Source organism: Leptopilina heterotoma, unplaced genomic scaffold (genome assembly GCF_015476425.1).
Source record: "Leptopilina heterotoma isolate Lh14 unplaced genomic scaffold, ASM1547642v1 Lhet_281, whole genome shotgun sequence".
Taxonomy (NCBI): Eukaryota; Metazoa; Arthropoda; class Insecta; order Hymenoptera; family Figitidae; genus Leptopilina; species Leptopilina heterotoma.
In genome coordinates, this window is record NW_025110988.1 from 453,362 (window position 1) to 597,540 (window position 144,179).

Below are 144,179 nucleotides of genomic sequence, written 5' to 3' on the forward strand. Positions count from 1 at the left end.
ACAAAGCTTTGCAGATGTTCTGATAATAATAAATATATTCATCAAATGTAAATATCCAAAATTCTTTCCTATTATTAATTAATTTATATCCCCACAATCATTGCACTACTATAATTTTTTACATTCCTTATAATTTTTTACAATATTGCAATTTTCGACACTACTAAAATTTTTTTCCAACTATTTACAAATTTTTTTACACTATACTTACAATTCTTTTTTACACTGCTTTTGCAATTTTTATTTACTAGTGCAATTAAAATTGATTATTTTTCTCATAAAATTCATTTCACCTTTGCTTCATTATTTTCGAAAATTTCCTAAGCAAATATGTGTTTGTGTGTGTGTGTCGATAATTTTCCTAAGTGAACTTGAAAGTTGTACGCGCGAGAGAAGTTGCAAAACACAATTCAGATTTAATGGAATTTGTGTTTGATATTGGTCGGTAATACAATCATCTCCAATATTGTAGACTCTAGCACTCTCAATTTCGAGGAATCAATGTTCAAACAAACTAATAGCAAACAAACAAATCGTTAATGAATTAGTTATACATTGGGCAAGCATTGTCGATACTTTTCTAAGCGCTTAAAGTGTTTATCTTTTAAATCACTATTTTGAATTTAAAAATAATTGAAAATAGACTTGAATTATTAATTTCTTTAATTAATTTTTTGACAATAAATTTTTATTTATTTATATTATTATTATTTTAAAAATTATCAATTTTTTATTTATGAATAATATTTATTATTATTTATTTATTAATAATATTCATTATTATTTATTTATCAATAAATAATGATAAATTCAATTACTTTCAGTATTTTTATATTTCTTGATTGAATCAAATTATTTTCAAAAATTGTAATAAAATTCAATAATCAAATGTTGAATTTAAATTATTAACCAACACAATTATTTTAAAATCTTTAAAGAAATTCTTCATAAAATTCAAATGCTTTCAATATTTTCAATTATTATTATTGAAGAAACTTTATTATTTTAAAAAAATTTAAAGAAATTCTTGAAACGAATTTAGTTAGGATTTTCAAAAATTTCAATAAAATTCTTCGTAAGAATTGAATTATTTTTATGAATTAATAACATTTTTTAGGAGAAATCGATTACTTTTCTAAATAATAGAATTTTTTGCTAGAATTGAATTATTTTCAAAAATTTTGATTAAATTATTTAAAAAAGATAGTATAATTTTTTTCAGAATAATTAGAAATTTAATTATAAAATAAAAATTTTCAAAATTTATTATATAAATTTTGATTAAATTCTTTAAAGGATAGTATAATTTTTTCTTCCGAATAATTAGAAATTTAATTATGGCATAATATTTAATGCGACAAGAATCTTGAAATTCAAATCCAGTAAAAGCAAGGGCCCTTTGATCCTTGAATTGTTCTACGTTGAGGACCAGTCTAAGAGAATTAAGCATCAGTTCTCAAGTCCTTGTCGCTTCTGTGTAGTTAAATTATTATCCCTCCTCCTCCTGCCACCCACTTTATATCCAAAGGCGAAATCCCATAAAGCCGGGAATGTTTCGCTGATAATGCGATTTTATTCTTGCCATTGTCGTGAATCGTGTGAAAAAGAAAATTTCAAAGTTTAAAATGTGCGTCAAGTTAAAATCAAGGGAGAATATTCATTAGACGTGAAACTCGAAAATTCTCAAGAAAAATTAAATTTATTCTTCAATCTCAATAATCAGCGAATTCAAAGTTATTAATTATATTTATTTTGTTAATTATATTAATTATATTTAAAAATTTTTCATTATTATTTGTCTTTCATAAATCTCTTCTGGGTTTTTACGTTTTTTAGAATCCACACTTTTAATTACTTATTAATAATCTTTATAAATAAAAAAATTCTTCAAAATTAAATTATTTTCAAAAATTTTAATAAAATTCTTGTCAAAACTTTAATTATTTTCAATATCTATACTATTTTAATAAAATTACACAAAAGGATTCAATTATTTAAAAATAATTTTAATAAAATTGTACGCAAACAAATGTTTTTCATAAATAATAAAAATTTCACAGGAATTAACATATTTACAAAATTTTTTTAAGTTTTTTCTCAATAATTCAATTATTTTCAGAAATAATAAAGTTCATCGCAGAATTTCAATTATTTTTAATACAATTTTAATTAAATTCCTTGAAAAATGTAACTATTCTAAATTTTTTTTATTAAAATTCGTCAAAAGAATCCAATTATTTAAAAATTTCTTAATAAAATTCTTTATAACAATTAAATTTTAAGAAACATTCAATTATTAAAGAAATAATTTACTTTTGTATTTAAATAATTGAATTCTCGTAGAATTTTCTAATAAAAATTGATTTAAAAATGAATTTTAGTGAAAATTTTAGATAATAATTAAATATGAAAATAATTTCAAAAATGTTTGAATTTGAAATTTTTGAAAATCTTAATTTCTATGGAAAAATAATAATAATTAAATATTTAGACATTTAAAAAAGAAATTATTGTTTTCGAATAATTTTACAATTAAATATATTCGTAAATAAATTAAACAGAACATTTTTTTCAATAAAATTTTTTCCTTTATTTTCTAAAAATTCAAAAAATTTTATTTTTATTTTCAATTAAATTTTCTAATTGAAAAATATAATTTATAAACATTTATTTCCTGTATTTTTAAAAAACTTTGAATTTTATTAAAACAATTGAAATTAAGAAATAGAATTGATGAAAAATTATTTCCTTTTGAAAATTGAGAATTTTCTACAAAAATATTAAGAAACGGGAATATTTCATGTTTTTCTGCCCAAAAGAAAAAAATGAGTTTGTAAACAATATTGTTATTGAGAAATAAAAATTACTTATTAATAATTAATTATTATTCCTAATTAATAATAATAAAAATAATAAAAAGTAAAAATGCCTAATAAGAAATAATGCTATTAACAGTGACAATAAACTAAATAATTAATTAATAATAATTAATAATAATAAATTAATAATAATTTTTATATTTATTCTTTGTCAGAATTTCTATTATTATCATAATTAACTATAATTGATATAAAATTATATAAATTTAGGAGAAATTAAATAATTGCAGCAAACATTCAATAATTAGTTATTTTGATAAGATTACAGAAAATTATGGAAAATTTAATAAAAAGAGTATAAGAAAACCGAAGGAATTTTTTTAATATTACAGTAATATTTTATTATTATTATTATTTTAATTTTTATTGTAAATTGCAGTATTATAGAAAATATTTTTCAGTTAGGAAAAAAAAACAGAAATTAAAAATTCAATATTCTATTTTGAATGAAGTAGCGCCACGGCGCTGGCATCGACAGTGTTGATGTAGATAGACAAGAGTTTCGACAGAATTTCCATAAATTAATTTCTATAAAAACTTCCCGGAGAATATTTAATTTAAGGAGAGAAAATAAAAAGGCAAGTAGTTATAAAGGCGACAGAGTTTATTTTATAAAATTTATAGAATGGAATTTCAAATATTTTTTCTTTGTTTCCGTGAAATTTGTATTTTTTTTTTAATAGTTAACTTGAGTGAAGAGTAAAAGTTTTCTAAAAGAACAATATATTTGTGGGCAATTTATTAACATCGTAATGGCGTGTGTTTGATATAAAAAAAAAGTTTACCTCTTTTTGTTAATTTATAGACTTTTTTTTCATGGCTTTCTTAATCTCAGTGGAAATTCTATACACGCAAGTATGTAATAACGGTTGCTAGGAGATGTTTAATGCGAGGCGTCGACCATTTTTTTTGTTGAAAAATTTTTCTTGCTGTTGTACTATAAATAAAAGGAAAAATAAATGGGAATAATAATTTTTTTTTGTTTAGTTACTATTTTACATTGTTTTACATATATTTTTTATTTTTATTAATAATACATTAGGGACTAAAAATAACAATATTATTTGTTTATTATATTTAACATATGTGTACTTACCCTTTAGTACAAAAATTATTAAATTAATTATTATTACGATTTTTTATTTTATTTGTATTCCTTATACAATTATTACTATTATTGAATTATTATTCGGAATAATATTATTCAAAAAAATATAATAGAAATTAATTTTTGTAATTAATTTAAAAAATATAGCCAAAAAATAGAATATAAATGAATTATTATTAATTACTAATTATTATTTCACTTGTCTTCTTTATTATCAATAAATTATAATTATTGTATTATTATTTAAAATAGTAGGTATAAAAAGTAGAAATTAATTTGTCAACTCTAAATTTGAATAAATTATAATTATTGTATTATTATTTAAAATAGTAGGTATAAAAAGTAGAAATTAATTTGTCAACTCTAAATTTAAAGAAGTAAATATGTTTATTAATTTGAATTATTTATTGACTTTTTGCTTTTGAATTAGTAAATTTTACTAATAAATTCGTAGAAATGACTATTTATTAGTTAAAAAAAAAGTAAAATTTACTAAATTAAAAGCAAAAATTCAGCCACTTATTCAAATTAGTGAACATTTTTTCTAATTCAAATTTGGAGAGAAATTAATTCAAGAAATAGAATAGAAATGAATTATTTTAATCATTAACTAAAGTTTGATTTTAATTTCCCTGGAGAATAAACTTTTTCCCGTGACAATAGAAAATTTTCAATTTGGATTTGAAATTCAGATGCAGTTGATTTTGTATTTTCAATGATTCTTCAGCAAAAGGGAAGAACCGACTTTATTGACTCTTATATTCTTAAGAGCCAATCAAATTGCCATCGAGTATTCCCTTTTGTAAAATATAAGAAACTCTCAAAAGCTTCTTTCTTTGTTTGAAGTTCGAGAGTCTTATTTGTTTGATGTATTCAGGGGACCCTTCACCACACACCTTTAATTTTATTCTCTACGACTGCGAGCGTAATTTGATTTTCTCAATAATTGCTTCATTTTGAAATCAATTTACATATTTTACAGATGATAATTTTTTTTTAATTATAAAAATATTTTCTACTTGTTCGCAAGAATTCAATTATTTTCATAGACAATAAAATTCTTCAAAAGAATTCAATTATTATTTTTATAAATAGTAAAATTTCCTTGCAAAAATTACAAAAATATAACTTTAATAAAATTTCGCAAAAGAATTCAATTATTTTTTTTTCATTTTTTATTGAATTTTTCCAAACAATTCAATTATTTTTAAAAAGAGCACAATTTTTGGCAGGAATTCAATTCTTTGTGGGATTCAATTATTTTCAATTAAAATTATTTAAAAAGTTACATTATTTTCAAACAATTTAGAGAAATTCTTGAAAACAATTTAACTATTACAAAAACTCTAATAAAATTGTTAAAAAGAATTTAATTTTCTAGCAATAATTTTAAAAAAATTTAATAGTAAAATTATTAATTACAATTATTAACAAAATCGATTATATTAAAAAAAAAGAAATTCTTCGAAAGAATTTAATTATTTTTAATATTTTAATAAAATCCCTTTGAATTAATTAAATGTTTGAATAAAATTCTTTGTTGAATTCAATTATTTTCAAAAATTTTCAATTAAAATTATTAAGGAAACTCAATTATTTAAAAAAAAATTCAAAGAAATTCTTCAAAAAACAATTTAAATAGAATTTTCAAAAATTTTAATAAATCTCTTCGCAACAATTCAATTATTTTTTTAAATTAATAACATTCTTTGAAGGAATTCAATTATTTTTATAAATAATAAAATCCTTTAAAGGAATTCAATTATTTTCATAAATAAAAAATTTCTTCGCAAGAATTCAATTATTTTTAAAAATAATTTTTTTCGAAGGAATTTAATTATTTTCAAATACTTTGATAATATTCTTTGCAAGAATTCAATGATTTTCAATACATTAATTTTAAAATTAAAAACGACTTTTTTTAATTTTATATTTAGAGCAAATTATAAAACTTGAAATTCATTTTTTCTTAAAAAAAACTAAAAAATCTTAGTTTTAGTGGAAAAAATTTTCGATTTTCGATTCATTTATTTACAATAATTTATTTTTTATTTTTATCGCCTAAAAGAAAAAGCGACGAAATAGTTTTTTCTTTTAATATAAACAAAAAATTTACTTTCTATTTTTAATTTTCAGTTTCTTAAATACTGAATTTTATTCTCTGAATTCTAATTAGTGAATAATCGACTACTAATTTAAATAATTAAAAATTGCTACTAATTTCTATTAATTTTTTTTCAAAGAAATTTCAGTTCAAGGGTTTAAAATTGTCCAATGAATAGTAAAATTTAGTGAATTAGTAAAATTAGTAAAATTTTCTTTAATAATAATAAAAAATTCTTTCCCTAAGAATAATAATGAAAATGTTTACTAATTGTATTGAACTCTATAAAATTTAAAATTGAATTAGTGAAAATGAAACCACTAATTTAGAATAATAAATATTTTTACTAACGTTAAGTTAGTTTTCACTAAAATTTTAGTAAAAAAAAACTCAAACTACTAAGGAAAATAATATTTTAGTAAAAATTGTTGAATATCCATACTAATGTGAATTTTTGTCTCAATTTTAACTAATTAAGATTTAGGGAGGATGAATTTTTACTAAATTCAGATTTTTATAGAGTAGAAAAAATTAGTGTCTTAATTTTTATTAATTCGAAGTTAAAAAGGACGATTTTTTATTAATTTTAAATTTAAAGAGTTAAAAATTGAGCCCCTAATTCAAATGGTAAATTTTTTTTTACTAATTTCTAGTCAGTTTCCACTAAAATTTTAGTAAAAAAAACTAAACTAAAAATACTGAAAATACTACACTGGAAAAAAAATTAATTTTATTTTAATAAACGATATTACTTGTCTATTACCAAATAAATATTTACTTGAAGTAATTAATTTTTATTTGTGCCAATTAAATTGTATTTGCTTCAAATACTGAAATTATTGGTTCAAATACAAGTTAATTGTCTTAAATAAAAATTATTTGTCACAAGTAAATATTTATTTGATTAGATAAGTAAACGGTTTTTTCGAATAAAATAATTTTTGTCCAGTATAAACAAATTGGTTATATTTTACCAAAAAGTTAGGGAATAATATTCTTAATTTCTTACTAATGTGAATTAGTGAGTGTGTAATGTGAATTTTTCCAAATTGTCAGAAATTTTTCCAAACTTTTGAGATTTTTTCTACATTATTATTTTCATTTAGTTTCTGAATTCATAGGAAGTTTTCGATAATTTTTTTTAGAAAAATTCCCTTATTTATGTTAATAAATTTTTTCTAAATAATTAGTAAAATTTGCTTCCTAAGTTTTTTTTGGGGAAAATATTCAAAATTTCTTTTACAGTGTAGTTACAGTAGTTCTTTACTATAAATACTTTTTTGTTAGAAAAACCAACCAAAATTTAAAATATACACTTTTCTATCAGAGAAAAATGAAAAAAAATCACAGTATCAGTGAAGAATTTCTCGAATTTCTTTATATTATTCTCGCATTTCCTGTGTGAGAAAGTAAAATTTATGGGGTCGAGAGAGTTTCTTTCGTCAGTGACAGTAGGTCGATTGCTTATGCTTGATCTTACAGACAGGCTTTCCCTTTCACGTTATCGAGGAATAAGAAGTGTGATGAAAAGGGAGACGTGACATTTCCTTATTTTTTTCTTTTTTTTTTGCACACGACGCGGGGTGATATTGACAAAAATCGCAAAAATTTCCCAGTGTAAAAGAGTATATCGAGAGGCAAAGTGCCCGATACAAGGGTACACGTCGTAAAAAAAAGAAGAAGAAATAAAAGTAGGAGGGGTGCTTCTAAAAAGCAACTACATGAGGCTGAGACAGAAGAGTGTGAAGAAAAGATGCGAGGCTTTCCGGGGTGTATATATGAGAGAGATAGAGAGTGAGAAAAAAATGAGAGAGAGAAAGATAAAAAAAAGTGGAAAAGAGAGAGAAAAAAATAAGAGGAAGAAAGAGAGAAAAAAATAAGTGGAAGAGAGAGAAAGAAAGAGAGAGAAAAAATGAGAAGGAAAGAGAGAAAATGAGAGGAAGAGAGAGAAAAAAAATGAGAGAGATAGTGAGTGGGAAAAAATGAGAGAGAAAGAGAGAATACTTTCGCAGTGTCAGCAAATCTGAGACGCTCTACAGACTCCGGGACTTGGAGTGCCCTTCGAAGAGAATGGAATCGAATGGGAAGACACGATGTCAGATAATATCTGAATATTGAGGCACTAAACGAGGACTGTCGCGCTCATAAACCATGCTGATATGAATGCAGATGACTCAATTTTACACGTTTCACCAATACTTTTAGAAATGCTTATCAACGATTTTTCCCATCGCTAATTTCATCTCGCATTAGACTATGGGGAAAAAAGATTTTCCATTAATCCACATTGTAAGAAAACTACACTGTCGAGTCATTTTTTTTCTCTTCCAAGAAAATCGAATATTTTTTCGCTTATTTATTATTATTTTTTTTTATTTATTCTATTTATTTATTTATACATACATTTGTTGAAGTTAACTAAATTTTAGAATGTCCAAAAGTGGAAAATTTTTCACAAAAATTTTTCACAATTTTTCACAATTTTTCACAGGTCAAGGAATTTAGGAAAAAGTCAGGAAAAGTAGAATATTGGTCAGAGACATCAGGGAAAAGTCAGGGATTTTTATTTAAAGTACTGTAAGAAATTAAATTTTTTGAATTCATAGGAAAATTCTGAATTTTGGTGTTTTTTTTAAGCCTCAGAAAATACACTAAAAAAAATCCATATTTAATTATTAAAAAAAAAATTTAATAAAACTCTACGCAAACATTTAATTATTTTCATAAATAATAATCAAAGCTTCATATGAAATCAATTATTTAAAAGTATTTTTAAATTAATTTCTTCGCAATGATTCAATTATTTTCATAAAAAATAAAATTATTTGCAGACATTCAATCATTTTCAAAAATTTTAAATAATTCTCGTCAAAAATTCAATTATTTCTATAAATAAAAAAATTCTTTTCCAAAATTCAATTATTTTCAAAAATTTTAATAAATTCTTGGCAAATTTCAATTATTTTTTAAAATTTTCCTCTATTCATAAGTTTTTTTTATAAATTTCTTCAGAATGATTTAATTATATTCATAAATAATAATATTCTTCTGCAAAATTAAATTATTTTCAAAAATTTTAACAAATTCTTGGCAAATTTCAATTATTTTTAAAAATTTTCCTCTATTCACAATTTTTTTTTTTATAAATTTTTCCGGAATGATTCAATTATTTTCATAAATATAATAAAAGTTTCTACAGGGATTCAATTATTTTTATGAATAATAAATTTTTTTTTAGGAATTCAATTCTATTCATAAATAATAAAATTCTGTGCAGAATTTTAATTAGGGGCCGTACACATAATACGTCACGCGATTTTTGACCATTTTAGACCCCCCCCTCCCCCCATGTCACACACTGTCCCATACATTAGCGCCATTTTTTCTATAGGTCGTCACAAATGTATTGACCCCCCCTCCCCCTGTTCGCGTGACGTATTATGTGTACGGCCCCTTATGTTCAAAAATTTTTAATAATTCTCGTCAAAATTTAAGTTATTTTTATAAATAAAAAAATTCTTCTACAAAATTCAATTATTTTCAAAAATTTCATTAAATTCTTGTCAAATTTCAATTATTTTCATAAATAGTAGAAATTTCTACAGGGATTTCATTATTTTTATAAATAATATAATTCTTTTCAGGAATTCAATTATATTCATAAATAATAAAACTCTATGCAGAATTTCAATTATGTTAAAAAATTTTAAATAATTCTCGTCAAAAATTCAATTATTATTATAAATAAAAAAAATCATTTTCAAAATTCTATTATTTTCAAAAATTGTCATAAATTCTTGGCAAACTTAATTTATTTTTGAAAATTTGCCTCCATTCACAAGTTTTTTTTATAAATTGCTTCGATATGATTCAATTATATTCATAAATAATAATAAAAGTCTGTCCAGAATTTTAATTATGTTCAAAAATTTTAAATGATTCTCGTCAACAATTCAATTATTTTTATAAATAAAAAAATTCTTTTCCAAAATTCTATTATTTTCAAAAATTCTTGGCAAATTTCGTAAACTATGAATTTACCACGAATTCTAAATTTCTAATACAAAACTTTCAATTTTTTCTATTTTTGACAATAGTTTCTTTTTAAATAACTTTTAATTCTTGAAAAAAATAAATTTAAATTAAATTGTTAATTATTATTAGAAATTATTTAATGAATATTAAACTATAAAATTTTGATTGAAATAAATTTTTCTTTTTTTCTAAAGAAATGTAAATTTTGCGAATTTTTTAATTAGCAATATTTAATTAATTTTAGAATTGACCAAACAATGTCGGACTCTGAGAGCAGTATCGACAGTTTTGAACTGATGAAAAGGAATTTGAGTATGGAAACTGGCGAATCAAGATTTACAAAGAATGAAAATAACGACAAACTTGAGGAATTTGAACTACTCTTTCGATCGATGATGGAGTCTCGTGGTCCTTCTCAAGAGGATGAGGAGGCGCCACAAGAGGAAGTGAGCGACGAGAAAAATGCAGGTAATTTTTGTCTGTAACATTTTTTAAATTTTCAAAAAAAAAAAAAATATTTATTATTCTTTTTATTCAATTTATTCAATTAGTTAGAAAAAATAAACTTTTATACAGTTTCTGTAATCAATAAAATTAACAATTGGTTAAGTTAATACAGAGAAAATATAATTTAATATTCTATACTTTATCTCTGGAAAAGTATAAATTCATATTATGTATTTAATTGATTAACAAATGATTTATTTAAAATTGAAAATGTAAACGTAACTCTATTTCAGTAACATTGGAAGCATTCGAAAATTGATTTACGGTTTGTCACTCAATTTAAATGAAATCCAATACACAATGGCAGGATATTTAATACCTCGTTTTAATTAAATTCATCGGAAAATCTTTCCCTTCGTCAATAAATTTCAACGAATTAATAAGTTAGCCAACTTTTCAATTCAAAATTTCAACAAATATTTATTCAATTATTTGGTTAAAATAAATATATATTATTTTAATTTCAAAATATAATGTAATATTGTAAATTGTAAAGCAAAAATAGTAACTAAAAAATTTTGCACTTATCTTCTAAAACCTACTATTTTACTATTTTTTACGATTTGGATACTTTTTATTAGATTTGTGACTAATATTTGAAATAAAAAAAAATTTCTCTAAAAAATTTTAATTAAATGCTTAGAAACAATTCTGAAAATGTTAATATAATTCTTTCAAACGATTCAATTATTTTCAAAAATGTTTCGAAATTCTATTAATTTCAATATCTACTATTTAAAAACAAACTTTACCAAAAGACAATAGTTAAAAAAATTAGTTGAAAAAAATTTTTATAAAATGCTTTGCAAACATTCAATTAGTTTCCTAAATAATAAAATTCCCATAGGAATTCAGTTATTTTAAACACAATTATCATAAAATTTTTCATTTAAAAGTCAGTTATTTAAAAAGATTTTTTATAAAATTCTTTGTAGGAATTTAATTAATTTCAAAAATTTGTCGAAATTCAATTCTTTTCAAAATGTACTTTTTAATTAAATTTCTCAGAATAATCCAATTATGAAAAAAAATTTTTTTTTAATAAAATTCGTCTCAAGAATTTAATAATTTTCAAAATCTATAAAATTTTTTGAAAAAATTCAATTATTTTCAGTACAATTTGTATAAAATTTCCCAAGAGAATTCGATTGTTTAAAAAATTTTTTCTAATAAAATTTGTCTCAGGAATTCAATTATTTTTATTTTTAAAGGCTATAAAATTCGTCGAAAAGAATAATTCAATTTCTCAAAAGAATGTAATTATTAAAAAATTTTTTTTTTATAAAATTCGATTCAAGAATTCAATTATTTTCATAAACTATACAATTCTTTGAAAAAATGCAATTATTTTTAACACAATTTAAATAAAATTTCCCGAAACAATTATTCAATTATTTAAAAAAAATGTTTTAGTAAAATTCGTCTCAGGAATGCAATTATTTTCATTAAATTATAAAATTATTCAAAAAAATTCAATTATTTTCAATACAATTTGAATAAAATTTCCCAAAAGAGTTCAATTACTTGAAACACAAATTTCATAAAATTTTTCGATAAAAAACAATTATTTAAAAAGATTTTTATAATTTTATTTATAAGAATTTAAATAATTTCAAAAACTTATCAAAATTCAATTCTTTTCAAAATGTACTTTTCAATCACATTTCTCAAAAGAATTCAATTATGAAAAAAAACATTTTTAATAAAATCCATCTGAAGAATTCAATTATTTTCAAAAATTATAATAAAATTCTCGGCAAAATTTCAACTATTTTCAAAATTATTTTAATTAAATTTTCCACAGGAATTCAAGTATTAAGGAAAATTTAATAACATTCTACGAAAACATTCAATTATTTTCATAAATAATACAATTTTCACAGGAATTCAATTATTTAAAACACCATTTTCATAAAATTTTCTGATAAAAATTAATTATTTAAAAAGATTTTTATATACATTTCTTGGTAGAAATTTAATAAATTCAAAATTTTGTCGAGATTCAATTATTTTCATTATTTACTTTAAATAAAATTTCCCAAAAGAATTTAATTATTTAAATAAAAAATTTAACAAAAATATTCATCTAAAAAATTCAATTATTTTCAGTAAAATTTAACTAAAATTACCCAAAACAATTCAATTACGTAAAAAAAAATTTTTAATAAAATTCTTCTCAGGAATTCAATTATTTTCATAAATTATAAAATTATTCAAAACTATTCAATTATTTTTAATACAATTTAAATAAAATTTCCCAAAACAATTCTATTATGTAAAAAAAAAAAATTTAATTAATTTCGTCTCACAGGAATTCAATTATTTCCATAAATTATAAAATTATAAAAAAATTCAATTATTTTCAATACAATTTCAATAAAATTTTCCAATACAATTCAATTATTAAAAAAAAAATATCAATAAAATTCGTCTCAAGATTTCAATTATTTTCAATACAATTTTTGTTTCAATCTTAAAGCTACTTTTTTTTAATTAATTATCGAACACGAAGCCTGAATATAGTAAAGAAAAAATATTTTAGTAGTAAAAAATAATAGTAAAAAAATATATAAAGTAAAATATAGTAAAGTAACACCTATATATATTAGTAGTAAAAAATAGAAGTAAAAATATAGTAAAGTATAAATATACTAGTAGTAGAAAATAATAGTAAAAATATAGTAAAGAAAAAAAAATTAGTAGTAAAAATATAATAATATATATTTACTTATATTAGGTATAATAAATATATATTATATTAAATATACTCTTTCTAATTTTTCTTTTTGCATTTTTTTCCTTACAAAATAAAGTTTTGTTTACGGGACTTTATAATGTGGAACCATTCTTTTTTTCCCTACTTGCTTTTCATTCATTTCTCTTTTTTTTCCCGGCTTGAGAATTTAATGTAAAGAAAAAGAGAAAAGAAGAGGAAAAAAAATGAAAAGAACCGAGATTGCGAGTATATATGTATATATATATATATATGAATTTTTTCGCTTTCAATATCAACATTCTTTGCTTGCGCCGAATTCAAGGACCTTTTGCGAAAAAGTTGGATGGAGAATTTTAGAAGAGGCTAAAAATATATAAGAAAAGGGAGCGAAAAAAGAGCAAGGGAAGAAACTTACTATGTACTAGAGAACCTAGGTATAACCTGTTGAGAGCATCGAAAAATAGGGGGCGAGTTAAAGAGACTAAAGCAGGAGAAAATTGAGAGTTTGCAACTTAACTTGGGAAATTTTCCAGACGCTCCACTTGCCAAGGGCATTAACCAAAAGGAAAGTAGCTAAATTGGAGGAAGAAAATTTTACCCCATTCCTATATATAAAGATTAAGTCCTACCGGAATGAATAGAGGCATTTTTTCCTTGGATGAGGAAAATTTGCAAAAAAGAAGTTAAAAATTAGGAGAAAATTTATTAAGTTTTGCTTTGTAAATAAATAAATATGCAAATACAGGGTTGCGAGAAAAATTTAATTTTGTTTTTCTCTGATTTCCTGACAAAATTTTGCCTTTTTCTAGAACCCTAAAGAATATTCTGATTCACTCTCAAAGATACTGAAAAAAAATGTTTTCTTACATTAATTTAATTTTAATGTAAAATTATTCGAAAACAATAATACCTTTTTTTATTGTAAATATTTCACCATTATTATTTTTACATAGAAATTAAGATTTTCAAAAATTTTAAATTCAAACTTCTTCAAAATTATTTTCATTATCTCAATTCAATTATTATTTTCTAGAATTTTTATTTATGAAAATAATTGATTGCAATGTTATTAAATTTTTTTTTTTAAAATTGAATTCCTTTGGAAAATTTTATTAAAATAGTAGATGAGAATCATTGAAATGAGAAAATTTTTTGAAAATAGTTGAAATTTTGCCGAGAATTTTATTATAATTTTTGAAAATAAGAAATAACTGAATTTTAGAGAAGAATTTTATTATTTACAAAGATAATTAAAATTTTGACGCGAATTTCTAAAAATTTTTGAACATAATTGAATTTCTGCGAAGAACTTTATTACTTTCGAAAATAATTGAATTTCTTCAATCATTTGTAAAATTGAATTAATATTGAAATATTTAAGTAAAATTATTCATTATATAATTTCTAAGTAATAATTTTATGATAGTTCTTCAAGAATTAAAATTATTTAAAAGAAATTATTGTCAAAAATAGAAAAAATTGAAGGTTTTTTATTAGAATTCGTGGTAATTTCATAGTTCATGAGACAAAGAAAAAAGTCACCAACATTCAGAATATTCTTATAAATTCTAAAATTTAATAAAAAGAATAAAATTTTTTAGGTAATAAAATAAACATTATTTCGTATTTAATTTTTTGCTATGAAACAATGTTGATACATTTTTTGTTTCAATTTAATATCATTAAAAAAACTGTCATTCAAATATAAAAAATTAACAATAAAAAACAGATTTTTTATCGATAAAAAACAATTGTGTCTCAAACGCAGCTTTGTAATTTTAAAAAATATTGTCAAAATGAAATAATGAATTTAATGAAATTTTGTTGATGTAATTTAATTTATAATGCTTTTTTGGGGGGGAGGAGGGCGAAAATAATGTATTACTTTAATTATGATTCTGTCAAGGGATTCCACTTGACAAAATTTGCGCAAGTTACGGTTGGAGGTCGTTTTGCAACACAATTCTACTCGGCAAAACTACAATACTTACTATCATGCGGTTTCCTCCGCATTTTATGAGTTTAATTTAGAACCAGACGGTCTGGCTCTACATTTGAATATTCTAGTTTTGGTTGCCCGCAAAATTTAGGAGTCACTTTGGTGTCATGAAATTTGTGAAATTCATTCGCTTATCTAACAAACAGCTGTTGCAACAAAATTTATGCAAAATTCAATTTTCGAAATAATTTATTCGCACAGAAATATTTATATATGTTATAAATATTTATAACTTATTATTATTTATTATTTATTATTAATTATTAAGTTATAATATAATATTTAATAACTATTTATTTTTTATATATTTTTTCTGTAATTTTCATATTTATTTTTGCTAGGTAAATAGCAGCAATGAAATATTACATTTATTTTTATTTATGTTCTATTTAATATTTATCTTTATTATTTATATTAAAATGCAAATAAGGATTTTTTCTATTCCATATTTTAATTATTTTATTTTAGTTGAAGAATTTTTTTTTTAAATTTCCTTTTTTTGAATTTGAAACTCGATTTGGAAAAATAAACAAATTTTATCCTTCGTAACAAAAAATCAGTCGTTATTATTTTTTTTTTTTTTTTAGGAAAAATTAATGAATTCTCTCTCGTCATATGTGAGGGGAGAAAAGAAAAGGAAAAAAAAGACGAAATCGATAATTTAATAACCGTGGATATATGCGAGGATTCGTTGTGTTTTATGTATGGCTATGGTGCAAAATATAATCGATTGATTTCATTTTCCTATATAGATGGTTGCCTTGTTTTGTTTCATCCCTTGTCCATATATATGAGTGTGTGTGTGTGTTCAGTAAATCCCTCCTGGTGAAAGCCACACGCAATTAATTTTTGTCCCTCTCAATTTTACCAATCGGTAATTTCGAAAACGTTTCGCGAGTACAGAATGGCAAAGAAATAAAAAAAAAAAAAAAGAAAAAAAAAAGAAAGAAAAGAAAAGATTCGTTGATCCTTCTTCAGAAATAATTTTTTGTCCACCTAAATAAACTTAATTTCCCTCATTGGCTTCACTGAAGAGAAAATAAGCCCCTTTCACATTGACCTTTCATTTAGGAAACCATAATCTCTCCTCAAAATAATAATTTCTCATTTTCTCTCTTATTTCTTCTGATGAATAAATCTGTTTTTTTTTCTTTTGCAATTTATTAGAGTAAGGAAAATTACAAAATAATTATTTTCATAAACTAACATTCAATTATTCAATAAATTATTTATATTTGTATATAAATAATTTTAAAAAAAATCTTTGAAATTTGGAATTTTTCATGCTTTTAACTAATAATTCTATAGAATTAATATTTTAAAAAACTTTTTTCAAAATTACAATACTGCGTGTAAGACGATTTCTAATTGAATTAAACGTAATTTTTATTGACTCGAATAATAAATAAATACTAAATAAATTACGTCAATATTGAATATTCAATTCAATAAAGAATATTTAAAAAGTAAAAACCTTCAGACCGAACTTATTTTTTCTTCTGAATGAAAAGAATGAAATCTTTCTTAAATTTTAACAAAAGAAAAAAATTTATAAAACAGTTGAAAGTTACGATTAGGATTAAATTAACAGAAATAAATTGCCCTCGAAAAAAGTAGAAAAGAAAAATAGAAAGAAAGATTAAACCTTTGAAGTTAATAAGAGAAAGTGAAGTGTCGCCAGAATGTCCTCGAAAAAACGTTCGCCAGCGTATTTTTAAAAAGAAATTGACGAGCACAGAGAGATGAATTGATAGGCAACTTTTCTCATCGAAGCCGAAAAGCGAATATTTCACACGAGAAGTGTTCAAAAAGTGAATAATGCGTGCGGCAAAGAGTGAGAGAGAGAGAAAGTGCGCATTTCGAGAGTGATTTCTTATTTAGAGGCTTTTGAACTCAATGTCATTTTTCAACCCCGCAATCGACTCCACCGGTAAAGCCTCTCTTCCGGTACCTTTGGAACTTTTTTCTCCTTTATACACCTTTATACACATATATTCGTATTCTAAGGGGAATTCCCGCACTATTTTTTTTCTCTTTTTTTTCTTTTCTTTTCTTTTTATTTTTGGGGAAAGCAAATGCGAAATGTGCTTTTGGCATGAAACTGTTTCAATTTTCTTCATGGGAAACCTTTTTTCTTGACGCCAGTTAAGTGCACTGCTTTACTATCAATCATTTTAAAAACAGAAAGAGAGGAAACGGAGAAAATGGATATAAAACACGTCAGTGGGATATTCAAACTTTTATTATCGCAAAATCTGACCGGAAAAAATTATTTCTTTACCAAACTTTTCGAATTTTGAGAATTGAGAAAATAGACTGAAATGAATAAGTATTTGTTTTCTTGTTTCTTTTTAATTTGTATTTTATTGGAAAATGTTATTTTTGACAATTGTTTTTGTTTCTAAGTAGAAAAAACAATATTTCGTCAGACGGAAATAATTTCTAAGCGCAGATAAATATATGAGGTACATTTTTAAGCATAGAAAAAAATACTTTAAACCTTCTATAAAAGCTTTATTTTTTTAATTTTTCTAGTAATTTTTTGAGAGGAAATTAATGGTAAGAAAATATTCTGACACGTTTTGGTTTTTTATTTTTCTTAAAAATTGATAGAATTTACAATCCATGTGTAATTTTGCAAAAAATGTGTTTTTGTATCTATAAAAAAATTACCGAATGAAAAAATTGATTTTTTCAATTTTTGAAGCATTTTTTTAAGAAAAAACATTGTTTATAGATAGAAAATGCTTGAAAAATTGTAAAAATCAATTTTCTCATTCGACAATTTTTTTATAGATACAAAAACACATTTTCTACAAAATTAGGGATGGATTTTAAAATCTATCAATTTTTGAGAAAAATAAAAATCTAAAAAGGATCAGAATATTTTTTTACCATTGATTTCATCTAAAAAAAATTACTATAAACATAATTTTATGGAAGATTTAAATAATTTTCTTGACATAGTTAAAAATGTAGTAGAAGTCTTTCTTTAATTATCAAGATAAAAATTAGCTTTTCAAGTATAAAAACTAATTTTATTAATCAAAATTTATTTTTATAAAGATAAAACAGTTTTGGCATTTGATTTTAATTTTCTAAGTAGAAGAAAGTAGTTTGGTCAGACAAAGACAATTTTTTTAGTGTATAGTTGAAACTCTCCATTAAACAGAATTTTTTTTTCAAAATAAAAATTTAAATTAAATTATTTTTCATGAGTTATAAAACTCTTTGATAAAATCCAAGTATTTTCAATAAAATTAGAATAAAATTTCTTGATCTAATTAAATTATTTTTAAAAAGTTGACCAAAACTTTTTGATACGATTCACTTATTTAAAACACCATTTTCATAAAATTTTCCATTAAACATCAATTATTTAAAAAGTTTTTTATACAATTCTTCGTAGAAATTTAATTAATTTCAAAAATTTGTCGAAATTCAATTATTTTCATTAACTACTTCTTAATAAAATTTCCCAAAAGAATTCAATTATTTAAAAAAATTAATTTAATAAAAAATTCGTCTCAGGAATTCAATTATTGTCATAAATTATAAAATTATTCAAAAAAATTCAATTATTTTCAACATAATTTGTATAATCCCAAAAGAATTTAATTATTTAAAAAATTTTTTTTTGGATAAAATTCGTCTCAGGAATTCAATTTTAAAAAAAATGTTTAATAAAATTCGTTTTAAGAATTCAATTATTTTCATAAGTTATAAAATTCTTCGAAAAAATTCAATTATTTCCAATAGAATAAATAAAATTTCCCTAAAATAATTCAATTATTTAAAAAAAAAAATTTTCAATAAAATTCGTCTCAAGAATTCGATTATTTTCATAAATTATAAAATTCTTCGAAAAAATTCAATTATTTTTAAAACAATTTGAATAAAATTTCAATTAATTAAAAAAAAAACTTTTTTAATGAATTGTCTTCGAAAAAATTCAATTATTTTTAAAACAATTTGAATAAAATTTCAATTAATTAAAAAAAAAACTTTTTTAATGAATTCGTCTTAAAAATTCAATTACTTTTATAAATTATAAAATTTTTGGAATAAATTCAATTACTTTTAATACAATTTAAATAAAATTTTCCAAAAGAATTCAATTATTTAAAAAAAACTTTTTTAATAAGATTCTCCAGAATTCAATTCTTTTCAATACAATTTGAATAAAATTTCTTGATGGAATTTAATTATTTTTAAACAGTTTAACCAAAAATGATAAAATACAGTTATTTTTAAAAATTGTAATAAACTCTTCACAAAAATATTAAAATATTTTCAGTACAATTTTTTATAAATTCTTCGTACGAACTTAATTTTCTTCGAAACAAATTAATTTGTATTTTTACAAATTTTATTTTAATTATTTTGATCTTTTATTTTCATAAATAATATAATTCTCACATTAATTGAATTATATTTACGTATAATTATCTCAAAAGAATCCAATTAATTAAAAAAAATTTCATAAAATTCGTCTCAATATTTGGTATTAAAATATGCAAATTATTATTTTTTTTAAACATTGTCATTTCATTTTTAATTGCGTGAATGATATTAGCTTGTATTTTTTATAGAAAAACTCTTTAGTCAAATAAAAATAATAAAATGCAGCAACAAAGTCAGTTTTCTTCATAAAAGAAATAACTTTAATATTATTAACAATATTTACACTGAGAAAACAATATATTTAAATCAAACATAATTTTTGAATTAAATTCAACAAATTAAATTTTTGAATTAAATTCAATAAATTAAATTTTTGAATTAAACATAATAATTTTGATTAAATAAAAATAACGTTTATAATTCAATTATAAAAAGCAAATTTTTTTGGTTGCCTACTTATTTTTGAATTAAAAAAATCTTTCTTCAGTGTATGTAAAAAAAGGTTTTCTATTAAGATTTTCTGAAAATAATCCTCATCGACATAGTGAATATTGACAATTTAACCCAGAAAGTGTAGTAGTTGCGCAATCTGGCCAAACGACGTGACAATAATGGAAGAAAGATGTGTCCTACGAAATGAAACGTGCAAGGCCTCTCGTACACGGTAAAATGAACAGGGAGGATTAAAGACGAGCGTCTGTATATATATATATATATATATATTTAGGAGTCGAGCGAGGGTATATGGTGGCCACCATCTGGGAACATCATATCAAATATTGACCAATGGGCGTATCGGCCTTATCAAAATATTATTTAATCCTCCGAAGGGATCGCTTATGAGTTCCTTTGTCTCTCCATCTAAGACAATGGATTTTAACCCTGCATTGTTTTTTTCTCTCTTAACTTTCATCAAACAATAAATTTTTCACTTTAAAGGCTTTTTTTCCTGTTCACGATATTTTTATGGGAAAATTTCTCTTTCGATTTAATAATAATTGTTTTTCAATTAAATTTTTCGATTCGTCGTTCGATTATATTTTTGTCATAAAAGTAGAAATAATAATAATAATAATAATAATTAGAAATAAATATAAAAATAAATTTTATTCTCTCTATTAAATTTAGAAGAAAACTCAGAAAATATTTTTTTAATTCAAAAATAAGTATAGCCAACTAAAATAATATGTTTGATTTAAAAATATTTTATAATTTAATTAAACGTAATTTTTATTGAATAAAACTTATTATATGTTGAATCCTCGGTTGAATCAAAATTATTATGTTTAATTTAAAAATCATTTTTGGTTGACTGTATAACAAAGATAATTATGCTTGATTGAAATATATTGTTTTCCCAGTTCACCATTATTTTTAATTACATCCAGAAAATAATTTAAATATTCCATAAAATTGTTTTTTTTAATATTATTTAAAGAGGAATTCAATGTTTCTGAAATAAAATTGATCAGAAAATATTTTGGCACTTAAACATTTTTTTTTTAACCAAAAGTAAAATTTTGTTCGTAAAAATTGTTTGATTTTTTAGAAAATATATTTTTGTATCCACAAAAAAGTGCCAAATGAAAAAATTGATTTTTACTATTTTTAGAGCTTTTTTTAAGAAAAAAAAACATTGTTTTTAGGTTGAAAATGCTAAAAAATTCCATTGTTATCCAATTTTTCTAACAGATTTTAGAAAACTTTTTATTAAAAAAAATATATATAAAAAAGATATTGATTTGAAGTTAGTTTGAAAAATAAACAAGTGAACTAAAAATAGTAACAGTAAAAAAATACTAAAAGTAAAAAACAGTGAAAGTAAAAAAATACCAAAAGTTCAAAAATACTGAAAGAAAAATAGTAATAGTAAGAAAATATAGTAAAAGTAAAAATAATAATATTAAAAAAATACTAAGAGTAAAATTAGTAATAGTAAAAAATATTAAAAGTAAAAATCGTTGGTTATAATAAATAAATAGTAAAAATAAAAATAGTAATATTAAAAAAATACTAAACGTAAAAATGGTAATAATTATTTTTTCATTAAAAAAAAAATTTAAAAAAAAGATAAAATTTTGATTTGAAATTAGTTAGAAAAATAAACATGTGAATTTTGAAGTAAAAAAATTGAATAATAAAAGTATTTTTTAGAATTCTAAAAACTAAGAACTCAGCTTTTTTCTAAAAGAAAAAAATGCTTTAAAACTAATAGAAATAAATTTTATTTTTCGTCAATTTTTTTGTGGATACAAAAAAAAATTTTTCTACAAAATTACACTGAAAAAAAATTTATTTGATTGAAATAACCGAATATTTGACTATCAATTAAATATTTACTTGAATTATATAATTGCTTCCTTTATTTGAGTCAATTAAATGGTTCAATATATATTTACTTCAAATACTAAAATTATTGGTTTAAATAAAATTTAAATGATTTAAATAAAAATTTCTTGACTTAAATAAATATTTCTTCACTCAAATAAATATTTCTTGACTCAAGTAAATATTTATTTCATAATAGAAAAGTAATCGATTATTTGAATCAAATAGATTTTTTCAGTGTACACATTGTTTTTCAAAATCTACCACTTTTCATAAAAAATAAAATTTCAAAAAGGGTAAAAATATTTTCTGATAGATTTTTTTATTGACTTCTGAAAAAAATTACTATAAAAATAAATTTCTGGAATATTTAAATGATTTCAATATTATTATTTTTCAAACCTATTTTCATTATTTCAAATCAATTATTATTTTCTACAATTTTTAAATTTTTTTTATGAAAATAAATTAATTCCTTAAAAAAAATTTTATTATTTATAAAAATAATTGAATTATTGCGAAGGAATTTATAAAAAAATTTGTAAATAATTGAATTCCTGAGAAATTTTTATATGAAAATAATTAAATGTTTGCGTACTATTTTTGGGAATTTGAAATTGATTTGAAAATAATTGAACTTTGAGGAAGAATTTTGTTATTTATAAAGATAATTGCGATTTTGACGAGAATATTTTTTAAATTTAAAAGAGAATTGAATTTTATGAGAAGAATTTTATGACTCTTGAAAATAATTGAATTTCTGCAATTATTTGTAATTTTTCCAAAATTGGATTTTTTCTAATGTTTTCAACAAAAATTTTGAATTATAAAGGTTTAAATTCTATTATTTTTAACATTGTTAATTTTACCGCAAAAAGTTAGTAGCGCGAATTGTTGCTAGTATAATTAATAAAAATTCAGTAAGTTACTCACTGCTTTTTGGTAAAAAGAAAAAAAATATTAAAGTCCTCTCTTCGCACAGCTGAACTTGTCGGTACTGAAAAATATTTTTATGGTTTCGTCATTTGCCACTAATACCAAACAAAATGTTCAACTCCTGGTACCGGTTGACACTCCCCATATATGCTTTCTTCATTCCTCATGAAATTCACTCCAGTATTGTTTCTCAATTTCTGATCGAAACTTCGATATTCCTCCCCATTGGGAATTTAAATTTACGAAAATTTCTCGTTTTTTCTCTAGAGAAAATCTATAATTAATAACTTTCGTTTTAATTTTCTTCTTTTTAGTTTTTTCTCTTTTAGAAAAAAATTGTCTTTTTAGTTTACAAACATTTCAGTTATAACTAAAACAGTATGAGATCGAAAAATTCAGACGGTGAGTATAAAAAGGTTTTTTTTTTTTGAGGAATTTTTTTTTTTAATTTTGTGATGCGACCGCATTGGCGATAGAATATTTTCTACTACTGGATTGATTCGCGAAATACCAATGTGAATATGATATGATATTCTGTGTGCAAAACGCGAACTTATGATCGCGTGCAACGTCAATTGTTTTTGCCAGAGAATATTCTGCGGTTTTCGTGACATTAAGATTGGTAAAGTATGCATTAAACATAGAAGGCACACGATCATTTCAGAATGACTGAATTTTGGTTTAACGGTCGTACTTTCTGTGCCTGGTTATTTGACCCTATTGCCTGGTGATTATAATGAAACAAGTGCATTCATTTTTATATTCTCAGTGTTTTACGATCAAAGCTTTGAAAAATACACTTTCTTTCTGGTTTCAATTTTTGTGACATAAACTTTTTGATATTTCTCTTTCAAAGTGTTTTTGGTTTTTTGCTGTTTTGATAATTTTCTTCTCTTAATTTTCATTTATTTTTTACTGTTTTTTTTACAATTGTTATTTTTTTTTAATTTTTACTTTTATTTCCTATTTTTTTATTTTACTGTTTTATTTTACTTTTTTATTTTTGAGTCTCGTTTAATATTTTCTTTTCATTCAAACTATTAATTTTCTTATTACTTTTTTAAAATTTTTATATTCCTTTTTTATTTTTTTACTTTATTTTATAATTTTGAAAGTCTAAATTTTCGTTCAATAATTTGTTTTCTTTTTAGTTTCTTTTTTGATTGAAATGAAAATTTAAGTTTTATAGTAAATTGAAATTTTATTTAATTTGCAAATTTTTTATTTTAGTTGATTTTAAATAAAGAAAATATTTTTTTTCAATTTTGACTTTTCTTATATTTTTATTTCTCTTTCTAATTTTTAGAATCTAGATTTTCGTTCAATATTTTCTTTTCTTTCAAACTATTAATTTTCTTATTACTTTTTTAAAACTTTTATATTCCTTTTTTATTTTTTTACTTTACTTTATAATTTTGAGTGTCTAACTTTTCATTTAATAATTTCTTTTCTTTTTAGTTTCGTTAATGGTTGAATATTTAAGTTTTATTTCAAACTGAAATTTTATTTAATTGTCAAATTAATTATTTTAGTTGATTTTAAATAAAGAAAATATTTTTTTTTAATTTTGACTTTTCTTATATTTTTATTTCTCTTCTAATTTTTAGAATCTAGATTTTCGTTTAATATTTTCTTTTCATTCAAACTATTAATTTTCTTATTATTTTTTAAAAATTTTATATTCTTTTTTTATTTTTCTACTTTACTTTATAATTTTTACTTTTTTGTATTTTTCTTCTACTTTATAATTTTTCGAGTTTAGATTTTCATATATTATTTTATATTCTTTTTGACTATTTTTTCCAAAATTATTATTTTTTTTGAAATTTTTGCTTTAATTTTTTATTTTATTTTATATAATTTCTAGTCTAAATTTCCACTTAATATTTTCTTTTCCTTTAGTTTCTTTTTTAGTTGAAAATTTAAATAAAATTTAAATTTTCAAATTGAAATTATATTTCATTTACAAATTAATTATTTTAGTTGATTTTAAATGAAAAAAATATATTTTAATTAAGATTTTTTAATTATTTTAATTTTAATTTTTAATTTTTAATTTTTAGAATCCTGATTTTCCTATAATATTTTATTTTTTTTTTTGACTATCTATTCTTTTCCTAATATTATTTTTTTAAAGTTATTTTTCCTTTCTTATTTGTTTATTTCACTTTATAATTTTTAGATTCCCGATTCTAGAGTTTCGTTTAATATTTCCTTTTCTTTTTAGTTTTTTTTTTTGTCTGAAAACTTAATTGCAAACTGAAATTTTATTGAATTTCTAAATTAATTATTTTAGGTAATATTTTAAAATTTAAATATAGACAATTTTTTTTGTGAATCGAGTAAAATGTAAAAAGAAATAAGTGAAAAATTTTAATAGTGATAGTAATTTTTTCTTTTGACTTAATAATAATTTTTTTTTTATTTCTACTATTTTTCCCTGTGAAAAGAAATGTCGGGTCCGGAAAATCCGACGGATTTTCGCTTGGAATTCATTGGATCGATTGTGCAAAAATCGTTGAAACTGAAACCGGAAAAATGGGGACGTTTACTGTTGACTGAAGAACATCGAAATTGTGTTTTGGATTTTTTGGACAATCCAATTCCAGCTGCACTTTTCGTTGTGCTCACGCCAAATGCGCAATTAATTCCTTCTTGTGGATTTCCAATTCCATGTCAAAGGACTAAAGGTAATTCCTTTTTTTTTAAATTTCAAACATTATTCAAAAGTAATTAATTTTTATTACATTGACAAAATTTTTTAAAAATTTTATCATTATTTTAGCTGATTTTGCGCTCTTTTTTTTAAATTAAAAAAAGTGTTGTTCAAACCAGAAGGAAAAAGGAGAAAAAAAAGAAAGATAATATTAAAAGGATTTGTAGAAAATAAGAAATTGTAGTAAAAATAAAAATATTATCAATTTTTTTTGTAGAACAAAAAATTAGTTTTTTCTTTTCAATGAAATTTTTTTTTCGTCAGGAATTTACACGATAAAAGTGAAGATATCTTCAGTGCCAAACGATCAGAATGGATGTTCGTCAATGCTCATCACCGGTGACTTGTCTCACCGAGTGGTCGACGAGCTCGCCACTCTCGTCGACAATATTTTCTCTCCTCTCCTCAGTAAAAAAGAGAATCACAAAAATCTTCCGGAAGTGGCACTTGAGGACATCAATAGACACGTTTATTCCCTAAGAGGAACCCTTTATCAAGTAAATTCTTTTTCGAGAATAATGATTTTATCTTTTTTCTTCCAAAAAGACAAAAAAAAATTTTTTTTACAAAAAATGTGTTATATTTATAATATTTTACCTATTGATAATATTTAGCAAATAGTATTATTAATTTTATATTATTATTATTTATTTCTTATTTTTTTCCTCTTTTACTGTTCTTACTTTTACTAAAATTTTAATTTTTTGACTATTATATATTATTAATATTAATATATTAATAGTATTAAAAATATCAATAATAATTATACAGATTAATATATTTTATTACTAAAAAATTAAACAGAAATGTTTTTTATTTGAATTATTTTTCTTTAAAAAAAAATTTCTTTCCTAAAAAATAAAATCTTTTTTCTTTATTTTCCACTCTTTTTTTAATTTTTTTTTCCTCTCAAAAAATTTTATTAAACAAGTTTCGAGGGAAAAATAGGAGTTTATATACGATCACGAAATAAGTGAAAAAATGCTGTAAATAAATATGATTTTATTGCCAGGTCAAGGGTCAGGTGAATGGAAGAACTGTACTTCCAATGCCAGCAGGTCTCGAGAAAGTGTCAGAAGTTGAAAGATTGGTTACCACCGAAGGACCACAGGCGGTCGATTTATATCTCAAAAGTTCAATAGAAGGTGTGGTGATTAAATGGGCTTATTTGGTGAACGATGTCGTTACACAAGAATCTGGTTCGGCTTTTGAAAATGGACAAAATCCCACTCCCGACGTTGAAATTGAATTTTGGAACAAAAGACTCGCAAACTTGAGGTTTCACATTTTTTTTTTGCTCTTTTACTTGAAATTCCAAAATAAAAAAATTAATTTTCTATCTTGTTTTATCAACTTTTAGGAGAATGAATTAAATATTATTTTTTATAATAATAAGAAATAAGTAAAAATACCAAAAAATAGTGAAAGAAATAGCAAAAGAATAAATAGTAAAAAAATACTAAAAGTAGAAAAATAGTGAAAGTAAAAATAGTATGTACCTAATATTAAAAAAAAAATAAAATACTAATAAAATACTAAAAGTAAAAAAATAGTGAGGGTAATAATAGTAATAGTAAAAAAATACTAAAAGTAAAAAATACTGAGAGTAATAATAGTAATAGTAAAAAAATACTAAAAGTAAAAAATAGTGAGAGTAATAATAGTAATAGTAAAAGAATACTAAAAGTAAAAAATAGTAAAAGTAAAAATATCAATATTAAAAAAATACTAAAAATAAAAAAAATAGTGAGAGTAATAATAGTAATAGTAAAAAAATACTGAAAGAAAAAAAATAGTGAGAGTAATAATAGTAATAGTAAAAAAATACTAAAAGTAGAAAAATAGTAAAAGTAAAAATATCAATATTAAAAAAATACTAAAAGTAAAAAAAAATAGTGAGAGTAATAATAGTAATAGTAAAAAAATACTAAAAGTAAAAAATATAGTGAGAGTAATAATAGTAATAGTAAAAAAATACTAAGAGTAAAAAATAGAGAAAGTAAAAATATTAATATTAAAAAATACTAAAAGTAAAAAAATAGTGAAAGTAAAAATATTAATAATAGAAAATACTAAAAGTAAAATTAGTAATAGCAAAAAATAATAGTAAAGTAAAAATACAAATATAGTTAAAAAGTACTAAACGTAAAAATTAATGAAAGTCGTCTAAAAAAATAAAATAAATGAATAACAAAAAATTGCAGATACATTTTCGATCAATTGCGAGAGGAGCGAGTGAAGAAAATGGCGAAAATTTTAGAGCTCACTGAAAGCGCATATTTTCCATGTTTTCGAACGCTTTTCGAAAATATTGTCTCATCATTGGCCGAGTCGAAAGAATTGTCTCTCTATTTATCGCCATTGGCAAAATTTTTCAAATCCATTGAGGAAACTGATTTTGCCGAGGCAAAACCATTAATGGCAATTGTTATTCATGCCGTTGGCCTTGCATGGGCGAAGACAAAATATTATCAAAACTCGTCAAAATTAATAATCATGCTGCGTCAAATTTCTAATTTGTTGATTCAAGAAGCTCGACGCTTTCTCGATCCAACGTTAATTTTTCAGAGTGACGTTGATGAAGCTCTACAGAGGGTTCAAGTTTGTCGAGGTAATTTAAAATTTTAATTAAAGTAAACCATATCAACACCAGTGGAATTCATTTTCCTTTTTGCTTACACAATATATATATTTTCAAAGTAAAAGAAAATTTTTTTTCTGTTTTCTTTTTCTTTCTATTCGATCTTCTTTGTTTCTTTTTCACTTTTTTTCTTTGCTCCCATTTTTTATTTTTTTGTTTCTTTTTCTATTTTCTTTGTTGTCTTTCCTTTTTTCCTGATTTTTTTCTTATTTAGCTTCTACCTCCTTTGTTTCCTTTAATCCTATTTTCTTTTTTTCATCTTTTTTTAATTTCGATTATTTTCAATATCATCGATTTTTTTTGTTTTTTTTTCCTGTTTTATTTATTTTCTCTTTTCTTTGCTTCCTTTTGCTTTCTATTTTTCTACTTTTTTCTCTTGCTTTTCTATTTTTTTCTTTCATTGTTCCTATTTTCTTTGCTTTCTTTTGATTTTTTCATTTCTGATTTCATTGTTTCTTTAATTCTTCGTTTCCTTGTTTTCTATTCCTTCTTTTTAGTTCTTTTCTAATTTTCTCTGTTCTTTTTTCCCTGTTTCATTTATTTTCTTTTTTCTTTGCCTTCTTTTTCCTCTTTCTGTTTTTCTTAATTTTCTATTTTTCTTCTTTCTATTTTCAATTTTTCCTTTTTTCTTTGTTACCATTTTTCTTTTTTTTCCCTTTTTCTTCTTTTCCTACTTTCCTACTTTCTATGTTTTTTTATTTTCATTTTTCTTCTTTTAGTTTTAGATTATTTTCTTCCTTTTCAAATTTATTTGTTTTCTTTTATCTTATTTTCTCCTTTTTCTCTTTTCCTATTTTTTATTTTTATTGTTTTCTATTTTTTTACCTTTATTTCCTATTTTTTCCTACTTTCTCATTTTCTTTCCTTCTTTTGTTTCATTTTTTTTCCTATTTTCTTTGTAATTTTCTTCTAATATACTTTTTTCTTATTTTTCGTGTTTCCTTTATATTTATTTTTGTTATTACCAAATTTATTTACTTTGTTCTTTCTTATTTTCCTTTTTCTCTTTTTTTTCTTCTCCTTTTTACTTTCTTTTCTTTTTATTTTCTGCTTTCATTGTTTCTTTAAATCTTTGTTTCCTTTTATTATATTTCTTCTTCTTATTTCCTTTCTAATTTTCTTTGTTATTTTTTCCCCATTTTATTTATTCTCCTTTTTCTTTGCCTCCTTTTTTTCATTCTTTTTTTCTACTTTTTCTTCTTTCTTTTTTTCTTGATTTTCTATTTTTATTCTTTCATTGTTCCTATTTTCTTTGTTTTCCTATGATTTTTTTCATTTCTGATTTCATTGTTTCCTTTTTTTCTATTTTTTCTTTTTATTTAATTTCTAATTTTCTTTGTTTTTCTTTTTTATCTGTTTTATTTTTCTTTTGCTTTCTTTTTACTTTTTTTTCCTATTTTATTTTGTCCCCTTTTTTTATTTTCCTACTTTCTATGTTTTTTATTTCTATTTTTCTTTTTTTAGTTTTACATTATTTTCTTCCTTTTTAAATTTCTTTGTTTTCTTTTATCTTATTTTCTCCTTTTCCTCTTTTTTATTTTCATTGTTTTATACTTTTTTCTCCTTTTTTACATTTTTTCTTATTTCTATTTTCTTTGTTTCCTTTGTTTCCTTTTTTCTCATTTTCTTTTCTTCCTTAGTTTCATTTTTTTCCTATTTCCTTTGTAATTTTCTTCTCATTTTCTTTTTTCTTATTTTTTGTGTTTCCTTTATATTTATTTTTGTTATTTCCAAATTTATTTGCCTTCTTCTTTCTTATTTTCCTTTTTCTCATTTTTTTCTTCTCTTTTTTTCTTTGTTTTCTTTTTATACTTTTTTCCATTCTCATCCTTTTTTCCTATTTTCTTTTTTTCTATTGTTTCTATTTTCCTTTCCTCCTATTTTTGTTGCTTTCTTTGTTCTTATTTTTTTCCTTCCTCTCCTGTTTTATTTTTCCTTTGTTTCCTTTTTTTCCTCTTTTACTTTTTTCCTATTAGCTTTTAATTTTCCATTGTCTTTTTTTCTTTATATCACTATTTTCCTATTTTTCTTGTTCCCTTTTGTTAATTTTTTTTCTTTTCTATTTTTTTGTTTTTTTTTGCTATAATTCTTCCTGTTTTCTTCTTTTCCTTTTTTCTCTTCTCTTCTTTTCCATTTCCTTTTCTCCTATATTTTCTCATTTTTATTCTATTTTTTTTTCTCATTTTTAATTTTTCTTCCTTCAAATAAACAATTTCAGACGTTCTCGAGGAATTTAAAAGGCAATTTGAATTAAGAAAACATGAGCCGGGAATGAAAGAAGAAGCGCCACCGTGGAAATTTGATCCAAATGTGATTTTTCAACGTTTAGATGCATTTTTGAAACGATTGGCAAATATTGAATGGCTTTTTTATACAGTTTTGGAATTTTCAAAATTGGAAAAAGTCGAAGTCGGCGGCATATTGGGAAGGTCGTTGAGTGCAAGAATTGTTAGTGTTTATAAGGAGTTTCAACAACTTTTCACATCATTCACAACAAGATCGACCGATGTACTCGAACCAGACGACGAATCATTTGCCATTGATTGTGAAAAATTCAGTTCTTCAATTATCGATCTCGATAGTAAATTGGCTTCTATTTTGTGTCAAGCATTCGACGATTGTCATAATTTAGAAAGTGTCTTCAAGGTACGAATTTTGTTACAAAAATATTATCAAAGAAATAAAATAAAATCGAAAAGAATAATTAAATTAAATTAAAATCCAATTGAATTAAAATTAAAAGTGAATTGAATTAAAACTTTAGGCAAAAATAATAGAATTAGAGTAAAATTAGAATAGAATTAGAAATAAATTAAAATTAGTTTAGAAATGATAACATAAAATTTAGAAAAAACTAAAATGAATATTGAAAATAGAAAAAACTTCTTTTTGCATTTATTTGGTAATTTTCCGGTTTTGGTGATTTAGAAATAATATATTTTATTGCAGTTGATAAACATTGCGGGATCAGTTTTAGAGCGTCCAGTGATTTGTAAGCAGTTCACGAAACGCTATTCACGTATCCTGGAACTGTTAAAGCATGAGCTGACTCTGATAGAAGTCCTGTTTAATCTGGGTTCACGAGGAGCCATGAGTAACCTTCCCCCATTGGCTGCCGGTTTACAATTTACGAGTATGCTGAGGCAGCGAATCGATCACCCAATTCAAGCCTTCAAATCTCTCCAGCATCCGTGAGTTATCAAAAATTTATCAAAAAAAAATACCAATTTTCTCTTATTTGACAATATTATCAAATTTTCACTCAAGAAAAATAGTTTGAATTGATTAAAAACTTTTTTTTCTTTTTCTCCAATATACACCAGGGAAAGAATTTAATGAACTGACAACTTTTTTTCCACAAGACAAAAACTAGAAAAAAAAATATCTTATCTGACCAAATTTATCAATGAAACTAATACTGATACAATAATTAGAATAAACAAAGATTTTTCTGACTAAACCTTAAAAGACATAAATAGAAATTTTTAATAAATATTCTATTTACTTATCTATTTACTAATATATTCCGAATTCGATAAAATTTTTTCTTATTAAAATTAAATTTTACTACTTTTATAATTGAAAAATTTTCTGACTCCTCACTATTAACAAACTTGTCTGACCAAATTTATCTTCGACTACTTAAAAAATAGTTACAGTCTAATTACAATTTATTTTATTGTGCAGGATTGTTGAATGCGATGTGGGTAAAGATATAATAGTTCGATATGAGAGATTAACGAAAATATTGAATGAAAGAGAGGATTCTCTGTTTAATGAATGGTTAATAATCGTTCCGAGATTCATCGATAAAGGATTAAGTCGATCTCTACTAACGAGAGACACAGTTTCCGTTTTGAGTTTAAATTTTGATCCGGATTTACTTGCTGTTTTGAAAGAGGTCACTTATCTCATTCAAATGTGTGATAGAGAAATTCCAAAAATCGCCCTCGAGGTACTTCACAATATATTTCTAATTTATTTTAAATGCAAGTTTTCAATTTTAATTTACAAAAATATACATAAATTTTAGAATTTAAAGAATTCACTCATAAAGTACATAATATTAAATATTCTTGTTTATTATTATTAAAAAATTTAAAGAAAATTTTTTGCAAGAACTACATTATTCTCATAAATAATAAAATTCTTTAAACCAATTCAATTATTTTCACTACAATTTTAATAAAATTTCTCTAAAGAAATACAATTATTTTTAAAAAATATTAATTAAATTTGATTATTTTCAATAATTTTAATATAAATTCAATTATTTTCAATAGTTTTGATGAAATTATTTTTAAAAAGTCAACATTTTTAAAGTTTTTATTAAAATTTCTTCAAAAAATTCAGATAAAATTCTTTGAAACAATTTAATTATTTTTTATGATTTGTAAAATCCTCTTCATGAAATCAATTATTTTCATAAATAAGAAAATTCTTCGCAAGAATTAAAATATTTTTATAAACGCAATAAAATTCTACAAAAGAATTCAATTATTTTCTTAAATAATAAAATGCTTCGGAGGAATTCAATTATTTCAATACAATTTTAATAAAATTTCCCGAAAGAATACAATTATTTTTAAAAATATTATTTAAATTCAATTATTTTCAAGAGTTTTAATAAAAATTCAATTATTTTCGCAACAAATTTCAATTATTTTCAAAGTTTTCAATTAAAATTATTTTAAATAATTACATTATTTTTATGAAATTCAATGAAATTCTTCAAACAAAATGTAATTATTTAGAAAAACTCTAATTAAAATGTTTAAAAGATAAAATTCAATTACTTTCCAAATTTTCAGTAATAATTATTTTAAAAAAACTTCATTATTTTCAAAAATTTTGAAATAAATTCTTCAAAACAATTTAATTATTTTAAAGAATTTTCATAAAAATCATGCCAAGAATAAAATTATTTTCAATACAATATTAATCACATTTTCTCGAAACAATTCAATTATTAAAAAAATTGTTTATGAAATTCTTGAAATGAATTCAATTATTTTCAAATTTTTTTATAAATACTTTAGAAGAATTCATTGATTTTCAGTACCTACATCGATAATTTAATTATTTCTGAAAATAATTGAATACCAGAATAGAATTTTATTAAAACCTCTTTAAATAATTCAATCCCCGCAAAAAAATTTATTATTTCTACAAGTAATTGTAGGGGAATGTAGTCAAGGTTGGCCTACTGTCTAGGTAGGCCACTCGCGTTTTTTTGTCAAGTTCACTAGCGCCACCTACGCGCATTTTTGTCGAAGCTTGTCTTAGTGAAACCTAACTTTTTGTTCAATTACATTTTCGGAAAATCGAAAATTGTGTTTTCTGTGACGTCGGTACAAAAAAAGCTCAAAAAAAGTTTTGTGCATAATGTGAAAAACCATTAATAAAAGATAAAAAACAAATTGAATCGTCAAGGCAAGTATGCAGAAAATTTGTGGGACTCATGGTTGAAAGGAAAACAAAGTAAAAAATCGAATCCCGAAACGTATTTCTTTATGGTTACAACAATTCGGTAATGTTACTTACTGTCAAGGTCGGCCACTATGTGTTTAAAATGCGCAAAGTTGAGGACGAGCTACTTCATTTGCAAAAACTGCAATTCTGTATAACTCATAATATAATTGATCATCTTATTAATATTTTTATTTAATTTTATTAATATTTTAGTGCAAAACTTTTTTTTATTTATATTTATTTTTTTATATTGTTTATTGTTATTATTTTGTTATTTCATTAAGTTACAAACTGTAAACAATAAAGAATCAATTTTCCGTAACTCCAAACATGTTATTTTATTTTTTAACGATTAATGCCCTTTGAATTTTAAACATGGCCGACCTTGACTGTAATGGCCAACCTGGACTACAAATTTTTTTTTTTTTAAATCTTTATAACTTTTTCATTTTTAAACCTGTCAATTTACTTTGTACAGAAAAAATGTTCCTATTAAACAGGACTTTCCAACCATATACTTCAATTGTCCAAATTCATTTTTAAAAAAAAGTTATAAACAAAAGTCAAAAAGGTGGCCGACCTAGACTATGTTCCCCTATTTATGCAAAATTAAAAAAAAAATTGAGTTTTTGAGAAAAATTTTATTAAAATTGTATTTAAAGTAATTGAATCCCTGAGAAAAATTTACTATTAATATTATTGAATTCTTTCGAAGAATTTAAAAAAAAATGTTTGAAAATAATTGAATTTTCCCTGGAATAAAATTAAAATTGGATTTAAAATAATTGAATTCCAGCAAAAATTTTATTATTTTTAAAAATAATTGAATTCTTGAGTTAAATTTTATTAAAAGTTTTTTAAATAATTGAACTTCTGTGAAAAATCCAATTACTTTTTTTAAATAATTGAATTTTCTTGGAGAATTTTTACATTATTTTAAAAAATATTTGAAATTTTCGAAGAAATCAATTAAAATTGTATTGAAAATAAGTGAAATCCTGATAAAATTCAATTATTTTATAAATATTTTTATAAATACTTTAGAAGAATTAATTGATTTCCAGTACATCGACAATTTAATTATATTTCTGAAAATAATTGAATTCTTGAATAGAATTTTATTAAAACCTCTTTAAATATTTAAATCCCTGTGAAAAATTTATTATTTCTATAAATAATTGTATTTTTGCAAAATTTAAAAAAATAATTGAGTTTTTGAGAAGAATTTTATTAAAATTGTATTTAAAGTAATTGAATTCCTGTGAAAAATTTATTCTTATTAATATTATTGAATTCTTATGAAGAATTTTAAAAAAATGTTTAAAAATAATTGAATTTTCCCTGGAATACAATTAAAATTGTATTTAAAATAATTGAATTCCAGCAAAAATTTCAATTACTTTTTTTAAATAATTGAACTTCTGTGAAAAATCCAATTACTTTTTTTAAATAATTGAATTTTCTTAGAGAATTTCTACAAGACTTTTAAAAATAATTTCAATTTTCGAAGAAATCAATTATTTTATTGACTAAAGTATTTTATTATTACAATTATTGAAAATAATTAAATTCTTCGTAAAATTCAATTATTTTCAAATTTTTTTATACCTAAATACTTTCCAAGAATTTAATGATTTTCAGTACATTAATTTAAAAATTTTAAACATTTAAAAAGAAAAATTATTTTAATAGTTAGGAAACAAAAAAGTAAATTGCAACTAACTTCAAACTGCGAACAAATTACCGAAATACAACGATTATTCATATAGATTTATATTGTTATATAAAAAACATAAAGTCTGCAAAAAATAAAAGAATTAAAAATGGGGAAAAATGGAAAAAATTTATTTATTAAATTAAATTTCTAACTCAGGTGTCGGAGGCGTCAGAAATGTTTCGCAACTATCGAACATTATTGGGAGGCACTGTGATATCGTACAACAATATTCGCAAGACATCCCGTCGCGTTGAATTTCATCTGATAGAACATGAGGTCGCCAAAGTAGATTCCCTCGTGTCTCGAGGTGAGAAGGAACTATATTGGAAATCCAAAGGCCTCAATGATTATATAAGTGAATTAGGTTCTCTGGTGGAAAATCTTTGGGGTCGGGTAAAAGCGAGTCAAATCAATGTCGATAAAATTCAAAGTATCTTTGAGTCCTGGATAAGAACGCCCCTAATCGAGAGGAAGGATCATCGTAAAGATTTACTTCTATCGCTTGATGAGAGAGTGGAGAAAGTTTCAAAACGTTATAAAGATATCAAAAATGCAGCCGACGAGATTCATTCGCTGTTGGGGGAAAATCAATTGTGCTTTGAAATTACTGACACTGATAATGAGGCGTGGAAGGAGTATGTGGCATTTATTGACGATATGGTGATGGAATCGTTGAGAAAAACAGTGGGTTGTAGTCTTAGTTATCTGGTGGAAAATATGGATCCAGTTTCGCAGAGGGAGCCATTATTTGAAGCATCGTTAGAACTTCGTGAACCTGATCTTTATTATGTCCCTTCATTAGAGCCTGAGGATCCCGATGGTTTGGATCGTTTAGTCACTGGATTGTTGACCGATATTATTGGAATGTCCACACTTGTGCCACGTCTTAAGAATGATAAACCATATGCTGATGAATTGGAAGACGATGAGGATATTAAGTCAATGAAGGAGGAAATTCTTTTTGGTGTTAATAGAGCAATTGAGGAGGCTATGGATTTTTGTGGTGTATTTGAAGGTATTTTTGTTATCTGAGAAAATAATATTTGGAATAAATAAAAATTTCTTTTGGTTCTGCAATTACTTGGTAAACATTGCAGAACCAAAACAGAATTTTTATTCTGTCTGACTAAACCAAATTTATACTACTTATAAATTTACTAAATTCCTGTAATTAGATAATTAAAATAAATATCAAATTGTCCCCACGTCGAAAAATTCCATGGAATTTCCGTGGACATTCAGTGAAAATTTTGCAAGTTTTATATTTTGATATTATTTTAACATTTTTATTATGATTATCACTGTAAAAAAAAGCTGATTTCGGTATTAAAATAGAACTAAATTACGATTTAGTACCAAAATTGGTACTTTTTGAAAAAATAAAAAAAAAATTGAACTTTTCTTTTTACAGTGTAGAGTCTAATAATAAGCTTTGTTTTAATTTATTTGCAAAACTTGAATGAAATACGCATTTTGCAAAAAAATTGCAACCAAACTTATTATTAAACTCAAATCATAATAGAAATGTCAAAATATTATTAAAATAAAAAACTTCCAGAATTTCCCTGACTTTTCCCTGATTTTCAGACAAAAGTTTCAATTTTTCCCTGACTCTAAAGAATATTCTGATTCACTCTAAAAATTATAAGATACTCAAAAAAACTGTTCTATTACATTTAATTACGAATTTTTTTAATTGTAAAATTATTCCAAAACACAAATAAATTCTTTTTTACATAAATATTTAAAAATTATTATTCCATAGGAATTAAGCATTTCAAAAAATTTCAAATTCAAACCTTTATGATATTTGACAACTTATAAAAATTATTATTATAAAACATGAAGATATCGATAACTCCGAGTCAAAGACTCGGAGTTATTGTTATCTTCATGTTTTGTAATCATTTAAATTTACATAAAATTTTTCCAAATAAAATTAAATTATTTACAAAAATTACAATTTTAGATAAATTCCTCGAAAAATGTAATTATTTTCAAAAATTTTTTGCAAGAATTCAATTACATTTCACAAATAATGAAATTCATTCTCTGAAATTCAAATATTTTCAACATCAACTATTTTAATAAAATTTCTTTAAATGAATTCAATTATTTAAAAAAATCTAATAACATACTTTGCAAGAATTTAATTATTTTAATTTTAATATTTGTAACAATTTTTTTCAATAGAATTTTAATAAAACTGCACTAAAGAATTTAATTTATTTTTAATTTTTCGCAAGAATTCAATTATTTTCTAAAAAAATTAAATAAATTCTTCCAAATAATTCAATTATTTTTATAAATAATGAAATTGTTTACAAAAATTAAAATTAATTTTCAAAAAAATAACATTTTTCACAAGAATTCAATTATTTTCATAAATATTAGAATTCTTAACAAGAATTCAATTATTTTTATAAAAAAATAGAATTCTTTGCAAAAATTTAATTATTTTCAATACAATTTTTATTAAATTCGTCAAAAAATTTTATTCCTTTTCAAAAGTTTTTGTAAAATTCGTCGAAAGATTTTAATTATTTAAAAAATTTTTTGACATAATTCTTTATAAGAATTCAATTATTTTCATAAAGAATAAAATTCTTCATAAGAATTCAATTTTTATTTTCATAAAAACTACCATTCTTTCCAGAAATTTAATTATTTTCAATTTAATTTAAATTCAATTCCTCAAAAAAATGCAATTTTTTTAAAAATTGTTATAAAATTTGTAAAAAGTATTTAATTTTTCACAAGAATTTAATTATTTTCATAAAAAAATATAATGTTTTGAAGAAATTCAATTATTTTCATAAATAATAAAATTCTTCGCAAGTATTCAATTATTTTTATAAATAATAAAATTCTTCACGGGACTTCAATTATTTAAAAGAAAATTAATAAAATTTCTTTACAAGAATTCAATTATTTTCCTAAATAATAATATTCATCACAGGATTTCAATTATTTTTAATACAATTAAAAGTAATTTCTTTGAAAAATGTAATTATTTTCAAAAATATTAAAAATTTCAATTATTTTTGAAAATTGCTATAATTTATAATTGTATAATACATTTTAATATTCAATTATTATGTAAAATTTCACTTAAAATTCATTTTTAAATCAATTTCTATTAGAAAATTCTACGAGAATTCAATTATTTAAATACAAAAATAAATAATTTATTGAATGTTTGCTTCAAATTTTATCAATACTATTTTTAAATAATTGAAATCTTTTGAAAAGTTTTATTATAAAATCGTTGCTATTGAAAATGATTGAATTGAGGAAAATTTTTGAAAATAATTGAAATTTTGCCAAAAATTTTATTAAAATTTTTAAAAATAATTAAATTTTCTAGAAGAATTTTATTATTTTAAAAGATAATTGAAATCTCGAATATATACAAAAATTTATTCTAAATTGTCTGATCAAATCAAATCTTACTCTACTGATAAAGTGATAATGGAAATAAATGACGATACGTCTGACTAAATAGTCTATTACTACTGGAAGCGTAAATTTAAATTCTAGTTTAATAAATTGACTGACTAAATCTAATGTCTACTGCTGGATAAAAAATAAATAAAAAATATTTAATTTATTTATTTTACTTGCCTGACTAAATTTGGTTTGTTCTAGTGATACAAAATATTCTTTTTTGCTTTTTTGCTTACAGGATACGCATATCTGTGGTTAGAAGACAGAGAAACGGTGATGCAACAATTTTTAGACTATTCCCGTCAGCTGACTGTCGATGAGCTGGAAATAATAGCAACAAACGATCCAAAATTACCGGAAAAATGTGCACCAAAAATGGAGAATTTTCGTGAACAAATTGATCTTTACGAGGGACTTTATTTGGAAATTGAAGAAATGGAGCCATTCAAGGTCTTCTGTGGATGGTTTCGTGTTGATTTGAAACCATTTAAACAATCGTTGCTCAATACTGTTTGCAAATGGTCGAGTATGTTTAAGAAACATTTGGTTGAAAGAGTCACTACAAGTTTAGCAGATTTAGGAAATTTTATCAGGTATTTCATATTTTCAACTCTTTCCACCGTTTTTGCAAAATGGAAAAAAATCGATTTGTCTGACTAAAATTTTTTTTTTACTACTGACAATATAATTATAATTTTTATTATTTGTCTGACTAAACAATCTTTTACTACTTACAACATAATTATCAATTTTTCATAACTTGTCTGACTAAACAATCTTTTACTACTTACAACATAATTCTCAATTTTTCATAACTTGTCTGACTAAACAATCATTTACTACTGCAAACAAAAAAAGAATTTTCCACTTTATGTCTGACTAAAATTGTATAATACTACTGAACTCAAGTATATACAAAAATTTGTCACAAATTGTCTGACCAAATTAAGTCTTACGCTACTGATAAAGTGATAATGGAAATAAATAACGATACGTCTGACTAAAAAAACTTTTACTACTGACATTATAATTAGAATTTTTTATTATTTGTCTGACTAAACAATCTTTTACTACTTACAACATAAATAGAATTATTCACTGTTTGACTAACTAAACCTTTTTAGTATCGGGAGATGCACAAAATTTATTATTAATTGTCTGACGAAATCAAGTCTTACACTACTGATACAACAATAATTTAAATAAATAATTACTTGTCTGACTAAACAATCTTTTACTACTGACAATCTTATTAGAATTCATCACTTTCTGTCTGACTGAAAGTAGTTTATACTACTAGTAAAATTTATCAAATTCTTGTTCAATACATTGTTAGCCTGAATTTTTTTTTGAATAATAATTTTTACTTCTGACATCAAAAGTCTGACTATCAATGGTCTTTACTACTGATAATAATAAAATAACTTTGAACACCACAATTTGCCTGACTATTAATGGTTTCTACTACTGATGATAATAATACTATTTAATAATATTTCGTGAAATTACAACCAAATAAAATACAAATAAAATTTATAAATTTCTTCGTAATTTTGACTGTGAAATTTTTTTTACTACTCAGAGAAAAAATTTGCTAATCTACAACATATTGTCTGACAATGAATAGTTTCTATTATTGATAAAAGAACCATTAACTATTTCCCGTCACTTATTCTTTCTTTAACTATACTTAATAATATATTTAGAATTTCTTACAATTTTGTCTGACTAAAACTGGATTTTACTACTTATATCTGAGAAATTTTCTGTCTTCTTTTTATTAAATGGTTTATTAATTATTTTATTTATTATTATTATTATTATTATTATTATTATTATTATTATTATTATTATTATTATCTTTTTTTAAAATTATTTCAGTAATCTCTTTAATAAACTGTATTAATAATATTTAGAGAAAGTATTTCGAATATTAAAATAAAATTTAAAAAGAAGAAACTAAGGAAATAATTTCTTCTTTCAGATTGGCTGATGAGGGAATTTTGCAACAAATTCAACCGGGTGATTATATGGGTCTCGTTAGTGTAATGGGTTATTTAATGCAAGTGAAGGAACGTCAGCCAACCACCGACGAAATGTTCCAACCACTGCAGGAAACAGTGGAACTTTTAAAATTTTATGATCAAGATATTCCAGAGGAAGTTAATGTTCTCCTTCAAGAATTGCCTGATCAATGGGCTAACACCAAAAAATTGGCTCAAATGGTGAAACAACAAGTTGCTCCCCTTCAAGCCGGTATTATTTCTTCGATTAAAAAATTTTTTATCCCAATATTTATTTATTTAATTTTTATTTGTTCTAAAAACTAATTATTAATTTTTGTAAAAAAAAAATGCAGGCGAAGTGTCGAGAATTCGTGGTCGTATATCGGCATTCGATACAACAATTGGCCACTATCGGGAGGCATTTCGTCGTTATGGTTTCTTTAAATTCACCTGCGAAAATCCTTATGAGCAACTGGACGAGGCCGATAAGGAAATTTGCATGCTCGAACGTCAAATGAATGACATTCAAGAATCGGCATCACTTTTTGAAGTGACTGTTTCTGAATTTAAACATCTTAAGCAATGCCGACGAGAATTGAAAATGTTGAAGCAGCTATGGGATTACGTGAATATTGTAAGAAGCAGCATTGAGGGCTGGAAAACGACGCCTTGGAGGAAAATAGACGTGGAGAACATGGATATTGAGTGTAAAAAATTCGCCAAAGAAATTCGAGGTATATTTCATTCAAATTAAATTTTCAAATTAGTTAAATACAAAAAAAAGACTCTCGAAAATTTTAATTTAAAATTTACTTAGTTTAAATTAAAAATTTGCAAATTTACAATTTTAATTTAAAAATTTAGAAATTTAATTTAGAAATTGAGAAATTTAATTAAAAAATTTACAATTTTAATTAAAAAATTTACAACTTTAATTTAAAAATTTAGAAATTCAAATTAAAAATTTACAAATTTAATTTAAAAATTTACAAATTTAAATTAAAAATTAACAAATTTAATTTAAAAATTAACAAATTTGTCTTATTTATTTGGTAAACGAATTTTTCTTCAGTTTCTTTGGACAAGGAAATGAGACCTTGGGACACTTATATATCATTGGAGGCGACTGTAAAAAATATGCTAACATCATTAAGAGCCGTTGGTGAGTTACAAAATCCCGCCATCAGAGAAAGACACTGGAGACAATTGATGAACAGTACAAAGGTACCTATGTATTCAAAAAAATCATCATCACCGATACATTCAAAGGAAGTAGACAAAACATTTCCATTCAATTCACTATATACGTATTACATATATAGAAAATCATTTCATTCATACAAGTGATTATTGTCATTCAACATCATAATTTTTAACTAAACATTAGTCTGCTACTGATAAAACAATAGTAGAAATTTATCATTTTGTCTAACTAAAATTAGCTAAACCTATACTGAAAGTAAAATACAAAATTTATTAAAATTGTCTGACCATATCAAATCTTACACTACTGATATTGTCATAATTAGAAAAAATAACCATTTGTCTGACTAAATTCTCTTTTACTACTGAAAAATAATTAAATTTTTCATTTTTTGGCTGACTGGACCTAATTTATACTACTTAAATTTACTGACTGTAATTTTTTATTCAAATCAGTTCAATAAATATTAGAATTAATAATAATAATAATAATTCAATACATTGTCTGACTAAAGCTGATTTATACTACTGAAGCAAATAAACGAAAACTAATATAATAATAAGACTGTCATAAATTTGTCTGACTAAAAAATAATTTACTAATGATAACGTAATAATTACAATTTATCACATTTTGTCTGACCGAATTTGATTAATTCTACTGATCCCGAAGATATAAAAAAATTTATTAACATTGTGATTATATCTTACACTACTGATATTGTCGTAATTAGAAAAAATAACAATTTGTCTGACTAAATATAATCTTTTACTACTGAAAACGTAAATCATATTTTCCATTTTTTGTCTGACTGAACCTAATGTATACTACTACTAAAATTTACTGACTCTAATTTTCTATTCAAATCAATTCAATAAATATTATAATTAATGATAATAATAACAATTCAATACATTGTCTGACTAAATCAATTGTTTTCTACTATGACAATATAATTATTTTTTGACTAATACAATAATAAGAATAACAGAAAATGTGCCTGACTAAAAAATACTTTACTACTGATAACGCAATAATTTCAATTTTTCACATTTTTTCTGACTAAAATTGATTAATTCTACTGAAACTGTATATAGACAAAAATTTATTAGAAATTGTCTAATCGAATCAAATGTCACACTACTGGTACATTTATAATTGAAATAAATTACGACATGTCTGACTAAACAATCTTTTACTACTGAAATCAAAAATAGAATTTTTTATTTATGTCTGACTAAACCTTATTCATACTACTAGTAGATTTGAATTCTACCTCAATAAATTGTCTGAGTAACACTATTTTCTTCTGTTTATACAAAAAAAAAATTTTCTGATTTAAAGATCTTTTACTGCTTAAAATTTTAATAATAAAACAATACTACATTACGTCTGACCAAACTTGGTTTATACTACTGATAAAAAATAAACTACAGACAATACAGTAATAAGAATAACAGAAAATTTGTCTGGCTAAAAAATACTTTACTTCTGATAACAGAATAATTTCAATTTATCACATTTTTTCTGATTAAATTTGATTAATTCTACTGACCCCAAAGTTATGCAAAAATTTACTATATATTGTCTGACCGAATTCTTCTGATAATGCAAAAAAATTTTTTTTCCTTCGACTAGAAGATCTTTTACTACTTAACATTTGAATAACAAAACTTCGTTACATTACGTCTGACTAAAGCTTGTTTACACTACTGATAAAAAATAAATTACAACTAATACAGTAATAACAATTATTAAATTAAAAAATTTTTTTTTTAAATTAAAAAAATTTTATTAGTCAATTTGTCTGACTAAAAAATACTTTACTACTGAAACCATAATAATTTCAATTTATCACATTAAGTCTGACTAAAATTGCTTAACCACTTCACTGGCGGGGCGTTCCAAATGGCGTTCCACGCGCCGAGGCCCAGACTGGCAAAAACACCGAAATGGCGTTCCTAATAAAACTTTATTTTTAAAGAGTGTACACTACTTTTAACTTATACAAAGCAATATTTCTATAGTTTAGACATCAGGGAACAAGATTATCACAATGAAAATTTCAGTTTTTGGGATTTTCAATGTGTTTTCATACGTTGAAATAGTCCATTTTTACCACTTTTCACCAAATGGCGTTCCACTTTTTTTTAATTTTTACACAGTAAAACTCATATTTTTTATTTAAAAAATATATTTACATACAAAACATTATAATATAATAATGTAATAAGTAAAAAATAAATATAAATAATTAATAAATAAAATTTAATAATTATTAATAATAACAAAAGTGGAACGCCATTTGTTAAAAAGTGTTAAAAATCGACTATTTCAACGTTCGAAGAAACATTGAAAATCTCAAAAACTGAAATTCTCATTGTGATAATCTTGTTCCCTGATGTCTAAACTATAGAAATATTGCTTTGTAGTAGTAAAAAGTAGTGTACACTCTTTAAAAATAAAGTTTTATTAGGAACGCCATTTCGGTGTTTTTGCCAGTCTGGGTCTCGGCGCGTGGAACGCCATTTGGAACGCCCCGCCAGTGAAGTGGTTAATTCTACTCTGTCATTAAATATACACAATTTATTATAAATTGTCTGACCAAATCAAATCTTACACTACTGATACAATGAAAATTGAAATAGATTACGATACGTCTGACTAAACAATATTTTACTACTAAAAACAAAATTTTTTTATTTTTTGTCTGACTAAACCTAATTTATACTACTACTAGAATTTATTGAATTCTATTTCAATAAATTGTCAGACTGAATTCATTTTCTGCTGCTGATTCAAAATCGAAAACAAAATTTATTTTCGCCTGACTAAAAGATCTTTTACTACTGACAACATAAATAAATTTTTTTACTTTATTGTCTGACTGAATCCAATTTACTAGTAGTATAATATAATAATTTAGTAGTAGTCTACTAAAATTTACGAAACTCCAGTAATTAGATAATTAGAATAAATAACGATATGTCTGACTAAAAAGTCTTTTACTACTTAACGCTTTACTAACAAAACATTTACCACATGGTGTCTGACTAAAGCTGATTTATACCACTGATAAAAAATAATCTACTATAGCAATAATAAGAATAAAAATCGATTTGTCTGTCTGAAAGAATATTTTACTACTGACAATATTTACTAATAATATTACAATAATTTATAATTTATCACCGTTTGTCTGACTCTGATTAACATTTTTTACATGTTTTACACTAAAGTTACATGTTAATATTCTACATTAAAATAACATATTAATCCTCTTAACATTAAATTTACATGTTAATAATTTTATACATGAAATTTACCTGTTGATTGTTTTGCACAATATTTCGATGTTACAATTTTTTTTTTGCACAATCATTATAAAAATTGTTTATATCATTTTCAACAAAAGTGTCATTCATTGTCGTTATGTATGTGTGAAATGTGTGTTTGTTTCGTTTCAAAAAAAATTAATTTAAAAAAAATCCTAGAAAATAATCATCGTTGAGTGTTAAATTTTTTTTTCAATTATACAGAAAAGAGAAAATAGAAAAATTAACGAATTTATTAGAAAAGAGAAAAGGGAAAAATTAACGAATTTGTTGAGTATGTGGAATTTTTTTTTCAATTCTCCATGATAGTAAATACATAGTTTTTAGCTGCACTGCTGTAAATATTGCTATATCAATGTTCCAGAAATTGGGCAACATGACTCCAGAAATGACAGTAAGTCCACTGTACATAATTCGCACGATTTAAATATTTTCTTCAAATATTAGTTTTCTTAAATCATTTTTTCTCTCTCTTTATAAATTTATGTACTATTGTAACAAATATTTGCTAAATAAAAATCAGCGTTTCATGAAAAAAAAAAAATAAACATTGCATTATTTGTGGAATGATATTCATTCACCCTCTCATATTGCCTATTCACGCTTTATTTTATTTAAACTGCACCTTCAGCCCTTCCTTTTGTATTTTTATCGATTCACTGAGAAAAAAATTTTTTTAAATTTAAAAATATGTAGCTAACCAAAAAAATATGTTTGAATCTAATTTTATAATTCAATTAAATTTTTAATTAAAATTAAATTTTTATAATTCAATTTAATTAAATTTTTATTCAATCAAACTTATTATGTATTGGATCGAAATTATTATGTTACTATTATTAATATTCAAAAGTAACTTTGCTTGACTTTTTCTTCTACATTTTATATAAAGATAATTATTTTTGATTCAAATATATTGTTTTCTCAGTGCTAAAAAAAATGCAAACCAGAAAAATGTGTTTTACTTGAACCAAATAAAATTTAATATTTTATTTTGAAAGACAAATAAATATTTATTTGGTTTTAAGACAAAATAATTCCTCTGGTTATAAAATTATAAATCATATTCTTGTAAATACTATTTTATACAATTATTTTATTTTCCTGTAATCATACTATTTTTATTAATATCATTATTATTATTATAATTATTATTATTAATACTTATTTAGTATTATTTTATTATTAATTATTAATTCTTAGTATTATTATTAATTATTATTTTTAATTATTATTATTAGTAGTATTAATTACTTACATTGTTAGTAACTATTCTTAATATAATATTAATTATTATTAATAAAAACTTATTTTTAGTTAATATTTTATAACTATCTTTATTTTTTATATACTGTAATTTTTAATAGTTCTACTCTTTATATCTTCATATATTTATATTTTTGCATCTTTGTACTTTTAGGTCTTTTCGCATTTTTACTCTGTACTACAACTTTAGGATATTTTACCATTTACCTATATAAAAATATTTATCATCTATTTACATTAGTAGGTTTTTTCGAATATATTTCTAAATCACAAATTTTAACCACAATTACTATCTTAATTATTTTGGCAAGTTTTCAAATATAATTACACCTTTTATACCTGTAATAAATTAACAATTTTTAAATCAGTTTATTAAACTAAAAATATATACAATTATAGGATTTTATATACAGTTTATAATTCTAATTAATAATTATAGTTTAAAATTTTTCTATATTTTTGATATTTATTAATTTTTATATATTCGTTTTATTAAATATTCTGATATTTATTAATTCTTATAATATTCGTTTAATTAAATATTCTCTATAATTATTTAATTTAAATAATTATTAATTATTAGTCTCTCTATTTATTTAATTAAATACTTATTAGTTATTAGTCTCTCTATTTATTTGATTAAATACTTATATTAATCTCTATATAATTATTTTGTTTAACTCTAAATTTATTAATTTTTGTATTTATTTATTTAATTAATTAAGTGTTTATTAATTTATAAAATAATAAATAAATTAGGTTCAATTTGTAATGGACGAATCGACAACATTAGCGGATCTATTGGAACTGAATTTGCACGAGTGCGAAGAGGAGGTGAAAAATATCGTTGACAAGGCTGTCAAGGAGATGTCAATGGAAAAATATTTAAGGGAGTTGAAGGTGACTTGGTCGGGAATGGAATTCGAGAGGGAAATTCACGCTCGAACTGGAGCAACTTTACTGAGAGCCAGTGAGGAACTTATTGAAACTTTGGAGGAAAATCAAGTAAGTTTTTTCCAAATTTTTATTTTCAATTCATTAAAAAATATTTTTTATATTGCAAAAGTGAATTAAAATTTTTTTCTTTCTTTTCAATAAACGACAATATTTTTTAAATATAATTTAAAAAGATATATTTTAAAACTAGAACCTAAAAAAATTACAATTGTATTATTTTTTAATTTGTAATATAAATTTTCAATTTTTAAAAATAAAAATTTTTTTTATTCCTGAAAAAAAATTTTTAGGACCAATTTTTTCAAATTATATATTAAAATACAGTAAAGAAATTTTCTTTTAATATTAATTAAAGATTTATAAAGTAAATTTATAAAAGAAATTTAATTTACATAGTAATTAAATTTTTACTTTAGATCTGATTCGGTTTCTTTATCGAAATCAAATTTTTTATACTTGAACACTCAATTAATAATTAATTCCCAATACTCATTAAAATTAATTACCGAACAATTGAAAAAATGATTGAGTTTTATTAAAATTACATTACATAATTTTTCTTTTAATATTTTTTCTCTTCTTTTTTTTAAATTAAAAAAATTGTATAAATTAAATAAAATATTGTGAATATTTTATTATTATTCATTGGTACATTTTAATGGAGACTTGTACCGAAAATGCAGTTTATATTTATTTTTTGAAAGAAAATTTTTCTTTCTCTATACATTTACAGAAATAAAAAATTAAATAATTAAAATATAAACAAAAAAAGATTTAATAAAAAATAATAATAGTAAAATAAATACACAAAAAAATAAAACAAATAAATAGAAAAAAATTACAAAAATAAAAACATAATTTTATAAATAAAAACATTGTATTAAAAAAATTAAAATATATTTCTGCGTAGTTTTTTTTCCAATTACCAAATTACACGGTTTAAAGATTTCTGTCCAAAAATAATAATCACAGATCATTTTACAAGTTGAATTCCACGCATATGGAGAAAACAATTTCATTAAGATTATTGCGTATTACTAAAAAAAATTTTCCATTTACTAAATTAGAAGAAAAATTCAACACTAAAAATCAATTTAATGATTCCTTACATGCCACTGATGTTGACACAAAAAAAGGCAAATAACAAAAATCATAATAGAAAAACTGATAATTAAAAGCGTTACAAGTTTTCAGTTCGACTGATAAATCGTTTCAATTAAATTTTAATTTTATACCAGTAGTTAAAAAATTAACGCATATAATAATTTAATGGCTTTTAAATCGTAAAATTATTATCGTCACCGATTTAGAAAAAAAAATTTTATGAATCAATTAAAAAAAAATTATGAGAATTGAAACATAAATTTTTATTCTCTTTTTCCGTTTTTTTATTTCTCTTTTTTTTCTTTAGCTAAATAATATTATTTGACACTTTCAAAAAAAAATTTCAAAATTCGAAAAAAAATCCATTAACTGCCCAGTAATAATGTTCAAAATTTTTTTTCTAAACTTTATTTTTAATTGTGTGAATTTTTTTTCAATAAAGGAAGAAAATTATTTTTTGTTTCAAAGAGAGAGAGAGAAGACCTTGAAGAATAAAAAACACATTTAATTTTCTGCATATGTAATAGTTGGGAATTTACAATATTGCGTAAAAGTATTAAGTATATAAATAGAAGATAACAATTTTCTTAAACTCTCGTTAAATTTAGATAACGAGAGTTATTGTCTCTATAAAATTATATAAATTACAGTTTAGATTATAGTGTAAATTACAAAGATAAGGTTTTTTTAAAAATTAATTTCTGAAAAATTGCAGAAAAAATATTATTGACAATGAGTTATTTCTTCTTTTCATTAAATAAATATTTTTCTTTATAAAAACAATTAGGTATTTATAATAATATGAAAATTAATTCAAAAGGAAAATTAAATAGAAGTAGAAATTAATTTTCTTTTCAATTTTTATAAACTAAAAACTCAATTATAACAAAAACAAAATTTGCTTTCTGCATTTTATTGCAGCTTTATTTTTATCTCTTAATTCGATAAATAACGTTTCAAAAAAATTTTTTTTATTTATTTTTTAATCAAACTTAATTAACGAAACAAAATAAAATTAATTGATTAGTAAACAACATATTAAAAAAGTTTACTTTTTTATTTTATTCATTAGTCAATTAAAATTGATTAAAGAAACTTAATAAAAATTAATTGATTAGTAAAAAAAAAATCGATAAAAATAAATAAATCAATTACAATATAAAAATTAATTTTAAACAAGTAAATATAATTAAAAATATGTTTTTAATAGAATTATTATTTTTTATTTATAAATATGAAATAAAAAATCTATTATATTATTTTGGTTTTGGTGTTCTTTGCAAAATTTAGTTGTAAAAATAAAATGTATTTTATCTTTTTTAAGACTAATATATAAAGAAGAGTATTTAAACGGTAAACATCAGAGATAACACTAACTATAGATTGAAGATTCATATACATTCAGTTGTAATAATTGTTTGTTGAGATATATAGTGTGAAAACAGCACCTGTTTTCAATGAAACAATGACTAATATAAAAAATCATTCAATTTTCCTCATTTTTTTACTGAGTTTGAGGAAAGTAAAAGTTCCACGATAACAATTATTCTTTTATCATAAAAAAAAAAACTGTCTTTATTTTTGTTTCGAAATATTTCACCTTCTTAATTCCATAAATAACGATTCAAAAGTTTACTCTTTCTTTGTTTTATTCATGATGCAATAAAAATCAATTAATGAAACTAAATTGAAATTGAATTGATTGATTATTAGTAAAAAATAAATCAATAAAAAAATAAATCGATGAAAATAAATAAATCGATAAAAAGTATAAATCGATAGAAATAAATAAATCGTTAAAAAATATAAATCGATAGAAATAAATAAATCGATAAAAAGTAAATAAATGAATAAATAAATTAGTAAGAAAATAAAAAAATTAATTAAGAATAGATAAATTAATCGATTAATAAATTAAGTAACTAATGAAAATAAATAAATCAATAAAAAATTAATAATTTAATTAATAGTTAATAGTTATCAGCTGTAAATTATTTATTGTGGCTTTTTTAATTTGCGGTTTATTCGAAATTATGTTTTACATTCGGATATTAAAACACATTGGCGAGTGACATCATGTATGACACGTCCTCTCTCGCAAACACAGCCGACCGTACAGACCTTCAAAAAATTAATTAAAATAAGAGACAGAAAAATGATAAAATAAAAAAAAATCATCATTTCCCTGGTCTATTATTATTTATCAATTAATTAATCTTTAATTAATGCAATAACTTACCGCTGGACAAATGTTTCTAATGTCATTATAATTACTACAAGTTGTTAGACAGGGTGATGCACATTCAGACCAAAATGCATTGGGGCCACACTCACCTCTCATCATTGGCGGCCCCAACATTATATCTGTTAATTAATTTTATGAAATTTTATGAAAAAATATTATTTTTGAGAAAAATATTTTAGGTATTTAAAAATATATATTTGGTGTGTTTTTAATTTAATAATAATTTAATATCTAACGAATATAATATCAGAAATAAAATACAAAAATAAAACTCTACAAATTAATAATAATTTAGTAGAAAAATAAAAATATTAAAATATAAAGAATATAATATAAAAAAATGTAAATATTAAAATATAATTTTAATACAGTAAAATAATAATTTAATATTACGAGTACTTACTTCTTGAAGCTACAACTGCGACAAGCATTAGAAAAACAAAAGTCGAAGACATTTTGCTGTAATTACTTTGAGTTTGAAAAATATTCTGCTTTGATGTAAACATCAATGCGGTTTTATATACTATTGTCGGAGTTATTCTTGTTCTCAAATGTTACAGGAATCCCCGCGCATTAAAATTCTCAATACACAATGACAAATGTGTCATTCATTATGAATCTCAATTTTTTTTTTCATTTAATTTGCAAAAATTAGAAAGAGAGATTTTTTTTTCGGTAATAAAAAAAGGAAGATTTACATAAACAACAAATAATATATTTTTTTTAATGAAGTAAAAAGAAATAAAGAGAAAAAAACAAAAAAGCAAAAAAGAAAATAAAAAACCAGAAGAGCAGAAAAAAATAAAAGAAAAAAAGTAAGAAAGCAAAGAAAATAAATGAAAGCAAAAAAATTAGAAGAAAAATAAAAAAAGCAAAGAAAAAGAAAAAAGAAGCAAAAAAAACAAAAGAAAGCAAAAAAATAAAAAACAAAATCGAAAAAAGTCAAAGAATAGAAAAAGCAAAGAAAGCATAAAAAACAAAATTTCTTTTTCATTTAATTTTGCACAATATAGAAACTAATTTTTGCTTTCGTTAATAAAAAGGGATGATTTATATATAATCAAACAAATAAAAATTTTTTTAAAACGAAATACAAAAAAAAATGCAAAAAAAAGTAAAAGAAAAAAATTTTTGAAACAGAAGAAAACAAAGATAGCAAAAGAAAAAAATTAAAAAAGCAGATGGAAACTAAAGATATCAAAAGAATAAAAACCAAAAAAAGAAAAGTAAGTAAAAGAAGTTAAAAAACGAAAAATACAACAGAAAGTAACAGAAAACCAAAAAAGCACAGAAAGCATAAAAATAAAAAAAAATTTTTAATTATATTATAACAAAATAATGTAATTTTTAATTTTGTTAATAAAAAATAAAAGATTTACATAAACAACAAACGACATTTTTTTTTAGCTAAGAAAGAGAAAAAAATGATAAAAAACACGAGAGGGATAGAAAGAAAAAAAAGGAAAGCTAAAGAAAGCAAAAAAAAAATTAAAAAGCAAAAGAAAAAAATAAATAAAGAATGAAAAAAAGCAAAGGAAGCAAATGAAGATAAAAAACTAAAAATGCAAAAGAAAGCAACAAAAAGCAAAAAAGCAAAAGAAAGAATAAAAAATAAAAATTGTTTTTCATTTAATTTGCACAATTATTAGAGAATAATTTTTGATTTCGTTAATAAAAAAAAAAGAAAACAAAATTTCTTTTTATTTTCTTTCGCTTCTTCTTTTTTTTTCTTTATTAAGGAAGATTTACATAAACAACAAATGAAAATTTTTTTAACGAAAGGAAAAGAAAGAATGCTAAAAAAACAAAAAAGGAATAGAAAACAAAAAAATTAAAAAATCAAAAGAAAGCAAAAAAATCAGAAAAGGAAAAAAGAAACCAAAATAAAGCAAAAAAAACAGAAGAAGCGAAAGAAAATAAAAAATTCAAGGAGCAAAAGAAAGGAAAAAAATTTTTACAAAGCAAAAGAAAAAAAAGATAAAGAAGCAAAAGCAATTTAAGGAGAGAAAAGAAAAAAGAAGTAAAATCTAAAAGAGAAAAAATTAAAAGAACTATTAAATTAATTATAATTCGAATTTACTTTTATTGATTCATTTGAAACATTTAAATAAACATTGAAAATTTTCAATAATATTTTTTCCAGAGAATATATATATTTCCACTTTATGTAATTCTAAGGAGTAATTGTTCTATTACAGTCCCTAGGTAATACGCAAAGATTTGTTACACTTTGTCTATAGTATCCTGGTTTACAAAAACATCCTCGAAGACAATCCTCCTGAAGAAGAAAAAAAGAAATGTTATTTTATAAACATTTAAAATTCACTAATTTGCTAATTCAATCTAATTATAATTTTACCCCAGAACAAAAATGACGAGGATGTTCATTTAGCATAGAGCATGAGATAGGGCATCTATTCGAACATGTATAATATTTGGCATTTGGTCCACAATCTCTTGGAGATTCTGTTGTTGTTTGCCCATCTAAAATTTTTATTGACAAGGTTTATTTTCATTCATTTTTTATTTAGTATTTTCCTTATTTTATTTATTTTTTTGTTTATTATCTATTTATCGCTGTATTATAGTTATATATTTATTATATCGACATTTGTAAAGTTTATGGTGCGAAAAAGAGTCATTTTACTCCCTAGGGTTTTTTTTTCAAAATTGTCAGTATATTTTATTTTCTATTCGTTTATAATTAAAATAAGTCATTTTATTCGAATTTTATTTCACTTTTCTTTCTATTTTTATTCTCATTTTCAGATACGAAAAATTTAATAATAGAGTAAGAAATTTAATCGTTTAGGAAAAATGTAACAAATCAAGATATATACTTACTAATAACTGATAAAATGACGAATGTTAACGAAATAATTGTTACGAAAGACATTCTAAAGCTTCTGAAGTTTTGAATTCAACTAAAATTTATTTTTCAATAAAGTCTCTTTTTATACACAAAAATAGAATTCATCCAAGTTGTTTTTAGAATAAATTTTACAACTTCCTGTAAATATATGTATTTACTCGTGCTTATCGCTTATTTTGCAAACGATCTTTTTCAGTGCTCGAAAACAAAAAAAAAAAAAAGGAAAAAAGAGGAAAAGAGAAAAAAATTTGACAAAAAATCGTAAATATAAATAAATATAATAAATTGGTTATAAATTTTGAAAGAGAATTTATTTAAGTTAAAAATATGCCAATACAAGAGTAAATATAATTATATTTTTCTTCAGTCTCATTATTAACATTGTTCAGGTAAAATACATTCTACACTCTCCTTTGTTCTCTTAACAAAGCCTTCTTGACATACGCAGCCTCTGTAGCATTGCTGAAAAAATGGAGAAAAAAATTGTTAATAAATTGAATTTTTCGCTAAAATTTATATTGCTAATAATAATTGAACAAATCCGAAAAATATTTCTAATTTTTAGTACTTTTATTTTTATTTAGTTATTCACTGAAAAATAAACAAAATAATAAATTAATAAACCAAATAATAAATAAGGAAACAAAATTATAAACAAATAAAGAATGTAGTAAATAATAAAAATTATTTCATAATGTAAAATATTTAAGAAAATTTATTCTGGTCTATTAAAAAATGAATAAATAAACAGAATAATAAAAAAATAAAATAAAAAATAAAATAATAAATAAATAAAATACTAAATAAAGAAAATACTAAATATTAAAATTTAGAAAATTATATTATCGAATTTATAGTTATAATTATAAAATTATAAACAAATAAAATGAAATATTTAAATTAAATTTCATAATTTTTAAAAATATTACAGAATTATTTTGAAATAACAATTTTTCTTAACTACGAAGAAAATTGGAACATAAAAAAATTTTTTCAATACTTAAAATACTTAAAATCGAGTTGGAGAATTTTTATAAACAAAAAGTTTTTACTCACTTTAGTACAAAATACAGGCTGTGGATTTTTTATAGTTTCACAAGTTTCTGGACAAACAGTGGCACATTTAACCCAAACTGCGTTTGGTCCACAATCTCGAATTGGTTCAACTGGTCTCCTTGTAGTACCTAAAGAGTAAAAAAAAAATTTCCTTCTAATAAATCGAAAAACTCATTAATGCCAAAATAATTTATTTTTTACATTCTACAAAATTTTTAATATATATGAAAAAATATTCTCGTTTCCATTTTAACAGAACAATTTTTAATTCCACTTATAATGCAAAACAATATATGAAAAAAATAGTCAAAAGTATTCAAAAAATTATTTTTAATTATTATCATTATTATTAAAATTATTATTAATATTATTATTCTAAATAATATATTATTTATAATAATTTTTCAAATATTTATCAACAAATTTCAATTACTTTTAAAATAAATAATAATTAATTATAAAAAATATAGAAAGGGAAATATTTTAATTTCAAAAATTTGATAGAGTTAACTGAAAACTATTTAAAAATTAAAATAATTATAAATAATACAATAAATAAATAATTATAAAAATTATAAATTATAATTAAGAAACTATATAATATAATATATAATAATCTAATAATATAATTAATAGACAAATAAACTTACGCGCTGAAACAGCGACTACAATTAACAAAAGAATAATAATTCGAGACATTTTTAAAGAGAACACTTCTTTCGAATTTCAGAAAGCAACTGAATAAAAATTTCTAAAGCAATTAACTTTTATAGTTTTCATTCTTCCTGTATGTTTGTTTTTTCAAAAATAAAAGTACATACAGTGAATCCCAATAAATCGAACAGGAAATGTTTTCGCTGTGAATCCCGCGTATCAGTTTATTATAGTAAGAAAAAAGTCTGCGATTACAAGCTGCTGATGAATATTTATTTATTCATAAGTATTGATCTTTAAAAGAGAATTAAACAAAAATAACAAATAATAAAAATGTATGTTAATTTTTTTCTAATAATAGTAGGAGGAAAAAAAATGAGAGAAGCTTATAATTTTGCGTATTCTTTTGAGAATTTTATTGTTCACTATGTACAATATTGAGTAGGGCAATAATTTTATTTTTGAAATTATTTACCAGTATTTAAATGGGGACAGTCGGATTCCAACATACAATCTGGATTTGTTCCCGATATTCTTATATAACCTGGATAACATCTACAGCCATATACACAGTCCTGTTAAGAAAAAGTTTTTTTTAAATTTAGCCAAAAATTGTGAATAAAAAAAGATCAACTTTTTGAGGAAAAAAGAGGGAAAAATTTTTTTTTTTAGTAACAACGAAAAGTGTGAATAAAAAAATACCAACTTTTGGGGAAAAAGAGGAAAAAAGTTTTTAGTTAAAAGTTTTGAAATAAAAAATGTGAATAAAAAATACCAACTTTTTGGGGAAAAAGAGGAAAAAAGTTTTTAGTTAAAAGTTTTGAAATAAAAAATGTGAATAAAAAATACCAACTTTTTGGGGAAAAAGAGGAAAAAAGTTTTTAGTTAAAAGTTGAAATAAAAAATGTGAATAAAAAAGTTTTTCATTTTTTTATTTTCTTATTCATATTTTTTTTTCTTATTATGTATTTCCTTTATTTTCTTATTTATTTCTCTCCAATTTTCCTATTAAACTATTTCTATCCTTGTTTATTCTAAAATTAATTTATATGCAAAAAATAAACAGAAAAATATTTATTTGGAACAAATAAAACTTTCATTGAAATAGTAAAATATTTCTGTCAAATAGAAAAAGTAGAAAAACTTTTATTTTTTAATAAATTTTTTTTTTTTGTTATTTTAACTTACCGCAGCGCACATCATGGGATTGGGATTTTTTAATCCTTCACAACTTGCTGGACAACGTGAAGCACAATTGCTATACGATGCAAATCGTCCACAACGTTGTGGAGGTCGTGGTTGAGCATTTACTGTACCTAGGCGAAAAAATTGTGTAAACATTTTTTTTCTATGAAAAAATATTCAGTGAACTTAAATTTAAATAAGTGAATTAAATTTAAAAAAAAAATTAAGTGATACTAAAGATTTAATATACAAGAGTAATAAATTATTTGTTAAGTTAAAAAAGTTAAAAAACAAAGTTTATAAAAGTTTTTTTTTGAAATTTTTTAAAAACATAATATAAATAAAAAAAATATTATAATAACGAATAGTTAATGAAAGACTTGACCGAAAATTTGTAAACAAGAATTTAAAAATGACATTTAGCATTAGAATTAATTATATAGGTAGTGTAAATAGATAATAGAATTTAAAGAGATAAGAAATATTAAGATTGCAATAAATAAAAAAAAATTTTTTTTTAAAATAGTTAACAATTATTTTAAATTTTAAAAAAAATGTTCAACGCACTGGAAGTTAATAGATAAAAAGTTAAATGAATAATTTTATAATCTGAAAATTAAATAAAAATTTAAATTGAGTTTTATAATTGGGAAATTAAGTAAATTATTAAATAGTTAATTAAACAATTTTAGAATTGGAAAATTAAATAAATAATTAAATAAAGGATTTTATCAGAACGGGAAAATAAAAAAAAAATAGTTGTGAATAATTTTACAATTGAAAAATGAAGTAATGAAATAATTAAAGAATTAAATAAATAAACATTTGAAAAATTCAATAAACAGTTAAAAAACAGATAAATAATTGGTAAACAAGTAAATAATACTCACTTGCAGATACAACTAACACAATAAAAAAAGTAATAGTGATTGGAGACATTTTTATTGAATGATGCGCTTAAAAATTTTCAAAAGCAACTGACAAATTCTCGATGAGGAATCGATTTTTATGTACTGCTTACTGTTTGCTTTTTTTATTACAAAATAGCATTAACAATTATGCTGATAACAAGGAAGAAAGAAACAAGGAGGAAAAAGTACTGATAACTTATTTCTACTTAGTTGATTTTTAGTAGACTTATTTATTCAACGTTGATCATAAAAAAAGTTTTCTATACATAAATGAATTAAACATTAAAAATTTATTTGAAAAAAATGACAAGAAATAAAATTTTACAAGTTCAATGCAACGACTTAAAAAATTTATTCAGTAAGTTTTAGTAGTTTACATTCTTTTTATTCATTATATAATTTTTATAATACAGTATAATTTTCAGTTTATTTTAATTTTTAGTTTATTATAATTTTCAGTTTATTAAAATTACGCATTTATAAGAATTAAAATTTAATAAAAATATAATTTTTTAAAAATCTATTGTCTAATTGGTGGACAATCTTTTATTCGTACACATGTGTCATCTGATCGAGATCGTTGAATGTAGCCTGCACCACAAAAACAGCCAACTCTGCAGACCTGTTTAAAGATAGAAAAATTTTGATTAATACAATATTTTATTGCTTTTATTTTTTTAAAATTATTTTATTGTTTATAAAATACAAATAATAATTTTTACATTACTAAAAATTTGTTTTACTCGAATGGTTAAGGAAACATATCTATAAAATGTTGTACTAAAAGAGCATTTGTTATAATAATATTATAATATAAAAATATTATATAAAAATATTATTAATATAAAATATTTTTTTAATTATTTATTTTTCCTAAATTATTATAATTTTTAATAATATACTATATTAAATACTATAATACATTAAATATTATAATATTTATTTCATTTTTAATTTTTAATAATAAATACCTACAATATAATAAGTATAACAATAATTAAAACAAAAAAAAATTTAAATAGAAAAAATTTGTCAACTTACTGCAGGGCATATCCTAGGCGGTGGACTATTTCGATTTTCACAAGTTCTTGGTGGACAACCAGAACCACAATCAACCCAAACTTGATTTTCTCCACAAAGTTGTGCATTTATTGTAACTATTTTTGAAAAAAAAAATTGTCAAGATCATTTTTTATAATTGAGAACAAAAGACAAGTAAGAAAATTCATTAAGAATACGAACATAAAAAATATCTAAAATTAATTTCTTTTAGTTATAACAAAAAATTTTCAAGTGTTCCAATAGAAACAAAAAAAAAATTCATTTTTTTAAAAAAATAATTTAAAATATTTTACAAAATTGAATAGAATAATTTTTTATTAAAAGTAAACATATAACTTACTTGCAGATGCAACCAATACAACAAATAAAATAACAAATGAATGTGACATTTTATTGTTTATTATATTTTCTCTTTTTCTCAAGACAAGAAAATTTCGTCCTTATGATTCGAAGTTTCAAACACGACTGAGTATTTTCAATTTTAAATCGATTTTTATATATATCATCGTGTTTGCATTTTTTTCACTGTAAAATAGCTTTAACGGTTGAATTATTATGATAAGAAAGAAATTTAATGAACAAGGAAAATGTCTTCTGATATTTCATTTTTAATATTTTGTTGATTCGGCAATGAATTAATTGAAATTAGAGAATTTAGTGAAATTAAATTGTTTAAATTAAAGAAAATGGAATAATTATTTCTATCTGAAATAATAGTATTGATAATACAAAATAGGGAAAGTCCCGTTTATATTGAAAACTTTTAAATATAGTAGAAGAAATTATAATAATTATGATAAAAAATAATAATTGTTCATTATATAATTTAAACAATTTTTTTCAAATGGTAAAAATATTTTTTTCTTGTTTTTTCTTTATTATTATAATTATTATAATAGAAAATTTACATATTTGATAATAATTAATTATATTTATACAATATAATTCGTTTTTAAGTAAATATATAAAAAATAATTATTTTTTATATTTAAATATTTGTTACTCAGTGTAAATTTTGACATTTCTAAATTTGTGAATCCCCGAGTAATAAATAACTTACCTGCAAATACAACCAACACAATAAAAAATGTAGTAACAAAAGATGACATTTTTAATTGTAATTCTAAGAAAATTTCAAATGCAGCGAACAATATTCTTGAATTTTCTTCATTCTTGATAAAGATTTTACTGTTTTCTTTTGTTGCACAATAGTATTTTCATTTAATCGATAATAGAGGGAAAATACAAAAGGAAAAATTTTCTAAAATAACTTCTTTGACATTTATCATAAATATTGACTCATTTCGATTAATTTATTAATTTTATATTAAAAAAAAAAATTGTTGAAATTTTCTTTATTTCTTTTCAAATAATCGAAAATATTTTCTTTTAATTTTTTATCGTCACATACAATAATAATGATAACAACGATAATAATAATATTAAAAACCGTTTTAAAGTTAATGCTGAAAGTGAAAATTTTCGCTAAAACAACGATTTATAATAAACAACAAAATACAATAAATAATTTCCAATAACAGTAAATTAAATAGTAAATACTAAATATTAATTAAGTAGTGAATTAAATATAAAATACTAAATAGTAATTAAACAGTAAATAATTTAAATAGTAAATACTAAATATTAATTAAATAGTAAATTAAATAGAAAATACTAAATAGTAATTAAATAGTAAATAAATAAAATTAAATTAAAAAAATTCAGAAATATTTACAAATCCACTGCGATTTTAAAGGAAAATATGAAATTAGAACTAGAAGTAAATTTTGCATAAATCTTTTATTAGATTTAATATTGTACAGAAATTACTCAAATTCAATATCTAATTGTTGAAAAAATTAAACAAAAAATTTTTAATTTCTCGTTAAATCTTTTAATAATTATTATTGAAATTATTGTCAACAATTTCGTATTGGTACACAAGTTGAATCAGTTGAGGATCTCCTAACAGAACCCGATGGACACACACAAGCTGGTACACATTGCTGTTTTGAGGGGAGAAAAAAATATAATTAATTAAAAAATTTTAAATTTCATTTTCACACATAAAAAAATTAAAAGAAGAAATTAATGAAAATAAAAAATTTTATTCGAACGAAACAAGAAAAAATAATAATTTAACATACCGCTGTGCAAAGTGGTCTTCTCTGACATGTTCTCTGACAATTTAAAGGTCTACCACATTCAGACCCAACTTCATCTGGTGCACAACGACCACCAGCTTCAACATTTATTGCGGCTAGAGAACAAGAATTTTTAAAAATTAAATTCAAAAAACGATTTTTAATATTTATTTTAACATCATGACATTTATCATTTGAAAAAAATTTTTTTTAATAACTTGAAAATTTTTAGATGAAAATAAAATTTTTAAGAAATGATAATTTTGGGATTAAGAATACGAATAATAATACAGAAGAGACTGTATTTAAATTTTAAATAAATATAAAATAAAATAAATAATTTGAAAACTGTACAAATTTAAACTGCATAAAGTCAAACTGCATACGAAAAAAATGCTCACGATAATAATTACAAATTTGAATTGAAAAATGAAATTAATTAAAATTCTATTCAAGAAAATTTTAATAATAAATCTATCGAATTTAATTTGAAAACTACATAAATTTAAACTGCACTCGATTGAAAATTTCGAAATTCAATAAATAATTAAGTTAAACTGCACACATGCTAAATGCATAAAATCAAATTTTAATAATTCAATTAAATATTAAATTTAATTTGAAAACACTGTAGGTACAAATTTAAACTGCAAATAAAGTCAAACTGCATACGAGTAAACTGCTCACGATTGAAAATTACATATTAATAATAGTTATTAATTAAATTATCGCAATCATATTTAATAAAATATATTATTCGTCTATATTGCTCTAAATTAATTATCGAAAATAATTTATTCTTTATGAATAATTATTTCTGAACTCTGTGGAAATTTTCCAATTACTTCATTTGTAAATTCCCGAGTAATAAATAACTCACCTGCAAATACAACCAAAACAATAAAAAAGGTAGTAACAAAAGGTGACATTTTTTTATCGTCAGTAATTCTCAGAAAATTTCAAATGCAACTAACAATTCTTGAATTTTCTTCATTATTTATACAGTTTTTACTGTTTACTTTTCGATTGTATAATACTATTTTCATTTAGTCGAATAGAGGGAAAATAAATAAGGAAAAATTTTCAAAAATAACTTATTGCTGTTCATCATAAATATTTAATCCTTTTTTATTTATTTTATTAATTTTGCATTAACAAAGAATACAAGCAATGCAAGCAAAAAGAAATTTATTATAAGTAATGAAATACAATAAAAAATAATAGTAAATAAATTAAATAGTAAAACTAAATAGTAATTAATTAGTAATTAAATAGTAATTAAATAGTAATTAATAGTAATTAAATAGTAATTAAATAGTAATTAATAGTAATTAAATAGTAATTAATAGTAATTAAATAGTAATTAAATAGTAATTAAATTGTAAATAAATTAAATTAATTAAAAAAATTCATAAATATTTACAAATTCATTGTAAATGAATTTTTGAGGGAAGGAAAATTATGAAATTCAAATTAGAAATAAATTTTGTATAAATTTTTTATTACATTTGATATTTTACAAAAATTACTCAAAATCAATAATTGTTGAAAAATATTATACGAAAAATTTTTAATTTCTCGTCAACTGTTTTAATAATTATTATTGAAATTATTGTGGACAATTTTGTATTAATACACATGTTCTATTAAAATCGGAACTTCTAACAGTACCCGATCGGCACATACAAGCTGGTTCACATTCCTGTTTTGAGGGGAGAAAAAAATATAATTAATTAAAAACTTCATTTTTACATATGGAAAAATTAAAGAAGGAAATAAAATCGAAAAATTCTATTAGAACGAAACAAGAAAAAAAATAATAATTTAACATACCGTCGAGCAAACTTGTCTTCTATAACATGTTCTTTGACAACTTAATTGTCTACCACATTCAGACCAAACTTCATCTGGTGAGCAACGTCCACCAGCTTCAACATCTATTGTGACTAGAGAACAAGGATTTTTTTTAAATTATAATATTTTCTATAATATTAAATATATTTATATATTTATATTAAATATATTTTTTATAATATATAATATTTTTTTTAAATTATAATATAATCAAATTTAATTTGAAAACAATTGCAAATAAAGTCAAACTGCATTCGATTGAAAATTACATATTAACAATAGTTATTAATTAATTTATTAATCATTATTAATAAAATACATTATTCGTCTATATTGCTCTAAATTAATTATCGAAAATAATTTATTCTTTATAAATAATTATTTCTGAACCCTGTGAAAATTTTCCAATTTCTTCATTTGTGAATCCCTGAGTAAAAAATATAACTCACCAGCAAATACCACCAACACAATAAAAAAGGTAGTAACAAAACGTGACATTTTGTTATCGTAATTATTTTTATGAAAGTTTCAAATGCAAACTAACAATTCTTGAATTTTCTTCATTCTTTATATAGTTTTTACTGCTTCTTTTTTGGGTGGAAAATACTATTTTCATTTAGTCGAATAAAGGGAAAATAAATAAGGAAAAATTTTCAATCGAGAAAATTATCTTTTAATTTTTCCACGTCACATATGATAATAGGGGAATGTAGTCAAGGTTGGCCTACTGTCTAGGTAGGCCACTCGCGTTTTTTTGTCAAGTTCACTAGCGCCACCTACGCGCATTTTTGTCGAAGCTTGTCTTAGTGAAACCTAACTTTTTGTTCAATTACATTTTCGGAAAATCGAAAATTGTGTTTTCTGTGACGTCGGTACAAAAAAAGCTCAAAAAAAGTTTTGTGCATAATGTGAAAAACCATTAATAAAAGATAAAAAACAAATTGAATCGTCAAGGCAAGTATGCAGAAAATTTGTGGGACTCATGGTTGAAAGGAAAACAAAGTAAAAAATCGAATCCCGAAACGTATTTCTTTTTGTTTACAACAATTCGGTAATGTTACTTACTGTCAAGGTCGGCCACTATGTGTTTAAAATGCGCAAAGTTGAGGACGAGCTACTTCATTTGCAAAAACTGCAATTCTGTATAACTCATAATATAATTGATCATCTTATTAATATTTTTATTTAATTTTATTAATATTTTAGTGCAAAACTTTTTTTTATTTATATTTATTTTTTTATATTGTTTATTGTTATTATTTTGTTATTTCATTAAGTTACAAACTGTAAACAATAAAGAATCAATTTTCCGTAACTCCAAACATGTTATTTTATTTTTTAACGATTAATGCCCTTTGAATTTTAAACATGGCCGACCTTGACTGTAATGGCCAACCTGGACTACAAATTTTTTTTTTTTTAAATCTTTATAACTTTTTCATTTTTAAACCTGTCAATTTACTTTGTACAGAAAAAATGTTCCTATTAAACAGGACTTTCCAACCATATACTTCAATTGTCCAAATTCATTTTTAAAAAAAAGTTATAAACAAAAGTCAAAAAGGTGGCCGACCTAGACTATGTTCCCCTAATGATAGTGACAACAATTATATTTTACAGACATTCCACTTGTGAATACAAAAAAATAATAATAATATTTAACAGTAATAAAAAAAATAATAATAAATTAATAAATTTTTAATAAATTAAGTGTTATATTTAAAATTTAATAAAATAAATACTAAGAATAAAAATAATTACAAATAATAATAATAATAATAAAAATAATAATAAAATAGTATGATTGATAGTTATAAGAAAAAACAGAATTTGTTTGTAAAAATTGAGCCAATTTTTTTATGTGAAAAAAAATTAAACTGAAAAAAAAATTAAAAAAATTAAAAAATTAAAAATTATTTCACTTTATTTGCCAATTGTCAATAACTGAATGTCTGGTTGCGAAATTAAGGAAAATTGATTATTAAAAATATGTTAACCCTGAAAAAAAATATAAAATTAAAAACACTTGAGTAAAAATTTTTTTTTTTATTAATTTATTGCAGTTTTTTACAATACTTTTTTTAACATTCTTCCTCTTTTACACACTGTCGAACTCTTCGTGATAATCTAACGTAACCAGGAGCGCATTTACAACGTGTTATACAACTCTGAAGAGAGAAAAAAAAACATTTTTATCCCTTACAATAAAATTAGAAATTTCATATAAATATTTTTTAATATTTATTTATTTCAAATATTTATGAAATAAATATTAAAAAAAAAAATAAATATTAAAAAATATTTATATGAAATTTCTAATTTTATTTTACCCTTACAATAAAATTAGAAATTTCATATAAATGTTTTTTAATATTTATTTAAAAACAAATTAATTTAAAAAAATTTTAAAATTTTAAAAAGAAACGTGTGTTTATTTTTTTCTTTAAATTAACTTACACCGGTGCATCTAACGAGATCTGGATTTCTTATATTTTCGCATGTTCTTTGACAAGGATCACATGGACCCCATACTTCATTTGGTCCACAAATTTGGGCATTCATTGGAGCTGTGTCAAAAATATAAATAGTTTTTAATAAAATAATTTTTTATCTTAAATATGGAGAGAAATTTTAAAAACAATTTTTTAATCAAATAAAAATTATGGAGAAATTGTAAAAAAAAAATTTATCAAATAAACATTAATGGAGAAATTAGAAAAATTTTTATATCAATTAAAAAGTTGTGGAGGAATTAAAAAAATTTTCTTGTTTACCAAATTCGAATAGAGAATTTAAAAAACTTACCTGTGAATGCAATAGAGACAATAAATAGTGTGAGAAAAATTGGTGACATTTTTTTTTTATTGTAATTCTTTCAAAGTTTCAATTTCAACTGACAATTGACAAATTTGAATCCATTTTTATTCAATTCTTGTCATTTGTTTATTTCTTCAAAAAGAACAGGAAAAAATAAAGAAACAAAAGGAGGAAAAATTTGTGATGATGCGTTTTATTGGCAATTTTAGACAATAAATATTGTCCTTTCTGAGAAATTGATTTAAAATTTTTTTTCTCTTTAATATTGTTATTTATTCATCATTTAATTATATTAGTTGGAAATATAAAAAAATTTATATTATTTTAATCGGAAATAAAATAATTAATTAATTAAATTTACACACTTTTATTAGTTATTTATTTGTTACTATTTATTTATTTATTTATTGTATACAGCTAATTTATTTATTTATATTCCTTAATTTAAAAATTAAGGAAACATTTATTAAAATGTTTCGGCAAGAATTATTCTTCTTCTATTGAATTATTATTAATAATGTTTGCTTTCCAAGTTTTCTATAAATTTTGTTTTTTTATTAACAACGTTGAGAGAAATTAATATTTTATTATTTATATTTACATTTTTTGTATCGAAAACTTTTTTTTCTTTTTTATTTCATTAATTTGTTTGTACATGAATCATTTCCTTTCTTTTCACTTCAATCTTTCTTTATTTATAGGCATTGTTTTCAACTTTTTTATTCACATTTTTTCTTTTTGTAATAGAAAGAAAAATTCCTCTTCGTTAATAAAGGAAAATTTATAAGAATCATATATTTCTTTTTTGTTTTTACAGATTTCACTGAATAAACAATTTTTTGTTATCAAATTTAAATACAATTTGAATACATGGATATTAAAAATTTATTGTCAATTTGTTTCCGCAAAGATATTTACAGGAAAAATGTTCAAAATTTATATATTTTTTGTTTATTATCAATTCAAGAATGCACATTTCATTTTGTCAGTGCAATTTGTGAAAAAATAATTTTTTTTTCAAGCAAAGACTGTGTTAATAAAAATTATTTTTTAGAAATTATTTTTCATTCAATTTCTTCCATTCTAAGACAGTTTCTTTCTAATACACAGTTATGATTTCTTGAAGATATTCTAACGTAACCACGATAACATCTGCAACCTCTTACACATTCCTGTTGACAAAAAAGGAATTTCAATTTAAAACATTAATTTTCATTTATTTATAATTTTATAAATGTGAAATAAAAAAAGAAAAAAAAATACAATAACCAATATAAGTAAAATTATTAATTTTATTACTTATTATTGTTTATTAATTATTAATATTTTTTAATTGTAATAAAATTTTCTATGAAATTAATAATTGTAAAAAGTAATTAATTTTCTTTTACCAATGTACAAGGAATAGGTTCTGGATTTCGAACATTATCACAAGTTTTTGGACACCGTGTACCACACTCGGTCCATATTGAATTTTCCCCACATTGTTGCGTGCTTACAAAACCTATATTACAAAATAAAAAAAAAATAATTGTAAATATTGTATTTTTTTTTTAATTTAAAAAAAGAAAAAAGAAAAATATCCAAAAAATAATAAAGAGAAATAAAAAATTTTTTTCAATGAGAAAAAAGGGAAAAAAGAAGTAAAGCGAAAAAAAGAAATAAGAAGAAATAGAGAAATAAAGCAAAGAAATGAAAATAAATATAATGAAAAAAGTATTTTTAACGAATAATAATTACAAGAAACTTACCTGCAGACGCAACCAAAACAATGAAAAAAGTAATAAGAAACGGTGACATTTTGTTCTAGTTAAGAAAAAATTCTAAATGCAACTAACAATCCCTGAACTGATATCGTGTTTTTTTATACTTTTTTTGTTATTTACTTTTATATTTGTAAAATAAATTTTTCCATTTTTATCACGAAAGAAAATGAGGAAAAAGTTTTATGTTAAGTAGAATTATTTTTATTTATTTATTAATGGTTAAAAAAATCGATAATAATAAGAATAATTTTTAAATTATTTATCGTTGACAATTTATTTCTAAAACACATGTTTTACTTCTTCGCGATCTTCTAACGAAACCTGATTTACATACACAGCCAGCTTCACAATTCTGTTTGACAAAAAATTATTAACTTTTTTTTATTAATTATATTAATAATTATTAATTATTATAATTATAAGCAAATTACTATTTAAACGTTATTAACAAAACGCATATATAATTAATAACTAATTATCATGATTAGCAATTAATTATGATCATTAATAATTAATTATCAAAATTAACAATTATTTACCATAATTATAGTAAAATATAATAATTAACAATTAATTATCATAATTAGTAATTAATTATCAGAATCAATAATTAATAATCATAATTAATGGTTAATTATTATAGATTATCATTATCATAGTTAATAATTAACTATCATAATTTTATCTTATGAAAAATCATTTATTTTAAAACAAAAAGATTGATTTTAAATTTTTATTGTAAACATTAAAATATTTATTAAACAGTTAAACATACGGCACTGCAAATAGTTGTAATTGGATTATTTATGTCGTCACAATTTTTTTGACACGCAAAACGTCTACCACAATTTGTCCAAACTTCATTTCTTCCACATTGAGCGTTTACTGAAGCTAAAAAAAAATTATATTAAAAAGAAAAAAAACTGTTGATGAATTTTTTTGTATTATTTCTGTTTAATTATTTGTTTACCGAAATTAAAAAACACCTGTTTACAAAGAAACAAAAAATAAAAGAAAAATTAATAGAAAAATTCGTAATAAAATGACAAACTTACCCAGAGTCACAATTAAGAGAATAAAAAAATTAATGAACAATCGTGACATTTTTTCTGATTTCAAAAAAATTTTCTAAATTCAACTAACGATATATTTTTGAATTGACATTCGAATTTGAATTTATATGTTGAATTTATATACTTTTCTGAATGTTTACTTTTACTGGAAAATAAATTTTTTCTTTATCGAAATATGGAGAAAGGAAATATAAGGAAATTTTGTGCTTTTAAATATATTTAAATAAATTTTTATTTGTTTATTTACTTAATTTTTTTCTTTTTTCATTTTTCTTTTTTCTTTTTATATAAACTCATAAATGACTCATAAATGTGAAATATTAAAAATATAATATAAGTAATAATAATAGTACATAATGTTTGCTTAGAAACAAAATTAGAAAACATGTAGAAAAAAATAAATTTACAAAAATTTCCAGAGAATAATAATAATAACAATAATAATAGTAATAAAAATAATAATAATATTAATGTTTATAAAAATAATAATAATAGTAATAAGAATAATTTAAATGATAACTTAAGTAATATCTTTATTCGAATTTAATCTTAGAAAGAAAGAACTAAACTATTAATTTATTTTAAATATACACAGAAAACATTTTTTATAGTTTATTATAATTTATTTATTACAGTCTAGAAATTGAAAAAAAAAATCTTAAAACGCATAAGGGAATAAATAATTTTTATTCATAATTTTCAACAATATTTAATATTTAATATTTATTTTTAACAATTAAATAATTGTTGAATTTTAAAAACATTTTGTAAGATTGTTACAAACTATTTAACAAAATTCTGCATTTCTACCATTTATTATTAAAAAAAATGTATTTTCCACTAGATTTTATTTTATTTTTAACCAAATAAAAATTGAAAAATTTGAAAGTTATTCATTTTTTTTCAACCGGGGACATTCATGATTTGGTATGCATGTGGAATTTGTTCTTGAAACTAAAATGTAACCCGTGTTACAGACACAACCTTTTCTACAGACCTATCAACAAAAAATAATATTTAGAAAAAAATTGTGTAAAATAAAATAAATAAAGAAAATATAATAAATAATATAAGTATTTTAATTGTGAAACGAGAATTTTTTAATTGATTACAATTTTTTTATAATATTTATTAAAATTTTTACCGTAGGACAACGAAATAACATTCGCCCAATTGGTCTTTGACAAGTTCTGGGACAGAATGAACCACAATTCTTCCAAATTCCATTCGGTCCACAATCGGGAAATATATTTTCTTCTGTTTGTGCATCCATTATTGCTACATAAAGAATTTATTTATTTTCAAAAATTTTTAACTAAATAGAAATTTAAAAATCAAAGTTTGCGAAAAAAATATTTTTTTGGTCTGAAATTGGGTTTGTAACAAAGTTGAGTACTTACATTACATTTTTTTCACGTCTACATATTTTATTATACATTTACTTTATAAATTATAATTTATTTCAATTAATTAATTTTTGTGATGATAATTTTGAAAAATTACTTACATGTCGATGCAATTAGAGTAAAAATTAAAATTATAAACATTTTTGACATCCTGTTACTCTAAGAAGTCTCAATTTCAACTGACAATTGGCAAATGCAGGAAAAAATTTTATCGTAGTAGTTTTTTTCAAATAAATATTAAATTAAAGATGCGCAAATGTGAATAAGGAAAAATTTACCGATAATTGCCTATCAATCAATTTCTATAAAATTCAAAAAAATTTATTTTATTAAAATAAAGAAAATAAAGCCACTTTATTAAAATCGTCCAATGAAAAATTTGCATTTATTTTTTATTCTTTTATTTACTAATAAAAAATAATAATAAAATCAAAGGAAAATTATTAAAACACAATTACATTACAGTTTTCTAAGGATTTCAAATTGAGATAAAAAATCTATAAAAATAGTTGCGATTCTACGTTTTATTGATATTTTTTTTGTCTCAATTTGGTATCCTTAGAAAAACTGTGACTTTTTTGTTCGTAAATTAAATTATAAAAAACTAGAATTAAATCTAAAAAAAATAATAATTATTATTAATTATTATATTTTCTTTTAAAGTATTTTTTAATTTATAAAAAAAGAATCAAATTTTAATACTTTATCAAGTTTATTGTACAGTAAAAATACAATTTTATTTATCAATTTTTAAAAAAAGGCAAGATTTTCTTTTTCGGATAAATTATTCATCAACTGATGGCCTTATGACGGGACAGATTGAATTTGGATAGCAATTAGGGTCACTTAAATCTTTTCTAATGTAACCCTCAATACATACACAACCCTTTACGCACACCTGTTGAAAATAAAAGTCAATATTTAAATTTGGAAAAATTTAAATAAAAATTTTAATAATAAATAAATTAAAATAAATTTTATAAAAAAAAAATAAATTAAATTTTAAAAAAATAAATAAATAAATTTTAATAATTTATAATAATATTATTATTATTATTATAAATTTTATAATATTAATATTATAATAATTAATAATTATATTGTTATTTATTATTTTAAATCTTGTGCTTAAAATTATAAACTTACCGCGGGACACATAATTGGATTTGGACTATTTAAATCTTTACAATTCGGAGGACAATATGAAGCACAATCACTCCATACTGCAAAACGTCCACATCGCTGATTTGGTCTAGGAGTTGCTATGAAAAGAATAAAAATTTTTTTTTGTCTTTGCTCAAATTTTCTATTTGAATGTTTTTAAATTAAGGGGAGGTTCCCATTGCGGGAGTCAAAAAAATTGATTTCTTTTTTATTGTATTTTTTTAAAGCTATATATATGTAGAATATGTGTGTATAGCGATTTTTTGATCCGAAGAATATTTTCGTTTTTATGAAGTCTTGAACTCACCGCCGTCCCGAGCACTGAGTAACAAATGTCAGGCAAATCGAATCAATTTTTAAAAATTTTGCAAATCTGACCTCAGAATCGTAAAGAGCGACCCTAAATACCTATAGATATTTATCATATACGCAAATTGAACAAAGAATTGCAAAGAATACAATTATTGCACAAAAATGTTTCTCAAACCTTAAACGCGTTTTTCTCGAAACAAGATTTTAAAACTGGTGGGCATCGTAGCGTCTAAACTATTTAATCAATCAACTTCGGGTTTGCGGATAATTAAAGGTAACTAAATTCTACTGGGGTTATACCTATAATATAATAAAATTGTTAACAATAGAGATTTTTACAAGAGATCAAATATGTAAAAATAATGCGAAAACGCAGTTTTTTTAAAAATGTGTCCGCCATTTTGTCATTTTATTAACTTTTTAACTATTTTATAGGTATAACCTATTCTTTAGGATGTCACCTTTATAAAAAATTTTGAGTTTTTGTTTTAGACTAAAAATTGCGCAGTGTAGAATGCCCACCGTTTTCCCTATTTAAAAAAACATTATTTTCTAGATGCGCCATATTGGCCGCCATTTTGCATTTTTTTGAAAATGAAATATATATTTTAAAAGTTCAAGAATGTATCTTTATTTAGAAAAAAAAATTACATCGCTAAGTCATAGCCGTTCCTCGCAAAAAATTGTCAAAGTTTGTGTTTATTTTGGCCCCCGCAATGAGAACCTCCCCTTAAGCTTTTTGCTTTCTATGCAAATTTTATAATAAATAAAATAAACAAATTTTTAAATAATTAAATATTAAAGTAATAAATAATAAAACTTTAAATAAAAAAAATATAAACAATGAAAATAAAATAATAATTGCAATACATTCAATGGATGCAATAATGTTATAAATAATAATATAAATAAATAAAAAATATAAAATGATAGAAATTGTAATTTTTAAAATTACTTTTTAAAATTGTAATTTTTATATTACTTTTTGTTGAAATTGTTTCTTAATTATTTCGTAATCATATTTAGGCCTTTTTTTTAGAAATTAATTAATAATAATTATAATTATGATTAAAAATTTCCATATAATTTATTATATTATAAATTATAATATGCAACTTGCAAATAATACTAAAAAAACGTACTTGACCATACAATTAGAACAATAAGTAAAGTAAAAAAAAAATGGTGACATTTTTCTATAAAATTTTAAAATATTTCAAATAAAATCAACAATTTAGAAATAAAATTGAATTTCATTTATTGCTTTTATTTATTACTCTTTAGTTATATACCTGATAAGTGAAAAAAATAAGGAAAAGTTTATTCATAATTTCCTATTGGTGAAATTTATAAACAAGATAACCGTGTCTGTTAATAACAAAAAAAAAAAAAAGAAAGGAAGTCACAAAAAATTTATTTGTTGATTATAAATTAGAAAATATTTTCCCTTTCATGACTTTTAAAAATATTTTCTTAAAAATTGAGATTAAGAAAATTTATTTGAATTTCAAGGGTAATTTTTTTTTTCCTACCTTTTTTCGGACAATCTTCCTCTAAAACGCATTCCACACTATTTTTCGATTTTCTTATATATCCTTGCATACAATTACATCCAGCACGACATAATAACTAAAAAAGATAAATTATTTTCAAAAAATAGTTGACAATATTGTTGACAATCGAAATAATTAAATTGTTAATAAGAAAAATAAATAAATAATTCATAAAAATATTGATAGTAATAGAAATATTAAATATAATAATAATATAAATCTAAATAAATAAATAAGTTTATTAAATTAAATAAATAAGTATTATAAATAATAGAAATGAAAAAATAATGATAATAAATAAAGTGATCAATGAAATATTTATTTTTTAAATTAATTTAATTAATTAAATTATAGATTGTAGAATTAAAATGTAAGTCTTTTTTTGTTGGGACTTTTTTTAAATAATTAAATTACGATTAACTTACTGAATTACATCTGATAGGATTCGGATTATTAATACTATCACAAGAAGGTGAACAGGGCATTTGACAACGACTCCATACAGCGTTTGGTCCACAATCTCTGATTGGTACAATTTCAGGTTGAGCGTTTATCACATCTTTAAGAAATTAAAATTTAATAATAAAATTTTATCGATAATTTTAATTCAAAAGTTAATTTACCAAATTATTCTAATTTTATATAATTATTCAATTTTTTCATTTACTTCAGTGCTGAATACTATTAATTCCAATTCAAATTAAAATTCGAATTCTAATTCAATTTATAATTTAAATTAAAATTCCAATTTTCTAATTCAATTTATAATTTAAAATATAATTTAAATTATAAACTGGTTTATAATTCGAATCATAATTTGAATTATTAATTTATTGAATTGCTTTTAAAATCAATTTAATATTTATTAAATTGTAATTAAAATTATAATTTAAATTATAAACTGAATTATTATTTAAATTATGTAACTGGAACTTGAAATAAAATTAAACAAGAAAACTAATAAATTTTAAAATAATAAAATTGAATAAAAGAAATAAAAAAAACGATCTAACTAAAAAATTTGAAAGAATAAAATAAATACCTAATGAAAAAGAAATAAAATTTAATATAATTATTTATAATTAAAATTGTTTGGAATAATTACTGATATATTTTCTTACTTGCTAAGACAAATGTTGTGATGAACAAAAAAACGCAAGAAGGTGCCATTATTTTTTCAAGTTCAATTTTAGAATTTTTTTACTCAACTGAACAAAACGTATTATCAAATCTGACTTTTATTTCAAGACTTAATTGTACTTCTGTTATCTCTGCGAAATGCTAAATTCAAACTGGAGACAAAAAAAAGGAGAAAAAAACGTGCATGTGAATCACCTGAATGTAATTGTGCAGGAAACATTGAAACGGTCATAAAATTAAAACAGTGTAAAATTTTTTTTATCATTTCTTTATTTAGATGTTTTTGCCATATACATGAATTTTTTTTTAACAAACAATTAAAAATCAGAAAAATAATTTTGATAAAACCGAAAATTAACCAAAAATGGTAAATAGTAGGTTTTAAATAAAATTTAAGAAAGTTTTTTATTTTTTTTTTCTTTTTTGCTTGATGGTAAGTTTTATTTTCTATTTGTTTTATTATTTGATTTTCAATTCTTTTTTCTTTGATTTTTATTTCTTCTTTGATTTTTATTTTTTGTATGAATTATTATTTTATAGATTTTTATTTTTAATTGTCTTATTTTTAATTTTTTCTAATAATTATTGTGTATCGATAATTAATAAAAAGGTCTGAATAAATTTAAATTTAAATTTTCGGTTTTAGAAATAGTACCATTAGTGTCTTTTTTTAATGAAATAAGTGTCATTAATAAAATATTTATAAAAATAGCAGCTAAAGAGTTTTATAAGGGAAAAAAATTTTCAAAAAATATGAACAAAATCAGTAAATTAAAACATTCGTAATTAATTTATTTTTTATGAGAATTTTATACAAATTATTGTCGAAATAATATTTTAACAATCTTGTGGCAAGACGCAAGCATAGGTTTTATCGTGTCTTATAAATCCTGATTTACACTGACAACCAATGTGACAACTCTGAAAAATAAATTTTTGTTAATAAAATAATATAAAATAAAAATAAACAAAATAAAATTATAATAATTAAATTATAGCAAAACACAATACAATAATTAATAATCATTATCTCAATGAAGAATAAAAAAATAATTTTCCAATTCGCTAAAAAAATGGATTTTTAATTAAATTTTATCAACTGAATTTATTTCATTGAAAATAAATTTTCGAGTATAATTTAAAATTAATTAACACTCACTGCAATGCAGACGATATCTGCCCGATTATCGTTACATATTTCAGGGCAGTGAGAGCCACATGTTGTAAATTCTTCATTGGGACCACATTCTAGACCTGTCGGCTGTCGATCTACTTCTAAAATTTATAACAATTCTCTAATTTTACACATTCGCCTTCCACAATATGCGTTGAATTTAAATTTAAAATTTTTTTAAAATTTTGATGATCAAATTATTTTTAAGTATTTTAATATTAAAAAATAGCGTGAAATGAATAAATATTAATAATATAAATATATACATAAATACTAATGATGTAGGTAATAAAAATATTAATAACAAATATATTAACATTAATAAAATATTGATAATATTGATACTGACAAAATATTTTTCTAAATGTTAATAAACAAATTTTTTTAAAAAAAATATTACTTGAATTTTACATTTAGAAACTTTATAAATCATTTTTTTGACACGTGACGCCAAATTATTGTGATAAAAATTTAATTTGTAGATAAAATAAAAAAATTTAGTTGATTTGAAAATTCAAAACTTTTCGGATCATTAATAGTAAAATAATAAAATAAAAAAAAAATTAAGTTCAATTTCTAAAAATTTCTAAAACTGGAAAATGATTAAATTAAAAGTATTAGTTTTGTCAAAAGTTTTTTTTTAATTAATTTTTCTATGTGAAAAAAAATACTCACGAGCTGTTGTAATTGTTAAAAGGAGAAAAAGAAGAAAAACACGAAACATATTGACAACTTGATAGAATTACAGCTTCTGAGATTTATCTTACGCAAATTATTATTTTATACCAGTGACTAACAATATGTTACATAAGTAATACTAATTGCCATATAACACTATTTTTATAACGCACTCATCTGTTCGCAATTGTCATTAAGAGATATAATTGAGAAAACATGCGGATTCTTTCTTTCTACTAATAAATATTTTCTTGCAGAATTAATAAAATTATACTAATTTTTGTTTTAACTTTAGTTATAATTTTAATTTTAGTTAATTTTATTTCTACTAATTTTAGTCATTTCTTACTATAAAAATGTTAGTAAAAAAATTTTGTGTTCGAAAATTTTGAATAAAATAAGAATAATAATTAATAACTAAATAATATAACATAATTATTATACTATTTTTTCTTACTAAATAAATTAATAAATAAAGTATAATTAAAATCTAGAAAGAATTAGTCAAAATTTCAAGAATTTTTTGTTTCTAAACAATTTTTGTGATTGTCTAATACGAAACTTTTTCTAAAAAAATTTTTTTTTATAAAATTTTGAATAGAAAAATATTTTTTCTTAATTTATTAAAAACTTTTCGAAACTCATTGAAATTTTAATATTGTATTGTTTACAACTAAAAAATTATTTATGAATTTGTTATTCTCAAATAACTTTTTAGTTGTTTTTTATAATTATTTCCTTTTATTGACATAAAATTTAATTATCGGAGACTAAATAAAAAAATTTTTTTTTGATTGTCAATTACGAAAAACTTTTTCTAAAATTTTTTTTTTTTTTAGAAAAATTTATATTTAAAAATTTGAATATCTAGAAAAATATTTTCTTCTTCGTTTATTAAGAACGTTTCGAAATTAATTAAAATTTTATTATTGTAAAAAGAAAATTCTCTAATTTTTTTACTTGTTCTTCTATAATTATTTCCTCTCATTATCAAAATTTAAACAACGGTGATTGTCGATCACTAAGCTTTTTCTAAAATATTTTTTTTTATAAAAATTCGTATAAATATTTGAATGGAAAAATATTTTTTCTTCGTTGATTAAAAACGTTTCGAAATTCATTGAAATTATAACATTGTAAGAAAAATTCTCTAATAAGTTTTAGTTGTCTTTCTATAAATTCTTTTCTTTTATTATCATAAAATTTAAATATCGGAAATTAAATAAAAATTCTTTCTAGATTGTCGATCACGAAACTTTTTCAAAACAATTTTTTTTTAATAAAAATTCTAAAAGAAAAATACTTTTTCTTCGTTGACTAAAAACGTTTCGAAATTTATTGAAATTTTATTATTAAAAAAAAATTCTTTAATACATTTTTTGTTGTTTTTCCATAATTATTTCCTTTCTTCTTTTTCAGTTCTTCCTTTTCTTTTTTCCTTTTTTTAACATTTTTTTTCATAATCATAAAATTTATGTATGGGAGACTAGGTAAATAATAATTTAATAATAATAATAAATAATAATTTTTGAACAATAATTTTTTAATATTAATTTGCAAATATTTATTACAGGTACAACTGCAAAATTTGATAACGTCGAAATTCATTGCACACTTTCTCGAGGAAGTTTCGACTTGGCAGAAAAAATTAAGTATTGCCGATCAAGTGACGACCGTTTGGTTTGAAGTTCAACGCACTTGGATGCATTTGGAGAGTATATTCATGTCCTCGGAGGACATTAGAAATCAATTGCCAGTGGATGCAGAGCGTTTTGTTCGAATTGACAAGGAATTCAAAGAAATGACCGAGGATATGTCAAAGACGCCAAATGTCGTGCAGGCAACAAATCGCGATGGTCTAGCGAGTGCTTTGGAAATTTTACAAAATGAATTGGTTCTTTGTGAAAAAGCACTAGCCGAATATCTTGAAACAAAACGTCTTGCATTTCCCAGATTTTATTTCGTCTCATCAACCGATTTACTCGACATTCTCTCAAATGCCACACAACCGTCAGTTGTCGCGAAACATTTAACAAAACTTTTCGATTCCATGGCGAGATTAAATTTCGCCAAAACTAAAGACGGCGAACCGAAACGAATCGTTGGTGAGAATTTAATAAAAAAAAAAAAAAAATACAATTTTATTTTCCTACTAAAAAAATTATTATCAAAGTTGACACAAAACATAATTTGATTTCAATTATTTTTAATACAATTTTAATACCATTTTTCGAAATGGTTAAAATATTCTAAAATTATATTAAAAATAATTGAATTTTTGGAGAATTTCATTGAAATTAATTGTTTAAAGGTACTTGAAATTTGAAAGAAAAATAAAATAAAAATTAATGTCTTTTTACTTCCTCGAGTTTTTTACAATTTATGAAATAAGAAATCAATGATTAATTTTTATAACTAAGTTTCAATATGATAAATATTCAATATACAAAATAATTTTTGAAAATGTTTAATGCAAATGTTTGAACATTATTTTGTTTTTAATTTCCTAAATTAATTAAGATTATTAAGATTAATTTTTTTAAATTAATTTAATTAATTTTAACTTATTTAAGCAAGCTTTTGTATTTACTTTACATTGAATATTTATCATATTTAAAGTTAGCTACATAAATGGAATATTGATTTCATTTTTTTATTGTTTTAAAAATTCAGGGAAATAAAAAGACAATTTTTATTTTCATTCCCTGTCGCTAATTTAAAAAACAACATCGATTTTTATTTATTAAAAAAATTCATATCTATTCGTGCAAGAAAGAAAATAAAAATTATTATCTTTCCATTGCCTTGAGTTTTAGTAAGCTATAAAAAAATCAGCGTTTAATTTTTTTAGTTAACTTTCAATATGATAAATATTCAATGTATAAAATATTTTTTTTTTAAATATTTAATTAAAATTATTAAACATTATTTTGTATTCAATTTAGAATATTGTTTGTAATTAAGATTATAGTTTTTATTTACTTTTTGCACATTTGCTCGATTTTGTATTTATTTTGCAAACAATTTTAGTCTTATAAAAAATATTTATCTATGCTCTCTCTAAATGTAAATTACTGAAAATTAAACAACTAATTAACATTTAAAGGGCAGATAGATAAATTTTGTAAATAATTACAAAATATTAATTATAAAAAAATAAATCTCTTTTTTATTATTGTTAACATTTTTTAAGCATTAATATAATTATATTAACAATAGTAGAAAAGAGATTTATTTTTTTATAATTAATATTTTGTAATTAATAATTATTAGTCATTTTTCGTAAAAAATGACAATAGTCAGTAAAATTTCTTACTATGATGAATTAATAACTCAATTTTCATTAAATCAGATTTAAAAATGAACACTATTTACTAATTGAAATTTACAAAGTATCAATTATAATTTCTGAAATAGTCTAATATTTTCAGCAATTTTTCGAATTAAAAATAAAATTTACATACCTTCTTAAATATTCCTTGTAATATAGTAACGTTTAAAGAAGCCACAAATCTTCAGAGTGTTTTGTTTTTTCTACTCGCCTATAGTATTTGCGAAAATATTTTTAAATTTATAGGAATTAATCGTTCTGATAGTCGTAAAATTGAATATTGCATCAAACTTCTTTAAAAAAAATATTTTCTATTTTTATGACCTTTTCGTTATTACACTAAATTAACTGCAAATTGTTTTGTATAGGTTGTGTACTTATAATTATGTCCCTTTTTGTAGTTTTTTATTTTTAAAGATAGAAAACACAGCATCAATGTTTTCTTATATTATTTTTATTTCATCGTTGATATCGTACATCCGATACAGAAAATATTTTTTTAATGTACATTTTATCAGTAGTTTTTAATTAAAGATAAATGTTAAAACAATTTCCTCATACATGACGATTGGCAGTGTTAAAATATTCTTTTTCCATCTCTATATACTTCTCTATTTCATTCGCTAATTCAGTAAGCCAATTGGACCTTGCATAAATTGGAGAAGTTAATATTTTTACATAAAAATTTGGTGCACCGTTGTCAACAAAAAATTCTGCATCACTTAATACTGTAAGGTCTGTCTTGGGAAGTATTACGTATAGTTCTTCATCTTCAACATCCACGATATCTTTCAAACTTACCATCGCAATAGGATCCGTAATTAACACTTTATAATTCGTCCAGCAGGAAGAATTAGGAAGAAAATACTCATAAATATATGAGTATGATTCTTTATATTTGCTGCTGCAGATACTGAAAGTTGTCTTTTCGAAACTATCTCCCTTCTTTATATCCTGAACGAATTTCTTCCTTTCCTGTTTCTTAAAAAAACATGTTTTTGGAATATAATTCATTGTTGCATTTGAACTGTATTGTCGAATAGCTAAAGTGTATAAAGCTCTTCTCATCCTCCAAGATGCGAGATTCTCCGAATTAATTATAAAATAATTTTTTAATAAAAGTTGAATAGCATAATAATCATCAAATGTAATTAAATTATGCAACATTTTTTCTTTGTAAGATTTAACCAATTTTGGAACATTTATGTTATGTGTCAAATAAAAAATTTCTTTTCTAAGAAAATTAATGTGCATATATGTGTTTTCTATACCTAATCTATATTCTCCAAAAGAGTAATTATATCTCAAAAAATTGTAATTTTTATAATTTTTGAGTTGTCTAGTATTGCTCCATTCTGGTGGACTTCCAGTTCTGTTTAAATGTTCAGCAAATCCATACATTTCCACCTCATTCAAAATATATTGACTTAAAATTTCAAATGCTTCAGGTAAATCATAATTGGAAAGGTATTCTCTTATCACTTTGTTTCTTAGGTTATTAATGCTCTCAAGTTCGTGAATTCGTTCTGAATGTGGTATTCCTGTTGATTCTAATTTTACAACAAATATAATTGTAATAATATTCCCAAGGATAAGAATTGTATTCATTGTGATTGAGAATAATAAATGTTGTCTAATAATTTTGCAATTATTTGTGTGCACGAATCAATTGACGAAAATTAATTTCTAATCTTTTCAGTCGTTCAATATGTCATAAATACTTTTTACCTAAAATATTATTTAAAACTACTATTACAAATATTCAATATAATAATAAAATTAGAAAAAATAGTAATAAACAATTTTAAAATTAAAATTAGAAGAAAATAAGAATTTTACCCTTTCGCAACAAAAACATTTACTTTAATGATAAAAAATTGTCTATAATTTTCATTTGACTAAATAAAAATATACCAACTGCATTTATCTATTCGTGCATAAAAAAATAAAAATTATTGTCTTTTCATGTTTGTGAGTTTCTCTAAATCATAAAATAAGAAATAAATATGTTCAACTTTCGTCGGTAATATCCAATATGATAAATAAATGTACAGAAGAATTTTTTAAAATAATGAATGCGAGTTGTTAAAAGGAAAAAAATCTATTTGTAAAAATCAGGGAAAAACAAAATAAATTTATATACCCGTGCAGAAAAATGGTGAGGGCCCTCGTGGATTGCCCTCTTGCCATGTGGAATCCGTAATGGCAATCCACGCGGAGCCCTCGAAGGCGTGACATGCTTTCCCTCATGGGTACCCTCGAGGAAAATCCTCATGGATTCCATATGGATTTTCCACGCGGTGCCCTCGTGGATTTCATAAAATGCCCTCAACTTTATTTTCAATTAAATTAATAAATTAATTATTTATTAATAACAAATTAGTCCAATTATTGATAAATAACATTCTTATTTAACAATTTTTACTTTTTTTAATTAAATCGTGACAAAAAAAAAATCTGACGCACGTGGGAATTGAGCCTACGACCTACTGACTACCAGACAACACTCTTACCACTATGCTATGGGACCTACTTGAAAATTATTGCTTTAATGTAGGTGACTTGCTGACTTGCTTTTGATGATTCAATAAATTATTTATTGACACTAATACACCATGACAAATAATTAAATAGTTTAATAATAATAATAACAATATTAATAATATAATAATAGACCATAAATATTCATAAATTAATATTTATATAATTTCAAAAAAAAAAAAAATGTCAAAACATTATTGTGTTAAAAACGCGTTTTTCATAGTTTAAAATCATTATATAAACATTAATTTTTTTATGTAAAAAAAAATTTGTTTTTTGGACTTAGAGATTTGCCCTTAGGTAAATTCAATATTTTCAAAAAAAGTAACATTAAATATTTGTTAAAAACGTGTTTTTCATTGTTTAAAATGATAGTAAACAATAATTTTTTGTTGTAAAAAAAATTTTTCGTTTGGACTTAGAAAAATTGTTGAGCAGGGCATTCATAATGGCTAAGAGCAGGGGCCCTGCTGGTGCCCTCGTAAATTTCCATAACTTTGTGATAGGATTTCTGGAAAAATGTCACTTAATGTTTATTTCAGGTGCTTTGAAACGTAATTTAATGCATTCTGAACTAAAGTTTTTCAACAAAAAAATTTTTTTTTTTAAACTTAGATAAATTTTTGAGCAGGGCAACCGTAAGGGCAAAGAACGGGGCCCCTGCTGGTGCCCTCGTGGATTTCTCCTCATGGATCTTCCACGAGGGCCCCGGAGCTGTGGGGCTCGAACGTGGCTTTTTCCACACGGGTAATAATTTTATTACTTAGAAAGATAATTGAATTCTTGCAGACAAATTTCATGATAATTTTTGAAAATAATTGAAATCTATCGAGAAAAAATATTTGAATTCCTTTAAAGAATTTTTTTAATTATGAACATAATTTATTTCTTGGAATTCAATTATTCTTGTCAAGAATTTCAATAAGATTTTTGGAAACAATTGCACTCCTGCAAAGAGTTTTATTGAATATTTAGAAATTATTGAATTCTTTTGAAAATTTTAATTAAAATTGTTAATTAATTTACTTTATTTTTTTAATTTCATTTTTTTATATTAAATTATTTAATATTATTTTATTAATTTTATTAAAATAATTGAATCACTGCAAAGAATTTTATTGAATGTTTAAAAACTAATTGAATACTTTCGAAAAATGGTATTAAAATTGTATGGAAAATAATTAAATTCCCGCAAATAATGTTATTACTTATAAAGACGATTGAATTCATGAGAACAATTTCATAACAAGTTTTGAAAATAATTGAAATCTTTCGAGAAAAAAATAATTTAATTGGTATAAAGAATTTCGTTATTTATGAACATTATTAAATTCTTGTGACGAATTTGAATAAAGTTTTTGAAAATAATTGAATTTTTGAACAAAGAGTTTTATTAAAATATTTAAAAATTATTGAATTCTTTTGAAAAATTTAATTAAAATTGTATTAAGCATAATAATTTGATTTCAGCGAAGAATTTGATAATTTATGAATTGAATAATTGAATTCTTACGAAAAATTTTATGAATATTTTCTTAAATAATTGAATTTCTGAAAAGAATTTTATTAAAAGTTTTAAAAATAATTGAATTCTTTTGAGAAATTTAATTAAAATTGTATTGAAAGTAATTGAATAATAGAATTAAATTTTATAATTTATGAAAATAATTGAATTCTTACGAAAAATTTTATGAATATTTTCTTAAATAATTGAATTTCTGAAAAGAATTTTATTAAAAGTTTTAAAAATAATTGAATTCTTTTGAGAAATTTAATTAAAATTGTATTGAAAATAATTGAATTCTAGCGAAGCATTTTATTACTTATGAAGATAATTGAAATTACATGAAAAATGTTATAAAATTTTTTGATAATAATTGAATTTCTGCAAAGAATTTTATTAAAAGTTTAAAAAATAATTGAATTCTTGCGAAAAATTTTGTGATAACTTTTGAAAATAATTGAATTTCTGGAAAGAATTTTATTAAAAGTTTTAAAAATAATTGAATTCTTTTGAGAAATTTAATTAAAATTTAAAATTGTATTAAAATAAATGGAATTTCCACGAAGAGATTTAGTACTTATGAAGATTATTGAATTTTAGCGAAAAATTTTATTAAATTTTTTTGATAATAATAAATTCTAATTAATTAGTTAATAAGTGACTTGTTTTTTCTTTTGAATCTGAAATTATTGAAAAATTAAAGTTGATAGAATGTTAATTACTTAATTACAATTTTAAAAAAATACAATAAATATGTAATTAAATATTAAACAATTAAAAAAAATATGAAATAAATGAATAAATAAACAAATTAAATTTATTGCATTTTCTATTTTGAAGGAATGCACGCGAAGGATGGAGAATACGTGGAATTCACCAACTATGAAATGATTTGCGAAGGAGCAGTGGAGGTTTGGTTGAATCGCCTCCAAATGGCAATGAGAGTATCAATTCGTCATTATTTCAGTGAATCAGTGGTATTGTATGAGGAGAAACCACGTGAACAATGGCTTTTTGATTATCCAGCGCAAGTGTCACTATGTGGAACACAAATTTGGTGGACCACTGAGGTGACACTGGCTTTTGGAAGATTAGAGGAGGGTTACGATAATTCAATTAAGGATTATTTGAAAAAACAAATTTCCCAATTGAGTACATTAATTTCCCTTCTTCTTGGCGAACTAAGTAAACAGGATCGTCAGAAGGTGATGACAATTTGTACAATTGACGTTCATTCGAGAGATGTTGTGGCAAAATTGGTTCAAGCTAAAGTTGAAACTGCTCAGGCCTTTCAGTGGCAAAGTCAATTGCGACATCGATGGGACGAAAAGGAGAAGGATTGCTTTGCAAATATTTGCGACGCTCAATTCAAATATTCACACGAATATTTGGGAAATACTCCAAGGTTCGCTTTTAATTATTATTAACTAATTAAAAAAATTTTATTCTAAATTAATTAATTAAAAAATCAATAAAATATCGTGCAATGAAAAAAAAAGTTACTTGATAGAAATATTTATTTCTATACAAAAATTAAAATTCTGTACAAAATTTTGCTAAAATTATTTGCAAAAATTCGATGATTTTCAATACATTTATTTTAAAATTGAAAATATTTGAAAAGAAAAATTATTAAAAAAAGTTAAGAAACAAAAAAGCAAACAACAACTAACTTCAAACTGCGAACAGATTACCGGAACATGTACTTTATTATTATTAATTATTATAATTTGCTAGATATAAAAATATAAATAAAAGGAACAAAATATTGCAAACAAAAGAGAGAAAATAATAAATAAAATAGAAATTAAGTAAAAGAGTCCTGTTAGTAATTTCCTAAATTTGCATCTAATGTAAATCGTCAATTTGCAGACTGGTGATAACTCCCCTGACAGACAGATGCTACATCACGTTAACGCAATCTCTTCATCTTGTGATGGGGGGTGGTCCAGCAGGACCAGCCGGAACGGGAAAAACGGAAACAACGAAAGATTTAGGTAGAGCCTTGGGTATAATGGTATATGTGTTCAACTGTTCGGAGCAAATGGATTATAAATCTTGTGGCAACATTTATAAAGGACTCGCTCAAACCGGCGCTTGGGGTTGCTTCGATGAATTCAACCGAATTTCCGTCGAGGTACTCTCAGTGGTTGCAGTTCAAGTGAAATCCGTGCAAGACGCAATTAGAGATAAGAAAAATAAATTCAATTTCATGGGCGAAATAATTGCTCTTGTGCCATCGGTTGGTATATTTATAACAATGAATCCAGGTTACGCGGGACGCACTGAATTGCCGGAAAATTTGAAAGCACTATTTCGTCCCTGCGCAATGGTTGTACCTGATTTTGAATTGATTTGCGAAATTATGCTGGTGGCTGAGGGTTTTCAGGAGGCGAAAATTTTAGCGCGCAAATTTATTACACTCTATACATTGTGCAAGGAATTATTGTCGAAGCAGGATCATTACGATTGGGGTTTGAGGGCAATTAAATCGGTGTTGGTGGTTGCAGGAAGTTTGAAGAGAGGCGATCCGGGAAGACCGGAAGAAGAGGTCCTTATGCGGGCATTGAGGGATTTTAATATACCAAAAGTTGTTTCAGACGATTTACCAGTTTTTATGGGCTTAATAGCCGATCTATTTCCCGCTCTCGATGTTCCCAGGAAGAGGGATATTGATTTTGAGAAGACAGTGAAGCAGGCGGCTGCTGATTTACTTCTTCAGCCGGAGGATGGTTTTATCTTGAAAGTCGTTCAACTGGAGGAATTGCTGGAAGTTAGACACTCGGTTTTTATTGTTGGCCTCGCTGGTTGTGGTGAGCATCAATTTTTTTTAACTATTCAGTTTGATAATTAATAGGATTTTTAATAAAAAAAATAAGCAAATACAGGGTTACCAAGAAACTTTAATTTTCTTTTTTCCTGACTTTTCCCCGTGTGGCAACCCTGAAATAGATGAAAAAATACCAATTTAAACGACAAATATTTTCTTACAGGAAATAATAGATTAAAAATAAGGATAATTTCAGGTAAAACGAAAGTGTGGAATACTCTCTTCAGGACCTATCAGAACATCAAGAGAAAACCCATTTACAACGATCTGAATCCAAAGGCAGTAACGAATGACGAACTATTTGGAATCATCAATCCAGCAACTCGTGAATGGAAGGACGGTCTATTTTCAGTGATAATGAGGGAGCAAGCCAATCTTGGAGGCGAGAATCCCAAGTGGATTGTCCTAGACGGAGACATTGACCCAATGTGGATTGAATCACTAAACACCGTTATGGATGACAACAAAGTTTTGACTCTCGCCAGCAATGAGCGAATCGCATTAACACCCGCCATGAGACTTCTTTTTGAAATATCGAATCTCAGAACAGCGACGCCAGCAACTGTCTCAAGAGCTGGAATTCTCTACATCAACGCCCAAGACTTGGGTTGGAATCCCTACGTGACCAGCTGGATCGAAAAACGAACATTAGCCAGTGAAAAATCAAGTCTCGTTATGCTGTTCGACAAATACATTCCCCAGTGTCTAGAAACACTGAGAACCAGATTTAAGAAGATAACCCCCATCGCTGACATGGCGCACGTGGAGATGCTCTGCCATCTCTTAAATTGCCTCCTAGTTCCCGAACTAACCGCCAACGATTTCTCCAAAGACGATTATGAACTCTACTTCGTATTCGCCGCAGTCTGGGCTTTCGGATCATCAATGTTCCAAGACCAAACCGTCGACTATCGTATCGAATTCACCAAATGGTGGGTCAATGAATTCAAACAAGTGAAATTCCCCGCTCAAGGAACTGTATTCGACTGCTACATTGATCAGGAGACGAAAACATTTGTCCCCTGGTCACAAAGATTGCCGAGATTTGAACTCGATCCGGATATACCACTGCAGGCGGTTCTTGTCTACACTGCGGAATCAATTAGAATTCGTTACTTCCTCGATTTGCTGATGAATGAAAAACATCCGGTGATGTTGGTCGGTACGGCTGGTTGTGGGAAAACTGTACTTGTTTCGGAAAAATTGTTACAACTCTCTGAGAATTACGCAGTGACTAATGTGCCGTTTAATTTTTATACATCTTCGGAGATGTTGCAGAAGATATTGGAGAAGCCTTTGGAGAAAAAGGCGGGTAGAAATTATGGACCACCTGGCAATAAGACATTGGTTTATTTTATTGATGATATGAATATGCCGGAGGTTGATACGTACGGGACGGTGCAGCCTCATACTTTGATCAGACAGCATTTAGATTATGAGCATTGGTACGATAGGACGAAATTATCACTTAAGGATATTCACAATTGTCAGTATGTGAGTTGCATGAATCCGACTGCTGGATCGTTTACTATTAATCCAAGATTGCAGAGGCATTTTGCTGTCTTTGCTGTCAGCTTCCCTAATGCTGAATCTTTGACCACAATTTATGCATCAATATTGTCTCAGCATTTGGCAAATATCGAACACAGGTGAGAGGGAAGTAAATTATACCTCTATCGAATTCTAATGATAAATAATTTCAAGTAGTTAAGAATATTTTTTATCCACAGGTTTCCACCTACTGTCACGAATTTATGTTCAAATATCGTCCAAGCTTCTCTTCAATTGCATAATCGTTCGGCTCAAGTGTTCCTGCCAACAGCCGTTAAATTCCACTACATATTCAATTTACGCGATTTATCCAATTGCTTTCAGGGTTTACTATTCAGTACGAATGAATGTCTACAGATACCATCGGATTTTCTACGACTATGGCTCCATGAGACGCAGCGTGTCTATGGTGACAAATTAGTCGACGAGAAGGATATTGAGAATTTTTACAAATTTCAACTTGATATATTGAAGAAAAATTTTGAAGAAATTGACGAAGGGACAGTTTTGGAGAAGCCGAATATCTACTGTCACTTTGCAGGTAGATAAATCAGATTACTTTAATTATAGAATCACTACTTTAATTGTCATAGGGAGTAACGATTTGAGTTAAGATTTTCGAGTTTAAAATCAACGACCCAAAATCTCCAAAATAAGTTAAACAAAAGCTTAACTAATTTTTTGGAATATAATTCCTCAGGTGGAGTTGGCGAACCCAAATACATGCCAGTCCTCGATTGGACGGCTCTTCATCGTCTACTCTCAGAAGCTTTAGTCAGTTACAATGATCTAGTGTCAGCAATGAATCTCGTACTATTCGAGGACGCAATGATGCACGTGTGTCGAATAAATCGAATTCTAGAATCACCGAGAGGAAGTGCATTACTAGTAGGAGTTGGTGGATCAGGAAAACAAAGTCTATCTCGTCTAGCAGCTTTCATCAGCTCACTGGAAGTATTTCAAATCCAGTTGCGAAAAGGTTACGCTGTTACTGACTTTAAATTAGAATTAGCCTCCCTATATACAAAGTCAGGTTTAAAAAATCTGGGAATAATGTTTCTGATGACTGACGCCCAAGTGCCGAATGAACAATTTTTGGTGCTCATCAATGACATGTTGGCTTCCGGTGAAGTTCCCGATCTGTTTCCCGAAGATGAAGTGGAGAACATAATTGCTGGTACTCCACAATATTTTTTAAACATTTATTTACTCTTTAGCGTTGCTAACTTATCTTCGCGTCGTAAATTCTATAGTCTAGATTTACGTAATTGAGCCCCAGACGTCAAATCTGATGATTTCTGACGATAACGATAGTTAGCAATGTCAGGGGGTTAATTTTTACTTTAGTGAATGAGTAAAGAAATTTCTGCTAATTCCAGGCGTGCGTAATGAAGTGAAAGGAGCTGGAATTCTTGACAGTAGGGAAAATTGTTGGAAATTCTTTATAGACAGGGTAAGACGTCAATTGAGAGTTGTGTTGTGCTTCTCACCGGTTGGATCAACTTTGAGAGTGAGGTCAAGAAAATTTCCAGCAATTATCAATTGTACAGCAATCAATTGGTTTCATGAGTGGCCCCAGGAGGCTCTTATGTCAGTTTCGAAAAGATTTCTTCAGGAACTTGAAGAACTACCAGAAGGTTACAGGTAAGAGGTTACAGGGATTTACAGGTAAGAGACAACTGCTTTAAAAATTAGGTAGCTACCTAATGATTTAGGTAATTATCTAAAATAATTACATGATAATGATTGATGATTAATTACCCAACAATGATTAATTATTTACTTCAATTGTTATTTAGAGAATCAGCTGCGAAATTTATGGCTCACGCTCACACGACAGTTAATACGGCTAGTCGGCAGTATTTGGCTAGCGAAAGAAGGTACAATTACACAACACCAAAGTCTTTTTTGGAGCAAATCAGTTTATATACAAAATTGCTAAAAGCAAAAGCAAAGCAACTTCGGGGTCGTATCGAAAGACTCGAAAATGGATTAGCAAAGTTGAGGTCAACTGCCGTTCAAGTTGACGAACTGAAGCAGAAATTGGCCATTCAGGAAATTGAATTACAGCAGAAGAATGAGGCTGCTGATACTCTTATTACAATTGTAGGCGTCGAAACCGAAAAAGTGCAAAAAGAAAAAGCCCTAGGTGCTATAATAATTATTTTCACCAGAATTCTTTCTTAATTTTAGCAATTATATATTTTATAGTATTAACCTTCACGCTACAGAAGTATTTTTTAATGTTAACTGTTATCAATGATTTTGTATTATCAGCCGACGAGGAGGAGACGAAAGTTGCGATGATTGCCGAAGAAGTATTGAAGAAGCAAAAAGACTGCGAAGCCGATTTGGTAAAAGCAGAGCCAGCATTGCTAGCAGCCCAGGAGGCTTTGAATACTCTTAATAAAGCTAATCTCACGGAACTAAAATCCTTTGGTTCGCCACCGGGAGCCGTTACGAATGTCACAGCCGCCGTTATGGTTCTTTTAGCACCAAATGGAAAAGTACCAAAAGATCGAAGTTGGAAAGCAGCCAAGGTAGAATGAACCCTATAGATTTTTTTACCTAAAATTCTAACTCTAGAAATAAATTATTAAAAATATTTGTCATCATTCTTACCATTTAATAAATTGAATCGTAAATCATCGTTTAATAGATAACAATGGCCAAAGTCGACACATTCCTTGACGGATTGATTAATTACGACAAGGAGAATATTCATCCGGAAGTAACCAAAGCAATACAACCTTATTTAAAGGATTCTGAATTCGAACCGGAATTCGTTCGTTCAAAATCGGCAGCTGCAGCCGGATTGTGCGCCTGGGTAATTAATATCATCAAATTCTATGAAGTATTTTGTGACGTTGAACCAAAACGGAAAGCCCTCGCACAGGCGAACGCTGAATTAGCTGCAGCTCAGGATAAATTGAGCGGCATAAAGCGAAAAGTTGCCGTAAGTATTTAAAAATAAATCTTTCTTTTACAATTCATGATCAACGAAATAAATTTATGGATTTTAAGTCTCTGGAGGAGCAACTAGCAAAATTGACAGCCGATTTTGAGCAAGCAACAGCTGAAAAATTGAAGTGCCAAAAAGAAGCCGATGCCACAAATGCAACAATTGCCCTCGCAAATCGTCTCGTGGGTGGTTTGGCTTCTGAAAATGTTCGCTGGGCTGATTCTGTTGCAAGGTGATTTTTAATTACTAATTAATTGATAAATTCTTAATTATAATTAAGAATTATAATTATGTTAGTTCTCCTTACTTACTAGAATTGTAACTTTGTTCAATCTAACGCTTTGGGAAAAAATTAACACATAAATAAAAATAAAATACTTGTATAATAAAAATTTTTTAATGATACAATTAATTAGGAATGTTTTAATTATTGAATACTCCAGCTTCATGCAACAAGGAGCAACATTACCAGGGGACGTTCTATTGATCACGTCCTTCATTTCCTACGTAGGATGTTTCACGAAACAATTTCGATTAGATCTTTTAAACAAACAGTGGTTGCCGTTTCTACGAAATATTGAACCAGCTGTTCCAATTACGGACGGTCTTGATCCACTATCTCTACTAACAGACGACACCCAAATAGCAAAGTGGAACAACGAAGGTCTGCCAAATGACCGAATGTCCACTGAAAATGCCACTATTTTATCAAACTCCGATCGTTGGCCTCTAATGATAGATCCCCAGGTGTTATAAGCATTTTATTATCCACACAATTTTGATTTCAATCGTTTTGCAATTTACGCTTATTTTTCGTTATTAAATAATTTATATAACTATGTATAAACTATTTGTCAAATTTTTTGCATGTTGATAAAGTTTCGAAAGTTAAAATGAAGGAAATTTTTTTTATACTTCGTTCCAATTAAAATTCGATACAATTTTAATTCTAAAGGAAAAAGAAACATTCATGGAAATTAAAAAAGTAGTTGCTTAATAATTATTTAATTATTTTCATCATTTCAAATCAATTATTATTTTCTACAAGTTTTAACTCAAATTCTTCTTTAAATCAATTATTCTTAATAATTTTTGAAAAAGCTCTTTGAGAATTTTTAAATCCATTTGTTTGCGATTCAATTTTAACAAAAATTTTGATTATTTGGAAATTCTTCAATTAAATATATGTTAGAAAATAAAAACTTCAAAAAATTCAATTTCTATCGAAAATTTATTTTTAACTCAATTTTTGTTAGAAAATTTTAAGATAATTTAATTATTTAAATACAAAAATAATCAATTTATTGAATAATTGAGTGTTTCTCAAAATCAAATTCTCATAAAGAATTTTATCAACAAATTTTTAAATAATTTAATTCCTTCGACAAATTTGAATAAAACTTTTAAGAATAATTACATTTTTCGAGAAATTCGATTAAAATTGTATTAAAAATAATTCAAATACTGCGATGAGTTTTATTATTTATGAAAATAATTGAATTATTGCGAAAAAATTTATAAAGAGATTGTAAATAATTGAATTCCTGCAAAATTTTTATTATTTATAAAAATAATTAAATGTTTGCGTAGAATTTTATTACCAATTTTTTTAAATAATTGAATTCTTTTAAAACATTTTATTAAAATATTAGATATTGAAGAATAATTAAATTCCTAAAAATAATTTTATTATTTATGAAAATAATTGAATTATTGCGAAGAAATTTATAAAAAATTTGTAAATAATTTTCAAAGATTTTAATTTGAAACCTTTTCAAAATTCAATTATTTTTAAAAATTCATGGTATAATGCTTTCAATATTCCATTATTATTTAAAATTTTAACTGAAATTAATTTTTAAATTAATTTTTATTAGAAAATTCCACGAAAATTCAATTATTTAAAAATGAAAATAAATATTTTATTGAATAATTGAATGCTTGTTAAAATTGAATAACTATAAAGAATTTTATTAACAAAATTTTAAATAATTGAATTCTTTTGACGAATTTAAATAAATTTTATAAGAATAATTACATTTTTCGATAAATTCGATTAAAATTGAATTATAAATAATTGAAACTTTGCGATGAGTTTTATTATTTATGAAAATAATTGAATTCCTAAAAAGAATTTTATCATTTATGAAAATAATTGAAATTTTAACGAGAATTCTTTTAAACTTTTTAAAATAATTGAATTTCTGAAAAAAATTTATTATTTACGAAAATAATTGAATTATTGCGAAAAAATTTGTAAATAATTGAATTCCTGTGAAATTTTTATTGTTTATGAAAATAGAATTAAATCTTTGTGTATAATTTTATCAAAATTTATTTCTTAATAATTGAATTCTTTTGGAAAATTATATTAATAAGTAGATATTAAAAATCATTGAATGGAGGAAAATTATTTTAAAAAATTGAAATTTTCATAAGAATTTTATTATAATTTTTAAAAATAATTGAATTTTAGAGAAGAATTTTATTATTTGCTTATAAAGATAATTTAAATTTAGATAAGAATTTAAAAAAAATTTTGAATATAATTGAATTTCTCAGAAGAATTTTATTACTTTTGAAACTAATTGAATTTCTACAATCATTTGTTACTTCTCTAAAATTTAATTTTTTAAGTGTTTTTAATTAAAATTCTTCTATAAATCCATTATTTTTAATAAATAATTAAATACATATTAAAAAATTCTGTAGAGGTATCTGAATAGGAAAAAATTTTGTTCGAACTTTACAGATAAATTTTTTAGTATCCACATAGTAAATAAAATAGCTTAGAGATGAATTAAAAGAGATTAAGATAAATTTTTTAGTATCCATATTGTAAATAAAATATATCTTAGAGATGAATTAAAAGAGATTAAGATAAATTTTTCAGTATTCATACAGTAAATACAATAGTTTAAAAATGAATGAAGAGAGATTAATAGAGGAATTAAAAATTGTATCTAATTTTCCATCTGGCAGCTTCAAGGAATAAAATGGATTAAGCAAAAGTACGGTGAGGAATTGAAGGTGATTCGTTTGGGACAACGTGGCTATTTGGATATAATTGAAGTGTCATTAGCGAAAGGTTCCACTGTACTTGTGGAAAATATTGGCGAATCTGTTGATCCTGTTTTGGATCCTCTACTGGGTAGAAATCTAATTAAAAAAGGACGTGCTATCAAAATTGGCGATAAGGAAGTTGAATACAATTCCAATTTTCGACTACTGCTGCACACAAAATTAGCGAATCCTCATTATAAACCCGAGATGCAGGCACAGACAACTTTGATTAATTTCACAGTGACTAGAGATGGTTTAGAGGATCAACTACTGGCCGAGGTGGTCAAAGCCGAACGTCCCGATCTCGAGGAATTGAAGGCTGATCTAACCAGACAGCAGAATGATTTTAAAATTACTCTCAACAGTCTCGAAGATTCACTACTCTCCAGGTATTTTGATCGGAAACTAATTTTTTAATTTGGATAAAATTTTTATTTTTATTTCAATTATCTATTTATGTTTCTATTTTCTATTACTATTTCTGTTTCTATTTCTATTATTTATTTCTGTTTATAATTCTATTATTTATTTCTGTTTCTAATTCTATTATTTATTTCTGTTTCAAATTATATTATTTATTTCTGTTTTTATTTGCTATTACTAAAAATTTTATTCTTTCCTATTGTAAAGTTTCGTCTGCTGTCCGCTGACGCAATTATTTTCTATTTCTATTTTCTATTAGTAAAAATTTTACTGTTCCTTACTTTTTAAATATTCTATAACTGCAAATTTTATTTTTTCTTACAGACTTCGCACTCGATAATTAATTTTAAAATAGTAGCAAAAAGTAGCTTTCAAACTAAAAAAAAGTAGTAAAAAGTAGCTATCGAAAAATTAAAATTGACCAAAAAAAAAACACGATTTAGATACTTCACAAAATTGACAAAAATTCCATTCCATATTTTTCTTTCCTGCCTTTTTCCTAATTTTCATCAAAAATATTTACTTCTTTCTTATCATGCTAATAAATTGAATTCCTGCAACGAATTTTATTATTCATGAAAGAATTTAAATATTTATAAAATATAATTTAATTCTTGCGAAGAATTTTATAAAATTTTTTCAATAATTTATTTCTATCGACTAATTTTATGCAAATTCTAATTCAAACAATTGAATTCCTAAAAAATTTTTCTTATTCATGAAAAGAATTTAATTCTTACGAAGATTTCTACAAAAAATTTTTCAAATAATTGAATTCTGTTTGGAAATTTTATGAAAATAGGAGATATTGAAAATCATTGAATTGCGAAAAGTTTTTAAAAATAATTCAATTTTACAAAGAATTCTATTAAAATTTTTAAGCATAATTAAATGTCTGTGTGGCATTTAATTAAATTTTTTTGAAAATAATTGAATTCCTAAAAAGCATTTTATTATTTATAAAAATAATTGAATTCTTGCGCACGATTTTATTAGAATTTTTTTAAATAATTGAATTTCCAAGAAAAAAATTTATTAGCTACTTTTAGAAATAATTTAATTCTTGTGATGAATATTGCTATTTATGAAAATAATTGAATTTTAAAAAGAATTTTATTAAAATGCCTCAAAATAATTAAATTTTTGATAATAATTTTGTTATTTATCGACATAATTAAATTCATTCGAAGAATTATTTATGTAAATAATTAAATTTTTGCAAAGAATTTTATTAAAATCTAAAAGAATAATTGAATTATTTCAAAAAAATTTAATTAAAATTTTATTTAAAATTATTGATTTCTTTCAAACATTTTGATTTTTGATTTCAAAATGTAAATAATTGAATTCTTCCAAAGAATTTTAAATACAATTTTCTTAAATAATTGATTTTCTCGAGGAATTGAAATTAAATTTTGAAGAATAGTTACATTTTTTGAGCAATTCCTGTAAAATTGTATTAAAAATAATTGAAATTCGTCGATAAATTTTAATATTTATTACAATAATTGAATCCTTGCTAAGAATTTTATTAAAATTTTTAAAAATAATTGAATTCCTGAGAAGAATTTTATTATTTATGAAAATAATTGAATTATTGCAGAAAAATGTTATTAAAATGTTCAAAAAGAATAGAATTTCTGTGAAAAATTTTGTTATTTTTGAAAATAATTGAATTGTTGATAAGAATGTTTATAATCATTGCGTTAAATAATCATTTTTTTCGAAATGTAGTACATATTATGAAAATTTTATTTTAAATAATTGAATTCTTGTGGAAAACTTTATTTGTAAAAATAATTGAATTTTTCGATTAATTAATTTTAAATAATATTAAAAATAATTGATTCCTGGGAAGAATTTTATTATTTATGAAAATAATTGAATTATTGCGAAAAATGTTATTAAAATGTTGAAAAAGAATTGAATTTCTTTGAAAAATTGTGTTATTTTTGAAAATAATTGAATTCTTCATAAGAATTTTATAATCATTGTGTTAAATTATTATTTTTTTAGAAATGTAATAAATAATTGTGAAAATTTAATTTGAAATAATTGAATATTTGTGAAAAATTTTATTTGTGAAAATAATTGAATTTTTCGATTAATTTACTTAAAATATTATTAAAAATAATTGAAATCTTGAGATTAATTTTATTATTTATGAAAATAATTGAAATTTTACAAAGAATTTTATCAAAATTTTCAAAAATAATTGAATTCCTGAGAATAATTGAAATTTTTCGCTGAGTTTTATTATTTATGATAATAATTTAATTCTTGCTTAAAATCTAATCAAAAAATTTTGTAAAAAAAATTGATTTTCCATGAAAAATGTTATTATATTATATTATATTTTATTATTTATGAAAATAATTGAATTTTGGATGAATTTTATTAATTTTTAAATAATTGAATTCTTTTGCGAAATTTTATAAAAAATACTAGATATTGAAAATAATAAATTGAATTTCGAATATTTTTTGAAAATATTTAAATCGTTTTAAAGAATTTGATCATAATTTATGAGAAATTTTTTTTTTATTTCTAGCATTAGCGAATTCAAAGTAGTGGAGATTCTCAAAAATGAACAGAAATAGTAGCTTTAAGTGGCTGAAATCTAAAAAATGTACCGAAATAGTAGCATTACGTAAAAAAAAAGTAGTAAATAGTATTGGTTTTAGTAGATGAGTGCGAAGGCTGACACAGTTTCGTCAGCGGATAGCTGACGAAAATATTTTCTATTTCAATGTTCTATTACTAAAAATTTTTTTTATCGTAGACTTTCGTCGGCGGACAGCAATGTTCTCGGTGACACGGCACTGGTGGAAAATTTAGAAACGACAAAACGAACGGCAGCCGAGGTGGAGAAGAAGGTTAAGGAGGCTCGTGGTACAAGCCGTGAAATTGACGCAGCTCGTGAATTGTACAGACCAGCGGCGGCAAGAGCCTCGCTTTTATATTTCATTCTCAACGATTTGAATATGATTAATCCGATTTATCAATTTTCATTGAAGGCCTTCAGTGTTGTATTTCAGAAGGCAATATTGCGAGCTGATCCGGCGCCCGATGTCGAGAGTCGAGTAGCAAATTTGATAGAGTGCATCACCTACTCGGTCTTCATGTACACGACGAGAGGACTCTTTGAATGTGATAAACTCATATTCACATCGCAAATGACATTTCAGGTATTGCTTGCGCGCAAGGAAATTTCTGCCACTGATCTCGATTTTCTTTTGAGGTTTCCCATCACTCCACACGTCACATCGCCTGTTGAATTTTTGACCAATACCAGTTGGGGTGGAATTCGAAGTTTGTCCAGCAAAGACGAGTTCCGGTAAATTTTTTATTTAAAAAAATTATCAATTACAGGGTTGCCACAAAAATTAAATTTTGATTTTTTCTCATTTTCAGACAAAATTTTGACTTTTTTCAACTATTAAAGATAATGCAAAAATATTGCATATAAAAAAAGATTGATGTTAATGTTCTGATGATAATTTATTATTGTATAATTAAATATTAAATTAAAAATAATATTTGAATACTTTTAACAAATTTTTTTCGTTCATCAACGTTGTGGACTTTAACTACGTTTTTTCCCTGACCTTAGAATATTCTGAATCACACTAAAAATAATTAGATACTGAAAAAAAATGTTCTATTACATTTGGTTACGAATTTCTTTAATTGTAAAATTATTCAAAAACATCAATAACTTTCTGAGACAATCAAAAAAGATACAAAAATTTAGAATTTCCTTATCAATTATAAAAATTCAATTTTTTCAGTACTTTTAATAAAATCCCTTGGTTTTTCCCTAATTTCCCCAATTTTTTCCTGAATTCACTGACCTGTGGTCTGACTAAAAATATTTTTTACTACTACTGCCAAGATGAAAATAATTTGAAGTAAAGTTTGAGGAAAATTAATTTTTACTACTAACGAAATAGTAATAAACGAGAATAAATCAAGTAGTAAAAATAATTTTTAGTCAGACTAATGATTCTTATAAATCTGACTAAAAACGTTTTTTACTATTTAAAAAAAAATTAATGTGAGACACCTGACGGAAATAGCTTTTATCATTAATTACTTTCACGAAAGAATAAATAAAAAAGAGCGAATCAAGTAGCAACAATCATTTTTAGTCAAAAAAAAAAAACGGTTTCAGATGAGATTAATGTGTCTGACTAACAATACTTCTTACTACTAATGTCATGAATAAAAAATAAGAGAAATTAAAAAAACAACAAGTTATCAAGATAATTAAAGAAGAATAAGATTTTGTGTTTATATAATTATTTTACTTGAATTCAATATATTCTTGAGATAAGAACGTCAAAAATTTTTTGTTTTATTATTAATCATCAAAGAATAAAAATATCATACATTGAAGTAGAATTCCTTCTTTTATCCCTTAATGGCAAATCAAATGTTTTGTTTGGAAGGGGAATCGACACTCTTTCACTATACAAAACTGTTCGAACATCTGTCTCTTCTAGTGCACCAATTGTCACTAACAAAGAATTTTACTATTTAATTCACTTCCCACTTTTTTAATTGCCTTTTGGTTTTAACTGAGTGAAGTTAATTAATTTAACAAACTTTTTGATAGCAACCTCATGTGCATCTTAATATCTTCCATGAACTTTTAGAACAATTTGATTTTCCTGAAAGTTAAATGTAGTAATTCTTGACAATCTTCATGAGCAAAGTAAGAGTTTTTTTGTCATTTACTTACAGGAAGATTAATTCCAAAAAAATCTGATCTATTAACATTTTCATTAAACGAATTACAGGCACACTTCTTTGTTTGAAAAAATTTAAACAATTTATCCCAATATTGATTTGTTCATCAGAAATTTCTAAGAATCTCAATTTAAGACCATTAGCTGCATCGAATTGTTGCGATGCAACTTCTTGACATGGAGTTAAAGATCTTAATTTGAGAACATAAAGAAAAACTGTGCTTTCTTGATGATAAAATTGATTAAAATTTCTGCTATAAGAACGATGATGGCCAAAGTGTATCCAATGATCAGCACATAAAAGAGAACCAATAGCAATTTTTCTTTTTCAATTATTTCTAGAGTTGCTGGAACTACTTTTTTTTGCAGATTATAGCCAGGAATTAGTAGTTTTTGCAGTAAACCGTGGTCGAAGGCTTTCAAAATTATTTCGTTAAAACGATCTTTAAGAGGTGATATTGTCCTTGTACTCCACGTTGTTGGGAAATACACGATAGACTCCTGTATTACTTCAAATCTGAATTCTTGTGTTTTACTACTACGTATTTTTACAGCAGCTTCAGCGTCTAACAATATACAAGTAACGTTTCTGTTCTTGTGCAAGTATTCTAAACAATCGTATGCCAATCCATTACCAGGCATAATAACCGATTTGAAGGCTAGTTTTCGAACGTGAACGAGAGGACTATTTGCCATTGTCGCATTTATAAAGGGGCTGATCATTGGTGTCAATGACGAGTTTGCCAGTTCTTCGAGAGTTGAAATTTGCGGTACTTCTTGAAAATTGATGTCCAAAATCACTGAGAACACGTAACCGGAGTAGACCATGCAGCTCAACATGAAAACACCAAAAACTATTCTCTCGGCTAATTTTCTTGGTTCTTTGATTACTGACATTCCCATTATGATTTGACTGATGCTGAAGGTGTTCCAAGTGCTTCTGTCAAATCGTAGCAACAAAGCTGCTATTCTAAGGGCAGCAATAGTAACAGTTGTTGCAACTATCATGTAAATCAATTCCTCAGAGACTTCAACACTTTGAGTTTTGCTTTTTGCATTTAAAATTACTGCCTTTGCTGTACTATACAACAAGATACGCATTGGTACACTATTAACAATGTTATTGTTTATTTCTTTTAATGTCACACTGCTTACCACCAGTTCTGCTTTTACTTTTTGTAGATAAGATGATTTTACTGTTTCACCGAAGGGTAGAAAATCAATTCCACAATGGAGTGATTGCACAATACAGTAGATGAATTTTACCACTTCAATAATACTTGCTGCGGATATGTAAGTACCGTTGATAATTAGCATTAATTTTATACGTTGTCTGTGGAGGTCCAGTAGTTTGTTTGGAAACCATTTTGTTCGTGGCTTAACTGTCAGTTTTGTGTATTTCTTTGCAAAAAGATTGATTCTGTGAATAGTTGCCACGTCCCTTGTTTGCCATGTTTGATTTTGAACCAAAGTTTCCAGTACAGAAATGTCTAGCATGTCGATGTGCCATAGTGATGTTAGCAGTTCCTCGTAAGAACGAGCCTTTATTTCATTACTGAAGTATATTAAGCACTTGGGGAAAGAATTTTCATAGGAGAGAATGTACAGTTTCTCGAACATAGCATATAAATAAGGATTAGTATTGTTTCCAAATCTTTCGAGAATAAAAGTAAACAGCGTCGTTCTTCTAGGAATTTGTAGATGTAATGAAAAGTACTTTTCCAAACCATCGTTTGCATCACGTGAACTTATGCTCAATGATGGAAAGTGTTTAGCAACATCACCAACAAGTTGTGCGTTAGCATTGGATTCTGCATTTGCAAGAAATTGATCATCAATTATAAATATTACCTGGTGTAGTTTTGATTTTTCTTTTAGGTATCTTATTAATCCAAAAGTGTAATTGCTTTTTCCTGACACATCCAGAAATGTTACACTAAAGAGCACAAGACCAAATGACATTCCTAAGAACTTCATAATCTTTTTATTCTTTAACGATAAATGAACCGTTCCGTTTGCAAGAGGAATCAACTCTGTTCTCGTAGTCTTACAGAAAAGCTGTTGTAAGTATGATATTTTCTTGTTGTTTGATATTTTTGAAGGGCATATTCGTCTATTTATGTGTGAAAATACTTGTAAAGGACCTACAATGCCTACAATTATCTGTCGTTTAAGCTAAAAGATAATAAAAATTGTTTTTTTAAAACTTCATTTTTCTCATATTTTCCATGAAGTTTAAAAGTTCATGGTTGTTAAGTTTTAAAATCTTTTTTTCAACACAATCGATTTTCACGATCGTTTGTTATTATTAGAAATTGTGTCATCACCAGGGAAACCCTAAAAAGTACAAAACAAAAATTATTTCTCAAAATATTTTAAAATACTTTTATCCTTTAATACAAAACCAAATGTTTCGTTTATGAGAAAAATCATCACTGTTTAAAAATTTTTTTTTTAATGTTTAGAGTAGTTATTTTTAATAATCTTCATGTGCAAAACTTGCGATTTTTTGACATTTCATTTTTCTAATATTTTCCATGAAGTTCAAAAGTTCACGGCTGTTAAGTTTTAAAATCTTTTTTTTCAACACAATGGATTTTTACGATCGTTTGTTATTATTTTTGAAAAATGAACAACCAACTGAAACAGTTCTGTAGAATTTTACTAGAATCATTCGATGGACTAATTATATTGAAATTCTAGTGAATATTCTATAGAATTCCACTGGAACAATTCTATAGAATTTCTACATGAATTCTCGAAAATTTTAGTGATTTTTAATTAGAAAGAATATAAATTTCTGTAAATAATTTTTTTTTAACATTGTATTTATTGTTTCCGTCAAACGTTTAATTAACTTCCTTTATTTTTATTATTAGTAAAAAAAAAGTAAGTGCAGTCAGACTCGTTGAAATCATAAAAAGTCTTTAGTCTGACTAAGCATGATATTTACTTCTTGATTTGCTTTCCTGGCTTATTATTACGTTAGATTTAAAAATAAATTTCCGTCAATTGCTGTTTTTTTAATTATTTTAATCTTGACAGTAGTAATAAAAATATTTGTTCACCTGGACTTATTAAAATCCCAAAAACCATTTGTCTGACTAAAAATGATTGTTACTACTTTATTTGATCTTTTTTTAGGTATTATTTCGCTAATAAGTAATTAATCGTAAAAGCGATTTCTGTCAAATGTTTCACATTATTTTTTTAAAAAGTAGTAAAAAATCTTTATTTATTATTATTTATTTTATTATATTTATTATTATTATTATTATTATTGTTTTTTATAGAAACATAATTTTTTTCGCTAAAAAAGAAAAAAACTAAAGATTCAGATTATTATTTTATTTTCATTTGATTTTTGATGAAAGAGATTTTAATTTTCGTTTTTGTTTTCAATTCCACACTAGGAATCTGGATAGAGATATAGAAACTTCGTCAAAACGTTGGAAGAAATTTATTGAATGTGAGTGTCCTGAAAGGGAAAAATTCCCCCAAGAATGGAAGAATAAAACGGCTCTTCAGCGACTGTGTATGTTGAGGGCTTTGCGACCTGACAGAATGACCTACGCGATTGCCGCTTTTATTGAAGAAAAATTAGGTTCACGTTATGTCGAAGGAAGAACTGTCGAATTCTCCAAATCGTTCGAGGAAACGAGTCCTTCAACTCCTATTTTCTTTATTCTCTCGCCAGGAGTTAATCCACTCAAGGCAAAAATAATAATTCTTTATACTTTTAAAATTTGCTTCCATTGATTTCTATTATAAATTGAATCCTTTGAATTTATGTAAATTCAATTAATTTACATAAATTAATTAATTAAATTCCTATTATAAATTGAACCCTTTGAATTTATGTAATCTTAATTAATTTACATTAAGTAATTAATTAATTAATAATTTATGTAAATAGAATACAATTTTAAAATACAATTTAGTCTTTATTAGGAAAATGTTGAAATGAATTTATTTTTGCAAATATGTTAATATTTAATTGTTAATTAATATTAATTAAGAAATCTTTTATTCATTGGCAATAGGATGTTGAGGATTTAGGAAGAAGATTTGGATTCACGTCGGATGATCAAAATTTTCATAATGTTTCACTGGGTCAGGGTCAAGAGAGTGTTGCTGAGTCTGCAATGGATGAAGCCTCACAAAAAGGCCACTGGGTTGTTTTACAAAATATACATTTGGTGAAAAAATGGTTGCCACATTTGGAGAAAAAATTGGAAGTCGCTTCTGAGGGTTCGGATCCAAATTACCGAGTATTCATGAGTGCTGAGCCTGCGAGTTCACCGTCCAGTCACATTATTCCACAGGTTGAACAATACTTAAATTAATTCACACTTGGCAAACATAATAAAAAGTAAATAAATAGAAAGGAAAAAAAATCTAATAATAATAATAATATTAGAAATCTTTTTTTTTTCGTTTAATATTAAAAAAAATTAGTCACAGGAATAGAAAATAACAGATTTCGCGCTCGATAATTAATTTTAAAAAAGTAGCAAAAAGTAGCTTTGAAACTAAAAAAAAGTAGTAAAAAATTAGCTATTCGAAAAATTAAACTTGACGATAAAAAAAACTCGTTTTAGACACTTCACAAAACTGACAAAAATTCCATTTTGTATTTTTTATTTTTATGACTTTGTCCTAATTTTCATCAAAAATATTTACTTCTTTCCTATCCTGATAAATTGAATTCCTGTAACAAATTTTATAAAAAAATTTTAAATAATTCATTTCTTTTAACTTATTTTTATGCAAATTCTAATTTTAATAATTGAATTCTTGAGAATTTTTTCTTTTTCATGAAAAGAATTTAATTTTTACAAAAAATTTTTAAATAATTGAATTCTTTCGAAGAATTATTTATGTAAATAATTGAATTCTTGGGAAGAATTTTATTAAAATCTAAAAGAATAATTGAATTATTTAAAAAAAAATTTAATTAAAATGAATTTAAAAAAAACATTTTTTTAAATAATTGATTTTTTCGAGGAATTGAAATTAAATTCTTATCAAGAATAATTACATTTTTTGAGCAAATCATGTAAAGTAATATTGAATATAATTTATAATCCTGCTATAAATTTTATTGTTTATGAAAATAATTTAATCCCTCTGAAGAAATTTATTTAAAAAACTTGTGAATTGAGAAAAATTTTTGAAAATAATTGAAATAATGACAAACTTTTTATTAAAATTTTTTTAAATAATTGAATTTTGGAGAAGAATTTTTTTATTTATAAATATAATTGAATTTTTTACGAGAATTGTTTAAATTTTTTGAACATAATAGAAATGCTGCACATTCCAAAGTTTATAAGAAAAACTTGTGAATTGAGGAAATTTTTTTAAAATAATTGAAATTTGCAAAGAGTTTTATTAAAATTTTTGAAAATAATTGAAGTTTTGTCAAATTTTTATTAAAATGTTTAAAAAGAATTTAATTTTTAAGGTTTATTTTATTTATAAATGTAATTAAAATTCTGACTGGAATTATTTTAAATTTTTTAACTTAATTAAAATTCTGCACAGAGTTTTATTATTTAAGAAAGTAATTGAATTATTCCAAAGAAATTTATAAAAAAAAACTTGTTAATTAAGGAAAATTTATGAAAATAATTTTAAACTTGACAATAATTTATTAACATTTTTGAAAATAATTGAATTTTGGAGAAGAATATTATTATTTATGAAAATAATTGAATCATTCAGAAGTATGAAAATCTTTTAAATAATTAAATTCTTGTAAATTTTTTTATTATTTATGGAAATAATTAAATCTTTGCGTAGAGTTTATAAAAATTGTTTTTAAATAATTGAATATGTGATTTACAAAGAATTATTTATGTAAGTAATTTGAATTGTTATAAAGAATTTTATTAAACTCTAAAAGAATAATTGAATTATTTAAAAAAAATGTAATTAAAATTGTATTTAAAATAATTATTTCTTTCGAGCAATTCTATTGAAATATTTGAAAACAATTGATTTCTTTCGAACAATTTTATTAAAATATTTGAAAATAATTGATTTCTTTTGAACAATTTTATTAAAATATTTAAAAATAATTGAATTCCTGTGAAAAATTCTAATATTTTTGTAAATAATTGAATTCTTCTAAAGAATTAAAAAAACACATTTTTTTAAATAATTGATTTTTTCGAGGAATTGAAATTAAATTCTTATTAAGAATAATTACATTTTTTGAGCAATTCATGTAAAATAGTATTAAAAATAATTAAAATCCTGCAATGAACTTTATTATTTACGAAAATAATTGAATTCCTAGGAATAATTTGATTATTATTTATGAAAATAATTGAATTATTACGAAAAATTTTATTATAATGTTTAAAAAGAATACAATTTTTGTGAAAACTTTTGAATATAATAAATTGAATTATTGTAAAGAATTGTTTAAAAATTATGTTAAATAATTTATTTTATCCAAATTTTTTGGAAAATGATATTCTAAATTAATTGAATTCCTGTGGATATTTTTTTTATGAAAATAATTGAATTTTGGATGAATATTATCAATTTTTTTTAAATAATTGAATTCTTTTAAGAAATTTTAAGATAATACTAGATAATGCAAATAGTTGAATTTCGAATATTTTTTTAAAATAATTAAATCTTTTTAAAAAATTTGATTATAATTTTTGAGAATAGTTTTTTAATTTCCAGTAGTGGAAATTAAATTAAATTAAAGTAGTAGTAAAAAAAAAATAGTAGTAAATAGTAGATTTTAGTAGATGAGTGCGAAACCTGATTAATAAATAATAAATGTAATGTGATGATTATTTTGAAAAGGGAATTTTGGAGTCGTCGATAAAAATAACGAATGAACCGCCAACGGGAATGCAGGCAAATTTACACAAAGCTCTGGATAATTTTACGCAGGAAACATTGGAGATTTGTAGCAAGGAAGCTGAGTTCAAGTCGATATTATTCTCCTTGTGCTACTTTCATGCAGTGGTTGCCGAGAGGAGGAAATTTGGTCCTCAAGGATGGAATAAAATTTATCCCTTCAATGTTGGCGATTTGAATATCAGTGTGAGTGTTTTGTATAATTATTTGGAAGCATCGCCAAAGGTGCCTTGGGAGGATTTAAGATATCTCTTCGGCGAAATAATGTATGGAGGACACATAACCGATGATTGGGATCGGCGATTGTGCGTTTCATATTTGGAGGAGTTAATGCAACCCGATCTTGTTGATGGAGAACTGCATTTGGCTCCAGGTAAATTTAATAAATAATAATATTGTTTATTGTTCATTTATTATTCACTTTAATGTTTATTATTCATTTATCATCTACGTTAATATTTATTATTTATTTTCTCTCTACGTTTATGTTAATTATTATTTATTATTATCTACGTTAATTATTATAAAACAAGAAGATATCGATCGAAGACCGAGTAATAAACTCATTATTTTACACCAACGTTAATATTTATTATTTATTTATTTTCCACCTTAATATTAATTATTTATTTACAATTCACGACAATGTTTATTTATTTATCATACATTGCAAAAAATAAAATTTCATTAATAAAAATTCTATTGACGGACAATATTCTTTGAATTTTATTAATTCAACAATCTTGAGGTCGAACGCAATCATCTTTTGAATTTAATAAAAATCCATCTTTGCATTCGCAGCCACTTTCAACGCATTGCTACAAAAAAAATATGTACAATAAAATTTTTGCTTCCTTATTTAATTATGTAAATAAATAAATCAATAAATTATTAAATAAATAAATTAATAAACAAAAGAATAAATAAATGAATGAATAATTAAGGAGAGGATACACCGATATTTTTAAAATTTAAATATTTCATAAAAATTTTTTTATATATTTATTTCCTTAGAGGAATTTTAATGATCATAAAATACAAAAGAGAACGGAAAATGTTTTGATCCTATTTGAACTTTTATTTTTCTTAAAAATTGGTAGATTTTGAAATCTATGCGTAATTTTGTGCAACATATGTTTTTGAATCTATAGAAAAAATTGCCAAATGAAAAAACTGATTTTTACAATTTTTAAAGCATTTTTTTTTGTTTTAAAAAAAACTTTTAGGCTGAAAATGCTAAAAAAATCAATTGTTATTCAATTTTTTTATTTAAAAATTCGTTTTTTTTTCTAATTAATTTCAAATCATAATTGCATCATAATTTTTTAATATTTTTATTTTATATACATAAAAATTATGATCTGAAATTATTTAGAAAAATAAAGAAATGAATTTTCAAATAAAAGTTAAATTAAATCATAATGTTATCATAATTTTTTAATATTTTTTATTTTTTATACATAAAAATTATGATTTAAAATTATTTAGAAAAATAAAGAAATGAATTTTCAAATAAAAAAATTGAATAGAATCATAATATTGAAATTTGAAATTTGAAAATTGGATTATTTTTCTAATTAATTTCAAATCACAATTTTTGAAAATTTTTAAATTTTTTTATACATAAAAATTGTGATCTGAAATTATTAAGAAAAGTAAAGATTTGAATTTTCAAATAAAAAATTGAATAAATATTACATTTAATAGCTTTTTCAGTCTAAAAATAATTTTTTGCTCAAAAAAATGCTTCAAAATATGTAAAAATCGATTTTTTCATTTGGCAATTTTTTTATGAACAAAAAATTATCCATGGATTTTTAAATCTACTAATTTTTAAGAAAAATTAAAGTTAAAAAATTGTCAAAAATATTTTTCGATCCTTTTTATTTTATGACCATTGAATTCCTCTCAAAAAATTACTATAAAAACAATTTTATGGAGTATATTAAAATTATTTTATTGATATAATTAAAAATATCCGTGTACCCTCTCCATAAATAAATAAATGACTAAAATAAATAAATGAAAAAATAATTAAATAAATGAATAAATAAACAAATAAATAAATGAAAAAATAATTAAATAAATGAATAAATAAACAAATAAATAAATAAATATAAAGATAAATGAAAAAATAAATTTTAAATTAAATTACTTGTACCTAAGACAAAAATTTTATACACTTTTTGCAAAAATTAATTTTACAAAATCAACTTGACAAAAAGATAAATAAATTATGAAAAATCTATTTGTCATAATAAATTTTGTTTGAAAATTTTTTTTGCAATATGCATTTTGCCAAAGAATTGTTTAAAATTTATTTTGGAAAAAATTTAGAAAAATTATTAAAATTGTTATAATAATTACTACAGAATAATTATGTAATGAAAAATAAAATATATTTCTATATTTTATACGTACAATTTTGAAAAGTCTTTTCTCATATTTTCCACATCTCGGTGGACTTGAAAATCCACAAATTTTATATTCCGCATTTGGCTTGCAAGCATCTACAATTAATATTTTCTTAATATTTTCAATTATCATATTATTATTTTTTAAATATTTTTTTATGTAATATAAAAACTTAATAATTGTGATTTCAAAAAAAAATTCTCTTCTAATTTTATAATTTCCAAAAAAATAAAAGAAAACCTACTTTCCGCTGGCGCTCCAAAAGCGATCACTAGACAAAATGCAAGAAAGATAATAATCACTTGAAACTTCATCATTAACTATTTGTCTTCACAAAGAACTTTGCGATTTTATTCAGAAAAATCTGACACTTTGACTTTTCGTTCAAGAAAAAAAGCCATTTTGCATATAGAAATTTAATTTGCAAATAAATAATTGACAAAAAAAAAATTGTTATTTTTCACTCGTAAAATATTTGCAAATTTTGCACTTTGATTGTTTTGATTTATGATTAAGATTTATCATGATTTAGAGATTTATGATAATGGAAAAAAATCGATAATAACAAAAAAAAGCCGCACATGACGGAATCTCATAAAATGCAATTTATGTCGGGGAAAAATGCAGTCTCATGAGTTTTTAGGTTTCCCTGCCCCACCAAATACCGACTTGGTTGGTTATCATACATATATCGATGAGGCAATGCCACCAGAATCTCCATATTTATATGGTCTTCATCCAAATGCTGAAATTGGTTTTTTAACAACAACATCGGAAAATTTATTTAAAACCGTTTTTGAAATGCAACCAAGAGACGCTGGCAGTTCGGGTGGTCAAACTGTTACCAGAGAGGAAAAGGTTAGTGTGATAAGAAAAATTCTAAAATTCAAAGAAAAAAATTAAATAAGTCAAATAAAAAAATTAAATAAAATGTAAAAAAACAAAAATTAATTTTAATTAATAAATTAATTAAAATTAATTAATTCTTCACTCCCCTAATTTATAAAGAGAATTTTTGTACTTTTTTCTCCTATCCTGGGGAGCGATTTTTTAATTTGACTTTCATTTTCAAATTTCGATTCTGACTTTGATTTTTATTTTAAGTCAACTTAATTACAATTCAATATCATTAAAATTTCAACAATTCGAAAATTTGTTAATTAAACATATATTCAAAAATTCAACTAATTTCAAAAAAATATTAATAAAAATTTTTCAAAAAACTAACTTCTTTAGAATTTTTAATCAAAATTTATGAAAATTAAAATTTTCTAGAAATTCAATTTTAAATCTTTTGAATTTTTTTTCTATTACTTTTTGTAATTTTTATAACTTTTTTATAATTGTGAATCTGAAATAATTTAATTCTTGCATAGAATTTTATTAAAATTTTTGAAAAAAAATTTTTTTTTTGAATAATTTTATTAAATTTTTGAAAATAATTAAATTCTTTCGGGGAATTTAATTACAATTGTATTGAAAATTATTGAATTTCTATAAAGAATTTCATAAAAATGTTTAAAAATAATTGAAAATTCCTATAAAGAATTTTATTATTTACGAAAATAAATTAATTCCTGCAAAGAATTTTATAAAAATTATATTCAAAATAATTGAATTCTTGTGATAAATTTTATTATTTATAAAAATAATTAAAATTTTGGTTAGGAATTTATTAAAATTTGAAAGAAAATTAAATCTTTTGCAAAGAAAAAAAAGTGTTTTCTTTAACACCAAATGTGGTATTACAACAACAAGCAACACTTTTTTTTTAAATTCAAAATTGTGTTCAAGAATTTCATAAAAATTTTTTAAAATAATTAAATTTTTTCAGAGAATTAAATTATAATTATATTTACAATAATAGAATTCATATAAAGAATTTTATATTTTTTAAAAAAAATTGAAAATTCCTCCGATGAAGTTTATTATCTTTGAAAATAAATGAATTCTTACAAAGGATTTTATTAAAATTAAATTCAAAATAATTTAATTCACTTTTTTTTTAAAAATTCAAAATAGTGTTGAAGAATTTTATGGAACTTTTTTAAAATAATTAAATTTTTTCGGGGAATACAATTATAATTATACAATAATAGAATTCTTATAAAGAATTTTATATAAATTTTTTAAAATAATTGAATTTAAAAAAAATAAAATAATTAAATTCTTATAAAGAATTTCATAATAATTTTTTGAAAATAATTGAAAATTGTTCTAAAAAATTTTATTAAAATTGTATTCAAAATAATTGAATTCTTCTAAAAAATTGTATTATGTATGAAAATAATAGAATTTTTGCAACAAATTTATACACAATTTAGAAAAAAATTGAATTTCTACTTAGAACTTTATTATTTTTAAAAATAATTGTAATTTTGACGAGAATTTAAAAAAAATTTTGAAAATAATTGAATGTATGCAAAGAATTTTATTAATAAAAAAAAATAATAAAAAAAATAATAATTAGTCGAAATTACTGTTTATTTGTAAAATTTCCGAATTTAAAAACAAAAAGTTTCTCACTAATTCGAATTAACAAACATTTTTACTAATTCAAATTTAGAGAACATTTTGGCTATCAAAATCAAAGTGAAGGTGAAATTCAAAGTGAAATTTAAAGACTTACTTTCACTCTGACTTTGATTTTTTCTTTAAAAGTCAAAGTAAAAATAAAGGTCAACGCCAAAGTCAACATTAATATCAAAGTCAAATTGAAAGTCAAGTCCAAAATCAAAGTCAAAGAAAAATTATAAAATCGCCATTATGGTTTCTTAAAAAAAATATTCAGAGTTTTTTCTAAGGTTTGAAATTTATTAATCCATTGATTTAATTAATAATTAATTTAAAACCTACAGGTGAAACAAATATTGGACGAGATAATAGAAAAATTACCGGAGGAATTCAACATGACGGAAATAATGGGTAAAGTGGAGGAGCGAACGCCCTACGTTATTGTTGCATTTCAAGAATGTGAAAGAATGAATTATCTCACGGGGGAAATTAAGAGATCACTTCGCGAATTAGATTTGGGTTTAAAAGGAGAATTGACAATTACATCGGACATGGAGGATCTTGAGAATTCACTGTTTCTCGATCAAGTGCCGACAGTTTGGACCCAAAGGGCTTATCCTTCACTACTTGGACTCACTCCCTGGTTCGTTGATTTACTCTTGAGACTCAGAGAATTGGAAACTTGGTCCACTGACTTTGTGGTAAGAGATTCAATTAATTTCTCTTAATTAAATAATATACCTTGAAACTTGTTTGGCATTGGAATTTATGAAAGTACTCTTGAAATTAAATCTCTTAAGTGTTTATTAGTTTTCTTGAAATTTTTAAATTGTTTAAACCATTTTTTAACAAAATAAACAGTTTGGAATGTGAAAATACGTAATTTTTATAAGTTATTTGCACTTAACACTGAATGTTAAGTGTGAATAATTTACCGTATTCTCGAAATTGAATCTTTAAGATGTTTATTAGTTTTCGTGAAAGTTTTAAATTGTTTAAACAATTTTTTAACTAAATAAACAGTTTGGAATGTGAAAATACGTAATTTTTATAAGTTATTTGCACTTAACACTGAATGTTAAGTGTGAATAATTTACCGTATTCTCGAAATTGAATCTTTAAGATGTTTATTAGTTTTCGTGAAAGTTTTAAATTGTTTAAACAATTTTTTAACTAAATAAACAGTTTGGAATGTGAAAATACGTAATTTTTATAAATTATTTGCACTTAACACTGAATTTTAAGTGTGAATAATTTACCGTATTCTTGAAATTGAATCTTTAAGATGTTTATTAGTTTTCGTGAAAGTTTTAAATTGTTTAAACAATTTGTTAAAAAAAACCATTCAAAATGCAAAAAAGATAATTTTCTTGTGTTTTTTTTGTAATTAAAAGTAAATGTTAAGCGCACCTAATTGTTTTCTAATTTCCCAGATCAATTTCACTTCTCCTAGAATTTTTCCCACTTCACCTGATTTCCCTGACGTATGTCAGCACACACTTAAACCTAAAAAAACAACTAATTTTCCTGTTTATGAAAAAATTAATATTTCAGTTGCCATCGTCAGTGTGGTTGGCAGGATTTTTCAACCCTCAATCGTTGTTAACAGCGATAATGCAGTCGACAGCCAGAAGGCATGAACTTCCCCTCGACAAAATGTGTTTGCAGTGTGACGTTACAAAGAAGAATAAAGAAGAATTCACGTGAGTTTTATAATAAAAATAAATTGGATTTTCCTCTTTTTATTTATTTTTTCGTTTCCTTTTTGCCTTCATCTATATTTTTCTTTATAAAATCTTTTAAATAATTTAAGGTCAGCGCCACGGGATGGTGCTTACGTTCATGGAATCTTTATGGAAGGTGCACGATGGGATGTTCAAGCGGGAATTATTGTTGATTCGCGACCAAAGGAATTGTTTCCAATTATGCCAGTGATAAATATACGAGCGATTACTCAAGATAAACAAGATTTAAGGAACATGTATGAATGTCCTGTTTACAAAACGAGAACACGAGGTCCAACCTACGTTTGGACATTTAATTTGAAGACAAAAGATAAACCCGCAAAGTGGACATTGGCAGGAGTTGCTTTATTATTACAAACCTAATTAAAATTTTTAATGAGATTTATTTTTTGTGTTTATTGTCAACCGGGGCAATTATAGAACGGAAAAATTCAATTTTACCCCGTTTCTTCATTATTTTGTTAATTACATTTATAATTTATCTTCTTTTTGTTCATTAAAAATTCCAAATGGCCTTAATAACTTTCTGTGATTCCTGCGTTATTGTTGATTTTCTGTTATTTTCCAAATCAGTATTATTGTTACAAACGTTATTAAAGAAAATATTATTTATAAAAAATTCCAGTTGTCTTTTAAAACTATTAAATGTTACCCAAAAAATGCGGTACTCAATGTATTGTTATTGTGGAAATAAAAAATTTGTTATTTTCAAATATCAAATTCAATTTTTTAATAAAATTTCAGATTCATAATTATTATTTTTCTAAAAATTAATTCATTTTTTTCAAATTATACAAAAATTTTTTTAAGAGAAATCATTTTCATATTTCTAATTACAATTCTTCAAAAATGTTAATGATTTTTTGTTATAATTTGTTTTTCATTTTTAAATTATAATTTATTAATAAGTAATAACAAATTAAAAATGAAAAATAAATCAAATTAAAATTGAAATCAAATTCAATATTAACTAATCCGAAAAGAAATAAAATATTCACGATTAAAGCTCTCGAACTCCCAATGTGATTGACAACTATAATCGGAAATAGACTTTCAAAAAGATCCAATATTTGAAAATTTTATCATCATTCAGAGTACCTTTTCAATTTTTTGCACCCTCGCTTTTTTTTGCCGAGTGGATATAATAAATAATTTATTATCGCTTCAGTTCATAGAGTGAAAATTGAAACGCAATTCAAAAGTTGAGAATCGATAATATATAAAAAAAGATGGAAGATTTACCTAAACAAAAATTCGCTAAAAATATACTCTATATATGAGAATGTAATTTACGAACCTCCTCGTGGAATTCTAAAAGAAAAAAAAAGAAACAACACGACAAAAGTCGCGAAAGATTTATATGCGAGGACTTTTGCTTTTCACAAAATAGGATCAAAATTGCATTGTGTTAGTCAAAGAAATTACATTTTCCTCCCCTCCCATATCATACATATATATGTTATGTATATTATATATATAGAGTGTGTATACGCCTCTTATACGAAAAAGGGGATCGAGAAAAGATTTTAGAGAACAGAATAGGTTCTATCAAATATGCAGAGCTTATTAGCTTTCAACGGTTGAAGAAAAATGTTTGTTCCCTCGCTCTTTTTTTTTTTGCCTCCTGAGTCTCAATCTTCGAATGTGAACCTAATATATAAACGAAGAGACAGTTTTTTGGGACGATGAGAATTTTCTCTCCAAATGAGTTTGTAATTTAACAAGCAAGAAATTGTATTTTTTTTCCCCTCTTTACAAGTTGCATGAAACAAGATTTATTCTGAAAATTATAAAAAAAAAATTAAAAAATCTATTTACTTATTCATTTGCTTATTTATTAGTTTATTTATTTATTTGTTTATTTACCTATTTATTTATTTATTTATTTATTTTTCCATTTATTTATTCATCTATGAATTTAATTTCTTTATTTATTTACCTATTTGTTTATTTACTTCCCTATTTATTAACTTGTCTCCATATTTATCTGTTTATTTATTTATCTACCTTTTTATTTATTTTTCTGTCAATTCATTTGTCTACTTATTTATCTATTTATTCATTAACTATTTATTTATGTATTTTTATTTACTAATTTATCTATATATTTATTTATCTGCTTATTTATTTATTTGTTTATTTACATACTCATTTATCTATTTGTTTACATAATTGTTTATGTATCTATTGATTTACCTGTTTTTTATTTACCGATTTATCTATTTGTTTATATATTTTTTTATTTATCTATTTTATTATTTATTTATCCCTCTATTTATTTATTTATCTATTTATTTTCCTGTCTCTTTATTTATCTGTTTATTTATTTACCTTTTTGTTTATTTACTTACGTATTTATCTATTTGTTTACATATTTGTTTATCTTTCAATTTAATTTGTTTATTTATTTACCTATTTGTTTATTTACTTCCCTATTTATTTACTTGTCTCTTTATTCATCTGTTTATTTATTTGTTTACATATTTTGTTTATGTATCTCTCGATTTACCTGTTTTTTATTTACCGATTTATCTATTTGTTTATTTATCTATTTTATTATTTATTTATCTCCCTATTTATTTATTTATCTACCTGTTTATTTATTGTTCTATTAATTTATTTGTCTGCTTCGTTATCTATTTATCTATTTATTTATTTACTGATTTATCTATTTGTTTATTTATTTGCCTATTTATTTATTCCTTTAATTACATATTTATTTATTTGTCAGGCATCGGACTGGATTTAAAAATTAAAAATAGTTTCAAAAGTGTCGTAAAATCTGTAAAATGTTCGAAATAGTTGCAAATAGTCGCACATTATTTATTTATACCATTGTATTTAAATAAGACACGTAATAAATGTGCAGCAAAAATAAAATTTAAATTATTCTTGCAACACTTTTTTTATTATAAAAATGATTTTGAGTGATAAAATATGGTGGTTTAATTTCTCCACTTGAGAACGCCAAGGTCGCCACCAGGTGTTGAGGAAGCTGATTTTGCTAACTTAACTGCCACCTAGCGGTGACCTTGGCGTTCTCAGGTGGAGAATAGCAACTCCATATTGAATCTCAATATGTTCGTAATTTTATAATTTTTTTATAATCAAATTTCGAGAGTTTGTCAATTAATATAAAGGGATTTTAATTTTTAATTTACTCTAATTTGCGGATATTTTTATGTTCTTCAATTTCTCTTTAGAGTCATAAAAACAATTTTAGTTAGAATATCTTTTTACTAAATATTTATCGATCATTTGCAGAAATTTAAAAAAGCATAATTCACTAAAATCAGCGACAAAAAAAGAGAAAGTAATTACTATATATATAAACACAAGAAACATGAAAATTTAACTTCCAGTCTTATCGATTCATATAAATCACCAAGTTTTCATAGAAAACAGGTGGATCACGACACGCGATAGTAACAGTCAAATTTCCAAGAAAGGGTTCCCTAAATATGTACTTGAAAATTAATAGGACCTTGTCTTCATTAAGGAAAGAAATTGGACAGACAGTCAAATCAAAAGTTATGGTCCAATTCCATATTTTTGTACTTTTTCCAACAAAAAAAAAAAGAAATTTATTTAAAAATTTTCACTTTTAATGTGAGGGATTTTATTTTAATTCTCGTTTATTGCCTTAACAATTAAAAGTTTATAATTAAATATTTAATTACCACAATTATCATTTATTAAATTAATTATTAATAAATAATAAATCATTACTTAATTATTATTTATTTACATATTTATTTATCCATATAAACGAATAGATATAATAAAAATAACTTAAGAATTAAAAATATTTCTACAGATGTTTTTTATTTTTCCCCTAAAAAAATAAATAAATTTTTAAACCCTTTTTATATACATAAACTTTAATTGCAAAATTCTCTTTTAAAAAAGAATTTGCATAGAGTGTCCGATATCGCATAGAGTGCGAACTCACTTAAATTGAAAACTTGATCGACTGAATTATAAATTGTACTTGGAGAATTGATGACATGAAAAAGTTGAGATTTCGAGTTATTCAACTTTTAGAGAGACGGGGCCGTCGTCGTTTTCAACGTCCCACGTGGTGACACGTCGAACTGACAAGTAATTTGTCACTGTATATACGTATAAACGATCAGTATTTGCCGACCAGACGCATTTATTCACGCAACACTTGAATTCTTTCTTTTTATAAATTTTATTAATTTAATAATAAATTATTATTTTTGTAAATTTCGTATAGTATAATAATTCAATGATTCTTCATTGTGATTTTTTTATGAATTTTAAATAAGTTTTTTAATTATGAATTTTAATTATGTTTTTTATTTTTTCAATTTTTATAAAACTTTTTACTTAGGTACTAATTTCTATTAATTATTAAATTAAATTAAATTATTCATTTGTAATTTATTAGCTACTAAACAATTCATTACTAATTGACTATTATTAAAGTATTCACTGTTAATTATAAATTTATAAATTATTATTTATTAATAATAATTCTACTATTATTAATAACAATAATAATAACAATATTAAAAAAATAATTTATTTATACAGTAGTCACAGGCTTACAATAAAAGAAAAATTTTAAATATAAATTTTTTAAATAATTTCATAATCCAAATTTAAAAAATTTACTTATTAAGTACAAAATTAATTATTACTGTTCATATTTTTAAAAATTTTAATAACATGTTCACGAAAGAATTCAATTATTTTTTTAAATAGTAAAATCTTCACAACAATCCAATGATTTTCAAAACAATTTTTAAAAAATTCAATTGCTTTCAAAATTTTCAATTAAAATTATTAAAGAAACTTCATTAGTTTAAAAAAAAATTCAAAGAAATTCTTCAAAAGAATTTAGAATTTTTTTAAATTTTAATAAAATTCTTTGCGAGAATACATTTATTTTCCTAAATAATAAAATTCTTTGAAGGAATTCTATTATTATCAAATTTTTTGATAAAATTCTTTGCAACAATTCGATGATTTTCAATACATTAATTTTAAAATTGAAACTTCTTTATTATTTATTATATTAATTAATATTTAATTCTTACAAACAATGAATTTTCCACAAAAAAAAAAATTTCTAGTTTGTTTTTGTTTTATTTTATTGTTAAAAAAAAAGATTTTAAAGAGAGATTCCCTTTTTTATTAGCTGCAAACGAATCTAGGGATATTTGATTTGGGCCCCTACGATGTAAGAATATTTGAATTATATTAATGAACCGAGGGACGAATATCGATTGTTGGCTTCAATCGAGAAACAAGAGTAGGGTTCTCTATAATTACAGGACCAGAACAAATGAAAGGGAATTTTTTTTAACAATCCTTTTTCCGATGCAATTCACAAATTGACTAAAATTATCAACTTAAGTCAATTATCATTAACTGCAATATTTGTCGTAAAATTAATTAAAAAAGAATTTAAAACTGAATGTAGAATAAATCGAAAAGGAAATTTGGAAAAGCTTACTAGCTTTTATTTTTTTTTTTTTTTAATAAGCTAGTAAGCTTTTCCAAATTTCCTTTTCGATTTATTCTACATTCAGTTTTAAATTCTTTTTATTAATTTGAAAAACAATGGAAAAAAAATTGTGATCAAATTTTAATTTAGAAATTTTAATTTAAAAGAGAAATAAATAAAGAGGGAACTCCAAGGGACAATAAATCGAATAAATTTCAATAAAAATCGAATAATAAGTTTCAATGAAAAAAAATTAGAATCCATTATAAAAATTAAAAATTATACAGAAACTACGAACAGAAGAAAGAAGTATAAGAAGATGAGTTTCCTTTATCTCAGGGGAAATAACCAAAAAACTTCATTTATCTTGATTCGCATTTATTTTGATAAATCGTCAAAGAATTGTTTCTTTCCTCGCGCAGTTCATCAATTGAGTTATTATATCGATTTTTCTCTCAAAAATAATATAACAATAATATTTTGCCCTTCAATTCTCGAAGAGTTGAACAATCGCGCGAAATTAGTTTATTTGAAATGGTTTTTCTTTTGTTCCTCAGATCTTGAAAAAGGAAACAATAGAAAAAGAGAGAGAGAGAGAAAAAAAAATAATAAGTGAGGTCCATTTTTCAACGCCAGTGGCGTTAGATCGTTTGGTTAAACATTTTTAAAGGACCAAGCAGGTGGCAGACCATCATCCATTTGAGATTATATTAAGCAAAAGAGGTCGTATGAGAGAAAGAGAAAATGTATTTCTTTTTTCAAGGGGGGGTCATGTAAAAGAGACGAAGAGAGAGAATTAAATTTTTTTTTTTTTTTGGAGGGTCGTGTTGCCTTCGGAGAAAATATAATGAAATGCTACGTAAGGGCGGCACAATTTGCTTTACATACAAGTGACATTTTTCACTCGCTTCTGACATCTCTGATGTTTTAGAGATGAAAGAACACTCGATGTTTGCAGGGGAATAAAGGTTAAGCAATTATAAATTACTTTTAGTCTATAAAGAAAGTTCTATTTAATATTTACTCGAGGCAAATCAATTTGTCAAAATAAGAGATACATTTATTTTTATATCACTCGGAAGTAAGATCGCTTTTTCTGTAGACAAACTCGATGAACTAAATTTTTTTCTTCTTGTTAGTAGGAAAAAATTAACCACTTTACAAAACAGTTTTTTTTTCATTCTTTATCAAAAAATTTTGTTAATTTACAAAATTTCAATCAATTTTAGAAAAATCAAGACAGTTCTATTTATAGGAAATATTTCATTACAATTTTCAAAATTATAATTAATTAAAATTATAATTAATTATAATTATAATTAAAATTATAATTATAATTACAGTGCAGAAAGAGGTTTTATATCGATGTTACTCTGTTCAAAGTTCAAACCCATTTTGTACAATCGAATCAGCATTAAAAAAATATTTAATTACAATTTTCAACAATTTTTTCAACTACAATTGTTTTCAACTTCATTTTCTTGATACTGCAATTTTTTGCACTTTCACAGTTTTTTTCAACCATTTTATAATACAGCTTACTATTCATCCTTAGGCAAAAAAAAAAAAAAAATAGCAGTGAAAATCGATAATGACGATGATGGCTTTATAAAAGATGACATTTTCCTAAAGGCGCATGAACAATAAAAAGCTAATAAAGTATTTTGCAAAAAAAAAAAAATTTGAAATTCTATCAGTTTGGGGAATTTAAATTCCTACTTTGTACAAGATTGTATAATCTGTCGATAAAATAGCAATATATTTTCAAGCGAGATGATTCTGTAAAATTGAGTCACGTTTTTCTTTATACACATTTAAATCTCCATTTTTCAAAAGAATAATAATAAATGTTATTAGGCCTTAAAAAAAATAGTTACTTTCTACATTCGTTTAAATTGATATCTGCAATAAATCTTCATTTGTCATTTTAAACAATCTTCATTTTTTCTTTTTATCGCACAAAAATTAAAGGATTATAAAAAAGGATTAGAAATTATTAATAATTTAAATTTTTTATTTTCAGTCAATTAAATAATATTTGCTTCATTTACTGAACGAAAATTTGTTAGGAATTTTTAATAAATCACTGAAGAAAATTAAATTTTTAGAATTCATAAGAAAATTCTGGATTTTTGTGTCTTTTTTGTTCCTCTCAAACTATGAAATTATTATTATTATGTTCAAGACTGAAAAAAAAATTTTATCCAAATCCCAATTATCTTTATAAATAATAAAATTCTTCTTCAAAAATCAATTATTTTCAAAAATTTTAATAAAACTCTTGTCAAAATTTCAATTATTTTCAAAAATTTTCCTCATTTCAATAATTTATTAATTTTTAATATCCCTACTATTTTTGAAAAACTACCCAAAAGAAATCAATTATTTAAAAACAATTTTAATAAAATTGTACGCAAACATTTAATTATTTTCATAAATAATAAAAATTTCACAGGAATTCAATTATTTAAAAATTCTTTTATAAAATTCTTCGTAATAATTCAATTATTTTCATAATTAATAAAAATGATCGAAGACTTTCAATTATGTTCAATACAATTTTAATTGCATTCCACGAAAAATGCAATTATTCTTAAAAATTTTATTAAAATTCGTCAAAAGAATTTAATTATTTAAAAATCTATTTCTAAATTTTTTTTAATTATTCAATTTCAAGAAACATTTGATTATTCAATAACTTATTTATTTTTGTATTTAAATAATTGAATTCTCGTTTGAATTTTCTAATAAAAATTTATTTAATAATAAATTTCAGTTTTTATTTCAAGAAACATTTAATTATTCAATAACTTATTTATTTTTGTATTTAAATAATTGAATTCTCGTTTGAATTTTCTAATAAAAATTTATTTAATAATAAATTTCAGTTTTTATTTTAAGAAACATTCAATTATTCAATAACTTATTTATTTTTGTATTTAAATAATTGAATTCTCGTATGAATTTTCTAAGAACAATTTATTTAATAATAAATTTCAGTTAAAGCTTTAGATAATAATTGAATATTAGGTGCTTTACATGATGAATATTTTGAAATAATTGAATTTTGAAAATATTTCAAATTCAAATCTTTGAACAATCTGAATTTTTTATACTTTTAAATAATAACTCTGTATAACTAATTTTTTTGAAAAATTTTAATTTCACTTCTAATTAAGGAAGATTTCGACTATATCAGCAATTAGTGACATCTATTAGACGTCAATTGAACTCTTTGGTTTAGAGTCAGGTGTTATTCTTAAGATAATTATTCCGATATGGTTGTCGGTAAATAATTATATTTTTGAATTTAATTTTTGATCTGAAAAAATAAGCTGCGTGAACGACTGCACTGTGCATCTGTGAGGACTCGAACCCCAGTTAATAGCTGCCTTTCGCGGGACTAACGCCTACCAATGCACCATGCCAACACAGCCTGGACGTTCACGTTTCTTATAATCTCAGATCAAGCCCATACACTAGTCGAAGAGCTGTATAGTTAATGTAGGAAATTATTTGCTGATTGAGAATTTTAATTAAGGAAGATTTCGACTATATCAGCAATTAGTGACATCTATTAGACGTCAATTGAACTCTTTGGTTTAGAGTCAGGTGTTATTGAAACGTCCAGGCTGTGTTGGCATGGTGCATTGGTAGGCGTTAGTCCCGCGAAAGGCAGCTATTAACTGGGGTTCGAGTCCTCACAGATGCACAGTGCAGTCGTTCACGCAGCTTATTTTTTCAGATCAAAAATTAAATTCAAAAATATAATTATTTACCGACAACCATATCGGAATAATTATCTTAAGAATAACACCTGACTCTAAACCAAAGAGTTCAATTGACGTCTAATAGATGTCACTAATTGCTGATATAGTCGAAATCTTCCTTAATTAAAATTCTCAATCAGCAAATAATTTCCTACATTAACTATACAGCTCTTCGACTAGTGTATGGGCTTGATCTGAGATTATAAGAAACGTGAACGTCCAGGCTGTGTTGGCATGGTGCATTGGTAGGCGTTAGTCCCGCGAAAGGCAGCTATTAACTGGGGTTCGAGTCCTCACAGATGCACAGTGCAGTCGTTCACGCAGCTTATTTTTTCAGATCAAAAATTAAATTCAAAAATATAATTATTTACCGACAACCATATCGGAATAATTATCTTAAGAATAACACCTGACTCTAAACCAAAGAGTTCAATTGACGTCTAATAGATGTCACTAATTGCTGATATAGTCGAAATCTTCCTTAATTAAAATTCTCAATCAGCAAATAATTTCCTACATTAACTATACAGCTCTTCGACTAGTGTATGGGCTTGATCTGAGATTATAAGAAACGTGAACGTCCAGGCTGTGTTGGCATGGTGCATTGGTAGGCGTTAGTCCCGCGAAAGGCAGCTATTAACTGGGGTTCGAGTCCTCACAGATGCACAGTGCAGTCGTTCACGCAGCTTATTTTTTCAGATCAAAAATTAAATTCAAAAATATAATTATTTACCGACAACCATATCGGAATAATTATCTTAAGAATAACACCTGACTCTAAACCAAAGAGTTCAATTGACGTCTAATAGATGTCACTAATTGCTGATATAGTCGAAATCTTCCTTAATTAAAATTCTCAATCAGCAAATAATTTCCTACTTTAATTTCACTTCTGTTGAAATTAGTTGAAAAAGATCAATTATTTAAAAATTCTTTAATAAAATTTTTCGCAACAGTTCAAATATTTTCATAAATAATAAAATTGTTTTCAGGTTATCATATATTTTCACAGTTACTAAAAATTCTTTTAAAGTATTAAATTATTTTCATAATAAATAAAAACTATCGAAGCATTTCAATTAATTTTAACACAATTTTAACCAAATGCCTTGAAAAATGTAACTTTTCTTAAAAATTTTATTAAAAATCGTCAAAAAAATTCAATTATTCAAAAATTTGGGAGTAAAATTTTTTATAAGAATTAAATTTTAAGAAACATTTAATTATTCAATAAATAATTTACTTTTGTATTTAAATAATTAAATTCTCGTAGAATTTTCTAATAAAAATTGATATGAAAATGAATTTTAGTTTAAATTTTAGATAATAATTGAATATGTAAATAATTTTGAAGAAGTCACAGTAACAATATTCTTATAATATAAAATAATTATATTAACTCTCAATCATGTTTTATAACAATATTTTTAAAATTGTTTAATTTCAAAAATGTTTGAAGTTGAATGTTTTGAAGAATTTTAATTCCTACGGAGAAATAATAACAAAATATTTATTTAAAAAAGAAGTTATTGATGTTTTTGAATAATTTTGCAATTAAAGAAATTCGTGAATAAATGTAACAAAAAATTTTTTATGCGTAAAATTTTGTCCTTTATTTTCTGAAAATTCAAAAATTTTCAATTGCATTTTTAATTAAAATTTGTAATTTTTGACAAAAAGAATTTATAAACAATTTTTTCCTTTATTTTTTAAAAACTTTGAATTTTATTAAAACAATTGTAATTAAGAAATAGAAATGATGTTAATTATTTCCTTATGAATATTGAAAATTTTCTACAAAAATATTAAGAAACGGGAATAATGCGTAATGTTTTTTTTCCAAAATAAAAGAATGAGTTTGTGAACAATATTGTTATTGAGAAATAAAAGTTATGCATAAAATGGTTATTTATTTCCAATTTCTTAATTTTTTATTTTTCTATTTTTTATAAATAAAAAGGAGAAAAATTTGCATAATTTAGACCAGTCAAACGTAATTTGGTATAAAAAAAAAAATTTTCTTTATAATACAAGTAAATAGGTGCGCATGGATGTGTCATAAATGGATAAATATATATTAATATATATATATGGTGGTACTATTAAATGTCCTTTGTTTCCGAGCAAGTTGCGTATCTTTTGACTCAATTAGTGAGAGTGTACTTATTATTAGGTGGGACATTAGTAAACCGTTCTTGTAAGCAGATGTGTTATATGTACATTGTCTCGCCACATGTACAAAGGTGTTTGTCTTTATGTTCCTCTATATATATATATATATATATATATATATATATATATATATATATATATATATACTCATTTGTATGTTTGAATTTGACACAAGGGTTGTCAGACTGACAATAAAGGGAAAATTTGAATGTTTGGTGACATCTAATTATTTCACATTCCTACCACGTTTATTTGTGGTCTATGTTTACTTGCACAGTATACACAAACACATGCAGAGTTTGATAAATGTTTTAAAAATCAAAGGCTTTCACAGACATTCGATAAAGTCCTGTTTATACTTCATTTCATGTTTCTAAATATTGTTAATAATTAATAGCATTACTGTAAATTGAATTTTTATTTTTTATTGCACTTTATTTTCTATTTCATTTGTTTGCATATTATTTACTGTATTTATTATTTATGTTACTTATTATTCATTATATTTATTAATTTATTATTTATTTAACTCTTTATTCATTATATTTAATATTCACTTTATCTATTATTTCTGCGAAGAATTTTATTACTTTCGAAAATAATTGAATTTTTGCAATTATATTTAACTTCTCTAAAATTCAATTTTTTAAAAATTATTATTTTAAATTTAAATAGAAAACAAAAATTAATAAATAATTGAATGTTTCTTAAAATTGAATTCTTATAAAAAAATTCATGTTTCAATCAATTTTTTATTAGAAAATTTAAATACGAAAATAAATAATTTATTGAATAATTGAATGTTTATAAAAATTAATTTCTCTGTAAAGAATTTTACAAACAAAATTTTTAAATAATTGAATTCTTTCGACAATTTTTAATACAATTTTTACTACTACAGAATTATTATAATTAATAGTATGAAAAATTCAGATTGTCTAAAGATTTAAATTTTAAACCTTTTTAAATCTTTTCAAAATTTAATTATTTTTAAAAATTTGCCATTATTTGTAACTTCTCCAAAATGCAGTTATTTTTTAGAGTTTTTGACTAAAATTCTTCTATGAATAAATTATTTTCCATAATAATTAAATACGTTTTAAAATATTTAACTAATTTCAAAAGAACTTAAATTAATTAAAAATTCTCAAAAAACTAAGTTCTTTAAAATTTCTAATTCATTCAAATTTTAAATTTTCTAAAACTTTAAATTAAAACCTTTTCAAGTTCATTTATTTATGAATATTGTAAACGCAACTGTTATAAAATTCAATTATTTTAAAAATTTACGATAGTTATTAAATTATTTTTAGAAATAGAAAAAATTGAAGCATAGAATTCTCATAAATTCTAAAAATTTAATTTTTTTCAGTACTTTTAATAAAATTTCCTGACTTTTCCCTGAATTCCCTGACTTTCCTGACCTGTGGGAAAGCAGTAAAAACAAGTGAATTTTATTATTAAAAATTTCCACTAAACGTTGCACGAAAAAATAGGGAATTATACTCAAAAGATTCGAGTAAATATACGATCACTAAAATTGACATAAATCTCACCTTACTATTATTTTGCAAATAAATTTGATAGATTTCACTCACCTGCAACAAAAAGAAACAAGAAAATCATTAGTTAATATTACTTAATAATGCAAAATACTGTCTATAATCATAATTTTTACTAAAATTAGATTAAAATTTATTCTAACTTCTAATTTTTAATATATTAAAAGTTCTGAACTTGTTCAGTTAAATCATAATTTTTCCCATCAAATTTTAATTTATTTGATTTCGAACATAAATAAATCTACAAATAACTCCAAAGATTTTTATTAGAGTTTTTATGAATAATTAAATTCTTTTGACTAATTTCTTTAAATCTTTTGAAAATAATGTTTTTTTAAAAATAATTTTAATTGAAAATTTGGAAAATAATTGAATTAAACAAAGAATTTTTTCAAATAATCTTGTCTGTTTATAATTATAATTAGAAATTTGATTTTTCAATTTTATTAAAATTATATTGATAATAATTGAATTTCTGCAAAGAATTTTACTATTTAAAAAAGTAATTGAATTCTTCCAAAGAATTTTATTATTTATGAAAATAATTCAATTCTTGCGAAGAATTTTATTAAAATTTTCAAAAATAGTAGCAGTAATAAAATTATTTACTTAACAAGTAATAAAAATTTAATTTGCTCAAGAATAAATAAATATCATTTATTTGAAAATTCAGAAATTTCAAATTGAGCCGCCGGATCGTAGAAGGGCACGTAAATTTTTCTCGGCCGATTTCTAAGTCCCCTGAACACTCAAAATTCAACTTCTGAATTTCAATATTTTAAATACACATCCTTATAGAAAATTTCATTCCGCATCTTTTTTTCTTATGAAATTTTTTTCTATCTATTTCCGTTTTCGAAATATTTGGGAAAAACTGTTTTTTTGAAAACTGTAAATTTAATGACATTTTTCACTTCAACTCGCGATATTTTAGACAATTTAAAACATTTTTTAATGAAACAAAAAAGAAAATACGTCTTAAGGTATTCTACGAATAATAAAAAAAGAAAAAAGTGGTTTTCTTTATAAACAAAATTGTTATTAATTTTTTTCTTTATTAATGTAAAAATCACGAACTACAATCTTCACGGCTCTCGTTTAACGGGCGAATTTTGAGTAACAGAGAACTTTCAGTGAGAAAGTTGTTCATTATGATCCAAAAAAGTTTTCTGGAAAATCACAGGGCTAATAATTAATTAGTGTTGAAATGGTAAATGTTTAAAGTTGCTAGCAGCCAAACGTGTAGCACGCGCCACTGGCCATAACCTATGAAACAACACTCCCATGCAACCGTGGCGAGTGACGCGTTCTATACGTTTGCTGCTAGCAACTTTAAACATTTACCATTTCAACACTAATTAATTATTAGCCCTGTGATTTTCCAGAAAACTTTTTTGGATCATAATGAACAACTTTCTCACTGAAAGTTCTCTGTTACTCAAAATTCGCCCGTTAAACGAGAGCCGTGAAGATTGTAGTTCGTGATTTTTACATTAATAAAGAAAAAAATTAATAACAATTTTGTTTATAAAGAAAACCACTTTTTTCTTTTTTTATTATTCGTAGAATACCTTAAGACGTATTTTCTTTTTTGTTTCATTAAAAAATGTTTTAAATTGTCTAAAATATCGCGAGTTGAAGTGAAAAATGTCATTAAATTTACAGTTTTCAAAAAAACAGTTTTTCCCAAATATTTCGAAAACGGAAATAGATAGAAAAAAATTCCATAAGAAAAAAAGATGCGGAATGAAATTTTCTATAAGGATGTGTATTTAAAATATTGAAATTCAGAAGTTGAATTTTGAGTGTTCAGGGGACTTAGAAATCGGCCGAGAAAAATTTACGTGCCCTTCTACGATCCGGCGGCTCAATTATAAAAATTTAAGTGAAGTACAATAATTATAATTATTGAATAAATAATATAATATAATTTTTAGGAGCCAAAAATTGCTTTAAAACTTTAAGAGGGACTTTATATTTTATAAATAAAATTATAATTACGGTCACTAACTTCCCTTGATTATTTTCAAAAAAAATTAAATATAAAGTTAAAAAATTTCAAAAATTTTCAATTATTTGTTTATAAAAATTCAATTATCTTGAAACAATAGAATTAAAAAATTTCAAAAATCTTATTTTTCAGAATTTTCAAAAAAACTTTGCAATAATTTAATTTTATTAAAAAATTTTAAGTGTTTGTCTTTTTTTAAATTAACTAATAAAAATTTTAATTATTATTCTTCGCACTAAGAAACATGAATACATTAGAATGTGACTTTTAAAAAAATTCCATTATTTATCAATTATTACATTAAAATACTTTGAAAATTTGATTTCTTAAAAAATTTTTAATGAAATTATTCAACAAATTTAATTATTTTCAGTTGAATTTCACAAAATTTCTATTAATTCGATCATTTTTTTTTTAAATTTATAAAAATTGAAATAAAAATCGATTTTTTAAAAACAAATTAATACAATAAAATTTTTTTTTATTTTGGTAAAAAAATTCCCGGTAAATTGGAAAATGGTTTAATGTCCAAAAAAAATGGAGATGTCCATTTAGGTATAAACCCGCAAAAAGGGCACTTAAACCATACGCCCCCTCAAGATAATTTTTTTTTCGAGAATAAAAAATAATATATACGAATATTGTGTTGAAATCCTTTTAGAAGGAAAAAACTAGACCTCCCTTTTTATTTCTAGCTAACGAGCATATAGGAGAAGGCTATTATTTTTTTCCATTCACCAAATTCTCCGCCCTTTATGAAAATATTAGGTAAAATAAAATTTCCCTCCCTTTTACTGAAACAAAAAAAAATCCAAGTGTCTCTTGTCGAGGACTGGGTTATTTTCAGTCTAGTTCAAATTCCAAACGAATGCCAATTCTCCACCTCTTTATATTATATATATATATCTATATTTGCTTTTACAAATTTTCGATATGTACATGTAAAAATGTAACGAATTATTTGCATTGGAAAGCTGAATAGAAGGTATTTTAAATCCCGTGGAGTGGAAGCGATTTTATATGTATTTTCTGATTCTGGTTTTCATCGTCAGTCGAAAAACTGTCATGGGGTCTCATAACCCTTTGAGTCCTGCGATTGGAGTCGTTATCGCATCCCACCGGTAATCTGGCACGACCAGCTCCTGCTCGTTTAGAATGAGACAAGGATAATCCGCGATGGGGTGTTCTCGACATTACGAAACACTGCTCGGATTATATTTCCATCAAAAGCTTTTATCTCTCGTTTTATGTGAACAAAATTTTTTAGATTTAAAATGTGTTTTGATTGACATTTTAAAGGAGAAGAAGTGTCCCCCGAATTTTTACTGAAATAGTTTTTTGTTAATAATTTTTTTCTTTCAAAATAATTGTTAATTTAACCTTTGTTAATTTATTTGTTAAATTTTTCATTCATAATTTTTTTTTTTGTTTAATTTTACTATTAATGTTTTTATTAAATTTCTTTGTTTTTTATTTTATTATTCAATTGTTTGTTAATTATTTTGTTAAATTCTATTTTATTAACTTTTTTGTTAGATTGTTCTCTGTTAATTTTTTTTTTCAAAATCTTTGTTAATTTTTTCTTTTCTAATTTCTTTGTTAAATTTTTCATTCTTATATTTTTTGTGTGACTTTTATTTTTATATTTTTTATTAAATTTCGTTTCATAGATTTCATTGTTTAATTGTTTGTTAATTCTTTTATTAAATTCCATTTTATTAATTTTTGTGTTAGATTGTTCTCTGTTAATTTTTTTTCCAAAATCATTTTTAATTTGTATGTTAAATTTTTAATATAATTAATAATATTTAAATTTGTCTGAATTTTTTATTTGACTTTTACTATTAATTTTTTTATTGTATTTCGTTTTGTTGACTTTATTGTTCAATTGTTTGTTAATTCTTTTTTTAAATTCCATTTTGTTAATTTTTGTGTTAGATTGTTATCTGCTAATATTTTTTTCAAAATCTTTCTTAATTTCTTTATTTGACTGCTTTTACTCTTAATTTTTTTATTAAATTTCTTTTTGTTGATTTTATTATTCCACTGTATGTTAATTATTTTGTTAAATTCTATCTTATTAATTCTTGTGTACGATTGCTCTCTATTATTTTTTTTCTTTCAAAATGAATGTGAATTTTTCGTTTACTAATTTCAATGTTAAATTTTTCATTCTTAATTTTTTTGTTCGATTTTTATACTTAATTTTTTTATTAAATTTCGTTTTGTAGATTTTATTGTTTCATTGTTTGGTAATTCTTTTACTAAATTCCATTCTATTAATTTTTATGTTAAATTGTTCTCTGTTACTTTTTTTTCATAATCTTTTTTAATTTCTTTGTTAAATTTGTCATTCTTAATTTTTTTGTTTGATTTTTACTCTTAATTTTTTTATTAAATTTCTTTTTGTTGAAATTATTGTTCAATTAATTATTGATTTTTAACTTTGTTAAATTCCATTTTATTATTTTTTTGTTAAATTATTCTCTGTTAATTCTTTTTAAAAAAATTCTGTTAATTTCTATATAAAATTTTTCTCTTTTAATTTTTTTATTTGACTTTTACTTTTAAGTTTTTTTTATAAAATATCGTTTTGTAGATTTTATTGTTTAATTTGTTGTTAAATTCTTTTACTAAATTCCATTTTATAAATTTTTGGGTTAGATTGTTCTCTGTTAACTTTTTTTCAAAATCTCTGTTAATTTCTTTGCAAAATTATTCTTTTTTAATTTTTTATTTGAATATTACCCTTAATTTTTTATTAAATTTCTTTTTGTTTATTTTATTGTTCAATCGTTTGTTAATTATTTTGTTAAATTCCATTTTATGTATTAATTTTTTTTTAGATTGTTCTCTGTTAATATTTTTTTAATCTTTGATAAATTTTTTCTTTGTTAATATCTTTGTTAAATTTTTCATTCTTATATTTTTTGTGTGACTTTTACTTTTAAATTTTTGATTAAATTTCGTTTTGTAGATTTCATTGTTTAATTGTTTTGTTAATTCTTTTATAAAATTCCATTTTATTATTTTTTGTTTTAGTTTGTTCTCCGTTAATTGTTTTTCCAAAATCTTTCTTAATTTGTTTATTCAATTTTTCTTTCTTAATTTTTTATTTGACTTTTACTCTTAATTTTTTTTTATTGCATTTCGTTTTGTTGACTTTATTGTTCAATTCTTTGTTAATTATTTTGTAAAATTCATTTTTATTCATTTTGGTGTTAGATTGCTCTCTGTTAATTTTTTACTTTTAAAATCATTGTTAATTTTTTGTTTGCTAATTTCTTTGTTAAATTTTTCATTCTTAATTTTTTTTTATTTTTACTCTGAATTTTTTTATTAAAATTTTTTGTTGTTGATTTTATTATTCAATTGTTTGTTAATTATTTGGTTAAGTTCCATTTTATTAATCTTTGTATTAGATTGCTCTCTGTAAATTTTTTTCTTTTAAAATCATTGTCAATTTTTCGTTTTTTAATTTCTATGCAAAATTTTTCTTTCTTAATTTTTTTGTTTCACTTTTACTCTTAATTTTCTTATTTAATTTCGTTTTGTTGATTTTATTATTCAATTATTTGTTAAATATTTTTTTAAATTCAATTTTATTAATATCTTTTGTTAAATTTGTTCTTTATTAATTTTTTTTTGAAAATCTTTGTCATTTTTTTTGTTTGACGTTTACTCTGAATTTTTATTTATTAAATTTTTTTTTTGTTGAATTATTGTTCAATTCTTTGTTAATTATTTTGTTAACTTCCATTTTTTTAATTTTTATGCTACATTGTTCTCTGCTAATTTTTTTCTGAATCTTTGTTAATTTTTGCTTTGTTGATTTCTTTAGTAAAGTTTTTTTTCTTATTTTTTTTTTTGATTTTTTACTGTTAATTTTTTGATTGAATGTTTTTGATAAATTGTTCTTTATTAATTTTATTGTTAAGTATTTTAATTAATTTAATTAATAATAATAAAAATAACTTGACTAAGTTTTTGTTTCTTATCTTATGCTCGAGCTCATTGCCTTCTACGATTTTTACACTACGTAACTCGAGTTACTATACTTTTTCTCAAGTATTTCCTTATTTTCTCGATTTTCGCAGATTTTTAATAATTATTTTTTGCAATAAATAATTAAAATAAAATTTTTTAATAACATAAGTAGATGCAGTTTTTTTTTACGAATCCATTGATATAAAAAACTCATTTTTCACAAAAAAGTGACTTAACCAAGTTTTTACCAAGTACGGCAGAATTAAACTCCTTTTTGTCTTTTTATAGAAATTAAATTCTACAAATTTAATTTACAATTTACAAATTCTTGTAAATGTACAATTTCTAAAATAAAAAATATTAAAAAGAAGAAAAATACAGAAAATATAAAATATTTATAATAAATACAATAATGAGGGAGAGTATTAGGGGATACAGAAAACAGAATCGTTTATAAAATAATTGACCCTTATTGGCCTGCAATTAACTAAAAGCTCGTATAAAACGAAGAATATCAAATCAAATTCACGAACCCTCGCATATTTTTTTTTTTAAAAAACATATACATACTATATATTTGTATAATCGAAGGAAAATACTCGATTCGTTGCGAGTAAATAATAGTGTCTAACTGGAAATGTAAAAAAAAGGGCAGTTGGTGTAAAGTGTGCATATGCAGCTTGTTAATGTGCGTACCACGCGAAAAGCTCTACCCTAAAATTTGTGCCACGCACGTACCACGCAATTCGAGGCACGAGTGAGGGGGTGATATGAGGGGGGAGGTGGGGTAGTCGAAGGGGTGTGATGTCGGCCATCTTGGTTCCCAATTAAACAAATGCCACTCGCAACTCGATCAACCCCTCGCGCGCATCGCTTTCGCTTTTGCTTTTGGATCGAGGGGTTACGTTTTTGGCGTCGCCACGTGTCGTCAAGCATGTGAACGTATATAACCTAACTACGTTACATACACTCACACAAATTCCCAAGTGAAATGTTTTACTCACTATACGACCAATACGTACATACATGCACAGATATTAGGTACATGCGCGCATGTACCATAAATTATCAAGGAGAGATGCTACACATACCAGTGCTTTTATTTGATTCTATCGCAGCAGAAACTCGAGGACCCTAATTCTGAAATGTCCCTCGTTTAAGTAAGGATTGTAATTACTACGTGATTTCATACGTTTCATTGTATAGTCCATCGCTTATTGGGTTACTGGTACAGAGCGACTTCAAAAGCTTTTTTCCAACGTTAATTATGTATTTAGAATTTTAGATATATTTTGTAATTCTTTATAACTCAAGTATTTAGTAACTAAAGAATAATTAATATATTTACGATCATTTGGAGTGAATGTAATATCTATTTTTAACCAAAAACGTAAGTTTTTTTTCGTTAAACGGTAAAACAATGTAAATTATTTGTAAATTTTTTTTTTCAAGACTGCAATTAAAATAATTTTTGTAAAAGGCGTATTATATATGCATATGGGTTAAGTAGCTTTCGAAAGAGGAATTTGTTCAAGCTGCGATCGTTTGTTTGTTGTAAGATACTTATATGGGATTAAGTAAATATTGTAGCCAGTGCGGTCCAAGTTAATACGATTTTCTATGTGTGCTTAGAAAAGCGTAGAACAATCTCAAAGTTAAACATTTCAAACTAATCAAAAGAGGTGATCCAATATTTGGTCCACTAATGTAGTAATTCTTTCAAGCACCACTTTACACTCTCCATTCCCCCCCCCCCCAAAAAAACTTTTTGTTTACCTCCAAACAGTCCACGTAATTCACATAATTCTATTTGAAATTACCTAATTCTTTAAAAAAAAACTATCATTAAATAATTATAAATTATTTAATGAATAATTTCAATTCAATATTTCAAAATTAATTGAATTCATGAAATTCATAAAATTTTCATAAATAGATAAACTTTAAAAGATTTTAATATTCAATTATAATCTAAAATTTTAATTTTTTAATAAATTTTTATTCGAAAATTCTACGAGAATTCAATAATTTAAATACAAAAGTAAATTATTGAATAATTCAATGTTTTTTAAAAAATTTAATTCTTATAAAGGATTTTATTAACAAATTTTCAAATAATTGAATTCTTTTGACAAATGTTAATAAAATTTTGAATAAATATTTATTTTTTGCGAAGAATATTATTACTCTGGAAAAATAATTGAATTTCTGCAATAATTTGTAACTTTTCGAAAATAAAATTTTTTTCGTATTTTTAACTAAAATAAATATAAATATATTAGAAAATAAAAACTTAAAATAATATAAAAAAAAAATTCAATTAAACTTGTTCAAGGAAATTAATTACACAGAATTATTAGTGAAAAATATGAAAAACTCAGATTATCAAAGATTTTAATTTCAAACCTTTTCTAAAGTCAATTAGGTATTTCTAAAAATCCATGCTCTAATGCTTTTAATATTCAATTATTATCTAAAATTTAAATTTTTCAATCAATTTTTATTAGAAAATTCTACTAGAATTCAATTATTTAAATGCAAAAATAAATAATATATTAAATAATTTAATGTTTCTTAAAATTCAATTCTCATAAAAAATTCCATCAACAAATTTTTAAATAATTGAATTCTTTTGACTAATTTTAATAAAATTTTTAAGAATAATTACATTTTTCGAGAAATTCGATTAAAACTTTATTAAAAATAATTGAAATTCTGTAATGAGTTTTATTATATGTGAAAATAATTGAATCTCTAAGAAGAATTTCATTATTTATGAAAATAATTGAAGATTTCGAAGAAATTTATAAAAAATTTGTAAATAATTGAATTCCTGTGAAATTTGCATTATTTTATGAAAATAATTAAAGGCTCGCGTAAAATTTTATAAAAATTTTTTTAAATAATTGGATTCTTTTAGAAAATTTTATTAAAACAGTAGATATTAAAAATCATTGAATTGAAAAAAATTATTAAAAATAATTGAAATTTTGCCAACAATTTTATTAAAATTTTTGAAAATAATTATGAATATCAGAGAATTTAATTATTTCTAAAAATAATTTAAATTTTCACCAGAATGGTTTATTATTTATAAAAATAATTAAATTCCTAAAAAGAACTTTATTATTTACGAAAATAATTGAATTTCTAAAAAGAATTTTATAATTTACGAAAATAATTGAATTCTTAAAAAGAATTTTACTATTTATGAAAATAATTGAATTTCTAAAAAGAATTTTATTATTTATGAAAATTATTGAAGATTGCGAAGAAATTTATAAAAAATTTATAAATAATTGAATTTCTGTGAAATTTTTATTATTTTCTGAATATAATTAAAGGTTTGAGTAACATTTTATAAAAAAATTTTTTTAATAATTGAATTCTTTTAAAAAAGTTTATTAAAATAGTAGATATTAAAATTTATTGAATTGAGAAAAATTATTGAAGATAATTGAAATTTTGCCAAGAATTTTATTAAAATTTTTGAAAATAATTGAATTTCGGAAAAGATTTTCATTATTTCTAAAGATAATTGAAATTTTGACGAGAATGTTTTATTATTTATGAAAATAATTGAATTCCTAAAAAGAATTTTATTATTTATGAAAATAATTGAAGATTGCGAAGAAATTTATTAAAAATTTGTAAATATACCTAATTGAATTTCTGTGGAATTTTTATTATTTTCTGAATATAATTGAAGGCTTGAGGGGAATTTTATAAAAAATTTTTTAAATAATTGAATTATTTTTAAAAAATTTTCTAAAATAGTAGATATTAAAATTCATTGAATTGAGAAAAATTATTGAAGATAATTGAAATTTTGCCAAGAATTTTATTAAAATTTTTGAAAATAATCTAATTTCGGAGAAGAATTTAATTATTTCTAAAAATAATTGAAATTTTGACGAAAATGTTTTATTATTTATGAAAATAATTGAATTCCTAAAAAGAACTTTATTATTTACGAAAATAATTGAATTCCTAAAAATAATTTTATTATTTATGAAAATAATTGAAGATTTCGAAGAAATTTATAAAAATTTTTGTTTAATAATTGAATTCTTTTGGAAAATTTTATTAAAATAGTAGATATTGAAAATCATTAAATTGAGAAAAATCATTAAAAATAATTGAAATTTTGCCAAGAATTTTATCGAAATTTTTGAAAATAATTGAATTTCGGTGAAGAATTTAATTATTTCTAAAGACGATGAAAATTTAAGAATTCTCCATAATAACAATACGAAATAATTACCAAATACTCTTAGGGATTAGGAAAGTTATAAGATTATTAATTTGAAGAATAAGTGCGCGCTCGTCTTGCATTAGAGGAAAAGTGGAGGAGAATGTATGTAACACTTTAGCAAAGTTCATGGCAATAATACTGCGGGCTTAATTGCAACCCTTCTTGAGAGAGAGAGGAGGGCTTTTAACTGAAATTTCCATTCAAACAATGTCCAGCCTACTGGTCGTTATTCATGTGAATCGAAAATCCTTATCCACTCCTGCGTAAATACTTCAACTCCTTGGGATGTGGGGTGGTTAATATCACTGCTCAGCAGGATTCGTTATGGATTCGAGAGGGACCACTTCAGAAGGCTTAGAAACGTTCAAAATTAATACACTATAACTCTTTCTCACTCTATTATTATTATTGCACGAGTTGCAAACAGAAAATTTCATTTCACTAAAATTATTTTTCATTAGGACTAAAATTTATAACTTCACGAAACAAAGTGTAAATTATATAACTCTAAATCTGAATTAGTGGAAAATTGAAAATTCGTCACAATTTTCAACTTTATTTTCAGTTCATAATTGGAAAAATTTTAATTTATTCTCAACCTGTAGTGTTAGAAGTAACTTTTTTCTGATTAACTAAAACGAAACAATTTTTTAAACAATTTTTAACCAATTTTTTATTATGATTCATGTTCTCAGTTCTCTATTTTCTTCACTTCTTTTGTGAGCGAATTTTCATGTCATCTAGGCGGAAATTTTGTGAACTGTCTTGGCGCAAAATTTAAAAAAAAATTAATTATTAATATCGATATAAATATAAAATATTAATAATTTATAACTAATTAATATCTGTAACAAAATAATTGTATAAATTTCTACCTAATCAGGGTTGCCACATGTCAGAGATGTCGGGAAAAAGTCAGGGAATTTTATTAAAAGTAGTGGAAAAAAATTTAATTTTTGTAATTCATAAAAAAAAATTTAATTTTGGTGTCTTTTTTGGTTGCCTTATAAAGTATGGAATTATCACGAATTTTAATATCTACAAAACCTTGAATTTTTTCTATTTCTAACAATAATTTAATAACTATCATAAAATTATTGCTTATAAATTATTTAATGAATAATTTACTTCAAAATTTCACCAATAATTGAAATTTAAAAGAATTGCGTTTACAATTTTTATAAAAAGATGATGAACTTCAAAAGATTTCAATTTGAAATTTTAGTAAATTTCAATTCTTAATAAATTTCAATAAAAATTCTAAAGAACTTAGATTTTTGATAAATATTAATAATTCAATTATTTTCAGAAATATTAAAATTGTTTTCAGAATATCAATTATTTTCATTACTTATAAAAAATTCTTTTTAGAAATTAAATTATTTTCGGCTCGGTGAAACTAGCGACCCGCCGGCCGCCACCCATCAGAAGAATCCATAGGCGCCGACACACATAGTAGCGCGGTGGCCCTATGCGATTCAATCAACGAGAAAAAAAACGTACGCTAGCTATTACAGTTTATAGAAAAAAATGAAATAGTCACATTTTAAAGAGCAATAATCCACCTTTAATTTGTGACCAAGAAATAAAAATTTGGTCTAAAATTATTCGAGTTATGAATTTTTTTACGATTTCTTTTCCAATTTTCGTTTTTCTGATACGGGCGGGTGGGGACGCTGACTATCAAAAATTTTTTAAATAAATTCTTATTGGCCACATTTTAAGGACCATTAATCCCCCTTTAATTTCCGACCAAGAAATAAGCATTTAGTCTGAAATTGTTCGAGTTATGAATTTTTTTTCGATTTATTTTCCAATTTTCGTTCTTCCCGTGCAGAAATCGCCACTTTTGTTCCCGATTACCGCCCTGGCCCCGGTCGGGTTTTCATGATCTGGCCCCGACTTCGTGGCCCCGACCAGGACCAGGCCGGGTTTGCCCAAGGATCTACAAACAGCGCACAATGGGATTTTTTTTACAATTTACTGTTCAAAACTGTCTACAGCCTACAATTCTTAACCGGTTTCAGTATTCTTTATTTTAAATTAAAGGCGAATGAGTTCTTAAGACATCCCTTAAGGTCAATTCTTTAGTTCTTAATTGATTATAATTTTTATTTTCAATCAAAGTTAACAAATTAATACAATTTTTCAAAAAAGGAGGCTTATTTTCTTATTCCGTTGCTGCATATGATCTGAATCAGTTCAAATTAATACAATATGACCACCACACAATTAATAAAACAGAAAGTAATTTATATCAATTGTTATAAACAATATTAATTAACAAATAGTTAACTTTGATTTCTCTCCACTAAAAAATGTTTTTTTCACCTTTTCTTTTTAATTTAAGTTCATTTAAAGAATATTTGTCCTTTTTGATTATAAAATAACTTATTTAAATTGTTATAAACAATATTAATTAACAAATAGTTAACTTTGATTTCTCTCCACTAAAAAATGTTTTTTTCACCTTTTCTTTTTAATTTAAGTTCATTTAAAGAATATTTGTCCTTTTTGATTATAAAATAACTTATTTAAATTGTTATAAACAATATTAATTAACAAATAGTTAACATTGATTCCTATTCCACTAAAATTTTTTTTCACATTTTCTTTTTAATTTAAGTCTATTTAAAGAATATTTGTCCTTTTTGATTAAAAAATAACTTATTTAAATTGTTATAAACAATATATTAAATAACAAATAGTTATGTAACTTATGTTCCTGTCCACCAAAAAAATTTTTTTTCACGTCTACTTTTTAATTTAAGTTCATTTTAAAAATATGTGTCCTTTTTGTTTAAAAAATAACTTATTTAAATGGTTACAAATAATATTAATTAACAAATAGTTAATTTTTGTTCCTTTCCACCAAAAAATTTTTTTTTTACGTTTACTTTTTTATTTAGATAATGTTAAAAGACCACGGATATATAATATTAAATATTTAAATAAGTTATATTATAAGCAAAAAAGACATATATTCTTTAAAAGAACCCAGGTGCGAAAAGTTGGTCGGGCCATGGTCGCGCCGACCAAGTGGATAGTCGTGCCGACCTTGGCAACCAAAGGTCGGCCGAACTAGCGAATTGTAACACCCGCCGTCCAGTGGCTGACATGGTCGTGCCGACTATGGTTGCCAAAGTCGGGCCGACCAGGGGTGCCAAAGCTTTGCCGACCATGAGAAAGAAGGTCGGATTCACTTTGGCAACCTTGGTCGTGCCGACCTTGGCAGCCAAAAGTCGGCCGACCGATTGCAAAAAATTATTAATTATTTATTATTATTATTAATTATTATTATTCATTATTTATTTGTTTATTGTATACATCTTAACACTAAACGCAATCTTACACATAAATACAAATTAAAATTTCTAACGCTCGCAGGAATCGAACTCGCAACCTAACGCACCGAAGTCTAACACGCTAACCATTACGCTACGCTTACATGAAAGCCTAAGAACAAAAATTATTTTATAAGCTGCAACTTCAAACTGACCATCGGCCCGACTCTGGCCAAAGTCGGCCCGACCAAGTGAAATTAGGTTTTTTGCACTCTGGCTGCCATAGTTTTACCGACCGTCGGCCCGACTCAGGCCAGAGTCGGCCCGACCAACAGAAATTAACCTTTTTAAACTCTGGCTGCCATAGTTTAACCCACCATCGGCCCGACTCAGGCCAGAGTCGGCCCGACCAACTAAAATTAGGTTCTCTAAACTCTGGCTGCCATAGTTTTACCGACCATCGGCCCGACTCAGGCCAGAGTCGGCCCGACCAACTAAAATTAGGTTCTCTAAACTCTGGCTGCCATAGTTTTACCGACCATCGGCCCGACTCAGGCCAGAGTCGGCCCGACCAACTAAAATTAGGTTCTCTAAACTTTGGCACCCATAGTCGGCCCAAACTTGGGTGGAAACAGTAACCAAAGTCGGCCCGACTTTGGCTGCCGACCTATTGGCAGCCATAGATGGGCCGACCTGCGCCCGACCTTCCAACTCTGGCGGCCGACCAAAATTCGCACCTGGGAACCTAAGTAAAAAAGAAAATTTGTAACAAAATTTTTTTTTTGGACAGGATCATAAGTTAACTATTTGTTAATTAATATTGTTTATAACAATTTAAATAAGTTATTTTTTAATCATAAAGGAAAAATATTCTTCAAATGAACTAAAATTAAAAAGAAAATGTGAAAAAAAAATTTTTTATTGGAGAGGAATCAAAGTTAACTATTTGTTAATTAATGTTGTTTATGACAATTGAAATATATTACTTTATGGGTTTTTAATTGTCTGCTGGTAATATTGGATTAATTTGAACTGATTTAGAGCATGTGCAGTAACGGAATAAGAAAATAAACGTCCGTTTTTAAAAAATTGTGTTAATTTGTTAACTTTGATTGAAATTTGAAAATAAAAATTATAAACAATTAAAAACTCAAAAATTGGCCTCGAGGGATGTCTTAAGAATTTATTCTCCTTTAATTTAAAATAATAGGACAAACGCACCAATTGTCGAGGGTGAACCATTTGTCGATGTTATCATGGTAATAACCAAAAATATTGCATAAAATGTTAAATTTATTTGTGGTTACAATATTAACATTATTTTTGACATTTATAACTCTTAAAAACTCTTATTCATTTTTCACACTTAAATTGAAATTCCATGTTTAAGGCAAAAAAATAAATTATTATTAATTAATAATTTTTACACTGCAAAAACTAGCGTCTTCAAAACGTCTTATTTTAAGACATTAGACGTTTTGAAAACGTCTAGTCTGGAATAAATGACTAATTCATCTGTCTTTTATGCAAAGTGTCTAAAAATTTGAGACACTTCTTGCGTCTTACAAATGTAAACAAGTCACTTTCAGTGCTTATAATTTAAGACATGTAATGTAGACGGTAAAAGTGTCTATATTTAAGTAATTGTTGCTAATTTAAGACGTTTTCGAAGTAAGACACTTTGAATAAAAGACATTTTGTGTATTCGAGTATCTTCGGTAATATTCGTCTTGCCTCGTCTCGATGAAAGTTTCCCGCGCAATATCAATGCATACATGCATTTTTAGGTTATGTATCGATTCAAGCAGTAAATTTCATCTGGATGAAGACACTTTAAACGTCTCCAAAATAGTCACTTTTAATGTCTTCCTAAAAGACATCCCAAAACGTCTTAAAAATAAGGACAAAAGTGTCTCAAATATAGACACCTGTTTTTGCAGTGTAGTATTATTGTGAATTATTAATAATAAAAAAATTTTTATTGTTTTAAAAAATAGTTAAATTGTAAATAATAGAGAATAAATAATTAAATTAATAATTTTTACCATATTATTATGATAAACATATTAATTTATATATATATATATATATATATATATAACATACATTTTTAATAATTTTTCTATAAATAAATATGATACAGTCAATTTATTATGATAACACTGTATATAACGGTCCTATGATTCAAAAGGAAGTTTAAGCGAGGTCGCTTCCAAGCTTGCGTGGCTATGCGGTATGTGTATTCGACTTGCGTCCTCGAGGTCTAGGGTTCGATCCCCCGTGCGTGCGATATTTTTCCGTCTTAGTTTTAAGTGTTTTGTGTATAATTCTTAATAATGTTACATAAAGTATAGGTTTAAATAATTATTAACAATAATAATAATAAATTAGGCATTAATTTAAATAAGATAGTCTGTCTAAATTAATGAAAGAAAATAAGAAAAATATATTTTTTAAAAACTTAGTTCAATACAAACAATTCTAATAATTATTTACATTTTTAATGACACTCATAAAAGTTTATTTACTACAAAAATATTAATAATATTATTAATATTGAAGTAAATACTCCCCATGCTTTAATAATCAAATAACGAGCTTTATTTAATAAAATGCAGTCAGTATTGGATTTCTACCTGGGTAGCGAAAAGATCGGGGGAAATCCCATGGCCCCGACCGGGTCCCGACAGGGCGGCCAGATCGGGCAAAGTGCCATGGCCCCGGTCGGTTTTAGTGTTTCAACCAGGCCGGGGCCAGGTCGGGTTGCCAGATCGGGGCCCGGTTTGTCCCGATCTGGCCCCGACCTGGCCCCGGTCAAAATTTCTGCACGGGTTCTGATACGGGCGGGTGGGGACGCTGGCTATCAAAAATGTATTTAAAAAATTGTCATCTGTCACATTTGGAAGAGCAATAATTCCCCTTTCATTTGTGACCCAGAAATAAAACTTTGGTCTAAAATTGTTCCAAGTTATGAATTTTTTTTCGACTTATTTTCCAATTTTCGTTTTTCTTATTCGGGCGGGTGGGGACGCTGGCTATCAAAAATTTATTTAAAAAATTGTCAATTGTCACATTTGAAAGAGCAATTATCCGCCGTTAATTTGTGACCAAGAAACAAAGAATTAGTCAAAAATTATTCGAGTTAAGAATTTTTTTTTGATTTTTTTTCCAATTTTCGTTTTTCTGATTCGGGCGGGTGGGGACGCTGACTATCAAAAATTTTTTAAATAAATTCTTATTGGTCACATATTAAGGACCACTAATTCCTCTTTAATTTGCGACCAAGAAACAAAGAATTGGTCAAAAATTATTCGAGTTATGAATTTTTTTCCGATTTTTTTCCCAATTTCGTTTTTCTGATACGGGCGGGTGGGGACGCTGGCTATTAAAAATTTTTTAAATAAATTCTTATTGGTCACTTTTTAAGGACCATTAATCCCTCTTTAATTTGCGACCAAGAAACAAAGAATTGGTCAAAAATTATTCGAGTTATGAATTTTTTTCCGATTTTTTTCCCAATTTCGTTTTTCTGATACTGGCGGGTGGGGACGCTGGCTATTAAAAATTTTTTAAATAAATTCTTATTGGTCACTTTTTAAGGACCATTAATCCCTCTTTAATTTGCGACCAAGAAACAAAGAATTGGTCAAAAATTATTCGAGTTATGAATTTTTTTCCGATTTTTTTCACAATTTTCGTTTTTCTGATTAGGGAGGGTGGGGACGCTGACTATAAAAAATTTTTTAAATAAATTCTTATTGGTCACATTTTAAGGACCATTAATCCCTCTTTAATTTGCGACCATGAAACACAGAATTGGTCAAAAATTATTCGAGTTATGAATTTTTTTCCGATTTTTTTCCCAATTTTCGTTTTTCTGATACGGGCGGGTGGGGACGCTGGCTATCAAAAATTTTTTAAATAAATTCTTATGAATTTAATGAAAAGAAGCATTAATCCCCCTTTAATTTGCGACCAAGAATCACAGAATTAGTCAAAAATTTTTCGAGTTATGAATTTTTTTCCGATTTTTTCCCCAATATTCGTTTTTCTGATACGGGCGGGTGGGGACGCTGGCTATCAAAAATTTATTTAAAAAATTGTCAATTGTCACATTTGAAAGAGCAATTATCCGCCGTTAATTTGTGACCAAGAAACAAAGAATTGGTCAAAAATTATTCGAGTTATGAATTTTTTTCCGATTTTTTTCCCAATTTTCGTTTTTCTGATTAGGGAGGGTGGGGACGCTGACTATAAAAAATTTTTTAAATAAATTCTTATTGGTCACATTTTAAGGACCATTAATCCCTCTTTAATTTGCGACCAAGAAACACAGAATTAGTCAAAAATTTTTCGAGTTATGAATTTTTTTCCGATTTTTTCCCCAATTTTCGTTTTTCTGATACGGGCGGGTGGGGACGCTGACTATCAAAAATTTTTTAAATAAATTCTTATTGGTCACATTTTGAGGACCACTAATTCCTCTTTAATTTGCGACCAAGAAACAAAGAATTGGTAAAAAATTATTCGAGTTATGAATTTTTTTCCGACTTTCTTCCCAATTTTCGTTTTTCTGATACGGGCGGGTGGGGACGCTGGCTATCAAAAATTCGAACAATTTATACCAAATGTTTATTTCTTGGTCACAAATTAAAGGGGGATTATTGCTCTTTAAAATGTGACTAATTGAAATTTTTTTCTATAAACTGTAATAGCTAACGTACGTTGTTTTTGCGTTGATTGAATCGCATAGGGCCACCGCGCTACTATGTGTGTCGGCGCCTATGGATGTTTCTGATGGCTGGCGGCCGTCGGGTCGCTAGTTTCACCGAGCCTTTATTTTCATAAATAATACAAATTATAGCAGAATTTCAATTATTTTCAATCAAATTTTAATTTTATTTAGGTTGATAAAATTATTTTTAAGAATTTAATTTTAAGAAACATTTAAATATTTAACAAATTATTTATTTTTGAATTTAAATATACTGAATTCGCGTAGAATTTTTATTTTTTTTATTCATTTAATAAGATTATTAAGAATTTTCTATTAAAAATTCTGTTTGAAATAAATTTCAGTTAAAGTTTTAGATAATAATTAAATATTAAAAGCATTATAGTGAGAATTTTTAGAAATATTTAAATTTTGACAAGGTTTCAAATTCCTATCTTTTGAAAATCTGAATTTTTAATAAATAAT

At 23.6% G+C, this 144,179-nt stretch overlaps 15 protein-coding genes across 16 annotated transcripts; 2 read left to right on the forward strand and 13 right to left on the reverse strand.

Annotated features, from left to right (window-relative positions):
• The first annotated feature begins 10,383 nt into the window (after window positions 1–10,383).
• On the forward strand, window positions 10,384–36,047 carry LOC122504182 (dynein beta chain, ciliary-like). The gene is made up of 10 exons (XM_043615120.1): window positions 10,384–10,594; window positions 25,467–25,706; window positions 25,997–26,229; window positions 26,745–27,010; window positions 27,937–28,343; window positions 30,592–31,019; window positions 31,323–31,564; window positions 32,061–32,328; window positions 35,719–35,955; window positions 36,015–36,047. The coding sequence occupies exons 1-10, from the start codon at window positions 10,384–10,386 to the stop codon at window positions 36,045–36,047; spliced, it is 2,565 nt and encodes an 854-aa protein (XP_043471055.1).
• On the forward strand, window positions 35,821–113,140 carry LOC122504169 (dynein beta chain, ciliary). The gene is made up of 27 exons (XM_043615102.1): window positions 35,821–36,577; window positions 39,248–39,602; window positions 40,994–41,265; window positions 41,369–41,749; window positions 42,088–42,239; window positions 47,580–47,825; window positions 77,521–78,052; window positions 84,164–84,728; window positions 85,196–86,136; window positions 86,350–87,802; window positions 87,884–88,245; window positions 88,405–88,881; window positions 89,084–89,348; window positions 89,504–89,853; window positions 89,982–90,244; window positions 90,364–90,660; window positions 90,729–90,898; window positions 91,110–91,413; window positions 93,649–94,118; window positions 96,935–97,489; window positions 102,317–102,617; window positions 102,947–103,228; window positions 105,732–106,161; window positions 108,847–109,061; window positions 111,062–111,418; window positions 112,272–112,420; window positions 112,531–113,140. The coding sequence occupies exons 1-27, from the start codon at window positions 36,220–36,222 to the stop codon at window positions 112,823–112,825; spliced, it is 10,797 nt and encodes a 3,598-aa protein (XP_043471037.1). The 5' UTR covers window positions 35,821–36,219; the 3' UTR covers window positions 112,826–113,140.
• On the reverse strand, window positions 50,865–51,687 carry LOC122504159 (venom peptide SjAPI-like). Its single transcript, XM_043615090.1, has 3 exons — window positions 51,530–51,687; window positions 51,121–51,245; window positions 50,865–51,002 (listed from the first exon to the last, which is right to left on the reverse strand). The coding sequence occupies exons 1-3, from the start codon at window positions 51,630–51,632 to the stop codon at window positions 50,913–50,915; spliced, it is 318 nt and encodes a 105-aa protein (XP_043471025.1). The 5' UTR covers window positions 51,633–51,687; the 3' UTR covers window positions 50,865–50,912.
• Window positions 53,181–54,217, reverse strand: LOC122504161 (cysteine-rich venom protein 1-like). The gene is made up of 3 exons (XM_043615092.1): window positions 53,971–54,217; window positions 53,486–53,610; window positions 53,181–53,404 (listed from the first exon to the last, which is right to left on the reverse strand). The coding sequence occupies exons 1-3, from the start codon at window positions 54,020–54,022 to the stop codon at window positions 53,300–53,302; spliced, it is 282 nt and encodes a 93-aa protein (XP_043471027.1). The 5' UTR covers window positions 54,023–54,217; the 3' UTR covers window positions 53,181–53,299.
• On the reverse strand, window positions 54,291–57,933 carry LOC122504156 (zonadhesin-like). Its single transcript, XM_043615087.1, has 5 exons — window positions 57,784–57,933; window positions 56,897–57,024; window positions 56,184–56,283; window positions 55,055–55,182; window positions 54,291–54,460 (listed from the first exon to the last, which is right to left on the reverse strand). The coding sequence occupies exons 1-5, from the start codon at window positions 57,830–57,832 to the stop codon at window positions 54,374–54,376; spliced, it is 492 nt and encodes a 163-aa protein (XP_043471022.1). The 5' UTR covers window positions 57,833–57,933; the 3' UTR covers window positions 54,291–54,373.
• LOC122504163 (cysteine-rich venom protein 6-like) lies at window positions 58,133–59,362 on the reverse strand. Its single transcript, XM_043615095.1, has 3 exons — window positions 59,207–59,362; window positions 58,846–58,961; window positions 58,133–58,426 (listed from the first exon to the last, which is right to left on the reverse strand). The coding sequence occupies exons 1-3, from the start codon at window positions 59,253–59,255 to the stop codon at window positions 58,325–58,327; spliced, it is 267 nt and encodes an 88-aa protein (XP_043471030.1). The 5' UTR covers window positions 59,256–59,362; the 3' UTR covers window positions 58,133–58,324.
• LOC122504166 (chymotrypsin-elastase inhibitor ixodidin-like) lies at window positions 60,648–61,981 on the reverse strand. The gene is made up of 3 exons (XM_043615098.1): window positions 61,891–61,981; window positions 61,014–61,126; window positions 60,648–60,872 (listed from the first exon to the last, which is right to left on the reverse strand). The coding sequence occupies exons 1-3, from the start codon at window positions 61,937–61,939 to the stop codon at window positions 60,786–60,788; spliced, it is 249 nt and encodes an 82-aa protein (XP_043471033.1). The 5' UTR covers window positions 61,940–61,981; the 3' UTR covers window positions 60,648–60,785.
• Window positions 62,588–63,444, reverse strand: LOC122504164 (chymotrypsin inhibitor Ani s 6-like). Its single transcript, XM_043615096.1, has 3 exons — window positions 63,314–63,444; window positions 62,844–62,956; window positions 62,588–62,712 (listed from the first exon to the last, which is right to left on the reverse strand). Exons 1-3 carry the CDS (start codon window positions 63,360–63,362, stop codon window positions 62,620–62,622), a joined length of 255 nt encoding a protein of 84 aa, XP_043471031.1. The 5' UTR covers window positions 63,363–63,444; the 3' UTR covers window positions 62,588–62,619.
• On the reverse strand, window positions 64,896–65,828 carry LOC122504168 (venom peptide SjAPI-like). The gene is made up of 3 exons (XM_043615101.1): window positions 65,670–65,828; window positions 65,322–65,431; window positions 64,896–65,032 (listed from the first exon to the last, which is right to left on the reverse strand). The coding sequence occupies exons 1-3, from the start codon at window positions 65,716–65,718 to the stop codon at window positions 64,946–64,948; spliced, it is 246 nt and encodes an 81-aa protein (XP_043471036.1). The 5' UTR covers window positions 65,719–65,828; the 3' UTR covers window positions 64,896–64,945.
• Window positions 66,557–67,509, reverse strand: LOC122504162 (chymotrypsin-elastase inhibitor ixodidin-like). Its single transcript, XM_043615094.1, has 3 exons — window positions 67,433–67,509; window positions 67,073–67,185; window positions 66,557–66,853 (listed from the first exon to the last, which is right to left on the reverse strand). The coding sequence occupies exons 1-3, from the start codon at window positions 67,479–67,481 to the stop codon at window positions 66,746–66,748; spliced, it is 270 nt and encodes an 89-aa protein (XP_043471029.1). The 5' UTR covers window positions 67,482–67,509; the 3' UTR covers window positions 66,557–66,745.
• Window positions 67,694–70,137, reverse strand: LOC122504160 (chymotrypsin-elastase inhibitor ixodidin-like). 2 transcript variants are annotated; one of them, XR_006301810.1, is made up of 4 exons: window positions 70,028–70,137; window positions 69,665–69,798; window positions 68,223–68,338; window positions 67,694–67,799 (listed from the first exon to the last, which is right to left on the reverse strand). XR_006301810.1 is itself a non-coding variant. In XM_043615091.1 (3 exons), the coding sequence occupies exons 1-3, from the start codon at window positions 70,074–70,076 to the stop codon at window positions 69,410–69,412; spliced, it is 291 nt and encodes a 96-aa protein (XP_043471026.1). In that variant the 5' UTR covers window positions 70,077–70,137; the 3' UTR covers window positions 69,322–69,409. The 2 variants fall into 2 exon arrangements, 1 of the variants encoding a protein (XP_043471026.1); XM_043615091.1 differs by lacking the exons at window positions 67,694–67,799; window positions 68,223–68,338 and adding an exon at window positions 69,322–69,517.
• On the reverse strand, window positions 70,620–74,256 carry LOC122504155 (zonadhesin). Its single transcript, XM_043615086.1, has 5 exons — window positions 74,077–74,256; window positions 73,381–73,514; window positions 72,935–73,031; window positions 71,073–71,188; window positions 70,620–70,824 (listed from the first exon to the last, which is right to left on the reverse strand). Exons 1-5 carry the CDS (start codon window positions 74,123–74,125, stop codon window positions 70,711–70,713), a joined length of 510 nt encoding a protein of 169 aa, XP_043471021.1. The 5' UTR covers window positions 74,126–74,256; the 3' UTR covers window positions 70,620–70,710.
• Window positions 74,863–76,079, reverse strand: LOC122504165 (chymotrypsin inhibitor-like). The gene is made up of 3 exons (XM_043615097.1): window positions 75,945–76,079; window positions 75,255–75,370; window positions 74,863–75,016 (listed from the first exon to the last, which is right to left on the reverse strand). The coding sequence occupies exons 1-3, from the start codon at window positions 75,991–75,993 to the stop codon at window positions 74,933–74,935; spliced, it is 249 nt and encodes an 82-aa protein (XP_043471032.1). The 5' UTR covers window positions 75,994–76,079; the 3' UTR covers window positions 74,863–74,932.
• On the reverse strand, window positions 79,713–81,164 carry LOC122504154. Its single transcript, XM_043615085.1, has 2 exons — window positions 81,118–81,164; window positions 79,713–81,006 (listed from the first exon to the last, which is right to left on the reverse strand). Exon 2 carries the CDS (start codon window positions 80,884–80,886, stop codon window positions 79,834–79,836), a length of 1,053 nt encoding a protein of 350 aa, XP_043471020.1. The 5' UTR covers window positions 80,887–81,006; window positions 81,118–81,164; the 3' UTR covers window positions 79,713–79,833.
• Window positions 106,232–108,587, reverse strand: LOC122504167 (chymotrypsin inhibitor-like). The gene is made up of 3 exons (XM_043615099.1): window positions 108,448–108,587; window positions 108,210–108,298; window positions 106,232–106,606 (listed from the first exon to the last, which is right to left on the reverse strand). The coding sequence occupies exons 1-3, from the start codon at window positions 108,518–108,520 to the stop codon at window positions 106,523–106,525; spliced, it is 246 nt and encodes an 81-aa protein (XP_043471034.1). The 5' UTR covers window positions 108,521–108,587; the 3' UTR covers window positions 106,232–106,522.
• Window positions 113,141–144,179: the final 31,039 nt, after the last annotated feature.

Coding starts and splice junctions, on each gene's coding strand:
- LOC122504182 (XM_043615120.1), top strand. CDS start 10,384: ATGTCGGACTCTGAGAGCAGTATCGACAGTTTTGAACTGATGAAAAGG. Junction 27,011..27,936: donor AAAAGACTCGCAAACTTGAG/GTTTCACATTTT, acceptor AAAAAATTGCAG/ATACATTTTCGATCAATTGC. Junction 28,344..30,591: donor GAGGGTTCAAGTTTGTCGAG/GTAATTTAAAAT, acceptor AAACAATTTCAG/ACGTTCTCGAGGAATTTAAA.
- LOC122504169 (XM_043615102.1), top strand. CDS start 36,220: ATGGTGATGGAATCGTTGAGAAAAACAGTGGGTTGTAGTCTTAGTTAT. Junction 41,750..42,087: donor ATTCGCCAAAGAAATTCGAG/GTATATTTCATT, acceptor ATTTTTCTTCAG/TTTCTTTGGACAAGGAAATG. Junction 84,729..85,195: donor TATTTGGGAAATACTCCAAG/GTTCGCTTTTAA, acceptor GTCAATTTGCAG/ACTGGTGATAACTCCCCTGA.
- LOC122504159 (XM_043615090.1), bottom strand. CDS start 51,632: ATGTTTACATCAAAGCAGAATATTTTTCAAACTCAAAGTAATTACAGC. Junction 51,246..51,529: donor CGCAGTTGTAGCTTCAAGAA/GTAAGTACTCGT, acceptor ATTAATTAACAG/ATATAATGTTGGGGCCGCCA. Junction 51,003..51,120: donor TTAGAAACATTTGTCCAGCG/GTAAGTTATTGC, acceptor AATTTTTTGAAG/GTCTGTACGGTCGGCTGTGT.
- LOC122504161 (XM_043615092.1), bottom strand. CDS start 54,022: ATGTCTTTCGTAACAATTATTTCGTTAACATTCGTCATTTTATCAGTT. Junction 53,611..53,970: donor CGTCATTTTATCAGTTATTA/GTAAGTATATAT, acceptor TAAAAATTTTAG/ATGGGCAAACAACAACAGAA. Junction 53,405..53,485: donor CTCGTCATTTTTGTTCTGGG/GTAAAATTATAA, acceptor TTTCTTCTTCAG/GAGGATTGTCTTCGAGGATG.
- LOC122504156 (XM_043615087.1), bottom strand. CDS start 57,832: ATGTCTCCAATCACTATTACTTTTTTTATTGTGTTAGTTGTATCTGCA. Junction 55,183..56,183: donor CTGTCCCCATTTAAATACTG/GTAAATAATTTC, acceptor TTTACTCTTTAG/GTACTACAAGGAGACCAGTT. Junction 54,461..55,054: donor AGCCTGTATTTTGTACTAAA/GTGAGTAAAAAC, acceptor CCATTTTTTCAG/CAATGCTACAGAGGCTGCGT.
- LOC122504163 (XM_043615095.1), bottom strand. CDS start 59,255: ATGTCACATTCATTTGTTATTTTATTTGTTGTATTGGTTGCATCTGCA. Junction 58,962..59,206: donor TGTATTGGTTGCATCTGCAA/GTAAGTTATATG, acceptor TTTCAAAAATAG/TTACAATAAATGCACAACTT. Junction 58,427..58,845: donor CGCCTAGGATATGCCCTGCA/GTAAGTTGACAA, acceptor ATCTTTAAACAG/GTCTGCAGAGTTGGCTGTTT.
- LOC122504166 (XM_043615098.1), bottom strand. CDS start 61,939: ATGTCACCTTTTGTTACTACCTTTTTTATTGTTTTGGTTGTATTTGCA. Junction 61,127..61,890: donor TGTTTTGGTTGTATTTGCAG/GTGAGTTATTTA, acceptor CTTGTTCTCTAG/CCGCAATAAATGTTGAAGCT. Junction 60,873..61,013: donor GAAGACCACTTTGCACAGCG/GTATGTTAAATT, acceptor CCCTCAAAACAG/CAATGTGTACCAGCTTGTGT.
- LOC122504164 (XM_043615096.1), bottom strand. CDS start 63,362: ATGTCACGTTTTGTTACTACCTTTTTTATTGTGTTGGTGGTATTTGCT. Junction 62,957..63,313: donor TGTGTTGGTGGTATTTGCTG/GTGAGTTATATT, acceptor CTTGTTCTCTAG/TCACAATAGATGTTGAAGCT. Junction 62,713..62,843: donor GAAGACAAGTTTGCTCGACG/GTATGTTAAATT, acceptor CCCTCAAAACAG/GAATGTGAACCAGCTTGTAT.
- LOC122504168 (XM_043615101.1), bottom strand. CDS start 65,718: ATGTCACCAATTTTTCTCACACTATTTATTGTCTCTATTGCATTCACA. Junction 65,432..65,669: donor TGTCTCTATTGCATTCACAG/GTAAGTTTTTTA, acceptor TTTTTGACACAG/CTCCAATGAATGCCCAAATT. Junction 65,033..65,321: donor ATCTCGTTAGATGCACCGGT/GTAAGTTAATTT, acceptor TTCTCTCTTCAG/AGTTGTATAACACGTTGTAA.
- LOC122504162 (XM_043615094.1), bottom strand. CDS start 67,481: ATGTCACCGTTTCTTATTACTTTTTTCATTGTTTTGGTTGCGTCTGCA. Junction 67,186..67,432: donor TGTTTTGGTTGCGTCTGCAG/GTAAGTTTCTTG, acceptor TTTGTAATATAG/GTTTTGTAAGCACGCAACAA. Junction 66,854..67,072: donor AACCTATTCCTTGTACATTG/GTAAAAGAAAAT, acceptor TTTTGTCAACAG/GAATGTGTAAGAGGTTGCAG.
- LOC122504160 (XM_043615091.1), bottom strand. CDS start 70,076: ATGTCAAAAATGTTTATAATTTTAATTTTTACTCTAATTGCATCGACA. Junction 69,799..70,027: donor TACTCTAATTGCATCGACAT/GTAAGTAATTTT, acceptor TTCTTTATGTAG/CAATAATGGATGCACAAACA. Junction 69,518..69,664: donor TGTTATTTCGTTGTCCTACG/GTAAAAATTTTA, acceptor TTTTGTTGATAG/GTCTGTAGAAAAGGTTGTGT.
- LOC122504155 (XM_043615086.1), bottom strand. CDS start 74,125: ATGGCACCTTCTTGCGTTTTTTTGTTCATCACAACATTTGTCTTAGCA. Junction 73,032..73,380: donor ATCCTATCAGATGTAATTCA/GTAAGTTAATCG, acceptor TATCTTTTTTAG/TTATTATGTCGTGCTGGATG. Junction 71,189..72,934: donor GGAAGATTGTCCGAAAAAAG/GTAGGAAAAAAA, acceptor TTCTTTTCATAG/CAACTCCTAGACCAAATCAG.
- LOC122504165 (XM_043615097.1), bottom strand. CDS start 75,993: ATGTTTCGTGTTTTTCTTCTTTTTCTCCTTTTAACAATTACAACAGCT. Junction 75,371..75,944: donor TTTAACAATTACAACAGCTC/GTGAGTATTTTT, acceptor TATAAATTTTAG/AAGTAGATCGACAGCCGACA. Junction 75,017..75,254: donor CAGATATCGTCTGCATTGCA/GTGAGTGTTAAT, acceptor TTTATTTTTCAG/AGTTGTCACATTGGTTGTCA.
- LOC122504154 (XM_043615085.1), bottom strand. CDS start 80,886: ATGAATACAATTCTTATCCTTGGGAATATTATTACAATTATATTTGTT.
- LOC122504167 (XM_043615099.1), bottom strand. CDS start 108,520: ATGATGAAGTTTCAAGTGATTATTATCTTTCTTGCATTTTGTCTAGTG. Junction 108,299..108,447: donor TTTTGGAGCGCCAGCGGAAA/GTAGGTTTTCTT, acceptor TATTAATTGTAG/ATGCTTGCAAGCCAAATGCG. Junction 106,607..108,209: donor AGAAAAGACTTTTCAAAATT/GTACGTATAAAA, acceptor TTTTTTTTGTAG/CAATGCGTTGAAAGTGGCTG.